Genomic DNA, 107,883 nt, shown 5'->3' with positions numbered 1-107,883 from the left:
ACCATATGTCCCCAACTTTCCAACATTACAACAATAGGAAGCTTTACAACTTACGTAAATAAACAACTTGAAAACTTTACAACTTTAGGTATCATAGCAACTTTACAACAATAGACATCTTAACAACTTTACAGCAATAGGCATCTTAACAACTATAAGCAACTTACAACAATACAACTATAGACATCTTACAACAATAAGCAACTTACAACAATAAGCAACTTACAACAATAGGCAACTCATACAACTTTAAACAACTTTTACAACAATAAACTACTTCAATTATACATCTCAACTTATAAATAATTCAACAATAAACAACATAAAAACAACTTAGTTTCACAACGTATAGCAACTTTAACAACATATCACATATTATCAACACAACATATGAACAACTTAAGCCAACAACTACTCAATCCACAAACAACAACTTAACCATTTTCAAAGAAAACAATGCATGAAGTTTCCCTAACTTGAAGATTGGCTCAACATTGCCAAGAGCTGAGGAGAAGTGGAATTTCCTTCTGAAGCTCAACTCGGGAACCTCCATCTTCCAAAAGTAAGCTTCCTGGCCCAGAGTCCTTCTCTCTAAAACTTCTCTCTAGAACTTCTCTCTAAGTTCTCCTTTTCTCCCCCCCCCCTCAACGCCTATTTATAGAGGTTCAAGAGTGGCCAGAACGGCCTGTTCCAAATCCAAAACGGCCCGTTCTGCACTCTTTCATCATGTGCAAAAGTCACATGCAGAACGGCCCGTTCTGAAATCAGAACGGCCCATTCTATGACTCATCCAGAACGGCCCATTCTATGACTCATCCAGAACGGCCCATTCTCCATCCAGAATGGTCCGTTCTCCAACCAGAACGGCCCGTTCTAGGGTTTGGAACGCCCCGTTCTCAACTACAATTTACAGGCATATTTAGTAGTCTGGAACGGCCCGTTCCGGTTTGGGAACGGCCCGTTCCGGTTTGGGAACGGCCCGTTCTGGGCTACTAAATCACCTTTCTTCTAGTAGTTTTGAACGGCCCGTTCCAACTTTGGAACGTCCCATTCCAGTCTACCAACAACGTTACAATAAAGACAAAAGAAATTTTCATGAACTTATGTACATATAGTTAGATTTTATTTACATAACATATTATTCTAAAATATTTACAATAACATACTTATTTACAAATTATTTATTTCTCACACAATTCTACTACAATATTTACATATTAAGTTGAAATGAATTTGTTATTGGGTTAACATGATTGTCTGGGGGTATATAGAAGGTAACTACTATGAGGCCATCCACAATGGTGGGAATTTCCTAGTTTAGAGAAAATATAAAAGTTGATAATCCTACGCCGTAAAAAGTAACCGAATTAGCAATTGCATCGATGCTCCAATTCATTCCAAAGAATATAGCCGATATAACTAAAGTAAAAGGGCCAAGTATGTCAGGAACATCCATCTATTTGTATTATAATTAATTTAATTTTAAAACAAAGAAAAATGAGTGATAACAATTATCCAATAAATATAGATAAATAAATAGAACGTAAAAAAAAATATTTTTAATCAATATTAATTATATATTTTGGATTTCTCTTGTCGTAGGATAATTTGAATTATTATTGTATAGTGACTAATTAGGATAAATAAGCTTTATTATAATTTCCAATATGACAAAAGGATATTTCACCTTAAGTTCTTTACTCATTTAAATCTCCAAGGTCAAACCTCCAACTACAAATTAATTCAAATTTTCATTCTTATGGACATAGATTAACATTTATCTTTATAAAGAATGATGATAAAATAATAAATCGAGCTTAGGAAGATTAATAAAACTATATTATAGTTAGAAATAATAAAAATATTTAAACTAAACGATTTAGAATATTTTTAGTTATATAGGATTTATAACAACATAAATTACAGCAATGAGATGTTTTTAAGTATATTAAACTAATTATATGACAATTGTAAATATCATAAAATAATAAAATAACATAAATTAGTAACACCTTATTGACTATTTAGAGTTAAAAGTATCATAGATTAAACAAATGAATGAAGTTAGAGGCACGTAACTAAATAAATATACTTAGATATAACAAAATAAATAAATATAATAATATAGAGAATTTAAAATGGATAAAAGTCTCCTCCCTTACCTTACTAAAAAAGTAGAATTGTTTTAGAGATAACTTAGGACTACATACAACAAATTTTTTTCTTCACACTTTTCTTCTTACTCTTTCTCTCTCTTCCTTCTCAATCTCTCTTCATGTTCTCTCTCTCTTTTTCTAAGTTATGCCCTTTTGGCCTATTTATAGGCAAAATCTTGTAATCATTACCATTTTTTTCTTTTCTAGTTAGAATTGAACTAAAATTTTCAATTCTCATTACTTATAGATAACTTCTATCTCTTATGGATAATTATCCTTACACTACAATAGATTTATCTATTGCAATTTTTTTAATTTAAAGTTTTATTATTTTTATTATTTTTTCCCTTTTTCTTATAATTATCTATATTATAAGTGATCTTTTTTTAAAAAAAAATTATTACTTATATTAAACATTTAAAATTTAACAATTAAAATATTATTCTGAAAAATATTATGAATAAGATTTTAAAATTTTATAATGTAATTAAATATTAAATATGTAACGACCCGCCTTGACCATCACACTACGGAACAGCACAACACATTACTGAAATATATATTAAAATAGTAAAATAAGAATAACTACAACACAAGTTGCTAACCAAGAAACCAATAACATCCAACTATATACAACAAAATATGCTACTATAAGGTAGCCTACACAAGAAACATCCACTCCAGGCACCTCTCATGGCCTTTAACAATTATCTCCCTGCCTATCCCTGTCCTGCTCCCATACATTGTATGATCATCGCAGTCTAAGTCACATGGAAACGTGCAATGGTAAGCTAGTGAAAATATACAACACATATATAGGAAAGCAACTTACAACACTAGCAACTTAACAACATTATCATCATCAAATAGTTCAACATATAACACACAACACAGGCAACTTAGCATCACTATCATCATCTTCATCAACTTTTTCAACATACAACACATAATACTACAACAACATGAATCTAAAAGAAACCTGCAACACAATGTCACAACCAACAATAACAACTTATTCATCATGCAACACACAACAGATAGACAACACACATCTCAACAACACCTTCACAACACATCAACATATATAACTTATCAACACATATGCATCGTCATGTATTTCAACTTGGAGATCTCCTACAAAATAAGATGAGCAGTCTAAGTGGCTAGGTCCTACCGAATCGACAACACAGAACCTTTTTGGGCTTGCTAGATAAACAACAAATTTGGATAAAAATCCACAACAAGATAACAGTTTCTCAAACTTTGCCACTTAAACAAGGAAGTATAGTACTATATCAGGATAGGACAGTTGAGTTTAGGCCTACTATGCCATTAGCTAGCTTAATAACTAAGCGACTTATGGGATTAGTCTACTGACTATCCTCCAAATACTACAACCCTCCGATACTCGGTTAAGAATAAGCTAGGTTCCTGACTTCGTACTTCACTCGAATTGCCCGCTTATAATCAGTATAGCTTGACCTGGCTCCTATACTGTGGTCGCTTCATACACTGTCTCAACCTTGCCCATACATAGGATCAAATAAGTCCTAGAGGAGAACAACACATCATCCACTCCAAGGGACAACTTCCCAAGGAGGGCTTTTCAACAAATTAGGCTCTTTAGAGCACCACAACACTCTCAATCCACACAATGGGATGAGCAACTTCGAACATATCTCCCCTAGCCCTAGTGATCAATAACTCATCATCACAACACAACAACACAGTTATCATCTCATCAGCTCACATATCAACTCATTTCAACTTTAAACAACATAATTATCATCTCATCAACTCAACTATCAACTCATTTCAACATTAAACAACACAATTATCATCTCATCAACTCAACTATCAACTCATTTCAACTTTAAATAACACAGTTATCATCTCATCAACTCAACTATCAACTCATTTCAACTTTAAACAACATAGTTATCATCTCATCAGCTCAACTATCAACTCATTTAAACTTTAAACAACATTGTTATCATCTCATCAACTCAACTATCAATTCATTTCAAATTTAAACAACACAGACAATTCAACAACTCAATAGCTCAACTCACAAATTTACAACTTAACTATCAAAAAGTAATATTTTTTTCAACACATAGTACAACATACAACTCTCATCTAACAACTTAGCAACACAGTCTACTAATAAATTTTGTATCATCTCAACACATCTACACACTTCACATCGTGCTTCTCATAATGCAACATTATCATCATGAACTTCACAACATATAAATAGTCAACACACAACACAAAACAACTTTAACATCTTAATTTCAACATGCCTCAACAATACCATCTTTTCAACATATAATTGATCAACACACAACTCGTAAACGACCCAACAACATAAAAATGCATATTTAACACATAATACAACTCATCCATCATGTTTACAACTCATCTATCATGCCAACTTACACAGCATACACAACATAAATTAACTTAAGCACCCAAAACAACTTTCAACTTAACCAAATCACTTATTGTGAAATGGTAGCCTTCACATAAAACAACATATATATATGAAGTTATACTACTCCTATCATGCTCATCCTTATCTCATATGAAAGATAAGAAGATTTCCTACAACTCTATGATAACTAAAAATTTAGACTACAATTTTAAGAATAAAATAATAATAATAATAATAATAATAATAATAATTAAGAATATTATAATATTGTATCATAAATTTAGGATATTGCACTAGTAGTCATTGAATTAAATGTTTTAAATGCTTAGGTAAAGGCCATATTGCATTACATTGTCCAAACAAGAAAACCATGGTTAGAAGGGACAATGGAGTTGTCACTAGTGAGTTATGTTTAACTAGCTCATCCAATAGTGACAGTGGATGTGGTACCAAACCTCTTGAGGGTGAGTTGATGATGTGTAGGAGGTTGCTAGGTATCAAGATAAGAGTAGGGAAGAGGCTCAAGAGGATAACATATTTCAAACTAGATGTCTTATTCTAGGGAATGTGTGTTCTTTGATTATTGATGGGGGTAGTTGTACTAATATGGCTAGCTCTAGGTTGGTCAGCAAACTTAACCTTAAAACCACCCCTCACCCTAAACCTTATTGCTTGAAATGGTTATGTGTAGAAAGTGAGTTTCTTGTAGACCAACAAGTGTTAGTGAGTTTTACCATTGGGAAATATAAAGATCTTGTGTTGTGTGATGTAGCTCCCATAGAAGCATGTCATATTTTGTTGGATAGATCTTGGCAAGTTGAAAGAAATGTGAAACACCATGAAAAAGATAATAAGATTTCTCTTGTACATGAAGGTCATAAGATAAAGGTTGTTCTATTTTCAACAAAGGAAACAATTAAGGATCAAATTAAGTTGAGAATCAAAATAGAAAAATAGAGGAAAAAGTGAAAGAAAAAGACAAAAAAGATAAAGAAATGAGAGGAAAAGAAATTGAGTTACAAGAAAAAGTTTTGAGAGAAAAGAAATTAATTGAAAAAGAGAGTGAAAAACAAAGAGCAAAAGATAAAGAGGAAAATGATTCTTTTGTGAAGGAAATTGAAGAAGAGCTTCCTAGGGAGGAATGTCAAGTTTCACATTCTAATTCTTTGATTAAATGTGAAAGTGGAGAAGATCTCTCAAAGGAGAAACACACAACTCTAATTCTTACTTCTAATTTAAATCATGGGTTCATTTCTTCTTTTGAATTTGATTGTGCATCTAACCATGGAACTTCATTTGTTTTCATGCCTAAGACAGAATTGTATATCAAGGATCAATGGGCAAGATAATTTAGAGAAGAAGTGGAGGCACATGAGAACCAATGCAACCAAAGAGGGATGAAAATTTTGGATTACACCATTTCTAAACCTTGTGATTTAATTGATGTGTATCATTTGTTAATCCAAAAATCTTGTGAATTGCATGTTGCTTTTGGTTTAAATTATATTGTTTTAGGTCAAGGTGTAGAGTCCTTGAGTTTTGTGAATAATGAACATCATTTAGGCTTGTATGATCACCATGAGACTTTTTCCATGTGTTATGCTATTTGTAAAGAAAGTGATCATGTGATCATGATGGATTATTTAATCAAGGGAAATTGTGTCAAAATATAACTTTTTGTGTTCATAAATATAGACTGCATGATTTGTTAATTAGAGGAATTCATGGAGAAAGCTTAATGAGGTATGGACATTTTTGTGAGAATCACATGAGGCATGGTGTGCTTAAGTTTACTGAAAGATGGAATGTGCATCAAAAGAATAAATCTAAATATTTAGTTCATGATTTTAGAATTTCTTTACTTGATTTTACTTCTCATTAGATTGACTTTGCTATGAAATTTGTGTTTAATTTCTCAAGATCCAAGAGAAGAATGAATTTTCTTTTACTATCGTTTGGTGGTTTCTTTGTGCTTGTATTTGATCTAGGAGGGTGGATATGTAACTAAATGAATAATAAGATATTTATCTTTTGTAAAGGATTCAAGTCTCCTTAAAAGTAGGATTTTTATTTTTCATTAAAACAAATCCTTGTGTTTTCTTTCACATAGGTAACAAAGTGTAAAATTCAAGGACGAATTTCTTACAAGAAGAAAGGAATGATGAAATCTATCAAAGGCTGCACTTGAAAGAATTTGAGGACAAATGTTGCCCAAGAAAGAGGGAATGATGGGGACATTGAAGTTGATCAAGGTTCCACACAATTACTTGGAGGGCCTATGACTATAATTAGGACTAAGAAGGTAGAGGAGTCCCTACAGCAAGTGGTGGCAACAATCTTTGAAGTTACACCTAAGGAAAAGGACTTAGAGGCCAAAATAATTCAAAATATACTAATCATTGAAAGTCAATAGTGACTTATACATTTAAAAAATAAATAATAATAATTAAAATAAAGTGTTTATGGCTAGTTTTGAGACCAAGACCTCAAGTTTCTTTAGGTCTCAATTAATCGCAAAGGCATTTTATTTAGCTTTTAATGTTGATAATTTATTTATCTTTTATTTACTTTTTAGTACGTGAAAACTACTTTGTATAAGTTGTTTGGATATGAATGAAAAAACAGATTTGGATGTTTATTTTTTTGAAGCGTGAAAATTGTCTCTGTTAGGGTTCTTCCTTGAACCATTTGATCTTATCAAGAATTCACTAAAATTCTTATGACGATCCTAAAGGCTTACCAAATATCAATTGTTTGTGATGCCTATTAGTTTCTTCTTCAATCTTTTTTTGTTTCCATGTTATTTTTTCGCACTGCTAATTTCCAAAATATGTGCATCTTATTTTCATATCTTTGATTTTACTAATCCTTTTTCAATGATTTATATGTCTAAATTGCGTTTTAGAATGTCATCTTTAATCTTGCCGTGAAATCGTGCAATTTTAAAATTTGCAACGTGAGATATAATTAAACCGAACAGTATCATTAAGTTTGTGCACGAATTCACATCACATCATATTTTTAAAGGATAAAATAGAAGAAAAAAATCGATAAAAAAAATTAATTATCTACTCTATCAATAATAACTACCTTCATATTTTGTTATCACCTTTGGTCTCTAATTTTTCGTAAAATTATTTTACTATTTTCTAATTATTATTAACTTACTTGATTTACATTTATATTCTCTTTTATTTTTTATTTTTTTTATTTATATTATCTTTAAACAAAATACAAATAGCCTTGACTCTATTAGTGTAAATAATTGTTGTAAAAAAAATTTAATTAAGTGAAGAAACAATTAAACCAAACGATTTAATTACTTAAATTAACTTTAAGAAATTCATGAATTTATTTTAATACAACACGTGAAAATTAATAGCATTATACCTAATTTCCTATTTATTATGAAAAAAGCATAAAAATTGATCTTTTAATAGTTTTCATAATTAATGAAAGCAAAAAATTAGATCAATTGATTTTGACATATACGAGGATGCATCTGCTGCTGCTTCCTTGAAAATTTGAGTGTTGAAGAGCATGCTAAATTAAAGTAATTGTAATTTATTCACATTCCCTACTTGGCAACATGACAAGGTTTAGTGGTTGATCTTTGTATTGTATTTGTTGTCTTCAGATGGTGTCATAGCAATGCTTTTGAGCAGTTTGTCTGTTAACTCTTTGTCAGCAGGCCAGGCAGAATTTCAATTTTTTTCTAAATTACAAATTTGTGAATTTCATCTCTTATTTAATGACTCTCAATCTTTTGTTTTTAGTAAGTTTTAACAAATAATGAAAATGTTAAAAAAAATTATTACAGAATGTACTGCTAAATTCTAATAATACTCTTCTTTTCCTTAAATAACATTTTGAATGAGCATTTTGTATAATAAAAAAAAAAAATATAGGCGTTTAGAATTCTATTACCAAATTATATCAGTTCGATGTACAACTGATTCAAATTGAATCAGATCCAATGACTTGCAAATTTTGAACATCTAAGAACAAAAGAAAATGACATTTTGCAAAATTGAGGTGAATAAATGCAAATATAACTTGTACAAAAAATTTACAAGGCACATGAATCTCTACCCATTAATCGACAAGCTAAAAAGACAGGAATTTTAAAAAAAAAAAATAAGACAAAAAAAAAAAACTGAAAGCATACAACACTTCTATGATCTATTTAAACCACGTACTAGTGTGCTCTTCAATGAATGCCAATCAACTTATGAATGAATAGAGACTAAATCAAAAGCTTTTCTGTTATAGGCTCATAATGTTTTCTTATGCAATGTCAGGTTCTCAAAATCAAGCTTGCCCGCGAAAGTGTTATGCTTTAAAGTTAATTGTTTCATCACTATCTCTCAAACTTGAACCACTTCCAGTTAGCATAAAGTGCTTCATTTTCAAAAGGCAGGACATTGTTTTGGAGGCTTTCTGGTTGTTGAGAGATAAAAGCAGGAGGTAGCTTTTCCCTGTATTTCTTTGCCATCATTTCAGCCTCCAGAAATACTCTCTTTCGGCAGAAAAGAAACAAGCATATATCAAAATCAATCTGAGACAAACCAAAGAACTTTGATAAAAAAAATAGTAAAATAAAATAAATACCTCTTTATTAGATACAAATAGACCAGGTTCACTTTCAAGGTCCGCGATGCTGCATGTCATGAAGAGAAATAGACATTAGCAGCAATATATATAACTTAGAAAACTATTTGGATACAAGTTAAAAGTGCTTCAAGAGTTTCTACTGGAAAAAGCTTTTTATTTTCAATAAGAAACTCTCAAGCTCTTATAAAGTTGTGTCCAAAATCCAAATAGGCTCAATGTTATTCTTCAACACAACTTTTGAGAGAAGGAAAGGGTTGAACAAAACATGCCTACTTTGCATGTCAGGAAGAGAAATAGACAAAACATGCCTACTTCAACACATAAGGTAATAATTAGGCTAGCTTCTCTCACTCAAACTCAAGAATTATGATCAAGTATTGGAATTGTGCTCACTTCTTTTGGTCCTTTCCTCTCACGAGTGACAGCACAACCACTTCTAAAAATTGGAAAAATACATTTTCAAAATGGAGGATATGTTATTCTTATCATCTAGCCATGATGTACTTTCACACTATTTTCACAGATAATATTGCTTTTTCTATAATTTTTTTATGATTAGTTAGTACAGTAGACCTACTCTGATGACCTAAATGCATTTCTTTTCTGAACTTGCTAAAATACCAAATTCAATTGTACAACAGCAATGGCTTTAAAAGAAAAGAACAGTGGCACACACCAGAAAAAACCTTTTATTTTAGAACCAAAGGGAATTCAAAAGGATCACATTATGATGGGGTTATCACCAAATATATCTGAAGACAGGAAACTCTTATAAAGCAGTTTTTGTTTTGGTGAATATGTTTCTATTTTCTTTTTAGTTGCCTTATTTTTACCTTTTTCTGTGACTTGGTGATGCCTAATTTTGTAAGGAGTTTTTGTGTGGTAAGTGGGAGGGGTAGGTATTAGAATTTTAATTAGCTTGTTAGGTTTATTCTGAATGATTCATTCAATTACAACAAATAAACAGTAACAAACTAAGTGCATTCAACAATTACAGAAGGAAGTCAAAAGTCAGTTATCCATTACCTTAAAGAAATTTTATCAGGAGACATGGATTTTGCGACCACAACTTTAACCTTCTCATCAACAGCAAGTATGTCATTAATAGAAGTGATTCGGGCTCGAGTGATATTTGAAACATGTAGCAATCCACTGAAGGTACCCAACAGATTAATTTTAAATGTCAGGTTATGTACATACAGTTTGGCAATCTCAACAATTCTAAGTCATGATAAATTAAATGTCAGGTTATATATACACGTGCACACACAGATACAAAAATATGCAAATCTTAAAGATGTTGACAAGGAGAATAGGATGACAAACTAAAGTGCTCAAAAACAAAACAGCCAAGCCAGAATCTCGGATGATTCAACTCTTTCCACAATGAAAAAGTATAGGTATGTGCATGAGTATAAAAAAAACATGATACACATGGGAATAAAAGAGAAAATAGTAATCTAACAAGGATTAATGCACCTTATATTTGTTAACTTAAAGTACTCAAAAAGAAAATAAAAATTCCTATGTAAAATGCACCAATATCTGTGAATGAAGTTAAGTCATGTCTACTTCTGGGTTGAAAACAAGAAAGTACAAGAATTGGTCAAAGATAAAATGTCAGATAAATGCAAATGATGGAGGAAATATTTACTCCCTTGGTAGACATTCCATAACCACCAAACTGCTTATCATTTACCAATACGATGCTTTCCAAAAGTTCAATTGTTTCTCTAACTGGAATTTCAACATTTTATGCACTGAAAATTTAAATTTCACTAATTTTAAGTAGTCTTTGCAGAAGGGTGGGGATGCTGGTTGGTACCAAGGCAGGATTCTCTTATCCACATATATATTTTGTGAGTTGTGAAACTTTGTTTAGTCCTTTTTTCCCTTTTCTTTTTGGCCATAAGAATTTAAAGTATATTATTCTTTGTAACTAGAAATTTTATAGGGTTCTAGATTAAATCAAGTCCAGTCCTGTTATGACTTAGTGCGAAGAAGTATTTCATGCAGTGGACCATATTCATACCAGCAGAAATTTACTTTTGCACTCAAGAATATCATGAATCCTCAAAACAAAATAAATAAAAAAAACAAAACATAACAGGGGCGTAGCATTTTAAACTATTTAGTGGATGCCCTAGGTTCAAATCCATTTGTAATAAGAGGAATTTTGTTGGGGGGTTGACATTTTTCAACCCAAATTTCAATGGACACCAAAAAAAGTACTCATAACGTATATATTAAGTCTCATTTTAACAACCGCACCATAAGGTTCTTGTTAAAAGTGAGGCTTGTGACTCACTCCAGCCTCAAGTACCATAATTATTGATATCACAAATTCTTTAAAGATTACATTTTGTGTATCAAAATGAAATATATTATCTTGTTTCCAACCGGTCATAACAATGCTTTCCTTATTTTCTAGTGCAAAACGATGCTACAGCACATTTAAAAAAAAAAAAAAAAAAGTTTTATCATTTTTCTGGTTGGTTACTTACAATCATTTCTGTTATCTGTTGCGTTTTTAATTGGCATGATTACAAAATTCCATCAAATTCAGAATCATGGATGAATGTGGTTCAATTTTGGCAGCTGAACAGACTTCCAATCTTCTATTACCAAAGTGAATTTCGGCCCAAGTGGAGTATAAATCATTGCATGAGATCCAAGTGGAAGATGATTCCAAAGCAAGAGGTGATTTTTGAGTCAGTTTAGATGCCAAGTAAGAGGGAACATATCGCACTGAAAGACTGTAAACAGAGACCCAAATATTCTCATGTGACATAGCAAGACCATCAACCAGGATGAAAACTTCATGTCTTCTTCCAGTGAAGCCCTCCAAAAGTTCTTTAAACTATATATAAGAAGGCCTTTTGAATTCAATATCAAATCAAACAGAAACAAAAGCCTTATTCCACTTTTATTCACGTGATCAAACCAAAACTTAATTTCCAAGCATGTGTTTTAACATTATTTTATCAACTGGCGACAGAGGTCAATTAGAAGACAAAACAATTGGAAGAAATTGAAAGATAAAAGAAAAAATCAACTAAAAGAATGACAAATAGAAAACTAATTGGCCACTTATTTACTAAGGCACTATATCAAAGTGAGCTGGAAACAGAGCAGTAATACCAAATGGTTTGATAGGAATAATGAGAACAATTTAATCTCATTAGAGTTGATGCAAGTCTACACAATTCCATTTATTTTGAAGGTGATTCACAAGTATGTTTTACCTACAAAAAGCACTCATCTTATTACTGTGCACGAATTATCTAGTGTGTTTTCTATTTTTTCTACAAGCCATATGTAGGACCAAGTCACATTAACTTTTCTTTCCTTCACAATTGGCAACATCAGAGCAGGGAAATTGGAAGCATGCAAGCATCTAAATGATACTCTAATGGAATTGCTCCCTATGAAATAAGAGTTGCATCTACGTGAATCTGTTGAATAAAGTTAACTTACCAAACAACAAAATAGAAGCCTGAAGAGTTAACTTTCTTTATCCAAGATATCACTCACCTTCTATTCGTCTCTCCTATCCTTATTTGGGCTCCATAAGGAAGGATCTTTTTTACAGTCCCTTCAAGAAGTGTTCCTTCTCGAAGATATAGCTTTTCCTGCAATATATCAATTTCACATAAGGGATTGCAAAAGACAAAAAGGAGCAAACAAAACCACAAACTCCAACACTGACTATTGAAACTAGGCAACAAGAAAGGAAATGATAGATAAGAGTACTGACCCAAGCTTCCCTCTCACTAAGTATCAAATTGTTTTTATCTTCATCTAGTTGAGTAATTTGTACATGCATACGGTGTCCGATCTACATCATTATTATCAAATAGTTGTAAGAATTAAGAAGTATGGAAGAAAAAAAAAATGAATACTAACTAACAACAAATGGTGAGAAAAACATCAAATGTGTTCAAACTGACATAATTTTCCAGGTGTAAATAAACTGGAAAATAAGGAGGAAAAATGCATTTAAGTAGTGAAAACTTTTCAGGTAATGTACAGCAGAAATTAGAATTGAAAAATAAACTAAATTCATTTACCTAGAGGAGGCTCAGAAAGTACTATGAAAGATAACTTGAGATCACCACTTGAACTCCATAATATATCATGATATATAAAAAATTAATAGACTAGTGATGTACATTTAAAAAAAAAAAAAACAATATAAGCCTGTGGAAAGACAGAGATCTTACTGATTAGAGAATATATCACTTCGAATATGTGTCAGAACAAAATTGTTTGAATGTTTAATATTCCTATTATTTAGTAAGTAGTTATCAGAATCTCTGGCCACTTTCTTAAGGCACGGACATGCCTAAAGCTTGAAAAGATAATTGTTTCAGTTAAAAAAATAAAATAATAAATTAACAGGATAGCTCATAGAGGCTTCCATCAAGCACACTCAAGGAAATCAAAGCCACAGAAGATTTTAGTTGAGCCTAATAGCGCTATCCACATCAGCAAAGCAATATATATTATTATATGTTGATCCACTATATAGTATATAATACAATCGTAGAGTATCAGAATTCAGAAATCAGAAGGTCAAATTAATTAGCTGACCCAAAACTAAGATTTTATTGTATAATTTTTTTTTCTGTCAGGGAGGAAAATTACAGGGTTGGATTGGAGCTCACGTTTTCTTTCAACTCAGTAAAGCTATTTACTCTTTTCACAAGCTCAGCTTTGGGCAGGAAAGCTCGCAAACCCTGCATATCCAAATCCAAGAAGAGATAGTTATTTACTCATATGATACATGAACATAAGTATTCAGATCAATGGCACAGACCTCAATCCTTGTCAGCAAGCCCTTAGCATTCCACTCACTGATTCTAACTTGTATAGGTTCACCAAGCTGTTTTATCTGCTCAAGACATTAAAAGCAGTTAAGCAGAAGATTTAAATCTCATCAGCAAGAGAATAGATTATTTGACTTTGTAGGTTTTAAAATTGATTAAAGCAATAATTTGGCATAAGATCATTGCTTTTGAGTTTGTTATCGCATATATTTCCTTACTGACTATAACTATAGTTATTTGTGATGTAACATTCACTTATCAATATATGACAAGGCTTCCCAACCTATGAAGCATAGATATCTTGAAATGGTAGCCATACCAGCGTCAGATACACCTAGCCTACATCCTTCAACATTTTTCCTTTATGTTTTGAATTTGTATACTAATATGGACAAGACACCATAATTAGATAAACCATAGTATTTTATTGTGTTCACAACAAAAATGTTGACTTCTGAAACATTGATGTCTTTATTTTAATGCAAGATTTGTGCTTTTATGTTAGCTTAATATCAATTTTTTGTGTTGTATCCTAACCATGTTCCATCCTATAACTTCTAGAATTTGCAGTTTCTTTTTGTTGGTGCCATCATGCCGCCTCATGTTTTTGCCATATCCGTGCTTCCTAGTTTCCAACTAACTAGGCATACATCCCATTCACAAATTACACACAAAAGTTACCATATTTAGAATCTGTTTTGATACAAGTTAGGAGTGTTCATGAGAGTTTCTCTAATAAAGAGATATTTCTATTAGAGAAATTCCCAAAAGCACTTCTAAGTTTGATCCAAATAGGCTCCTAATATACTAAACATAAGTAAGGTCAAAGGAAGAATGAAAGGACCACAAAAACCTGCCTCAGCCGATGCCAGGCAATCCGGCGGAAGAGCCTCCTGGTAGAAAGCAATGGCCTACCAGCAAGTGTTCTGCCCAAAACCTCGGCAAACAAAATGGTTCCAATCTCTACAACAGTTCCTCCAGGCACCGGCATCTCATTTATTGCATCATTATTCTTCAGAATCCCCATCCTCCCCTGAACCATAAAACTCTCTTCGGTCTTGTTCACATCACACAACAAGTGCTCCATCTCTTTACTATACAAGGGAAGCACCTCCTTTGTCAACATTGTCCCTAGTAGCTCTGATCCCACATTCACATTCAGCTTGTTCTCATTACCTGAAACAACAACACCAACCACAAAATCCCCAGGTTTGGGCTCATAGTACTCAGCACCAACCTTCTCACCTTCTTCACTCTCATCACCCACATCATCTCTTTCCTTAAAACCTTCCAATTCCAACACCCCACCACCATCTTCTTTCTCGTCCACCACAAAATCACCACTTACTTTGAAAAACCTCAAAAAGGGTGTCAAAGCCTCATCTTCAGTGGAATCTTTATCTATGTGCACATCAATTTCAGAAGAGGACCCGTTTTTAATGGGAACAAGTGAAGGCTTGTCCAGCAACTCAAGCGTTTCAAGCTCTTGGAAACTATCATCAACCACAAATTCATCGTCCCTGGAGCAAAATGGAACATGGGTAGCACCAAAAATTGCAAATTTATTTGTAAAAGGGCAAAAATTTTGGGGTGTTGGAGATGGGAGTTTCACGGGGCTCGTGGGTGGCTTGTTCTTGAAAGTGTTGCTGAAATTTCTGGTATGGTGATTAAGAGGAAACAAAGACTTGGAAAAGTAAAGGGAATTACAAGGACAAAGAATCAATGTCATTTTCGAATACTGAGACACAATTTGAAGTTTGGTTCAGTTCTGAGTTTCATGCCACTTTGGTCTATCCTCTTTATCTTCACATTTTGCTTCTTTCTCTCCTCCTTCGGTTCCTGTAATTGGAGACTCGCTGCAATTTGAGCATCGAAATGTCACAAAAACCTATCCCTTAGATTGTTGTTAAGAGATCAATATATGCCTTTAGAAGTTCGTGATAATTCTACTTGCACCTTCTTTTATTTTGAAAATTATGCAATTTAACCCCAAAAAATAACATTTTATCAATTTTTAATTCTTAATTCTAATTTTTAATTTTATAAAATTTTTAATTTTATAAAATTTTTAATTTTGATCTAAATGTTAGATAATCTTCCTTTTAATAAAATTTAACATTGACTATAATATAACATTAAATAATTAATATGATAATTAATATTTGATAATATTTAAATTAAATTATAGCTTTTTATCAAAAATTAGTGGACTTTTATGATTAATGAATGAGCTCATATTTCAGAAAATTTTCATTGTCTGTTGTCTGTACATTATCATAATGTTTTATTATATTGACGTGTTTCGTATGATTTTTTTTTGTGTGTGTTTGGGTTTTTTTTAAAGATGTCTAAAGGAGGTGAAAGATGTTGTTTTCTCTTTTGCAAGAAATTTTAAGTACAATTTGATTGATGATACAACTTTAAGATTCATTGCATCTTAAAGAGGATAAAGAATTGGATAAGCGATTTGTCATGTTAAAAAATGAGAGTTTATTGATCAAGGATGGGCAAGCTTACTTGAAGTTTTGATGATTTCAAATGGTCTCTTGAAGAAAATAAAATTGTATTGATTGCTAGTTTAGGTTTTGTGCTTAATATTGTTTAGTAATTGATCTTATATTTGATATATGGCTAATGATTGATGAATAAATTGATTAAAAATAGTTTGAAATCAATTTTGTAAGTAATCAAGGTTCAAATTCGTGAAAATGATGTTATAATTGATTGAAAAATACTTTGGTTTGCTTAAGTTATTAGACATAACTTTCACAATTAACTGATTAAATATTAAAATAATTAATTATATACAAAATAACACCGTAAATATTCGATTATATCTAGGAATGGCAAAAATACCCGCACCTGCGAGTAATTGCAGATAAAATCCGCTACGGATAATAAATGGATAGGCTAATTGGGTACCCGCGAATAATGGGGACGGATAATTTTTTACCCGTATAATATTATTTCTTAAATATCTTAATTATCATTATACCACAGCCCTAAAACTACACTCTCTCATCTTATTTTCTTACAAAAGTGAGGTTGATGAAGTTACTAACATGTGTTAAGCATGTTATAGAATTATGTTAGATGTAATTTGATTAATTTTCTAGCTTTGATTGGACCAGTAAGATTTATGTACTTTAAGTTGTTTACTTTCGTTTGGAATTATGAGATTGAATTATTATAACTTTGTGATGAGACTTTAACTTACTTGTTAGATTGATGTATTTAAGTTATTGATTATATTGCATTTTTATTATTATTTTAACAAAATTAACGTTAAATACAAATTCAAAATTAACACTAAATTTTTATTTTTAATATTTCAATGACATTAAATATAAACTTAAAATTATTTGTAATATAATTTTTTTAATTTCTTAAAAAATTTATAAATATCCATGGATATCTGTGGGTATTCAAAAAATTCATGGATACTCACTTAATGGATACCCGCACAGATATGGGTGGGTATGGGACCAATTTTCATTTAGCGGGGCCCATTGTCATCCCAATTATATCAAAGAGATTATTCTATTGTTGTTGGATTTCATAATTAAGAAGAACAAAATAATTAATTACAAAAATAAATAATTGATTAGTTTGAGTGAAATTCTCTATATAACAAATTTTCTCTTTGATTATGACTTATATTTTAATTTTCTAAACACTTGAGTAATTAATTATATTGATTACTACAAATTTTTGATAGCAATCGAGAGAGACAAAAGTTAAACACTTGAGAGCTTTCTATCATGGATTAAGGTGTTTCAGTCACCATCAACTCATTGAACATTCAAGATTTTACTATGTTTACATATCACATGTTATGTTAATTATGTTTATTAGGTGATATCCTTTTATAATCTTTGTGATTAGGTTTTTAGAGTAGATTTATTAAAGAAAAGAGATTCTTGTGGTGGGTGATAGTGCATTTTGAGAAGCAACTTTGTATGTATTTATTTGGTTTTTTTTACCTTTGTATGTGTCTTATATTCGTGTTTTGGCTTAGATTTATGATAGTGGTATTATTTGATGATTATTGTAATTTTTACTCAATCTAATTTTACCCACTTTTACACCTTATTCTTATTTAGGCCATATCTGGGGCTCTTGATATCAAATTTTGATGTTCTTGGTGTCTATGAAAAGATAAAAGAGTGTTCTACAACTTCTCTGTTGGGAGCAAAGGTCAGTTCAGTTGCTAAAACACCCAAAAATGTGTTGCAAGGTTGCAGCCCTCTATAGTATTTTTTGTTTCCTTTTAGATTATAATGTTAGGATTTGTTTAGTGATGTAATTAGTTGATTTAATCGGTTGGGCCTTTAACTACTGATATTATACCCATTATATTTCTCTATTAATAGGTGTTGTGAGATTTGTTGTGTACACTTTACTCTCATTTTTTGATGTAATTTATGATTGAATTTTTCGATTGAATTTTCTATGTGTTGTTTGTAATATTATAATTTCTCTTTGTTGTCCATTAAAATTCCCTTATTAATTGCATGATAATTTTGGATCCAATTAGTTTATGTCTTCAAGAAAAATGACCTAGGTTGTTCCCTATATTACAAATCTTTCAGAAAAATCTAGTAATTTTTTATAGTGATTCGACAATGCTATCAAAATGACGCCATTGTCAGGGACATGAGTCATTGTGTCTTACACCTACTAATTGTTTGTGAAATTGCTTTTGTATATACTAACCTTGATAACCATTTTTGTTGAGTTTTGTGATTTTGTATAATATTTGCTCAAAGACACTTTTTTAGAGTTTTCGCTTTGGGTTAAAACTTTTTCTCCAAAGGTAAACCATCATTATGAGCAAAACAACTCCCTTTGGAAGTATATTGTATGTAAAATTGTCAAATTTCATTGTTTAGACCACTTTTTAATTTTTTTTACTATTTTTGATATTTTTAAAAATCACCAAAAAAATTATAGAAAATAGGAAAATTTGATATTAAATGAGTTTTTGATAGTCTTGTATTTTTTAAAATTCATTTGATAGTGTTTTGCATGTTATAGGTTCTATTTGTTAGATATTGACTTTACAGTTAACTTTTCACTTTTCTGTTGACTTTTATCACTTTGTTTTGTTTAGCATTATTAGTTTTGTTTCTATTTTAAATTGTGATTTTGTACATGTTACTATTGTTAGATACTTATGGCTTATGTTTTGATTGACTTAACCTCTTTAGTCCAACAATTAGCCATTCGTGGTAATACTGTTAGAACTTATTATGATCCTCCACAATAATATTATCATGATTAATACTCTGAGAAGTATAGTTCTAAGTGGATAGGCCATCATTGAGGTCTTATTGAGGATTATGTTCAGTCACCAGTTGAATAGAGTGGTGAAATTACATTAGAGGAAATGATGAATCAGATGGATGAATGCAATAAGAAGTTTCAACAAAAGTGGAATGTTGCATCTCAAGATTTACAAATACAAATTGATCAATTGACTACTAATGTCAACCAACTACAATTAGCACGTTCATCTATGTCTACCTTGAGGAGTGACATTCTTGATCTTGATTGTATTAGTATTGATTCATCTGGTATTAGTTCCTCTATGTGTGAGATTGCTAACTTTGTATCTGAACATGAATTTGACATTTTTGACATTGTAGTTGGGTTTGCCATTGTTGACTCTGATTGAACTTGTGATGATTATATGATGGAGTCCTCCTTCCATGATTGATGTAGAGTGTGAAGGGGGAAGACCTTGCCCTTGATCTAGGCTCACAAAAGGGTAGACAAAAGGTGACTTATGATGGGAAAAGGAAGATGGGCGTGAAGTAGGTTTAGGGTGGCGGAAATGTTTAGGTGAATGGTGTTTGGTTGCTCAAGGTTGGCTCACTCCAAGTATAGGTGGAGGCCACTCTACGGTTTCACTCTCCAAGGGTGGAGAATGAAGGAGGCTAGCCGAAGTTAACCTAGTGACTAAGGAAGAGATGTTGAGGCATAAAAGCTCACTCAATATCATATAATCCAAAGTATTTACGAGGTGTGGGGGTTGGGTATTTATAGGAGGGGAGGCATCTAGGGTTGCATTTGGAGTAGGCAAATGCATTCCAAATGAAATGCAAATGAACCCTAGATGCAACTTGGTGGCCAAGGATGGAATCTTTGGGTTTAGATTGGCTATATCTAGGTGCATGATAAGACCATGCAACCTTTGCCCTCCACTTGGGCCTAAGCCTTTCTAACACCAAAAATAGACCCAATGACACCAAAAAAAAACATGCATCACCCTCTAATTAACACCCTAGCCCAAAATTAAAAACCTAATCATCTAGAACACCCCATAATACAAGGGTAAAATGGGAAATACAAAAGAAAATAAATTCTAAGTCCTAAACACCCCAAAATACAAGGGTAAAATTGGAAATACAAGAAAATAAATTCTATGACTAAAATACCCCAAAATACAAGGGTAAAATAGAAAATAAAATAAATGCTAAAAGAAACTTAGGAGCTAAGGTCCAAAAATGGCCTCACTATCCCATTCCTCTTGCCTCCTTTAGTATATCACCTCTTGGTCTTCTCGGCCTTAGTGTTATTCCATCATTCCCTCCCTCTTGAAAAGGATTTGACCTCAAATCAAGAGGTTCTTCATGGTGGGCCTCATGACCAATAAAAACATAAAAATAAGCATTAAAGGTGACAGTATATGATAGAAATGGAAAGTGTATCCAAAGAGGAGTTCCACTAAAAATGCTAAAAAGATTGTCTAAACTAAAAGGACTAGACTCTCTAATGCGAAAGATAGGATCCTCCTCATAGTGAAGTCTAGGTGTATGACTAAAGCCTAAAAAGTTAAAAAGACTAAAACTATAGCACACTAATGCATTAGTCCTAAAAACTAGAACATCTTGCCTAAAGTACCCTATGTGGTAACCTAGGCATTTCCTAGAAAACAAAGGAAATACAACTAGAAAATTTCCTAAGCAATTTTGGATTATATTATTTGTTGGATAGTTATGAAAAGAATTTGTCACAAGGAACCTTGAAGGTTCATATGGTATATCCAACAAATAATATATTCCATAAATTGGGTGCATTATTAACACAACTAAGGTAGGAAAAGTCCTACACAAAGGAAGGTTATCTACCTTGGGCACCACCAAGGAAGTAGCACAAGAAGTGGGACTAAGTGAAGTCCACTTCTTCTTCACTAAATCTTGAAGTTGAGATTCTTTTTCTTTAAAAAGGATTTGTTTTTGAATCCCCACTTCATGACTAGTGGCAACGTGAGAGAAAAAGTTAAGGTCTTGATGAATAAAGAGAGTTTCTTTTAAATTATTTTCAATGGGCAAGTGACTCTCTTCAAGCATAAGCCCTTTGGAGGAAACATTATCCTCCTTACTCTTCTCTAAGAGTGTTGGTTGTTGTTTTTCATTTTCTAGCCACTCTTTAACCTTCTCTATACTTTTCTATATTTTTTCTTTCTTTTATATTTTCTTTTCTTCTTCTTTCCTTCTAAGTTCTTCCTCTCTTTTTGTATTTTCTTCCTCATGCATACTCCTAGGGACTCTAACTTCTTTTCCTATTTGAGATCTAGTTGGAACAATCCTAGGTTTGGATCCACTAGTTTCTACCAACTTTGCAAGTAAATTTCTTATTTCCTCATTATTCTTTTCAAACTCTTTTTCTTTTTGTCTTAATTTTTCCTCTCTTTTTATATTTTTTCTTAGGTACTCTTTCAATTCCCTAAGTTCATCCCTAACACTAGACCTAGTACTACGAGAATTATGACCATGGACACTAGAATGATCACTCATCTTTGATCAAGAAAAGGTTTTCACAAATTGTTTTCAAAGGGGTTAGAAAAGTTTTCACAAAGAGTGAGTGATAAAATGGTTTTCACAAAAGGTTTTCAAAGTGCAAGATAGGTAGGAAAAGGCCTAAGTGTACAAAGTGAACTTTCAAGGGGAGGTGGACTACAAAGAATCACTTAAAAACCAAGCTCTATCAAGTAAAAATCACTAAGCCTTTTCTACTTTTCTTACAAAACAATTTGGCACAACAATAAAGTGTGTGTGTGCACGTTACCCCTAGTAGGCAAATAACAAGCCTTCTAAACGGATTTGAAGACAAAGATAAAAGCCTAAACAATTATACTACCAAAAGCTATAAAGCATGCAAAAGAAAAGCACTTAAAACATAGTCTAGTCGAGGTCCTAGGTGAAGGTTTTCAAATCACCTTCAAACTACACGAAGCTAAACCAAAATGAAGAGGTTTAAGAATGGCCAATTACAAACCAAAAGAATGAAAACAAGGCCAAAGAACACAAAAGGCCGAAAAGGAAAATTTCAAGCAAAAATATGAAAAGATAAAATTTATAGGTCTTCAAACTCCTCCACTTGGGTTCCTTCACAAAGAACAAACTTGTTAGTCCTCTCCAAGTGTTTAAACACTCCTTTTGTTTGGTGAAAATCCCTCCAAAGACTAGGTTTGGATTCGGTTCACTCCTCCACTCAAATCCACCAAAGGTGTGCTAGTTTGCTAGGAGAAGTTCTTCACCTACAAGTAAAATGAAACCAACCCAAGAGCAAGAGTCCAAAAAGATAAAACTGAAAAGGTACAATTAGGAAGGCTAAACTCAAAGAGAATTGATGGAGACAAAACAAAAGAGGCCAAAGAAAGACAAACTAAAATTAAGACTCAATCAAAAGAAGGAAGCACACAAAAGATTAAACCTAGAAAGACACTAGAATAGATTAGTGTTTAAGCTCACTTGATTAAGTCTTTTAAAGATTCGGTCCAGCCAATATTAAGGTCCCAAAATAAGGTCAAAATGTCACAAGTCCAACTCCCAAATGCTTAGGTAATGGTCCAAGTCCACAAGTCTAGCAACAAGTCCTTTTTGGTCCAATTTTTTTTTTTTTGATACTTTTTCTTCTTTTGTTCTATTTTTCACGTCAATTTCTTTTATGCTTCTTGGGTCCAATTTCTTTTCTTTAATGTTCAGCCCGTTGTTGCTTAGGTTTTGCACTTGTGGGTGGTGAAAATTAGGTCAAATTTTAGGAGAAGAGATGAAGACAAGTGGCGTGATTTTAGAGGTGTTTAGGGTATCTTTTGAGTGGAAAATGACTTGTACTATCTAGTACAAGTTGTTGGCACAAAATTTTTCAGCACACCTCTTAGATTCTTTTAGGGTTTCTTTAGGCATAGAAAGATGACCAAATCAAGTGAGAATGCAAGGAGAGTGGGCGGTTATGCATGTGCAAGGAAATGTTTACACATGGAAATCAAAAATCACATAGAACATGCTAGGACTAGGTAGCATGCATGAATGACTCCTAAAAAGAAAGTTATATGTCACGCCCACTATGTAATGCAATATGGCATATTTTGTTCATGTGTTTCATGCAAAGTGTTTGGCACATACATGGAATTTATGTAGACAAAATATAGGAAACAAAAATGACAAAACTTTAGGTGGATTCAAAAATCAAAAAGCATGTTCATAGCATGTTCTTCATGTTCATGTGAGACTCAAGAAAATGAAAAGCATGGCAACACCTAATAATGGAAACCTAAAATGTTCAAGGAAGGTTCACAAGAAGCAAGAATATGAACCCAAACATTCGGTCATACAAAGAAAGCAAAAGAGAGACAAAGACCGAATGGAAAGAAGACAAAGGAGACAAGGAAAAATAACGTTTACCCTTGATGAACCTTGGTTTTGATACCACTTGATGGAGTCCTCCTTCCATGATTGATGTAGAGTGTGAAGGGGGAAGACCTTGCCCTTGATCTAGGCTCACAAAAGGGTAGACAAAAGGTGACTTATGATGGGAAAAGGAAGATGGGCGTGAAGTAGGTTTAGGGTGGCGGAAATGTTTAGGTGAATGGTGTTTGGTTGCTCAAGGTTGGCTCACTCCAAGTATAGGTGGAGGCCACTCTACGGTTTCACTCTCCAAGGGTGGAGAATGAAGGAGGCTAGCCGAAGTTAACCTAGTGACTAAGGAAGAGATGTTGAGGCATAAAAGCTCACTCAATATCATATAATCCAAAGTATTTACGAGGTGTGGGGGTTGGGTATTTATAGGAGGGGAGGCATCTAGGGTTGCATTTGGAGTAGGCAAATGCATTCCAAATGAAATGCAAATGAACCCTAGATGCAACTTGGTGGCCAAGGATGGAATCTTTGGGTTTAGATTGGCTATATCTAGGTGCATGATAAGACCATGCAACCTTTGCCCTCCACTTGGGCCTAAGCCTTTCTAACACCAAAAATAGACCCAATGACACCAAAAAAAACATGCATCACCCTCTAATTAACACCCTAGCCCAAAATTAAAAACCTAATCATCTAGAACACCCCATAATACAAGGGTAAAATGGGAAATACAAAAGAAAATAAATTCTAAGTCCTAAACACCCCAAAATACAAGGGTAAAATTGGAAATACAAGAAAATAAATTCTATGACTAAAATACCCCAAAATACAAGGGTAAAATAGAAAATAAAATAAATGCTAAAAGAAACTTAGGAGCTAAGGTCCAAAAATGGCCTCACTATCCCATTCCTCTTGCCTCCTTTAGTATATCACCTCTTGGTCTTCTCGGCCTTAGTGTTATTCCATCATTCCCTCCCTCTTGAAAAGGATTTGACCTCAAATCAAGAGGTTCTTCATGGTGGGCCTCATGACCAATAAAAACATAAAAATAAGCATTAAAGGTGACAGTATATGATAGAAATGGAAAGTGTATCCAAAGAGGAGTTCCACTAAAAATGCTAAAAAGATTGTCTAAACTAAAAGGACTAGACTCTCTAATGCGAAAGATAGGATCCTCCTCATAGTGAAGTCTAGGTGTATGACTAAAGCCTAAAAAGTTAAAAAGACTAAAACTATAGCACACTAATGCATTAGTCCTAAAAACTAGAACATCTTGCCTAAAGTACCCTATGTGGTAACCTAGGCATTTCCTAGAAAACAAAGGAAATACAACTAGAAAATTTCCTAAGCAATTTTGGATTATATTATTTGTTGGATAGTTATGAAAAGAATTTGTCACAAGGAACCTTGAAGGTTCATATGGTATATCCAACAAATAATATATTCCATAAATTGGGTGCATTATTGACACAACTAAGGTAGGAAAAGTCCTACACAAAGGAAGGTTATCTACCTTGGGCACCACCAAGGAAGTAGCACAAGAAGTGGGACTAAGTGAAGTCCACTTCTTCTTCACTAAATCTTGAAGTTGAGATTCTTTTTCTTTAAAAAGGATTTGTTTTTGAATCCCCACTTCATGACTAGTGGCAACGTGAGAGAAAAAGTTAAGGTCTTGATGAATAAAGAGAGTTTCTTTTAAATTATTTTCAATGGGCAAGTGACTCTCTTCAAGCATAAGCCCTTTGGAGGAAACATTATCCTCCTTACTCTTCTCTAAGAGTGTTGGTTGTTGTTTTTCATTTTCTAGCCACTCTTTAACCTTCTCTATACTTTTCTATATTTTTTCTTTCTTTTATATTTTCTTTTCTTCTTCTTTCCTTCTAAGTTCTTCCTCTCTTTTTGTATTTTCTTCCTCATGCATACTCCTAGGGACTCTAACTTCTTTTCCTATTTGAGATCTAGTTGGAACAATCCTAGGTTTGGATCCACTAGTTTCTACCAACTTTGCAAGTAAATTTCTTATTTCCTCATTATTCTTTTCAAACTCTTTTTCTTTTTGTCTTAATTTTTCCTCTCTTTTTATATTTTTTCTTAGGTACTCTTTCAATTCCCTAAGTTCATCCCTAACACTAGACCTAGTACTACGAGAATTATGACCATGGACACTAGAATGATCACTCATCTTTGATCAAGAAAAGGTTTTCACAAATTGTTTTCAAAGGGGTTAGAAAAGTTTTCACAAAGAGTGAGTGATAAAATGGTTTTCACAAAAGGTTTTCAAAGTGCAAGATAGGTAGGAAAAGGCCTAAGTGTACAAAGTGAACTTTCAAGGGGAGGTGGACTACAAAGAATCACTTAAAAACCAAGCTCTATCAAGTAAAAATCACTAAGCCTTTTCTACTTTTCTTACAAAACAATTTGGCACAACAATAAAGTGTGTGTGTGCACGTTACCCCTAGTAGGCAAATAACAAGCCTTCTAAACGGATTTGAAGACAAAGATAAAAGCCTAAACAATTATACTACCAAAAGCTATAAAGCATGCAAAAGAAAAGCACTTAAAACATAGTCTAGTCGAGGTCCTAGGTGAAGGTTTTCAAATCACCTTCAAACTACACGAAGCTAAACCAAAATGAAGAGGTTTAAGAATGGCCAATTACAAACCAAAAGAATGAAAACAAGGCCAAAGAACACAAAAGGCCGAAAAGGAAAATTTCAAGCAAAAATATGAAAAGATAAAATTTATAGGTCTTCAAACTCCTCCACTTGGGTTCCTTCACAAAGAACAAACTTGTTAGTCCTCTCCAAGTGTTTAAACACTCCTTTTGTTTGGTGAAAATCCCTCCAAAGACTAGGTTTGGATTCGGTTCACTCCTCCACTCAAATCCACCAAAGGTGTGCTAGTTTGCTAGGAGAAGTTCTTCACCTACAAGTAAAATGAAACCAACCCAAGAGCAAGAGTCCAAAAAGATAAAACTGAAAAGGTACAATTAGGAAGGCTAAACTCAAAGAGAATTGATGGAGACAAAACAAAAGAGGCCAAAGAAAGACAAACTAAAATTAAGACTCAATCAAAAGAAGGAAGCACACAAAAGATTAAACCTAGAAAGACACTAGAATAGATTAGTGTTTAAGCTCACTTGATTAAGTCTTTTAAAGATTCGGTCCAGCCAATATTAAGGTCCCAAAATAAGGTCAAAATGTCACAAGTCCAACTCCCAAATGCTTAGGTAATGGTCCAAGTCCACAAGTCTAGCAACAAGTCCTTTTTGGTCCAATTTTTTTTTTTTTGATACTTTTTCTTCTTTTGTTCTATTTTTCACGTCAATTTCTTTTATGCTTCTTGGGTCCAATTTCTTTTCTTTAATGTTCAGCCCGTTGTTGCTTAGGTTTTGCACTTGTGGGTGGTGAAAATTAGGTCAAATTTTAGGAGAAGAGATGAAGACAAGTGGCGTGATTTTAGAGGTGTTTAGGGTATCTTTTGAGTGGAAAATGACTTGTACTATCTAGTACAAGTTGTTGGCACAAAATTTTTCAGCACACCTCTTAGATTCTTTTAGGGTTTCTTTAGGCATAGAAAGATGACCAAATCAAGTGAGAATGCAAGGAGAGTGGGCGGTTATGCATGTGCAAGGAAATGTTTACACATGGAAATCAAAAATCACATAGAACATGCTAGGACTAGGTAGCATGCATGAATGACTCCTAAAAAGAAAGTTATATGTCACGCCCACTATGTAATGCAATATGGCATATTTTGTTCATGTGTTTCATGCAAAGTGTTTGGCACATACATGGAATTTATGTAGACAAAATATAGGAAACAAAAATGACAAAACTTTAGGTGGATTCAAAAATCAAAAAGCATGTTCATAGCATGTTCTTCATGTTCATGTGAGACTCAAGAAAATGAAAAGCATGGCAACACCTAATAATGGAAACCTAAAATGTTCAAGGAAGGTTCACAAGAAGCAAGAATATGAACCCAAACATTCGGTCATACAAAGAAAGCAAAAGAGAGACAAAGACCGAATGGAAAGAAGACAAAGGAGACAAGGAAAAATAACGTTTACCCTTGATGAACCTTGGTTTTGATACCACTTGATGGAGTCCTCCTTCCATGATTGATGTAGAGTGTGAAGGGGGAAGACCTTGCCCTTGATCTAGGCTCACAAAAGGGTAGACAAAAGGTGACTTATGATGGGAAAAGGAAGATGGGCGTGAAGTAGGTTTAGGGTGGCGGAAATGTTTAGGTGAATGGTGTTTGGTTGCTCAAGGTTGGCTCACTCCAAGTATAGGTGGAGGCCACTCTACGGTTTCACTCTCCAAGGGTGGAGAATGAAGGAGGCTAGCCGAAGTTAACCTAGTGACTAAGGAAGAGATGTTGAGGCATAAAAGCTCACTCAATATCATATAATCCAAAGTATTTACGAGGTGTGGGGGTTGGGTATTTATAGGAGGGGAGGCATCTAGGGTTGCATTTGGAGTAGGCAAATGCATTCCAAATGAAATGCAAATGAACCCTAGATGCAACTTGGTGGCCAAGGATGGAATCTTTGGGTTTAGATTGGCTATATCTAGGTGCATGATAAGACCATGCAACCTTTGCCCTCCACTTGGGCCTAAGCCTTTCTAACACCAAAAATAGACCCAATGACACCAAAAAAAACATGCATCACCCTCTAATTAACACCCTAGCCCAAAATTAAAAACCTAATCATCTAGAACACCCCATAATACAAGGGTAAAATGGGAAATACAAAAGAAAATAAATTCTAAGTCCTAAACACCCCAAAATACAAGGGTAAAATTGGAAATACAAGAAAATAAATTCTATGACTAAAATACCCCAAAATACAAGGGTAAAATAGAAAATAAAATAAATGCTAAAAGAAACTTAGGAGCTAAGGTCCAAAAATGGCCTCACTATCCCATTCCTCTTGCCTCCTTTAGTATATCACCTCTTGGTCTTCTCGGCCTTAGTGTTATTCCATCATTATATTATGTGTGCTATATGAGTAGAGATTAGTATTGTTATTGTAGGTACAACAAATGTCGTAGTATCATATGATTCACCAATAGATGTAGCTACAATAGTGGATGTTTAGTTAGTAGAAGAGCTTTCATTTCCATCCTTAGAGCTTAAACTTGAATCTTCATTTGATATATTTTTAGAAAGTTTGCTTAGGATGTTACATAGGTGCATTGAAACTAACCTTGTGTTAAATTTTGAAAATTTACATTTTATGATAGTAGAAGGTATAGTTTTAGAGCACTTAGTATCTATTAGAGACATGAAGGTTGTTAGTAATGATACTCATGTTTTATCTTCTCTACCTTACCCCATTTTTATGCGGGAAAATCATTCTTTTGTTGGACATGCAGGTTTTTACAAGAAGAAGGTCATGCCAGATTTTCACAAATTAGTCTTGCCATTGTCCAAACATCTAAAGTGGAGGAGAAAATGGAGGATCTTCCTCTAATTAAATCATGATAAATATCATACAAATTAACTCCTTCTAATTTATTTTACACTTGTGTTTTTTTTGTAGCATTATATGTTTCCTATGAAACATTTTATGCTTACATTGGAGACAACGCAAATTTCAACTGCGAAAGGGGATGCCCTCTCCTTGGTCAAGTTATTATGAAGGATTTTTACCTTCCTTTTTATTTTAATGTATATTTTCTTTATTGTTGAATTTATTTTTACATTGAGGACAATGTGAATTTTAAGTGTGACGGATGTATTTTTTGTTTTTGTTTTAGTTTATTATTTTTGTATTTTTACAGTTGGTTGTTTTTTGATTATGTTTTTATTTCTATTTTCTATTTTTATTTTATATTTTTGTATTTTGTATTCTGTTTATTTTTCTGTATTCCAATTATATTTCTTTTTTTGATTATGTTTCTATTTTCTATTTTTGTTTCTATATTTTGTATTCTGCTTATTTTTATTTTTCTGTATTCATATTTTGTTTCTAGCTTTGATTTTGTTTCTATTTTCTATTTTTGTTTCTATATTTTGTATTCTCTTTTTTGTTTATGTATTCTATTTGTGTTTTTATTTTTGTTTTCTATTTCTGATTTAGCTCTACATTTAGATTATGTTCATGTTGATTTAAGTTGATTGAATTTTGATTATAATTTGAACCGTGAAAATTTTACCGTAGCGATTCAAATCTTGAATCGATATAATTTTTTATTGAATTTTTTGTGTGTTTGCAATATTATAATTTCTCTTTACTGTCTATGAAAATCCCCTTTCTAATTACGTGATAATTTTGGATTCAATTGGTTTGTGTCTTTGAGAAGTATGACCGAGTTTGTTCCTTATATTACAAATCTTTGGAGAAAATCTAGTAATTTTTTATAGTGATTCGACAACGCTACCAATGAGTTTTGTACAAGGGGTACTTCTTGGGATTCAAGAAGTGATTTCTTTAATTTTTCTCAATGTATATTGCATGTGTGTGTGATTTTAAAACTTTGGAAAATAAAGATCAATGATATCACAATCAGGTTAATCTGCAATGTGGTAATGGTTCAATTATTATAAATTGTGGTGTAAACTTTTTCTTACCCTATCTTGAATATTTTTTTATTGCAACTCTTATACTTGATCATATGTTTGTTTGATCTAAATTGAATGCACATCATATATGATACTGCAATAAGCATTTTGCATAGTCTAAATTTAGCACATTCATTTGTAAAATAATGTTAAAAGTAGATATTTCACTTTTGTTGTTTCCAACTCCCACTTATGTCTCAAGTTATTTCACAAAGTCAAACTAGAGTCAAACTCAACAGAGTCCTCTTTCTCCATTAATTTTGTCAAGCTCGTTCCCTTGGTTGTGGTTTCGCTAGATAGTAGACAAGGATAGTGAGAATCTTGTTAATTCATTCATGTGCATCACTGATTACATGAGGAAGCCTTTGTCTACCTTAAGAGAGTTTAATGCTTAAGGTTTAAGGTTGAAAATCTTAGAAAAAATTTTAACCAAGTAAGTTTAAGTAAAATTTTTAAAGATCCAATTCACTTCCAGTTGGATTCAGCCGTTTTTTCTAACAACTGTGTCATATCATCATAGTAAAAAACTTACTTTGCAATGTTCATTAAATAATATATGAGTATTTCTTCCTATGATGGAGGTTTGATAGGTATTGTTTAGGCATTCATTTCATGTTAATCATATGTTAGTAACTCAATCCAATTTCAACTATGTTAGTATACACATGACATTTTGAGTTAACAACTGTATTTTATGTCAATAGAGTGCATTTATCATGTGTGTTAATTTTAGTTTCAAGTTCTTCTTAAGTCTCTAGCTAGTGCAATGCCATGTGGATTTGTTATGATATTGATTACACTATTAATAATAAATGCATGCTAAACCAAATGCTTACACCTTTATTAGTTTTAAGCTTAACTATTTCATAAATTAACTAACACTTTTGTTGGAAATTCCACATCAACTAGTGAGATGCTCAGAATTGTGTATATAAGTTGGGAACAACCATCACCTTACAAGTTAATTAATTAGTAAGGTGAATTTATGCCTCACCCACATTTAAGATGCTATCAAAGTTCATCCTAGCAATTATTGTTAGGAAATGACCAAAGTAGTATATATAAGTGGAGAACGACTTTCACCTTAATAGTCAATGATGGAATAACACTAAGGCCGAGAAGACCAAGAGGTGATATACAAGGAGGCAAGAGGAATGGGATAGTGAGGCCATTTTTGGACCTTAGCTCCTAAGTTTCTTTTAGCATTTATTTTATTTTCTTTTTTACCCTTGTATTTTGGGGTATTTTAGTCATAGAATTTATTTTCTTGTATTTCCAATTTTACCCTTGTATTTTGGGGTGTTTAGGGTTTCTTTAGGCATAGAAAGATGACCAAATCAAGTGAGAATGCAAGGAGAGTGGGCGGTTATGCATGTGCAAGGAAATGTTTACACATGGAAATCAAAAATCACATAGAACATGCTAGGACTAGGTAGCATGCATGAATGACTATGTAATGCAATATGGCATATTTTGTTCATGTGTTTCATGCAAAGTGTTTGGCACATACATGGAATTTATGTAGACAAAATATAGGAAACAAAAATGACAAAACTTTAGGTGGATTCAAAAATCAAAAAGCATGTTCATAGCATGTTCTTCATGTTCATGTGAGACTCAAGAAAATGAAAAGCATGGCAACACCTAATAATGGAAACCTAAAATGTTCAAGGAAGGTTCACAATGATGGAATAACACTAAGGCCGAGAAGACCAAGAGGTGATATACTAAAGGAGGCAAGAGGAATGGGATAGTGAGGCCATTTTTGGACCTTAGCTCCTAAGTTTATTTTAGCATTTATTTTATTTTCTATTTTACCCTTGTATTTTGGGGTATTTTAGTCATAGAATTTATTTTCTTGTATTTCCAATTTTACCCTTGTATTTTGGGGGTGTTTAGGACTTAGAATTTATTTTCTTTTGTATTTCCCATTTTACCCTTGTATTATGGGGTGTTCTAGATGATTAGGTTTTTAATTTTGGGCTAGGGTGTTAATTAGAGGGTGATGCATGTTTTTTTTGGTGTCATTGGGTCTATTTTTGGTGTTAGAAAGGCTTAGGCCCAAGTGGAGGGCAAAGGTTGCATGGTCTTATCATGCACCTAGATATAGCCAATCTAAACCCAAAGATTCCATCCTTGGCCACCAAGTTGCATCTAGGGTTCATTTGCATTTCATTTGGAATGCATTTGCCTACTCCAAATGCAACCCTAGATGCCACCCCTCCTATAAATACCCAACCCCCCACACCTTGTAAATACTTTGGATTATATGATATTGAGTGAGCTTTTATGCCTCAACATCTCTTCCTTAGTCACTAGGTTAACTTCGGCTAGCCTCCTTCATTCTCCACCCTTAGAGAGTGAAACCCTAGAGTGGCCTCCACCTATACTTGGAGTGAGCCAACCTTGAGCAACCAAACACCATTCACCTAAACATTTCCGCCACCCTAAACCTACTTCACGCCCATCTTCCTTTTCCCATCATAAGTCACCTTTTGTCTACCCTTTTGTGAGCCTAGATCAAGGGCAAGGTCTTCCCCCTTCACACTCTACATCAATCATGGAAGGAGGACTCCATCAGTCAATTTTGTAAGGTTAGGTTAGGTACAAATGTCATATTATAAGAGTTACCATTATTATTTCCGATTGAAGTTGATATTGTTAAATTCATTTTCAAATATTATAACATATTTTGATATAGAGAAAGTTGTGTTTTATGTGACATTCTCTACCCACGTATTAATATCAACATATAAAATATGGAAGATGAGAAAAAGTTTGAAAATAAATTTTACTGAATAAGAAAACATTCACAAATCCGCTTGGATAAAAGTATTACATATGAAAACATAACAAACCACCATGTATTAATTAAACAAATTACTAAGTCCATACAATTGACAAAAAAAAAACTAACATAAATCCTAACATGAAATAAATCAAAAAAAACATGAAATCCTAACTATAAGCTTGATGCTACATCCTATCAGAGCTCAACACCAAGCAAAGGCCTAAGCCTCATCTCTAGAATACCTACAAAACATACAAGAACATCGATAAAAGAAAGTGAAGTTAGAAACATCTCACTTTAACTAATAGTGTAAGATATAGCCTTGATAGTCAAACAAAAGCAATGAATAATGAGTCAATTTTGCTAATGAGTCAACCTTTTCTTAACCCACTTAAGGCAAGTTAGGGATAAGTTTTCCTACTTTTCCACCTACTAGTGACCCTATCAACATAAACACACTAAAAGAATCCTATTAATATAAGTGGTGTCGTTAAAATAAGTCAGAACTTGTGATTCAACCCAACCCATCACATGTTTTAAACAAGTTGGGACAAAATTTTTTACTTGTTTCAATTAAGAAAATTTTGGCTCGACCCACATATAACTCAACTCTTAGTCAAGTCGTTGTGAATTAGGTTGACTTATGGATTGACCCACCTAATTTAATTTTTAATTTTTTGGTTCCTTAATATTAATTAGTTTGTGTTTATACATTTATATCATTGACTAAATTTTAAAATACTAATTATTAATTATGATAATTAATGTTAATTTGATATTATTTGTTAATATTTTATGCAACTATTTGATATTATTTAATATTATAAGTTGATTATGGTTGGTGCTTTTGTTTTATAATTCTTTTATCCTATTTTTAACATAGTTGTAATTATAAGATATAAAATTATAAGATTTTTTTATATAATTAAATGTGATTTTTTTTTTAAATTTAAGTAAGTTAATCTATTTAACTAACTAGCTTATGGTGAGTCAAATCAAATAATTTATTTTGACAACTCTAAATATATGTAAGTCAAAAATAAGTTAGTCTATTGGATTATTAAATTTATCAACATAGACAAACTCAAAAGTCTTTCAATATAAGTAAAAAAAAAAACTGTTGGAAATAAAACCTCTTTAATAAACATATTTAAGCTCTATTAATATCATTTTAAACCTTTTATTTTTAAATTATCTTTTATTGAAACCTATTAACAATAATTAAAAAAAGAAGAAGAAATAGTTAGAAAAACCTTAATCAAACAAAAGATAATACCATCCAATAAAATTAAAGTAATTAAGATAATTTCTTTATGTTTAAGACTAATAAGCATACATGATTTTTTTTTCCTTTTACTTATATTTAAGATTAAAAAGAATGTCTTACAAAATATATCATCACATGAGTCTCACAAGCCTATCGACATTAATATTAAATCAATAATAATAATTATAATAATAATAATAATAATTATTATTATTATTATTATTATTAAATAAAGATGGACTATTCTTTAATAAACATGTTTAAGCTCTTAGACATTATAGCAATTAAATCTATTTTCACCCCCTCACAGTGATATAAGTTGATATTTTATCCAAAATTTTGGAAGAAAGGAATTAGCTATCTATTTTTCCATTTATTATATATATATATATATATATATATATATATAAAGGTAAATATATAATAAAAAAATCTAGCTTCCAAAGGGAACAAGAAGAACCACATGAGAACATTAAATGTTATTGTCTTAATTATGACACACCATATATACATACACGCCGTTTACTTTATATATTTACATTTTATATATACACTTGGTGATAGTTTTACAAATAATCATACCCGGTTTGACACATAGCACACCAAAGCCACGTGTTGGTGCAGACAAAGAAAGATGCCTCCTCCTCCCACTGTTATATAATACCACCATCTAACACTTTCTTCAGAGAAAGAGTATCATAAGAGAAAACAAGAGACTGTCAACATCAATTCTGGCTTCAGTTCAGGTTCTTCACAAGATATGCATGCTTGAGTTTAAGTGTTCAACCATACATATATAAGCAAAGAAGAAACAAACCTTAACCTTCCATGTATAACTTGTTTGAAGGCATCTCACACAACTATACATAGAAGAAATTTATATATACATCACCTCTATTCTCTTCTTTTGATATTGATCGTCTCAAGCTAGACAGGTATGCTTCTTCTCTCAACTTTTTATTTCTCATCATTGTCCTTCCTTGCCTTCTTCTTTTCTGTGTTAGACAAGAGATTTGAATATTTATTAAAATCTAATCATTCATGATCCAGATATATAATGGAATGTATTTCAGTAAGAATTATTATTATTATTTTCTTTAGATCAGAGTAGAATTGCATAGAACCTTCAGCAATCAAATTAATTAGTTTCAATTAAGTTACCTTAATTTAATATTTCCACTAAAAAAAACGTATAGTAATATAATATTTATCATTCATTTTATTTACATTATTATATATATATATATAGCAATCAAATTAATTAGTTTCAATTAAGTTACCTTAATTTAATATTTCCACTAAAAAAAACCTATAGTAATATAATATTTATCATTCATTTTATTTACATTATTATATATATATATATATATATATATATATATATATATATATATTATAACATTTGTTGTAGTGTTGGTAAAAAAAATTGTTGAATATACGAGCTTTCAATTTAAAGGGAAATCTCTTAAAAAAAGAAAAAAGAAGGTAATCATCATCATAATTGACCCCAACATAACACCACAATAAAGTAGTGAACGAAGTTTCCTTTATAACATTTTTTTGAAGACTCCTTACTCAATATAGGTAGTGGCATTTGTGGTGGGTAATAAAATTCTTCACGGTTTGTTCTCTTTTCTTTTTTGTAAAGTAAATTATTTTGACGCTTACTTTTCTTTCTAGCTGGCTATATAGGATAAGTTACGTAAGATTAAGAATATGTTAATATAAACAAGTTAGTATTCACGAAAAATAGTTTATAAGGTGGACAAAACAATATACTGACTGAATGAGTTAGTATTTGATCATTAATTATAATTTAACATGTATTTAGCTTACAAGAATAGTTTTCTTATCTAAAAAGATTTATGTGAATTTTTTAATTTTAGATTTAATATATTCATATCCATAAAATCAAGCTTTAAAAATTAAATGAAACATAAAAAAATTGTTAAGTGATTCTAAATTTATGTTACACGTGATCAACTCCTATACAATTTATATATTAAACATCAATTTTTATATAACATGAATCTTTATAAGAGTAATTTTAGAAAATTTTCTTCGATCAAAAGATTTTTAGGTTTTTTATTTAATTTTATTTTTCATAATTAGTTATAAAATAAATTTTAATATTTTAAAAATAATTTACCAATAAAAAATAATATTATATTATAATTAAATTATTTATTATAATTTAATAATTTATATTTTTAAAAGTATCTATTTATACAAATTTTATGATTTATATATTCAATCATAATATTTATTTGCATATATAATTTATTATAAATTTTAATTATATAATAAATATTTTGTTTGTGGGACTTTTTACACTTGTTAAGTCAACATGGGATATCAATTTTTATTAACATGATTTTTCGAATGTCGTAATTTAAATTATGAAGTCTAATATTTTTGTTAGACTAGAATGATTTTAGTATGAATCTATCATTATATTAAATTGCAACACTAAGTCTCCTATGGATTTAGATTACTTCAAGAGATAACCTCAACTTGATGAGAAATTTTTAATAATCAGGCTCATAGAGTATTAAATCAATATTTACACAATTAAATATCTAATTTTTAAAAATAATCTCTCTCTTAACTCTAAGTCAATTAACATGTTTAAATGTTTATAACAATCTCAGCATCACACCTAAATCCTAAATCATATATTCTAAATGAGAAACTAACGGGTTAATCAATTATTCAAAAATGAATTTAATCATTTTAACTTGTATGATAAATCAGGCAAAAAAATGTATAACTGGAACGGTTTGATAATATTAAAATTCGATATAATTAACAATGGATGAACCATAAACCTAATTAACAAATTTATTCCATTTTGACTTTTTTTAGTATAAAGTCACAAGAATTTGACCAGTAGGTAAGAATATTTTTCTTTTTGGTAACGACTAGTTGTTAAGAACATGGAAAAGTTACATGAAGATGTATATTTTAAACTTTATTATCACTATTGTGAAAAAAGGTATTTAATTAGGATGCTGGTTCAAATTAAAAGAAATATTTGCCCTGTAGCTTGGTGGATAAATAAATAGGAAAATATTAGTGTTATCAGGCACTAGTTAAAAAAATTAAAATGAAAAATATTAAAAAATATTATATGTTAGTGAATATCATTTTTAACATGATTTTTAATAAGAAATTTTCTATTATTTATATTCTTAAACTAGAACTTTACACTGGAAAAGCATATATATTGACCGGTAAGATCTACATAAAGTCAGAATTCAATTAACTAAAGAATTATTAGTTAAAAATTTAATAATAAAAAGTTTTAGTTAAAATTATTTTAGAAATGTGTTAAAAATCGTATTATTTTTTTTTATAAAAATCACATAAACTATTTTTTCATTTTTAATTTTTACCATTAACTAATTAATATCTTTAAGACATTTTTCGGTGCAAAGACTTAGGAATCATTTTTTATTTCGTCTCCTTTTGGTGTATCTAGGAATCATTTTTTATTTCGTCTTCTTTTGGTGCATTATTAAATGTTCGTCTTTACACCATTTATGTTACTTGTATAGTAGTTAGAATTTTATATTTATAAGGGACCGCCATAATAAATGCATTTTCTCTTCACACCAAACGAGGACTATATCTTGAGTTGCCCCTCGTATGTATCTAAATGTTGGATCTCTATCAACTTTTGGAACCATATCCTAAGAAGGATGTCTTTTATATGAAACCAAATTAGTTATATATTACTATGTTATTGTTAGCCATCCCACCTTGCACAAAATCTCATCCACACCCAAACCATGGACCAAATCCCACCCACACACCCCACATGTACATGCATTTTTTCTGGTATATGCTTTTTTACACTTTATTAAAAAATAACCTTTTTTGGGAAAATATAATCAATATTCCAATCTCTCTCCTTTATCTAAAAGGGGAAAAAGCAGAAAAAGAAGAAGATGCTTAATTAGCATGGAAGAAAAATGAATGTATTATTCACCTAGCTAGGAGGAAAAAAGTTGGAAAAATTCTATGGATGTGACAAAGGAAGGCAACATATATAACTTCCTCCACATATGCATGTGCTGCGACAAAGAAATAAAGGAAACACTCAACATTGTTGCATATATTCATTACATAATAAGAACCATTATGACATTATGTGAACCATCTTTGATCATGCTTCTGAGTTGTTTGCTAGCTAGAAACCTCCATTAAGGGGCCCCATGTTGCATGTGATGCATATAATTTCTCACTAATTAAGCTACGAGACTAAGAAACAGAATGTTTTTTTAATTAATCTTGTGTTGGATGTTGGAATTGGATCCATGCACATTAATTATAAAAGGGCATAGATAAAATGATGAAATAAAAATCTTAATTAGATGATCATATTATTATATAAAGAGCGCACCACCGGATATATTATTCATACAAGGTTGATCAGTTTACATGATAACATAGTGAAATATGTTCATCATATTTTAATTATAGCTCATTGAGGAGATTCATAAATTAAAATATTATCGATAGTATATAGTTACATTAATAGTAGATTTATAATAGATAATCACACTAATATTAATTAAATTATTTCTTTAATATCAATCAAGTGTTAAACATGGCTTTAGTTCATGTTTTTCTCCCCATAATGTTCTTAATATATATTTCTTTTTCCTTTTCTTAAAACTCTGTCTGGGGGAGCTGCACTCTTTCAATTATATGCTGATCATTATTAATTTAAGACAGCAAAGCTATACTAATTGAAACTAAACTACACAATTTTATATTTTCAATCATTTAAATTTTAGTTCAATAGTATACTCTTTTTTTTTTTTTTTTTTTTTTTTTTTTAAGTATTAGTCTTTATTTTACATGAATGATTAGTGTCTATTATCTTTATTTATTAAAGAATCGATAATCAAAACAAATTATAAATAATATCGTACACCATATATGTTTTCAGTTTTCATAATATATTAACAAATAAAAATATTTAAATCTCATCAGTGATTTTTTATTTTTCATAACATGTGTTTTCTTTCAATCTTCTCTCTCTCACACACATATATGCACAGTATTTTCATTATTTTTTTTTCTTACATCTTAGAATTATCTATACCTTGTCATATAGAGCATTATTTCATGATCTATATATATGAGCTACGAGACAAACACAATAGCATCAATTTTACATGAAACTAGATTTGTTTTGTTAAACATGGCTTTGTGTTATAATGATTATGTAGAACAAACATTCACATAATAACATGCATGCATCTCTGATGGTGGTATATATAATTCAGGGTGCCACCTTTTGCTGGTGATCAACATGGTTTGAATCGATCGTATGCTTTTGTCGGCAATTTTATGTTTGTCAAAATTTTGAGTATGAAGCACGAATGAATAGGACACTAAAGACAGATTTAATTATACTGATATACTACTATTTAAATATCATTAAACTTTTTTGCATTATTTTATTATATATATATATATAGAATATAAAGAATGTAACTATTTCTCTAATTAATTAATTAGATAAATAAAAAATCTGTGTTAAAATATAAAAACTATCGTCTAATATTACAACTTGCTTAATTATATCATAAAGAAACCTTAAAAAGCGTTGATTCAAATTTCAAAATAAATTATTCAATAATTGTGTAAGAAAAGTTAAAAAATAGGGACGAAGATTTTGTTAAAAAATATTTTTCAAACTAAAGTGAGAACTATAGTAACCCTAATTATCAAAAGTAAAATTAGCCTTTAAAGACTATGCATTTTTTTTTCCAAATAAATAGTTTTATTATTTTCATTTTATACATGATTGCACATTTTTTTTATCAACAAAAAAAAGTTTCATGGAAAAAGAAGATAAAGAATTAAAAGGTACACCCAACCCTTACAAAGTCTTGGAAAGACTTAGAAAAGAAAAGAAGAAAATTGCTTATATACACGATTGCACATTAACATTACTTTCTTTTATATATATATTTATAGGAAAGAGAATAGAATTAAAAGAAAATTTTGAAATAATTACACAAAAATATAATTATTATACAATAGCTAGAAACATATGTTAAGCAGCTCTCTACATAATACTTGTCAAAACTCTAACACTAATATGCTAAAGTTCTAATATTATATTATGACATGATTAGTTAACTAGAGTGTGACACTTGGCGTTAGTGGAAAGAAGACTTGATCCCAAATGTTGTTGAATCTAAACCTCGAATATTCTATAGGACTATGTCTTTAAAGAAATATATATATATATATATATATATATATATATATATATATATATATATATATATATACACCGACAACCACCCACACCAACCACCACCCTCCGCAGTTTGAATCCGACACACCCACCACCCAAGCTAACAGCCACCCACACCAGCCACCACCCTCTGTGGTCCGAATCCGACACACCCAACACCCACCACCCTCGACCCGTTGTGCCCCGAGAACGAGAGAGAAAGACAGACGTTGAGAGAAAGAGAGAACGAGACAGAACGAGAGAAAGAGAAAGAGAGAAGGCTTGAAGAGACAGTGTAAACGAGACTCCGAATCTACTTGCGATGAAGTATCAAATCAGTAAGGAAGGTGAAGTACAAATAAGGGTGGAACGGCATTCAAATTAAAACTTCTAAAAGGTTCTATTCTTCCTCGTCATAGCCACAATCTTCCTTTTCATCTATTAGACAATTAAGATCTGTAGGGTGTTCTTGGTCTGAATTGTCTTTAGCCGATTTACAAAGGGCTTCTGACTTGTTCAATCATCAACTTGTCCAATTGGTCATTGTAGCGTCGTAGCATCTCCTTCTTCTTCTTCTTCATAGTTCAAACAGAGAGGTTGCGCACCAGGTGTTTGATCAAATGACACTTTGAACAAAGTCTTTCTGTCTTATCGGTTTTGGTGTTGGAATCTTTTGCAGTGTTTCCTCATATTTGTTTCCTCAAGCTCTGGACATGCAGGATGCCATTCTAGGATGTAAGGGAGAGGCTGCGCACCATATGTTTGATCAAATGTCTTACTAAACAAGGCTTTTCTGTCTTAATCGGAGTGGTTATGGTTGCGTGATTCAGATTGCAGAACGGGAAAATGATCACGAAAAGGTCTCTAAGGGGAATGGAGGGAGCTCACGAAAATTTTGGAGGACACTTAAGAAAGATTCTGAATAATTCTACATCGTTTTTCTTCACCAATGTGGCAGATAATCAAGAGATCTCGGTGCTGTGGAAAATTTTCCAAAAATGGGGAAAGGTAGTAGATGTGTTTATTCCCAAAAAACGGGATAATCATGGACGAAGGTTTGGGTTTGTACGATTCTCTGGTGTCTACGATGTGAAAGGTTTGGAGAGGAGTCTTAATTCTATTGTCATTGGAGCACGGAGGCTAAAGGTCAACCTCACTCGTCATTCTCGAAATGTGAGGAGTAACAGTCATGTTGGTACGCGGATGCAAGTTAGTAGACAATGTGCCTCTGGCAGGGAAATGCGTAGCCATAGTGACTCATATGTGGACAAATTAAAAGGACAAACCAGGTTCAACGCTAGGGATTCAAAGGGAAATACGGTGGTATCCGCTAAGAGGGGTACTGAATGGGTGAGGAAAAAGGAGCCTTGGGCTCATCTTCATTTCTCGGTGGATGATAAGGTAATAGAGGATTGTCAGCGATCTTTGGTGGGTCGGCGCCATCGTCATATCCAGTTAGATACGATACGTCAAGAGCTATTACAAGAGGGTCTCCTGGATATTAAGGTGACAACGATGGGTGATGATATGGTTTTAGTAGAATCGGATGCTTGTGTTAATCTTAAGGATACAATGTCACTATATAAACAACTTTGGGAGAGGTGGTTTTATGAGATAATTGAATGGCATCCGAGGATGGTCTGTGTACGACGTCAAACATGGGTACGTTGTTATGGCATTCCCCTTCATGCATGGTCAGAGAAATTTTTCATTAAAATGGTATCTTCAATGGGGGATTTCATCCAAGTAGACGATGATACACGACAGAGAAGGCGTCTTGATTATGCCCGAATTCAAATGAGTACGACGTATAAGGCATTGATCAATGAGGAAACACGGGTATTGGTGAATGATTTAGGTTTCTCAGTGCGCTTGGTGGAGGAACATGGAGGACAATTTCTGACAACAGAATGGTCCAGTGATGATAGCAACTCTGAGGATGCTTCCGTCGATCAGTCACTTAATTTGGAGGATGTGGAAAATTATTCCTCTGAGGATGATAGAGGAATAGAGGAACAACCACCAAAGATGATGGACAAAGCAAGTAGCAGCGGTGAGGTCTCATTGGGAATTGCCAATGATGATTATGGTCAGAATGGCATTGAGGGGGTTACGAAAAGGGTGGAACACATAGTGGAAGGGGTCAACGAAACTGCTATGGAAGATGGTAAAAGTACTGAGTCGGCCATGGAAGGTAATAACGTAATTGTAGGGGTTAGTAACAAAGGCACTAAGAATAATCATTGTGGGGCAGTGGGGAATAAGAAGAATCATATGGTGAGCCCGATGAGGGAGGTATGCGTTGACCAACATGTCGCAGTAGTTGATATTGGTTTGATTACCAATATGAGCAGGGTGATTCGTGAAAAAGAAGATGTGTCTAGTAGAGGGGGTGTTGTGGAGTGTCATGAGCCAACTATAAGAAATAATGTGAGAAACGCACTAAACAGAGCCAGAAAGAAAATGCAGATCCAAGGAGCACCTCAACATTCATCATCATTGCCAAAAAGTTCTTTGGCTCCAGAGACTAGTGTAGGTGGGGGAAACTCTAAGGTGGTCCATTCAAATGATATTAATGGGGCCAATTCAGCTGCTAATGCAGAACGATGTTGTGATGAAGCCATGGCAAATCGTATTCTATCTATTTGCAAGAGTATTGGAATGGAGGTGCGTGGAAATGAAGATGAAGTGCGACAGAAGATTATATCCATGGAGCAGAGGGATCGTATGGCATCGGTTGATATAAGGGGAGCCTCATATATGCAATGAAAGTTGGTACATTCAATTGTCGGGGATTAGGGGGTAAAGTGAAAAGTCATCGCATATCAGAGCTTATTCGATCTGAGGAGCTAGATTTTATTGCTATACAGGAGACTAAATTGGAGATGTGTGATACTGCTCGTTGTGCTCAATTATGGGGATCTACAAAGTTTGAGTGGTTTGCTTCCCCTTCTCACGGTAGGAGTGGAGGTCTACTTTCAATTTGGAACTCTGATAGAGGTAAATTATTATTTTCGTTTTCTGGTTCTGGTTTTCATGGTGTTTGCTTGCAATGGGGTGTGGATGCGTATAGGTGTGTAGTGGTCAATGTATACTCTTCTTGTCACCTTGTGGATAAGCGGCGGTTATGGGGAGATATAATAATGTCTAAGAGAGGTTTTGGGAGTTGTTTATGGTGTATAGTGGGGGATTTCAATACGGTGAGAAGACTAGAAGAGAGAAAAGGGGGGTTTGGTGACCATGGTGCACGGGATATGGAGGAATTCAATTCATTTATAACTGAGATGGAGTTGATTGATGTACCACTGGTTGGCAAGCGATTTACTTGGTTTAGGAGTGATGGATCTATAATGAGCAGGTTGGATAGGGTGTTGGTATCAGAAAGTTGGAGTGCTCACTGGGGTGCAGGATTTGTGAAGGTGATCCCGCGAGATGTATCTGATCATTGTCCTTTGATTTTGAACCATAAGGTGCTAAATTGGGGTCCTAAACCGTTTCGCTTTAATAATTGTTGGCTTTCTCATTGTGGTATTGAGGGTGTGGTAAGGTCTGCATGGGAGAAACAGGTCCAAGGTCCGTGGGCTGCTCAAAGATTACGATCAAAGCTCTTGAATGTTAAAAATGCTCTAAAGAAGTGGAATATTGAGGTGTTTGGTAATGTGGATACCATGATAAAAAGTCTGACAAATGAATTAAAGGAGCTTGATGCGAAGAACGAGGAACAGGTTCTTATACAATCAGAAAGAAATAGGCAAAAGGAGTTAGTAGCTGGGATTTGGAGTGCTCGGAGAAACAAGTTAACCTTGCTAGCTCAAAAGGCAAGAATTCGTTGGGGTAAATATGGTGATCAAAATTCCAAATACTTTCATGCTTGTATCAGGGGAAGACAACGACGTAACCAGATTGTAGCCTTGAAGATGGGTGAGCGTATGGTAGAGGAGGTCCATGAGATCAAACAAGTAGTGTGGTCATATTTTGATGAGCACTTCAAAGCAAGAAGTTGGCTTAGACCACGATTGTCACTTGCTGGTTTTCCGGTGGTGTCTAATGAACAAAATGCAAGGTTAGTGGGTGACTTTACTGAGGAGGAGGTAAGTTGTTTAATTAGGGAGAGTGACGGTGACAAAAGCCCAGGGCCTGATGGGTTCAATTTTGCTTTTTTAAAGAGATTTTGGCCTCTTATGAAGGTGGATGTGATGGACTTGCTTGCTGAGTTTCATACTAACTTGAAGATTCCAAAGGCTCTTCTGTCTTATTTTGTGGCTCTGGTCCCTAAGGTTTCTTGTCCTCAAGGTTTGACAGACTTCCGTCCTATCTCCCTGCTGGGGTGCTTGTATAAAATTATCTCTAAGGTATTGGTGAATAGATTGCGTGGTATTCTTCCATCAATCATCTCAGAGAATCAGTCTGCTTTTATTCCTGGTAGACACTTGTTGGATAGTTTTTTAGTTGCTTCTGAGGCTATTGACTATGCTCAGAAATATAAGAAGCAAATTTTTGTTATGAAGATTGACTATGAGAAGGCATATGACTCCGTGGAATGGGACTATCTGTTGTTCATGATCCAAGGGTGTGGTTTTCACGAGAGATGGGTCCGATGGATGGAAGCTTGTGTATGTGGGGGAAGCCTATCAACCCTTGTGAATGGGAGTCCTACAGCAGAAGTATCTTTGGGTAGAGGATTAAAGCAGGGGGATCCGTTGGCACCATCTTTGTTCTTAATTGCTGCGGAAGGCCTCAGACTATTGATGAGTAGGGCTTCAGAAATGAATTTGTTTAAGGGTTTACACATAGGCGATGAAGGTCCTCCGGTTTCTCTTTTACAGTTTGCGGATGATACTCTGATTATTGGAGAAGCTACTATGCAGAATCTGTGGTGCTTAAAAGCAATCTTGCGTGGTTTCGAATTAATTTCAGGCATGAAAATTAATTTCCATAAGAGCTGCGTGGTCGGTATTCATTCTGGGGTAGATTTTACTAATTTGGCGGCTGCTTTCTTACATTGCAAAGTGGGTCAACTACCTTTCAAGCATTTGGGCTTACCTCTTGGTGCTAATCCTAGGAAGTTGTATACTTGGAAGCCAATGCTTGATAGCCTTCGAAAGCGTCTATCCTCTTGGAAGTATAAGCATTTATCCATTGGAGGGAGAGTGACCTTAATTAATTCGGTTTTGAATGCTATTCCAATTCATTTTCTCTCATTTTTTAAAGCTCCAAACTTGGTTATTAAGGAAATTGTGGCTATCCAACGTGATTTCTTGTGGAGAGGTGTCAAGGATGGCTCAAAGATTCCTTGGGTTAAATGGGAAACAGTGTGTAAGTCTAAGGTGGAGGGTGGACTAGGTATAAAAGATGTTAGATTGTTCAATTGGGCACTCCTAGGGAAATGGGTGTGGAGGTGCATGCAATCTCCGGGTATGTTGTGGGCAAAAGTTCTCCATCATAGGTATGGTCGTATTGAGTCTTTTTCAAATTGCTCAAATGTGGATAGGAAGGCATCTTGGTGGTGGAAGGATATAGTGTGGGTGCTACATCAAGGGAATTATTGGTTGGACGAAAAGATTGAACGTTGTATTGGTGATGGTACTATGACCCGATTTTGGGAGGATAAGTGGATAGGTGGTTTGCGCTTGTTGGAAGTATTTCCTCGGTTGTTCTCCTTTGCCTTAGACCCATTGTCAGTGGTGGCAGATAATGGAACTTGGGAGGGATCTACATGGGTGTGGCAGGTTAAGTGGAGAAGAGAACCTTTTGTCCATGAAGGTAGGAGTGTGAATATCTTGTTGGATATGCTTAAGGGCTTGCAAGTTATCTCGTCAAGGCAAGATTATTGGAGATGGATTTATGACAAGGACGGTGTATTCTCGGTGAAAAGTGCGTACCTTTGGCTACAAAGATCGGTAGGTGGAGAACTCAGAAACTCTTCGGATTTTCAACTAGTTATAAAAAGACTTTGGAAATGTAAGGCTCCGATCAAGTGTTTGGTCTTTTGTTGGCAAGTGCTATTGAATGCGTTCCCGTGCAAATCATTGTTACAAGTACGTGGTGTGGAGTTGGAAAATAATCTCTGTTCTTTTTGCTCTCTGTTTGTAGAAAATCCTCTTCATCTCTTTCTAATGTGTCCGATGGCTTTTAATACTTGGTTAGCTGTTGCTAAGTGGTTGGAGGTTACGGTGGTGTTCCCCAATTCTATAACTTCTCATTATTTATATTGGACGAATCTTGGCATATATGAAAAACATTCTCAATTATTGCGAGTAGTCTGGGTTTCTGTCATTTGGTCCCTATGGCTTCATCGAAATGTTATTATCTTTCAGCAAGGTACTATAGATGCCAAGGAAGTGTTGGATAATATTAAATTGCGTTCATGGAAGTGGATAAATTGTTCTATCCCTGTTTGTTCTTTTAGTTACTCAACTTGGTATAATAACCCAACATTGTATTTCTTATAGTTTCTATTTTAGATTTTAGACTAATTTTGTATCTGTATCTCTTGTAACGGGTTGGAGTACCCCTTGTACTCCTTTTAATATTAATCTCTTTTGCTTATCAAAAAAAATATATATATATATATAATATAATATAAAGAACAAACAACAACTTGTGTGGCCCAAAACATTCAGTCATATAATTTTAGGTTCAAACCACTTTTGTGGAAAAAAATGATGCCCTAAAACGAAGGTATAGAAGAATCTTGCTGGCACCAGGAAACCAATTAATAATTATTTCTGTTAATCAAGTTGCCATCTGGTTTTCCCTCATCTTCTTGTTCAACTATTTAATAAAATACATTTTATTGGTAACCGTAGATTCTGTTTAAATGCGATTATCAATATACTAGTATCACAGAATTGCAGAATTGCATTTAGATAACGTTCTTTTTAAATAATCATGATGTAGTTCTTTTAATTAAAACTCTTTACTACAATTGTATTGGTTTTAATGAGAATAACAATTAAAATTTTCTTTTAAAGTTTTCTTTGAGATTGTAGTTTGCTCTTTAATTTCCCACTAATAAAAATTATTTTTCATAAAATTTAATTAAATAATTATCATAATTAATATATATACTTTTAGTTAGGAAAACTACTTCTTTCCTATGTAGAGAGAGAAAGAAAGAATCCCTAATATAAAGATGTTGTTGCTTTTGCTCTAAAGTGCAAAGAGAAGGGAATCAGTTTAATTGGCAGTTGCCATTAATTTGGATTGGAATTGGAAAAGCACACGGGACTTTTTTTTTTCCTTCCCTACCCTCTTTGAATTTCTAGACTAATAAATTGCTTTTATTTATTTATTATTATTTATCTATGCTACAAGATATCTCCAGTATTACTGATAAACTTTAAAGGGCAATTTATATTTTAGTCTTAACAAACTTATAAATGTGTCAATTGTTTTATAATGAAAAAAACAAATGGATTTAATGGTATTAATTATCACTGACTACGTTATGCGAGTATAAATTAGTCATTATTAGTTTAAGAATATTAGGTGAATCATATTCATAAAAAAAAATCAATTTTTGTCAATTTTTTTAAAAAAATTAATCATAGTGTAGTTAGATGGTTGTTTGGTGTCTTCCATATACCAAAAAAGGAAGTTACAATTTATATACATACACAATTACACATGTACATGTAATTAACTATATAAAATAATAAGCAATAATTGTATAGTTCATAGTGTATTATTTTGTTGATAAAATTACATAGTGTTTTGTGATCATTAACACAATAAAAAAATGTAATTATTCTTTGAGTGAAAAGGACACACCCATACTAAAAGGAGAAGCGATAACAAGAGAAAACAAAAGTAATGCGTGCAATGTCTAGCAAGTTTTGTGTGTTCATTCGTGTACATATACATTGTACCTGCTTAAGGATACACTCGTAGTCTTCTTGGTAAGAAGGGCCGAACGGATACTTCAAACGGATTCTTCAGAGGGGGGAGGTACCTGCAAAAGGTACTCCAACGCTCAAGTCAGTACAAACACGATATTCTAGGATAATTAATGAACAGTGACATACCTTGTTATGTGTGACCTATTTATAGTATCTGACATGGGCCTGAGCGTGATGGGCCCTCTCAGATATTTACCAAATTAGGTAATACGGTACTAATTGGTTGTTAGGCTTTAATCATGTACTTACCTTTCTTAATTGTGATTACCGTTATAACTTGTTTAACCCTTCGGCAAGAGGCCGAGCCGACTATTCAATACTAGTCGGAACGGCAAATGACCGAGCCGTCTAGCCTGTATACGGCAGCTTGTATACTTCCGGTTTGACCTATGTCGGAACGGTACTTGACCGAGCCGACTCGATAAGTGATGATGGTCCATATTGGCATTAACCAGACTGACGTCGGTTCTCAGCCTCATGTCGAGCCGACGTTGATGGTAATGCTTGTACGTGGCTTACTATGCATGAGTGTCTGACGAAATGGCACGTGTTGGCCCACGTGACCGATACGGTCTCTCCGGTACATACATCATCTCCACAATACAACCTTATTAATTAATGCTCTTCAAGAAGTATATTGTGGAGTGACCCTCTCTTGATAAATTTGATGTGATGATCACCTTCAACAATGACTCAACTCCAACTTTTCCAACCTTTCTTCAATTCCATGTGGCTCATCTTCCCCCATGAACTCGCATGTGGTATAATTAATTAAATTCATTTTTTTTTCAGATATGAATTTATTTTATACTCTAATGCTTCCTTAGTTTACCACATCTTCTTTTAGTTTAACCGATTAGATTATAAAATAATTCAACAATGAATTCTTAATACCTTCTTATCCTTTACCCCTAGTACTACTATATATTACTAATTGGACTTTTGTTTGTTTAAGCTTATTTAGCCCACCTTATGGTTATCCTCGTGTTTATTAATTACTTTGACATAGACAAATTATTTTATATTATGATTGTTATTTTAAAATTTCATAGTTATATATCATATCCTTTAAAATGGGAACCAATAGTAGTGAACTTTGGTGCTATACATGATCATATGATCACTTCTTCATTCTTGCTTATCTAATTGCTCTGTTTTCTTATTAGAGTAATGATGAAAAGTTTGTTGGGTTCAACACCGTCCAAATCCCCATTATTTGTTTGCTTCTCACATTGCAATAACCCCCTCTTTGTTAATATTAATTAATGAATTAATTGAGTTTTAATCAATGCATTTGTGCAACGACATAGAGTAACTTTAGAACTGGTAAAAGTGAGTGCCAACAAAAGTTAAGCAGGGTAAGCCAAACAAATGACTTCATTGCTCATTTTCTAGACATAAAGTATAATAATAATAAATAAAGTGAAGTTTGATAGGTGAGGTCTTCATTGGATACCGTGGACAAGAGGCATTTCCTTCTTCAATTCTTCCCTCTAGTCTAGTTGAATAAAAAATATTGCTTAATGGTGGATTGGTGGTTACTTGGGCAAGTTTTATTTTTTCTTCTCTTTTAATGTTTATATATATTAAAAAAGAAGAATTACTTTGTGTGTCTCTATGTATTTTAAAAAAATAAAATAAAAATAGAGATAATAGAAGTTAAACAGTATTTGATTATTTGTAATTGGAAAGTGTGGGTGATTTGAAATAGTTATAGAGTTAAAATAATCTTAAAAAAATGTGAAAAAAACATTTATCAATCATTTAATATATTTTATTATATAGCTGTATAGATATAGATAAATATAAAGAATATTTTTTTATGTGAGTGATACAAGTAGATTTAGGTGAAAAAATACATTATTTATATTTTTTAATTTTGTTTATTTCTAACAAGTTTAATCATTAATAATTATTTTTCTGACTTTTACATAATTAACCTCTTATATATAAAAAAATGTATTTTAATGTAAAGGAATTTATTATTGTGGTAAAATTTATGATTATGTGCCTACTTTGACACTAACAAGGCATGATGTATTTGACAGTAAAAATAGTTGAGTTACTTAAACTTGACAATAAATATTCAATCTTTTTTTTTGTATAGAAAATACTTCGTTTATCTAATTTGACGATTTCTACTTCTTAAAAAAAATAATCTCGAACTATCTGTTTATTATAATTTAATTCACATAAAAAAGACTTAGAATTTACTTGTTTATTTATTTATTTATTTATTATTTTTGGCTGAATACTACTCATAATTTAATTACAACAATATATATGACTCTTCCCTGAATACTCCGCCTGGTCGAGTTTAACTTCAATTAAACTAGACTTCTATCAATATTTTAATTAGATTTCCTTATATATATATATATATATATATATATATATATATATATATATATTATGACTGAAAATTTCTGTACCAAGTATCCAAACATCATTACCTAGATTATAGATATAATTTATTTCCCCCACCACTTTATTTTTTTGTAATTATTGTAATTCCTACATATACTTTATTAGTTTATTTATCTCCTTCCATTGCTACATATCCTACAAAAGAAGCAACAAAGAAATTATCAGCGTACAAATATAAAAGGGATGTACACGCATTACCATTCCAAATAGATTGTGAAAAGTACAAACAAAAGATAGAGAAAAAAAAATCTATAAAATTTAATAGTTGAATGATGAATATTGAATAATCTAACCGTCCATCGCAACTTAGTGTCATCGATGGACCACTTATTGCCGTCATATAATAACATATCAAATGTTGTTGATAACCACACTTTTGCTAAAAATTCTGTGTCAAACCCCATTGTGGTTTTGTCCTTTATTTATTTGATTGAAGTTGTATAATGCAAAGTTTCTCTTAACCAACCCCTAAAACTTCTCTAATTAAATTCCACAGTCAAAGCCCCAGAATCTTTGAGAGAAAAAAGGAGCACATTTTTTTTTCAGCTCCAACAGCAATTCTTTTGTAAAGGCAACTCAATAATCTTCTCTCTTACCCATTTTCATTTTTTTCATTCTGGATGGTTATATTTTGGTACCCATTTTTCAACAGTGATGAAGCATCATAGGTCACCGCACCACCAACAGGTACTTTTTTTTTTTTCCTTCACTCTGTGATGTTTTTTCTTTTTTTGTGTGTGGTGGTTGTGGTTGTTAGTGTTGTGGGGTTTGTTAATTTTGGGAAAGTGAGGCAAATTGCAGAGGACTTGGGCTGAAATATGTTGTTTGGGTTGGTCCTGCATACAGCTCTTCTGGGCAAAGGTGGTCATGCGCAAGTGGCTTAACATGGGAAGCTATGAGTCTGATTACAGTGCTGATCCTGATGATGACGATGATGATTCTGAAAGTGGTTCAGACAATGAAGGTGAGTTTATACAACAGTGGTTATGTTGTCATTTGGAGTGTGTGCTTTTGTTTCTGAATGTGGGGGAAGTGGGTTGCTGTGGATTTTGTTAATTTGATTTTAATTTCGAAATTTGTGCACTTGGATCAATTGGGTGGGTGTGTTAATTGTCAAATGATATAGAAAAAGTCTGAATTGGGGTTGTTTCTGATTCTGGGTGTTACAGGGCCCGGATGGGTAAACTTTACTAGAAACACTTCTGAGAGAAAAAAGAATAGGATGGAAAATGGAAATAAGTTTCTCAAGTTAAAAATAAGATTTTTGAGAAGTTAATTGGAGAATTTTTTTACAAATTAGCTTATGGAGAAACTCATTTCATTTTTCCTTTTTATTTTTCTCTCTTCTAGAAATGCTTCTGAAGAAGATTAATCAAACAGACCCATAGTCTTCAAGTCTGTGTTTGATTATCTCTTTTTTGTCTCTTGGCTGTCAAAATCTCTCACACTCACTTTAAGTTTGGTGTGTTATGCAGAATGGGGAAGACAGTCACGGTTTGCAAATAACAGACGTGATGAAGATGAAGCTCCATCTGAATCCAAAGGTAACTTTTGTGTACGGGGAACACTTTTTTTATCATCTGTGAATTGCAAAGATTTATTTATTTTCTCTAACAGACTTTCAAGATTGGCGTAATAAAGGCTTTTGAGTGCTATAAAAACTAACAATGATATATATCTATAATTCTGAAACTAGGATTTATTGATGCTTGCTTGTCACTTTGGATAATTCCTCCTGTAGTAGGTGGCACTTGGAAATTATTTGATTTTCTGCATTTGAATATAGATATAGACTTAGGTCTCTGAATGTAGGTATACTAAATTGAAAGTATGTCCTGCAGAAAAATATACATGTTTGCTAAATAATGCAAAATCAAATTGTTCAGTGTCATGTAATGCAAATTTTAAACCTGTATAACATTATTCCTGTCGTGGAGACTTTCTTCTTTTCTCAAAGCAACTTATGATAAAAGGTCATAGCTTGCTGCATAAATCAGTAGCTCCATGAACATCTAGCTCTAACATCTTATTTGAGGAGTTTCTGATTTTTCATCTCCTGTTAATTGTGAACTGTGAAGGTTTAGTATATTGCTTTAATTTATTGCCATTTAATAGCCTAAATTTCTATTGAATTACAGAATTTCTTCCAAAGTTAAGGAGGCAAAAGTCATCTACTTTTAGATCTCAGTATATAAACAAAAAGGAGCTGAGGTGAGACACTATTCTCATATTTATTTAGCAAGCAAGAATGAAAAGTACGTGCAATGATTTGAAAGTTTAAAAAGCACAATTTATTTAGCGTTATTGCTGAAACCACTCATATATGGATTCTGGTGTATATTTGCCTACTAGGGTATGTGTTGGGACGTGGAATGTAGGAGGAAAACTTCCACCTGACGACCTTGATATCGATGATTGGCTAGGTATCAGTGAACCAGCTGACATCTATGTCCTTGGGTAAGTTCTTCATTGCTTGTTACTGAAAATACTTCTTGAAGTACATAAGGATGAGTGTCACATCAAATACTGTTACTTATTCACCATGTTAAGCTGGTCCTGGTATATTTATTCTCAAATTTAGAAGGAATAATATTCTCTCTTATTAATATTATGAGGTTATTAAACCTCTATATATATACATGAATCTGCAGCCTATTTTAGGAAATATGGATAGTTAATTCTAAGGAGACATATCCCTATGATTACGGGATTAATCCTGCATAAATAAATCTAATAATGGCAGCATAAGACAGTTACAGAAATACAGCATAGCAAATATAAAACTTCCTAAAATACACAACGCCAATCACGGTTTTGACACTCCCCCTCAAGCTGGTGAATAGGTGTTTTCCATTCCCAGCTTGGATATAATTCTTTCAAAGTTAGTGCAGTTCAGCCCCTTGGTGAGTATGTCTGCAAGTTGATTTTGAGTGGATACATATGGTGTGCAAATCATGCCACTGTCAAGTTTTTCCTTGATAAAGTGTCTGTCAACCTCGATATGTTTAGTTCTATCATGCTGCACCGGGTTGTGGGCTATGCTAATTGCAGATTTATTGTCACAATATAACCTCATAGGTTCATCCCACTTTATCTTCAAATCTTCCAATATAATCTTCAGCCATAGAAGTTCACATATTCCGTGGGCCATTGCTCGAAATTCTGCTTCAGCACTTGATCTAGCCACTACACTCTGGTTTTTACTCTTCCAAGTCACTAAGTTTCCACCAAGGAAGGTGCAGTATCCAGTAGTTGATCTCCTATCTACCACTGACCCTGCATAGTCCGCATCCGTATATGCTTCAAGACTTACACTCTTATTTCGTTTGAACAAAATCCCTCTTCCGGGGGTCCCTTTCAAGTACTGGACAATTCTAAGAGCAGCTTGTAAATGTGCTTCCTTTGGTTGATGCATAAACTGGCTGACTAGACTCACAGCAAAAGCAATGTCTGGTCTAGTGTGAGATAAGTAAATAAGCCTGCCCACAAGTCTTTGATACATTTCCTTGTCCACGGTAATATCCTCCTCCATACTTCCCAACTTTATATTTGGGTCAACTGGAGTACTTGCTGGTCTGCAGCCTGTCTTCCCTGTTTCTTTAAGCAAGTCAGTAATATACTTTTGTTGAGATATGAAGATTCCTTTCTTGGAGTGAGCCACTTCAATTCCTAAAAAATATTTAAGCCTCCCTAGTGTCTTGATCTCGAATTCCGTGGCAAGGCATTCACTTAACAATTGTTGTTCCCTTTTGTCATCCCCACTTACTATAATATCATCTACATACACTAATAGAATTGTTACTCCCCCTGAAATTGAATGTTTGATAAATAATGTGTGATCCCCTTGGCTCTGTTTGTAGCCCAGACTTGTCATAACTTTGGTGAATCTTCCAAACCATGCTCTTGGGGATTGTTTCAGCCGATATAGAGCCTTTCTTAATTTGCAAACAGTTCCAGCAGCAACCTGTCCATTGTACCCAGGGGGCAACTCCATGTATATTTCTTCTTCAAGGTCTCCATGCAAAAATGCATTCTTCACATCAAATTACTGCAGATCCCAATCATAACTTGCTGCTAATGACAATATTACTCTGACCGTGTTCATCTTAGCAACCGGGGCAAATGTCTCCAAGTAATCAACTCCATAGGTTTGAGTGAAGCCTTTGGCCACTAACCTTGCCTTGTAACGTTCGATGGTCCCATTAGCCCTGTACTTTACTGCATATACCCACTTACATCCTACTGGTTTTTTTCCAGGAGGTAGAGTGACAAGTTCCCAGGTCCTATTTTTGTTTAACGCCTCCATTTCCACATCCATGGCATGTTTCCATTTGCTGTCAGATAATGCTTCAGATACAGAGGAAGGTGTGTGTGTGGAGTTGAGATTAGTGAGAAAAGTTTTATGGGTAGGTGAGAATTTTTCAAAGGATAAGAAATTTGATAGTGGGTAAAGTGGTTGTTGGGTACATGTTCTAGTTCCCTTTCTAAGGGCAATGGGTAGATCAAGAGTTTGGTCCACCTGTGCTTCTAGATTTTCAGAAACAAACTCATTAGAATCATTGGAGTTTATAGGGTTCGAAGGTGTTACCTCATGCAATGATGGTGGGTTGGATTCTTGGACATTGCCAGATTCTAGAATGGCCTTTTCTCTCCTTGAATATACCAGATTTTTTCCAAATTTTCCGCCATTAGGTGCTGGAGGCGCTGGTTCAGGTGCAGGTTCTGTTCTTCCCTCAATTTTAGGGACAGCAATGCCATTTGTCCCAATTTCAGGTCCAAATCATATTTGGAAACATGAGAGTCTCATCTTCCTCTCTTACATTCTCCCCCTGAAGATGAGGCTGTTTGAAGTAGCTCTCTTGTTCGTTGAAGGTGACATCTCTTGACACATAGAATCTTTTTGAAATGGGGTGAAAACATTTGTATCCCTTTTGTGTGGTAGAGTACCCTAAGAAAACACATTTGACAGCCCTAGGGTCCAATTTTCCCCTTTCATTACTATGAACATGCACACAGGATACACACCCAAATATTCTAGGTTGGAGTTTATTTGTGGGATGTAAGTGTGGGTAGAATGAGGATAGAACTTCCATGGGGCTTTTTAAGTTTAAGATTTTAGTGGGTAACCTATTGATTAGGTAGGTGGCAGTAAGGAGGGCTTCTCCCCAAAATCTCTTAGGAACATGGTTTTGAAAAAGTAGAGCTCTAGTTTGATCTAATAGGTGCCCATTCTTCCTTTCTGCAATCCCATTCTGTTGGGGTGTGTTCACACATGAGGACTCATGGATTATCCCTTCCTTTTGGCAAAAAGAGTTTAGTACAAGATTAAAGTAGTCCTTGGCATTGTCAGACCTAATTCTTTTAATACCGACCCCAAATTGATTTTTAATCATGGAGATAAACTGAACAAACACAGAGCTAACTTCAGATTTTTGTTTCAATAAAAAAACCCAAGTTACCCGGGTACAATCATCAATGAAGGTTAAAAACCATTTAGCACCTGAGATATTAGGAACATGAGCAGGACCCCATACATCAGTGTGAACAAGAAAAAAAGGGAAAGAACTCATCTTATTGCTAATGGAAAAAGGTACACGCTTGTGTTTTGCAAACTCACACACCTCACAATGGAGACTCTCCACATTTAAATTTTTAAACAAAGAAGGGAAAAGCACTTTTATAACTCGAAATGAAGGATGTCCTAGCCGAAAATAGTATAGTTGAGCTTTCTCTTTGTTGGTCATGGTGGATTGAGAGATGAGACTCTTGGTGGGTAGATTAGGGTCCTCCATGTAGTATAGGCCATTCCATTCTCTAGCATGTCCAATCGTCCTCCCCGAGTTCTTGTCCTGCAATATACAAGAGTTGCTATAAAAAACAACATTACATGAAAGATCTTTTGTGAGTTTTTGTATAGAAATCAGGTTGGTGGACAGTTTGGGGACATGAAGGACATTTTTTAAAGTCATGGATGGGCTTATTTGGACCTCTCCTTGTCCAGCTGCAGTTATAAGAGTTTCATCTGCTGTGGAAATTTTCTTGTTGTTAGGACATGGGGAATATGTGGAGAAGTATTTGGGTAGAGGGGTCATATGGTCGGTGGCTCCAGAGTCTAATATCCAATAATGTGTAAATGGTGTATCTGAAACATTAAGCCCAAAAGAAAGTGGAAACTTACCAGAATATGTTAAGGAGCATGTACCTGTGGGCTTCTCCAATTTACTAAGGATGGATCTTACCCGTTCTATCTCTTCATGGTTCAGCTGGACAGATTCTTCACCTTGTCCATTAGCAATGTATGCTTGCCCTTGCCCTCCTTTTTTGGAGGACCTCCTTTTGGCCCCCATTCTCGGCTTGAGGTTTTTCCATCTTTCAGCCCCCATTCTCGGCTTGGGGGCTTTCCATGTAATTTCCAGCACTTTTCCCTTGTGTGACGCGGCTTGTTACAGTGGGTACACGTACACCAAACCTCCTCATGTTTTTTCTCCATACTGGGAACCCAGTTTTTCCTCTGGTTAGCAACCATGATTGTTCCTCCTTCAACTATCATTGCCGAGCTTTCAGTGGTTGAGGTTTCCAGCATCAGCCCTCTCCTGCTTTCTTCACTTCGGATAATGGCTACCACTTCATTAAGCCCTGGTACTTTCTCTTTTCCCAGGATTTGGATTCGGACCTGGTCATATTCAGGATTTAGGCCTACCAAAAAATCATAGACCCTATCTTGTTCAATATATTCTTTTAGAATTGCTGAGTCTTCTGAACACTTTGCTTTTATAACTCGATAGTGATCCAATTCCATCCATAGAGACTTGAGTTGATTGGCATATTCTGTAACTGATCTATTTCCTTGTTTGGCAGCCACGGTTTTCACCTTTACATCATAAATTTGAGCAGCATCCTTGGCCTTAGAGTAAGTTTGTTCGACTGCCTCCCAAATTTCTCTTGCTGATTTAAGGAACATGCAGGTATCACTGATTTCTGGGACCATCGAATTCCACAGCCACGCCATGATCATGGAGTCTTCTTCATCCCATGATTTGAATTTGGGATCTGTTTCATCAGGTGCATTACCAGTCAGGTGACTAATCTTTCCTTTTCCTTTCAAGATGGTCCTAATGAGTTGAGACCATTTGAGGTAATTCTTCCCATTTAACCGATAAGCGGAATGAACATTCTGCAATTCTCCAGCAGTCTGGGATCTGTCCCCAGTTTCCAGATTCACGACCTCAGCCATAACCAGGTATGATCAAGGTAGAGGGGGTTGCGCTGCAATGAAGGCTGCAACAAGGCTTAAAGGTAGCGCAACAATGAAGACTGCAACTTAGGTTAAAGATAGCGCAGCAATGAAGGCTGCGACTTAGGTTTAAAGGCACGGTCAGAGACTCCCAAGGATCGGGAGCTCTGATACCATCTCAAATTTAGAAGGAATAATATTCTCTCTTATTAATATTATGAGGTTATTAAACCTCTATATATATACATGAATCTGCAGCCTATTTTAGGAAATATGGACAGTTAATTCTAAGGAGACAAATCCCTATGATTACGGGATTAATCCTGCATAAATAAATCTAATAATGGCAGCATAAGACAGTTACAGAAATACAGCATAGAAAATATAAAACTTCCTAAAATACACAACGCCAATCACGGTTTTGACATTTATGAATGAATTTTTGGTGTTAGTCATAAGTTTCTTTTTTCTCTACTTCTGAGTTCTGATATTGCATATACTCCTGAATACATTTCTTACCATTTTGTAATCACTTTCAAAATATTTTCTGCTATAATGCTTCTATTTCATGCTTTCAAGACTCATCCTATTTGTTTGACTAAAACAATGCTTCACACTTGCAGTCTTCAGGAGATTGTACCCTTAAACCCTGGTAACATTTTTGGTGCTGAAGATACTCGTCCTGTTCCAAAATGGGAGAATATTATTCGAGATACACTCAATAGAGTTCGACCTGAAATACCAAAGATAAAGTCCTTCAGTGACCCTCCGTCTCCATCAAAATTTAAGCCATCAGATGATGTCCCGGATATAGAAGAAGAATTATTACTTGAAAGTGATAGTGATGTTGGTGAGGAAGTCCATCCTTTGGATGAAGAAAACAATATTTGTGATGGAGGTTCTAATGGAATATTCATGGATGAATCTATGAATACAAGTTTATCAGCTTCTGATGCTGCTTATATTGCAAACTCCGACTTGCCAGTTAAAACTGATTTACAGAGACAGTTTTCTTTTCCAAAGATGTTTGATAGGCAACAAGGTTTGCCAGAAAACATGGACACGTCATTTGTCCAACAGGACACTAAACTAACCCGAATGCTTAGTGGGTCTGAAAGGATTGGTTTGAGCTGGCCTGAGCCTCCACTACATCTGCTTTCTCAGCGCGTCTTGGATAGACCAACTTCTTTTAAATCACTCAAATCCTTTAAATCATCAAAGTCGTTCAAAACATATAACTCTTTCAAGTCAATTATGGATGAAAAGCCAGGGATAGGATTGCTTCCTGAAATTGACCTTGAAACTTTGATAAAGCGAAAAAGAAGATCATCATATGTAAGGATTGTGAGCAAGCAAATGGTTGGGATTTTCATCACCATATGGGTTCGTCGGAGCTTGCGTAAACATATTCAGAATTTAAAGGTTTCAACTGTTGGTGTTGGTGTTATGGGCTATATTGGTAACAAGGTCTTTGCTCTTTCTTCAGATTATTTTCTTTTCCACAGCTTAAAATTGTTTATTTTTGTCATTGTAGTTATATTCTCATGGTAATTCATCGTTGTTTAGGGTTTAGGGTTTAAGGTCTTTGCTCTTGTTCTTTATGATTTTTATCTCATTCGTCATAACAAACCTATGGTCCATCTTCATGTTTTTTGGGTCATGATATTTTTTTTGAATCAGGCATAAAGTCAGTCTCCTTTTTACATTTTTATTTTGTCTTATTTAATTTCCTGTATTATTCTAATAACTTTTTCGTATGGTCCATATAACTTTTTCTTTTGTCTTAAACATTTTCCTGTATTATCCTAATGATAATTATGATATTGGGTTCTTATATATTGCTTGCTCTATCAAGGAATAAAGTACTTTAGTTCTGTTTCATAGTCCCTCATAAGCTCAAACTCTGCGCATTTTATTTTACATTTTTTCCTTCTTCTACCTTTAACTTTCTTTTTGCTTGCTGGTATTTGATTTTCTCATTGCCTGCTGATCTTGTTACCATCTTTGTTCTCTTGTTCTGTATGATTTTTATCTCAAAAGGCATGACAAACCTATGGCCCATGTTCATGCTTTTTTGATCATGATATTTTCTTTGAATCAGCCAATCAGGCATAAAGTCATTCTCCTCTTTATCTTTTTATTAATCATATTTTGATTAATATTATGGAAAAGAGGAAATAACCCTCTCCAAACCTAAATAGCTTCATACGTTTTGAATAACTTTGTGATGATTAAGCTGATCTTTTAGTTTATGGTGGGTTTTTGAATTAGATTGATTGTACTATTGGTGATATCGAATATTATGTTGAGTGACCATCTGATCAATATTGCATCAGATTATTAAAACCTTTTCAATTTTTTCAGGGATCAATATCTGTCAGCATGTCCATACATCAGACACTTTTTTGTTTCATATGTTCCCACCTTACCTCAGGTGAAAAGGAAGGAGACGAACATAAAAGAAATGCTGATGTTCATGAAATACTCCGTAGAACCCACTTTCATTCACTTTCTTATATTGGGCTTCCCAAAGGAATCCTTGATCATGAGTGAGTGCATGCTTTAATATATCATGACAAACAAAAATGTTATTTTACTCTGTTATTAGAACTGCTGTATGTTTTTTCATATCGTATGTTTGACTTATGCACTACCTTTTGGTTTCTTCATCTTTTAGCATAATTATTTGTTGTGATATTTCTATGGGTTTATCACTTGTCTATGTCTTTGAGTTATATTTGGCCCAAAATTATGTTTATAGTGGGAAACGGAGATTGACTAGGAATGAGGTGGTTGCTAACATTTTTAAGATTATCTGGTTGTGGACTCTCGAATTGAAATTGTTGATGCGCTAACCTCTGCTAGACTCCCTGTGTATGTAACATATATTTAAGACACTGCATTTCTTCAAGAATTAGTTGGTTCTTCATCTTGCATAAATATGCTATATTTGCTGGAATTGAACTGGCTATTCATGTGTATTAAGCAAAGGTTATGGGGCCAAAGGACTGGGTTTGTATTCTACGCATATATTTTGCATGTCCATGAATGAGTCGCAAGCTTGCTAAATGTTTGTATTCAAATAAGCGCCACTAGTTGTAACACTAACATCAGAACCAATCGTATGACATTACACTTGAGAATTACACAAACAAGTTAGGTAGCTTTATTTATATATTTTCTGGATTATTAAACCAGAAAAAGGTCACAACAGATACCCGACGTTGGAAGTTACCTTATCTCTTGAACCTTCCAACTATGTTACTGTATAAATGTACATGTGGTCTCATTTTTTCTTCTCTTAATACTAACTAAATGAAAAGAACGTCTTATATGGCCAAATAATTCAATATTTTTTAAGCATTTTGTGTGTTGAACATGACTGGAAAGAATTGCAAGCCATAATATAGTGAATTAGGCAGTTTGACCTTGCATCGTTCACTTGGTTGAAGCATTTTTAGCTTCACTGTAATTTTGTCTTTAAAAGTTTCGTTTTTTTATAATTGCTTAATCAATTCAATTTATCTGCAGAAGAATCATTTGGTTGGGTGATCTGAATTATCGTATCAATTTATCAAATGTGGAAACAAAAGCTCTTGTCTCAAGAAAGCAGTGGGCAACATTGGTTGAGAAAGATCAGGTACGATAGCAACTCTTTCATTTTGTATGTTCTGCTCAAATTCCTCTGGAGTCCAATTAATAAGGTCTAATCTGATATTGTCTAACCTGATTGGGTTCAAGCCAACTTCAAAGTTTTTTTTTATTTTTTTATTTTTTTATCTATGTCTTAAAAAAAACCTCTGTAAAGACATTTTGATCCCATAAGTAAAAATATTTTGCAAACCAGTGAAGCCATTCAAATGTTATTCTCTTTTCATTTCATACCAAGTTAACAAGTCACTAATATAAATATTACTAGTTAAGCGCATTACTTGAATAATAATTTTAGATATGTTTGATTTGCTCATAAAAGCATTTAGTTTGAATTTAACTTTTTAAATATGAAGTGTGGTAGTTAACTAAAGTTTAAGATTTGGTCGACACAATTTACAAGAAATTGTAATTTTAACGGCTGAATAGTAATAAATGTGAAAGCCAATAAATTGGTGAATCTATTTTTTGTCTTTCTAAACCAATAAATTTTATTTATAGAAACTAGAAAGCGATGAGATCAATATTAGCAGATGAGTGACAATTGTACATAGATACATACATTCAAATGAAAATTTCAAAATATTGTTGATCATATGTATTATGCTATTCAAACAACAAAAAACTGAATGGAAACTTTGAAGAAATCTTTTGTCCAAATGAATGCCCTAACTAATTGGAAGTCTCAAGTTTATTTTCAGAAAGAATACATATGTATACAGTAAGTTATGTGTTAAATGCTCTTAGAGGCTAGGATGTACTGGAGTACTTTCCCTTGTTTTTGTGGATTAGAATTTGTATTCGTAGTTTTCTTAGTTTTAAACATTGTCATAACTTAGACTTAACACATTTTTTTGGAGCCAGCATATTATTCCTAGAACTGAACATATGTATGTTATGTTTATCTCCAGTGCTTTCATATATGAAAAACTGCATATTTCTACATAACAATATTCGTTTCTGTACACTTGCATAATGGGGTTCCGAAAAAACTGTTATATCTTCTATTCTTGTCTTATTTTACTTGTTAATCATCCCTTTTGTAATGGTTCCTAACTGGATAGCCATGCATCATAGTTCATGTAATTCTTTGTTTTAGTTTAAAGTTATGAAATACGGAAAGCTCCTACTTCAAAAAGTAAAACTCAAGTTGCAAGGTGATGGTGTTACAAACAAACAAACTACAATTGAATGAAAATGAAAGATAGAAAGAACCAGAATGAACCTCCTTTCAATATTGTCCCCTTTCGGTTATCTGATACTAACAATTCCAAATGTCTTGCCTTCTATTTTACTTCTGCTATCTAAGCTAATCTATAAGCTAATTCTGTAACTAAGTACTATGAACAACTATAACTAACAATTCTACAACGGTTCCAACTACTTTGCTCTGGTTCCTATCAAATTATATCTGGCGGCTGTTTGATAAATTAACATCATATTATGACAGCTCATGCGAGAACTCAAGAATGGTGTGTTTGGAGGATGGTCAGAAGGCATGTTAAACTTTCCACCAACTTATAAGTATGAGGTTAATTCAGATAAATACTACGGAGAGGATCCTAGGGCTGGAAAGCGCTCACCAGCATGGTATGCTTTTATTCTGAGGTTTTGCTTCCATGTTTGCTAAACCTTATCATAATTTTGATCTTTCATTACTTGAATGCTTCCCATTCTTTTTCTTTTCCCTAAAATTGGAAGGACATTTTAGACTGGATTAATCATTGTGTAGCTGTAGCATACCTTGAAATGTACACAAGATAATTTATGCGAAATATATAGAGTTCAGAATTTGAAATTATGAATTGTCTCATTGGAATACTAGTGAACTTGAGTGCATTTGTAAGAGATCCACATGGTTTAGAAGAGTGTTTTCACATTAGTACCTAAAACCAGATTCAATTTCTAATTTTTGCAAAATTCTAATTGAATGTGATAATTATGACACGTGGTTTTTGAAAATGATGACTTTATTATATCCTTAAATCCGATTTCATGGTTTATGTATGAACTAGTGATATCTGTTGCATTTCTTTCCATTGATGATTTTTCTGTGTTTATAATTGTCTTTCAGGTGTGATCGTATTCTTTCATATGGCAAGGGTATGAGATTATTGAGTTACAGAAGGGCTGAGCTCAAACTGTCTGATCACAGACCTGTGACTGCCACGTATATGGTTGAAGTTGAGGCATACTGTCCTAGGAAGCTACAGCGAGCCCTAACTTTCACTGATGCAGAGATCGAAAATGAACAAGTCATACCAAATTTAAGTAATTGGAATTTTGCTGCTTAACTGGAACAGGTGAATTGCTTCATATATCATATACAAGCTTGTCTTGCATGCATCAGATTCAAATGAACTATTCTCATCCAACTCAACCACCCACCCACTCTTGTTGAGAATCAACCCTTGCCAAAAGAAACTTCCCGGAGACTAAAATTGACTATGAAGAGAGAATGTCCTGGTCATAATATTATGTAGTTGCTAATTATACCCTCCCTAACACTTTTTTCTAACAATATTATTAGCTGAAATTTATTAAAAATTACAAATTTTGTAGGTCTCACATCTCATTTAATGGTTATCTCACTTGATTTAGTGATAGGATCTATCAAAATTTGTGAATTTCAATCCATAATAATGAAAGTATTAGTAAGGAAGTGTTAGAGAGAGTGTTGCTAGCATTATTCTAATATTATTAGTAAGTGCGTGTTTTCCTCTTAGATTTTGCCTTGGCCGCCAGCTATATTCTCCATCACTTTTTTAAGGGCTTGGGAACTACTAGTTCAGGTTGAGGTTGGACCATGACACATTAAGTTAACAATAGTTTAACACTTCCAACTAATAAGCTACCAATTTATAGAACCTACATTTTCTCTTTTTTTTTTGTTCATTGCTCTACTCTAATACTGGTTGGAGTTCAGAATTTATCCAAATTCGACCGGGTGCTAGTGTCTCTAAAGTAACTAGAATTTGTTTAGTTTTGAATCAAAGGCTAAGGTTTTGTTTCCTCCTGTAACATATTTATACAACTGTGTTGAATTGTTTGGTTAACCATATGGATCCCAACAATGTTAACTCAGTAGTATAGGTAGGTCTATGGTTAATGACAATTAATAGGTAAGGAAGAATCCTAAGCAAGACCTTACATGGATCCGAGAGTTATTCCAAAATTTCCATAGGGTCCAGGGTCCACCAAGTTATCAAGACCTCCCTTTTACATATTTTGACTGTTAAAACTTTTATAACTCAGTGGGTACTATTAGATTGGACTTTATCAACTAATACTTGTCTTGGTCTCAATATTATCAATTGGAGTATTTGAACATCTCTGAGATCTTGCTCCTGGTGTAAATATCTTATTCTTCTTTCTGGTGCAGGGATACATCTTGAGTTGTAAAGGAGATTAACTTGCTGAATTTCAGGGAGCATCAGTGATTGCTGTTGCAACTTCTAACACTCACATTGCCACTTCTAGAATTAGATTCATTCATTTTTTTCTTCTTCATTCTCTCTCTCTCTCCCTCTCTCTCCTTTTGGTTTTTTACTGGAAAGGTTTGTAATATGATTTTTCCTTTTGGGGATGTTACCAATAAGATATAGAGCTAGTTGTTTGATTGGCTATATCTTGTATATGTACATTATATATTATGTGATTGAGGTGTGCATTGTATGCAGCATCTTTTAGTGGAGGAGCTGCATCTATGTTTATAAAATAAATATGGGTTTATCTTTCTAGGATGGTTTCCCTGTCCAAGGACTGTATTTTGCATTAGACACAAGTTTCATTCAAAGCTGCAATATGATATAGCTTTGCTAAAATTTGAGTGCTATGCTACACATCATGGAAGAGAAATACATTTAAACTTAAATTCATAATCTGTCAGTAAACATGTTAGTTTACGGTGTTAGATTTAGACAGATTGTTGCATTTGAGTGAGGTTGCGTTTTCCAGCATGTATTTATACATATTCAGAATGTGCAACGAAAACTATCTTCATGTTTTTGGTGGCCGAGAAAAATCAACTTTTTCATTGATTTTAACGTTGTAAATAAAAGTTTCTTTTAAGCAAAAGTAAATAACATTTATATTTCATATGCCTTTAAAATTTATTAGGGTGTAGTTGACATAATATCAAAAAGTTCAACAATGAGTAGGTACTCTCATCATTGTTGTGCATAGAAGAGGAGTTTTTTTTTTTTTTTTTTTTCCTTCAATAATGGTATCAGAGCTTATAATTTGTACAGTTTGCTTATTTGTCATTTGAGTACTGAAGATTAACTTAGGAAATAAAAACAAGAAATAATGTAGAACACAAGTATGATTATGATGAATATCCATAATAATAAAAAAATTAAGTTTGAAAATTTTAATTGAAGAAAAATTATTGAAAAAATAATTTAAATTTTTTATTTCAAATCTCTAAGATATTATTCACATATAAAAAACAATTATCATTTGTCTTTAGAGTATTTTTTAGAATTAAAGATGTTTTATTTATTTTAAGATTTGTTTACTATTTTAAGATTATGTTGCATTAATAAATAACCTGTAAAATGGGTCATCATCTTAAATGAGAGAGGAGGTCATAAGAAGGAGAATTTGCCAAGTTTCGTTAGAAAATAGTGAAGAAGTTTGCTAAATTTCACGAGAAAACTTGTAAATGAGAATCTGTCAAGTTTCATTAAAAAACTTATGAAGTGAGATTTGTCAAGTTTTGTTCACAAAATTTGTGACAGGGGTGTTTAAGTTTCATTCATAAAACTTGTAAATGAAGACTTTCAAAGCTTCACCTGTAAAACCCTATGAGGAAGGGATTTTCAAGTTTCACTTACAAAACTTGAAAACGAGATTTTCATAATCATATATGTAACATATTTTGAGATAATGAATATCCTCGTAAAAAAAAGCATGAAGGGCCTAACACACGTTAAATAAATTTTGTGTGATTCTTTATTTATTTTTATGATGTTTTTGTTTATACTCTCATTATTGTTACGCATAAAAGAGAAGGAATTTTTTTGTTCTCAACAGTGGTATCAGAGTTAATGGTCAACTAGGTGACCGACTAAATGAGTATGATGACTGATAAGGTAGACAATGAGACCAAGAATGAGACCATTAACAATGAGACTGCTGCAAATGAGAATTTGTCAAGTTTCATGGAGGAAAGTCTTCTTGGTAACATGAAGGGTTAAAAGATATGTTCCGCTATTATGAGTTAAACGGTGGAGTGACAATGTAAATACTTAGATGATAATTGAGTTTTATGGACCACCATTGAATACACTTGTGAGTTATCCCGTATAAGTTAAATTTTATTTTTAAAAAAGTCATTCAATCTTATCATATAAATAAATTACATATTTGGTTTGAGTATAATATCAAATTCAGTCTAATTTATTCCAATTAAATATAATTTATATTTCAGATTAATGTAGTTTAGATGGGATTGAATGATTTAATTTATATAATTTCGTTTTTAAACATGCAGTTAATATTAAATAAATTTTAAAATACACAGTAATTGTAAAATAGATTGTACCTGTCTGAGGGTACACTCGTGATCTTCTAGGTGATGAAGGGCCGAACGGATACTTCTGGCGGAGGCTTCAGAGGGGGGAGGTACCTGCAAAAGGCACTCCGACGCTCAAGTCAAGACAAGCACGATTTTCTAGGGTAATTAATGAACAGTGACGTACCTCATTACATGTGACCTATTTATAATACCTGACATGGGCCTGGACATGGTGGGCCTTTTCTGACACTTATCAAATTAGGTAATATGATGCTAATCAGCTAATTATGTCTTAATCATGCGCTTATCCTTGTTAACTGTGATTTGTACTATAATCCATTTTACCTTTCGGCACATCGTCGAGCTGACAGGTTAAGGCTTGGGAAGTTGCACGTCTTCGGCTGTTGGCCGGGCCGACGAATGCTTACTCGGTTATCCTACTTGATCGGCGTTCGGCCGAGCCGATACGTAGTATACAGAGATGCATCATGGTGTTGCTTGTATCGGCCTTCAGTCGAGCCGATATTGCTAGCAGACTTATTCTCGGCCCTCGGCCATATGCCGAGCCGATGTTAACGTCAATGTTCTTGTAGGCATGGATCAGTTCGCGTGGGTGTCTGACGGAACGGCACGTGTTGGTCCACGTGACCGATAGGATCCCTCCGGTACATAGATTAACTAAAAATATTAGATATAAACAATGGTTAAGATAGTTATAAAAATTCTGTTAAAAAACAATGTTATAAATAAAACTAAAAATTCTTAAAAGAATGTTAGAAATAAAATTCAGATATTATTAGATGTAATTGAGATAATTAAATTATAAAAAGTGAATTGATTGGTAATTTCATAAATATTTGCCTAATTATTTTTTATACAAACATTTTACAACAATAAAATCTTTCATTAATATATGAGAGCATTTTTCTCTTTGAGTAAATTGTACAAAATAGTTCAACCTATTTGCATGTTTGTCACTTATACGTCTAACATTTATTCAATTATAATTCATAATTGGCCAACAAAAATTACAAGATAACATTTATCTTTGATTCATATTTCATGGTGTGACTAAAATGTTAGACAAATACCTATTTTATTCTACCTATTCCAATATATCTAAATCCAATTGTATTATTGCGTGTCTTTTATTTTTCACAAATGCAAATTTTTTGTGGCATTATTTTATGGTCTCCAAGTAACAACCAAATCAAGTTGCTGTCATCTATTGAATATGGATCCAAAATTAAGGCAAGAACCAAAATATGAGCGCGAATCTAAAAGGAGTTAATATGTATTGAATTTCTAAATTGATTGCACAGAAAACTAATGAAAGACTTTCTAGATTGCTTCTTAGTACAACTAATGTAGAATGTTCTTCCTAGGAGTTTCAAAAGTTGCAAAAAAGAAAAATCAAGATTCCACATCTATATCCAAATAACTAATATAGAACATAATTTTTAGATTGATTTCTCTTGAAAACAATTTAGAAAGCATTTTCTTATTATATAACCAATATAAACTATCTTCAATATTACAAAATTATCACTATCTCGCATAGTGTTATCAGGTTTGACTTAGACTGACCGATCTGACTGATTGATCCAAAAATTAATCATTTAACTAATATGAGTCGGGTAATGAATCAAGGATACTTTCTACCCATTACGACCTGATTTGACTCAACGAGCTTGGTCTAAAACTAGTGACTTGATGGATTTGGATGACTTGGTTAGGTCAATATCTTTTTCTTATTTTTTATTTTTAGCAATAGGACATTTGTGGCTTTGCTATGATCATCCATCTCCTTCGTTCAACACTCTCCTCCATGGCATAGTTCCAATCATACTACACAATGCTTGTTGTCTCTCCTCTCTCACAGTGGTACACTCCAACAACGATGGTGCAACCTTGTCAGTGGTGTGCATTTATCATCTTCTCATCGTACAATGACACATCCTTCAATGTTTGTCATCATTAGTCATTTATCCTCACTGTACAATGATGCATTCATCATCTACTCATCGCACAACATGACCTTTCTCTAATACATGAGTCATTAACTACATTTTTTTTATTTTGTCTATTGCTTTCTAGTTGGATTGGTTGCTCTGTTGCTACTTACTTGCACATGAATTTTTATTTTTATTTTTTAATTTTGTTTATTATGTTGCTTAGTTGCTCTCATTTTGATTTGATGAGAGTGTCTATAATCTTGGAAATTTTAATGTCTTTGTTCATGAAAGTTTTATAATATATTTTTAACCCGCTTATAATATCTTTTTTGAAACAAATTTTACATGTAGTCAATTATTTATAACTTGTTAATATAAATCAAGTCATAGGGGTCAATTTGTGACCCAATGGTTCGACCTCTGGCCTACTAACTTGATACTTTAACTAAGTCGCCTAATGGATCGAGTATGATAACATTGACCTCACATTCTATATTGATTATACAAAAACAAGTGTATATTGCCAATGCTAAAAGACATTTTGTGGTAGTGAAATTTATAGTGAAGGTCAAAATTGACTTAAGAGTGATGTATTGTGCAATGTCTCATGTATGACTAAGATGGTAGCCACCTTCGTTAGTAAAAAAGGCTAGATTCAAAAGGAAGAGAAATAAATTATATCTTTGAAAAAATTTCTTAAATCTCATGTATTTTCAAAATAAAAGTTTTGAATTTTTATTTCCACAATCAATATCATACGATACACTTATGATATTAACCAAATTTCCTTTTATGATATGAACTACAATATGAATGATGCCCTTAATTAAGACAAAATATTCATATTATATCAAAAATTAAATACAACAAAAAAGAGATAGAGAGAATGAGAAGAATGTAATGTACATTGACGACTTAGTAGTTGCACTCTACGATATTTTTTACGATGATAGTTTATATAACTCTTTGTTAGTTATAACCCTTCAGTGATGAAAACCTTTTGTGGATATCCCTTTTTGAGATATATTTAGGATTAACGACTATTTCTATAAATATATACAAAACATTTTAGCGTGCTTTGTTCTTACTCATATACTTTTATGAAACTTTCTAAAAGGTCACATACTCTAAATTGATCCAAATCAAGCACATTTAGTTATTTTAAGTGAAGAACTATCGTAAAATAGGTTCATATAAGTAGTACCAATTAATTCATTTAATCCATCTTCAATCCCTTTCATTCTAGTGTGTATGGGATATTACAACCCATTAGCTTCTTCCTGGTTTTTCCCCAAACAATGTCGTACTAGGAGAAACGATTTCTTTGATACCATTTGTAATACCCTCAAATTTGACATCTTAACAACTGTGCTCTACGAAATTTTACACAATTATACTTTACTCAATTATTTATTGATTAGAACTTTTTCCCAATGACTATCCTTATACAAGCCAACTAGAGTATTAATACAATAAGATAAAAGAGAAACTTAATGGACTTTGAAATTAACAAGATTGAATGGTGTTCATTCTACCTCGTAATTGATTGTCTACAGATATACAAAAAGTCATAATAATAACAAATTAATCTCCTAAAATAGTGTTAACACACACATTCAATTAACATACAAAAATATGTTACGAGATTATAATTAGCAAATAATCTTTTGGTCATTTCTTCTTTATAAGTGCAACTAAATCATCTATGAATTTATCCTTTACCAAGTACTAATTTATAGTTGAAAGAAGATTCTCTTTCTTTAACTACATTTGCGCATACATAACATTTCACATTGATAGATTTGATTGTCTATTCAATGTTGAGTGATTAAAATGCCTTTTCTATTTTGGTGTTATATGGGTTGACTTACATTTTTTTCTTATGTATATGTAATTTGTTTTAATTATTTAATTGTTTCTTGTATTTGCATATCTATTTGCTGTCATCATCATATGATATGACTTTGATAGCAACCAAGTGGACCATACCCTATACAGGCCCAAACACATTACTAAGACTCCATTATGGCTTTTAGATTACTATTGACGTCTTAGTTGGGCTTTGCTTTCATATGGCTTCTCTATTGGGCTTTATTGCTTTGTTTATTTCCCTAAAAGGTTTGAATTTGTTACCTTTTTGAAAAGTTCAAATCATAGGACCATTAGAGTTGTTGCTTTTAAATTCAATCCAAGTTGTATTGTGTAGATATGAATGAAATCTTTGATATTATTCAGTAGAATTCTGACTGTTATTTTCTCTTGTTAATGTTAGGCACTAAAATTTTGGTGCTTTCATTGATTCACCATGCCTCCTAAAGCAACTTCTTCTAAGGAAGGCAAGGATCTTGAAGATACTTTTCTTCTCCTCGCTGAAAAATTGAGCCTTTTAACAACCCTCATGGAGAACAACTAGAGTAATAAGATTCGCCCCATGATAATGTCACCACCATGCTGGTGGGCATTCTCGAGCAACTTGGCCACTTTGGCGCCAACATTTCAAGTTCAGGTGCATCCTCTGTCACCAATACCATTCCTAGTGAAATATCATTTATTCCTCCATCCTCAAAATCCATTATACCTATCACTATTACCTCAAACAACATTTTTTTTTTTTACACACTATCATCCACATTTTTCCCCTCCTCCGTTCAATCACAGTATCCTTTTTATAAAATTCATGTTCAAACCCCTCCACCATTGACTCAACAACAATCTTCATTTTCACTTCTTCAACCACATCTTCAAATCCTTGAAAATTCCTAACCTTCAACTAATTTTTTTTAAGGTTCTGAGCCCTTAGATTGGCTCTTTCAATATCACTAGTTTTGTTATTTTTCTTCAAGTACCTTGGGAACAACGACTATATATTATCTCCTTCTATAAAGGCGAGGCCCTTAGTTGGTTTAAGGTGCCATAACCACCAACTAACTGATTCACATACCTTTACGTGAGCTCTTGAGTTGCGCTTTGACCCCTTAACATATGAGAACCATCAAGCCACACTTTTTAAATTACGACAAACAGGCTTTATCACAAATTTTTAAGCACAATTTGAACATCTTTGTAATCATACCATTGGTTTGATCCTAGAGAATTTTTTGAATTGTTTCATTTCAAGTTTGAAATCGAAAATAAAAAATGAACTTGCGATTTTGAAACTAGACCCCATTTCCCAAGCCATTGGGTTAGCCAAACTGATTGAAGGTAAGCTCAAGATGCCAAGCCCAAATATATGCAAAGCTATCCTTTTTCCTTATGATGGATCTCACCAAACTCATTCCAGAGTGCAACGACTTTGCCTGTTACCTCCATTCCACCTTCGTCCCACCCTTTTTCCCTTAACCCCAAAACCAACCATTTTCCTTAAGCCTTCCCATTAAAGGATTTTCTCTTATCCTTTCTCCTCACAATAGATCTCACCAAAATCATCCCAGAGTGCAATGACTTTGCCTGTTACCTCTATTCTACCTTTATCCCACCTTTTTTCCTTTAACCCCAAAACCAACCATTTTTCCTAAAAACCCTCCCATTAAAAGATTTTCTCCTAGCCAACTACTAGAAAGATGTGTTGTTGGACTCTATTACTATGGTGATAAACATTTTCAAGGCCAAAAGTGCACTCTACTCAAAATCCTTATACTCCTTGTTGAGGACAACAATGAGGATAACCTTTCCTTTGATCCTAACTCACACCCAACCGAAATTGGTACACTTGATGAAGTTGTTTGCTTTTAGCTTTCTAGTCAATCCTTGATAGGATACCCCTCTTCCTAAACCCTCAAATCCTAAGGACTTATTATGGGTCTCTTTGTTATGATTTTTGTGGATACTGGCAGTCATCACAATATATTACAACCTTGTATTGCACAATATTTAAATTTGTTCACTCAAGCTATTAATCCTATTTTTTGTCATAGTAGGTAATAAAGAACACATTATTTGTTCAGGTGTATGCCCCAAAGTCCCTATAACATTTCAACAAGATACGTTCACTATTCTATGATACCTACTACCCATCCAAGGTGATGATGTCGTCCTTGGGATTGAATGGTTATGTAATATCCTCTATCCCTCATGCCATAACATGTATTATAATATGAATTGAAATACCTCAATATAAAAGAAGAAACATAGAAACTCAAAATCCATAGGGTAGAAAGAATCATATTTTAACACAAACTAAACTTAGCAAAAATAACAGTTATAAAGGAAATAAAATGGCATGAATCAAATCCTAACTACTCCCCGATGTTACATGGCTTATCAAAGCGATCCAAAATTGAGGACTATACCTCATCACCAACATCTTCAGCACCAAGTTGACGATCACTTGTAATATCCACAAGAAAACAACACAAAAGAGAAAGAAAGTGAGAAACATCTCACTCTAGCTCACGGTGCAGGAATTCAACCAACTAGCCAAACATAAACAACACATACAATAATATGTAGCATACATAGTTACACATTATCATCATAATTAGTTCATTGAGAACATAATAAACAACGTATGAAATTATAATTTATATGCAATGGACACAAACTACATGTTATCATGCATATGATACCAGTAAAAACATCACACTTTGTGTATTGTTTCCAGTAATACACTAGAGTAGTTTAGAAGTACATGTCGGGTCACACCCTTTGTGCACTCTCACTAGTAGGACATACTACCAGGGTTTGGTTGGGATAGTTAAGCCGCGTAAGATACATCTCATGCTTACGAGGGCAAGACTAGGACTTCCAAGCTGAGCTATCCCTAAGGTTGGCTCATAAGCTCTTACACAAGGAACCTTTCCTGACAATATATTCCGTATCATATGCTTAAAAAACAACTTTATGCACATGATGGATGTTAAACAAACTTTATGCATTTCACATGATCTCATTAATCATTATTAACTAATCCCATATTATAAAATTCATCAACCATTCTCAATATAGCAATTAACAATTCAACTATCTCAATTAAATATTAGCAATTAATGGCATAAGGGATCACATTACTACAACTCATACATAACTCACAAACATATCAATAACACACTCACATACTACATTTTCATAACTTAATCTTGCATGATATTGCATGGTCCAAACACCTTAGGTAGAGCTATATATATTCTATTAAATTGATCTTCATTTTATTAGAAAACTAAGACAATTATCTCCAACTTCTATGTTGACCTCAAGAGCTAAATATGTCATCTACTATTTTAAATAAATAAAAAATGACAATGTTTCAGCCTACATCTAGTAGCTTGACCTTTACTCACTAATTTGATCATAACTTGAGTTATAAACCTCCTTTTTAAGTGATTCCAATGGAATTTGAAAGCTAACATCCAAGACTATAACTTTCATGAAAATTATAAACCCTACTTCTACCATTTAAGTCTACTTGAAAAGCCTGCAACATAGGCACATTATATTTCATGGACAAAATATGAGATTCGTCTTTTAACTCACATAACTCTATCATTCCTTAATATTTTTATGTGATTCTTGAGACTAAACTATATCTCTAAATGTCTACATTCTAACCCAACAATCATAACTAAATTTCATTAATCATACATAGAGAAATTAGATAAATACCAAGATATGTTCATATAAGAATTTTCAGAATCTAACACAACTCACACCTAAAATTTTTTCTCTGGATCCAATTGGTAAGAAGTCTCTATAGGTTACATTACACTTCTAAAATACACAATTTAAAGATATAAATACATACCCAAATAATCTCCTCGTACAATCACCAATGCATTCCTTAGGGTTTCCCAAGAAACCTATAGAAGTCTTAAATCATACAATTACAATCTCAAACACATGAAATCAATCATTCATTCAAACAATTCAAATAATTAATTACATATAAGAAGAACAAAAAGTGAAATAGAAACAATTGGGAAAAGCTCCTCGTACATGAGTATATAACAAATATAGGATTGGGGGCCAATCCCACTACCTGGCATACAAACACACACCTAAAGCAAGGTTTCTTACTCCCCCTTACTTGGATAAGCTCTAGATGACGGGTGCATGACTCTAGAGTGATTTTCTTCCTACTCCTATTCTCTAGGCTTTGAAACACATACGTGAAAATAGAGGCATAAAAAAGATTTTATCATAAAACTTCTCTTTTAAAAAAAAATCCTAATCTAATTAAAACATACTAACCACAATTATGCCAATGATCTCTTCCCTTTTTAATAAAAATATTCTATTATTCTTTAATAAAATATCATATAATATATTCTAAAATATATTACATAATTAAAACAAATACTTAATAGCCCCTATTAATAAAATAAAAATATCAAAATTATTAATAAAATATTTATATTATATTTTATGAAAAATGAGGTGTTATAGGTTATGGTCTATTGGGCTCGTTGAGGCTTTCTCCGTTTCTCAACTTTTATTCACTCATGCCATCAAATCTATCACCATTAAAGGAGAATTTTCATCTAAACCAACCTTTGCTTCCTTCCACCAAATGTGACATTTCATTCATACAAACTCCATCGCTTCATTCAACCTTTCCCTTCTTTAACCCTCCAAATACAACACTCATTTCCTCAACTTCTACCCACAAAATTCCGTCTAAGTTATCGAACATCATTCACCAATTCAATCATATTTTTTTATTGACCTCGTGGCTTACCCCTTCCTAGATCTCATGACCACCACATCACTCTTATTCCTAACTTTGTTCATGTCAATGTTAAGCCATACAAATACCCTCACTCTCAAAAAGAAATAATGTCAAAATTAATCCTAGATATGCTTAAAGAATGTCTTATTACCCCTAACACCATCCCTACTCCTCACTAGTTTTACTAATGCACAAAAAAGATGGATCATAGCGATTTTGTGTTCACTATCGTGCTCTTAATGCAATTATTATTTGTGATCGTTTCCTTATTCTTATTGTTGATGAATTGCTTGATGAGTTAGGCAAGGCCACTATTTACAGTAAAATAGATTTGCATTTTAGATATCACCAAATTCAAGTCAATTCTTCTAATACCCTAAAGATGGCTTTTCGGACCTTTGATGGTCATTATGAGTTTTTGGTAATGTCATTCAACCTTTCTAATGCTCCCTTTTCTTTTCAATTAGTTATGAATGATTTATTACGACCATTTTTACATAAATTTGTTTTAGTTTTCTTTGATGACATTCTTATTTATGGTACTTGTTTAACTAATCATGTTTTTCACTTATAAACTATTCTTCTGTTAGTAAGTATTAATCAATTTTTTTGGCTAAGTAGACTAAATGTACTTTTGAAGTCTCTAGTTTGGCCACATCATTTTTGGTGTTGGAGTCGTTCTTGATCCACACAAAAATTAAGGCTATAAATGATTGACCACCTTTGCATTCCCACACAACACTCAAGAGCGACTCACATTTACTTACAATAGTTTTCATTTTTGGGCCTCACAAGATTTTATCGCAAATTTTTTCATGGTTATGCATCACTTGTCGCTCCTCTCCCTGATAAGCTCAAAATGAAAACTATTACATGGAGTGATGACACCAATACATCATTTACAATGTTAAAATATGTTATAACTACTACTCTAGTCCTTGCTCATCCGAATTTTCCACCACATTCACTATTGTAATAGATGCTTCAACTATCATTGTTGGGACTATCCTTGCTTAAAATCACCGTCCAATTGCCTTTTTTAGTTGCAAATTGTCCTTGTATGCAATCAACTTCAATTTACATTCATGAATTGTTCACTATAACAGAGGCAGTAAAAAAATGGCGATAATACCTAATAGATAATCATTTTCACATTTATTGAGATCAACAAAGCTTAAAGACCATGTTGTCTCAAACATTTCATACACCATAACAACAAAAATGGGCAACTATATTGACAAGTTACAATCATGAAATATTTTACTGACTAGGCAATAGCAACATCGTTGTTGATACCTTGTTCAGCCCAGAACCAAACCCCACTTTCCTTACTTTGGTGTACTCACCAATACCAAAGCTCATAAAAAAAATAAAAAATCACTACCAAAATACAAAATATGGGAGAATACTTAGAAGTAAAGTAGAAACTAATCCAATAATGTCTATGGTTACCGTTTTTCAAATGGTCTTCTTTACTTTAAGGAAAACATTTTCATTCCTCAAGCTATGGGATTACGAATACTCCTTCTCATTAAATATCATGATACTCCCATTGTTGGTCATTTAGCCATTAAACCTATGGTGGCTTGTCTCTCTGTTACATTTGCTTGGTTAGGTCTCTATTCAAATGCCAAAAACCATGTTCAATGTTGTACCACCTATCAACACAATAAATATAGGCCAACAAAAAATTAAAGTTTACTCCAATCATTACTAGTACTTACAAAAGTTTGGGATAAGTTATCTATGGACTTTTTTTACTAATTTACCTAGTTCATATGGTCATACAATGATATAAGTTATTTATGACTGTCTCACCCATTTCACTAATTTCTTTGCTTTTCTCACTCATTACACAATAACGTAATTGACACAATGGTTCTCTATTGATATCGTGCATTTACATGGCATCCCTAATTGTATTTTGTCCGATTGGGACCCATCTTCCTTAGTTCATTCTAAAAAAAACTTATTTAAGGCTCAAGGTACAACTCTTAAATACAACACAACCTACCACTCCCAAATCAATGCTTAGATGGTATTAAACCATTTCTTAGAAGTATATATTCACTATTTTACAAGTGACAACCCACAACGTTGGTTCGTCTTTCTTCACTCAGTCGAGTTTTGGCAAAACTTAACCCATCACTCTGCCATTGGAACCTCACTTTCCAAGTCCCTTTTGGTCGCACCCCTCCTTCTCTTCCAAGTTGTGTTCCACATGCTTCACCTTACCCTAAAGTTGAACAAACCCTACATGATAGATAAACATTATTAGATTCCATCAAAGCAACATTTAAGAAAACTTGTTTACAAATGGTTACCCAAGCCAACAAGCATCATTATGTTATATCCTTTGAAGAAAGGGATTAGATTCTCTTACACACTCAAAATCACCATCAATCTTTAGTGGGCCATTGTTCCAACAAGCTCTCCCATCATTATTATGGGGCCTTCTAGATCCAACATAAAATTGGGAAGGTCGCCTACCAACTCCTTCTTCCACCAATGAAATGAATTCATGATGTCTTTCACGTATCGTTACTTAGAAAGTTTCATAGTGACTTCCCTTCTCAAAGATTTATTCACCTTCCACCCACTTCTCCAAATAATAAAGCGGCAAACCCAAATAAAGTTGTACCCCCTTTGGATCAACTTCAAGCTCATATTATTCATGCCCCATCCACCCATTTTAATTTCGAAGTCATCTAATGTGCAGATTTAAACCAAGTCATTAAAGTAAGCTTGCCATATTAGACTGACACTTCCATTTCTCTTTCCCATAATAACACATCAACCCCATGTGACTTCCCATTCCCCAAGTCTTTTAATTGTTGCACTGTTGGATCCCTCTTTGCCAATTAAGCCCTGATCTTCAGTATCCTCTAGAAGCACAATCCATGAGTTGGATGTCAATTTGTTAAACCTTGAGGACAAGGCTCCTCTTCAAGGCATGGGTAATGATAGCAACTAAGTGGACCGACCCCATCTAAGCCCAAACGCATTACTAATGATCCATCATGACTTTTAGATTAGACTCGTGATATATAAACCTCCTCTTTTTATTTATTTATTTTTTATATAAGTATACCTCCTTTTTTTAAAAAAAAATTCATAAAATATTCTTAATTTTTTTTTTTTAATTTTTAATTTTACACTCGCAACATTTAATTTAACACTTTTTTCTTCTTTTCCATACACCTCCTTCCCTCCTCCTTTTAGTTTTCTACACACCTCCTTCCCTTCTCCTTGTGTCAAAATATTAAATATCAAATAAAATGGAATAATAATATGTTTTTTTGGTTAGTCACTAGTATATTCATTGTAGGTTTTATTTTTTAAAAATACTAACACTCCTATATATTTTCTTTATAATATTCTATTGATTGAAAATCACAAATTTTAGTGATCTTGTTGATGAATAAAGATAAATATTCATTAAATTAATCAATATATAAGATCTACAAAATTTATAATTTCTAATAAATTTCAAATAATAATAAAGAAAGTGTTATCAAGTGAGTATGCAATAATGTGAACTTTGTGGAGTCATTGAAATAGAATTGTATTTTGTGGAGAAAAACTTGATTTGGATGCTTAGATACTTATTTAATTCATATAAAATAAAATTAATTTTGTTTTATCCATTTCTTTTTGGTCTTATCAATTTTTCGGTTTTTATAATTTTGAGTCTATTTTAATCAACTCAGGTCAGGTAATTTTTTTTTTCCAAAAAAGAAAGTAATTAAAAAGTAGGAAAAAGCAAAACATCCCATGGAAATATAGCAAGGAAGTAGTGGTGGGGATCGTGCCACGTGTCGTTGCTTTCTTAAACCCAAGAATCCATAACGACTTGGCTAATGAATAGTGCAAAATTGCAACACCAACTTCAGCTTCATCTTCACTTATCCATTGCTCCATTCGCTATTCGCTATGTTCCTTCTCAAGGTTAATTTCTCAATTTCATCACCATTCTTTCTCTTTCACTTGCTTCTGTTGTTTTTGGTGCTTTAACATTAAACGTTTTCTGTTGAAACAGACATGGAGAAAAACGGCTTTTGGTGTTTTTGGCTACCTTAATTTCACCAAAGCTGGTTTCCTGTGAGTTCATTTTCTCATTTATTTTTCTCTTGTTTTTATTATTATTATTATTATTATTATTATTATTATTATTATTATTATTATTAATATTATCACGATGATGATTTTGCTATGGTTGCTCTTCTAAGTAACTCTTGTTATTAATAACTTCGTGGCTTGGCTCAACTACATTGATTCTGTAGATATAGATAATTGCAAATAAAGTCAAAGTTGTTTTTTATTCTTTTAGTAAAGCAAATTGGGTTTTATTTGTTTGATTGATTTATCCGTGATGATTTTTTTTTTTATATATATTATTGAAGTAATCAATTTTCACTTGAATTGTGATTGTGATCATTTTGTTTAGGGTAAAATGTGTTTTAGGTCCCTTGAGATTTGATTAGAATTGATTTTGAGTCTCAATTTTTAAAGTTGAAGGCTTTATTCCTCGTATTTGTAAAATGGGGTGGATTTTGTCTCTGACCTTGGTCTTCATTTTGACTCAATCAGGAATGAAATCCACCATGTTTAAAAATAAGAGGACCAAAACCACCATTTTTAAAATGTAGGGACTAAAACCAGTTTTGAGTAAGTCTTGAGAGACCTACAAGCTAAAGCACATTTGACTGTTTTTATGTTTGTTTATTTTGAAACTATCGAGGAACTTATGGGATTGGATAGATGAAAGAAGTCAGAGTCACCGACCCTGGTTTTGAGATATATTTCATAATTGGAAAACATAAAAAAGAGTTGGAATTGAGACTAGAGAGTGGAGATGAAAATTGGCTACTATTTATTGAGTCTGTTGAAAAGTATAACGATAGAAAACTGGTAGCATTTTGTTAGTGCTGTTGTTATTTGGCCTCATTGTGTTCTTACTTCTTAGCTGACATATGAATCATTTTTTTTTTTTTTTTTTTTTGTAGTGATCATTCTAAGAAATTCAAACCAGAGGACATGGAAATTCGAATACCAGGGAAGAATTGCATTGTTACTGGAGCTAACTCTGGAATTGGCTATGCAACAGCTGAGGGTCTTGCAAACCGGTTTCAATCTTTCTCCTATGTTTGTTTTTGGAATTTTGCATTTTAAGTTTTTAGTTTGGTGATATGGTTAATAATTTTCACCAGAGGTGCAACTGTCTATCTTGTATGTCGTAACAAGGAGAAAGGAGAGGCTGCTCTTTCTGATATTCGAACTAAAACTGGCAATCTGAATGTATATTTGGAGGTATTACCCTTTTTTCCTTGTATTTCAATCCACTAATCCATTTTTTGAATTTTCATAATCAAAAGCATTAAAATTTCCTAATTTAAAGCATTGTGCTTTGTTATGGCACTTTACACAATTTAGTGGATAAGCTGAAATCATTTGGAAATTGTAATTGCCATTATGCTTTTATATGACTAGCTAATTTATCTTGCAGATTTGTGACCTTTCTTCTGTCAATGAAATCAAGTCATTTGCTTCCAGGTTTTCTGAAAAGAATGTGCCAGTTCATGTGTTGGTAAATTCTCAATTGTATTTCAAGAAAATTTATACTTCCCAACGTGGTTGTATTGTAGTTAGCTTTACCATGGAAACTTCATCGGATATATGTGGGCTGCTGATGGATACTGTTCTATTTCAAGAAATTTTACGATTTACAACTAATATTATATCTTGTTCAATAAAAATATAACTGCTGACATGGCAATTTTATAAGTAGCCACGTTATGTTCTTGACTAAAATCTAATATGGCATAATTTCTTGCATCAAGGTTAACAATGGTGGCTTACTTGAGCAAAATCGAGTTACCACATCAGAAGGGTGAGTCATTTTTGTTTCATATGGAAATAAACAATTTGCAAATTCTACCTATAACCTGAATTGATCTGGTGTCTTTTAATGTAATGCGTCAAAGTCCAGGCTTGAGTTGAACTTTGCTGTAAATGTGTTGGGCACTTACACCATGACAGAATTAATGGTACCATTACTGGAAAAAGCTTCCCCTGATGCACGTGTCATAACAGTATCTTCTGGTGGAATGTATACTTCTCCCTTGACCAAAGATCTACAGGTAACTGAGTTGTGATGTTGTCAGCTTATTCAATCATTTATAGGATTTTGGCATAATTTATTTGGTTGTCTGTACACAGTATTCTGAGAGCAACTTTAATGGAGTTGAACAGTATGCTCGAAACAAGCGTGTTCAGGTCAGTTAAGTTAATGACTAGATTTGAGCACACTATTTTTCTTGTTTTACAACTAACTTTAAATTGTGTAAAGTATCTTAGCACCAATGTTGAAATGAACAGGCAGCAGTTAGGAATTGAAGGTTTTAGAGGGAGGGCTAACGGTTAAATGATGACTAATTATTTCCTAAAACTATTGATTGTTTGCTATGTCAATTCTTTGTATTTATTGTAATTAACAGTGGCGGTAAGACCTGTGTTTCACTATATAACATCCCTGTTGGGCCCGCTAGTCCACCCGTTCCTCCACCATAGTATGATATTGTCCGCTTTGGGCCCAAGCCCGCACGGTTTTGTTTTTGGGCTCCTTCCCAAAAGGCCTCAGACCAAGGACCACATGTCTCGTTCGTGATCTCCTCCCCTCAAGCGATAATCCGTCACCATCTTGTACCGCCGTTAACTCTACGGGACACGCCGCCTGAACACCACAATATCAGGAAGACTTTCGACACAAGGCACCAAGTTCGAATCTCCATCGCGAGGCACAACACTGAGGGTCTTCCCGCATCAAACCCAGACGAACCGTTGGCTCTGATACCACTTGTTGGGCCCGCTAGTCCACCCGTTCCTCCACCATAGTATGATATTGTCCGCTTTGGGCCCAAGCCCGCACGGTTTTGTTTTTGGGCTCCTTCCCAAAAGGCCTCATACTATGTGGAATGGTGGACACTTATAAACTAGCCAATGTTCCTTCATTTTACCGATGTGGGACTTGGGATGAATCCCAACAATCCCAACTGTTCAAATATGTATAACTTGTTGCTCCTGTCCATCAGATAGTGAGATAACTAACTACTAATACTATATCAAGTTCGTAGTTTTCAAAACTTGATTCTATTTAGAAATTTAAAGCTTCACCTTTAACCAATTAGATGTGTATAATAGTGATTTATATAGTGTAAATTTGATCTATTTCCAATTTAATACTCTCTAGCTAGCAAGTGTTGCAACATTATAGTAACGAAGGTTCAACATTTTCTTTTAAAGCTTTTGAAAATTTTCGCTTGTGATACCATATGTTTTACTTGTCTGTAGTGCAAAAATTTTATATTAGAGTGGACTATAATCATCAAATCCTTTTTGAACAGAAAACAAGCAGTAGTAGTTCTATGTGATATTTAGTGTAAATGAGTAATAGTTTTAAAATTTTGTTTGATCATATCTATGCATTTCATATATTTTACAATCGTTATTTTCTTTATAGTATCTAGGAGGCATTTAAAAGAGATTAGTTGAGTGTTTTTAATTTTTAATTTTTTCATGTGTCAATTCATGTAACATTACGATATATCTGATATGCCAGGTTGCACTAACAGAAAAGTGGGCCGAGACATATAAGAACAAAGGGATAGGATTTTACTCAATGCACCCTGGTTGGGCTGAGACTCCTGGGGTTGCAAAGAGTTTGCCAAGCTTCTCTGAATCGTAAGCATTATTTGTCCTTGTATTATCCATGAAATATATCGATTATTACTATAAAAAATTGTGCATAAAAACCATTCAAGGACAGAGTTATTCTTTGACAAAATACAAAGCATCTAATGTTCATGCTTGTTTGAATTAACTTATTTGGGGAAAATAATAATTTTTTACTGACATCTTCCTCATAGAGAACTTAAAAATATTTTGTCCCCAAGTTAAGCAAAATCAAACATGCCTATGTTATGGGAACGATCTATTTAGTGGGGAATCTATGTTCGATTCCACCATGTGCGAAAACTTGTTAGGCTAGCGATAGTCACAATATTGCAAGCGGGATTAGTATCTAGTTTAGTAGGCTGGAGGATACCTGTGGCAGAACAAAAATAAAGCATAGGAACTTGATTCTTGCCACCCTTTATCCCTTATAATTAAATTAAATTTCAGCACAAGTTAAAGTGGACTTGTATCACATCTTAATTTTTAAGTTCAAATAGCTTGCAGCTTGCACCTAATAGCTCAAGTTTCAAGTATAACTAGTTCTTGAAATAATTTATGGTCAACAAAGAAAAGAAAGTTAATTATTGTTTGGCTTTGGCACCATTGGAATAATTCTATATTGATTGAATTATTTACAGGTTTTCGGGGAAGCTTAGAACAAGTGAAGAAGGTGCAGACACAGTTATCTGGTTGACACTACAACCAAAGGAGAAACTGGTATCAGGTGCATTTTATTTTGATAGAGCTGAAGCTCCGAAGCACCTTACATTTGCTTGTACTAGAGATTCTCATGCTTTGATCGACTCTATTGTTGATAGTCTTAATTCCATGGCTTCTTTTGTCTAATATTGTACTTTTACCCTCGCATTAAGTTGCAACTTGCAATTAATCATAAAACCCAGTTGTGCATCAATATAACTTTTCTAAAGTTTGTAATAGTATAGATTATTTTCAGCAATCATCTATGGCTTATTTTTCCAACCAAATCAAACATTTGAATTGTACTAACTTTTATAACTGACTAGAAATAATTATTATAGATTATGGGTTTGACCTCAATTCAAATTTATAAAATTGGTTTGTAAGGTAAGAATTATCTCTCATTTATATATTGTTTGTTGATCTTATATTTAGTTGCGAAATTGACTTGTAAGATGAAAGTTACCGGCCTTCCACTTATTCTTTATTAGTCTTGTATCTAGTCAATGTTCAATGTTGGACTTGGATTATTTTTAAATATACTCTCTCACACTCAATACTATTAGGTTTGATGTGTATGTATAAATAGTGGATGTCCCTCTTTATATAAGTCTAGGGTGATTCTAATACCATCTTATAATAAAAAAATTAAATTAAATTTAATTTAACAAAATCAGGTGAAAGTTGTTCCTTAGTTATGTATGCTTTTTGTTATCATGGTTATTTGGATTTTTTTAAGAGACAACTACTATATGTCTCTTAAAAGATAATTTTAAAAAGACTTAAATATGTTTTTATTCCTTAAATTTAGGGTTAACATTGTTTTTGATCTCTCAAATCTTAAATCATTATTTTTAGTCTGTGTAATTTCAAAAAATCTTATTTTAGTTCTTATATTCAAATTTTGTTAAAAAAGTTATCAATATTATTGCATATAATCTACCTACTAGTGTTCCAATTAGTAAAAATATCACATTAAATTCAATTAATATTATTTAACCATTTTAATTTTTCATTTTCATATATATTATTAGTAATCTAAGAGACTAAAATAATATATTTTAAAATTTCAAGAATTAAAGATAATAATTTTAAATTTGAAGGATAAAAATAAAAAAATTTATTATAAATTTTAGGGACAAAATATATTTAATTTTTTTTAAAAAAATCACTTTTTATAATTTTTTAATATTAATATTTGCACATTATTAGGTCCGTACCCTAGATATTTGTGTGCGACTATTTTAATTTGGGATGCTTTCCACTTTTTATATACATCGTGCCGTTTACCCTAGTAATAGAAATAACGTGATGAATTGTGGTTCACTTCTTTAAAAATAATGCTAACATAGTATAATAAAACGTGTCTATATAATTATTGAATTTTATACAAGTAAAGGGAAAGTTCTGTCAATTGGTATCACTGACCAATCCAACTCACAAAAAGAAAAAAAAAATGTTTTGGATTGGAAATGCACGTTGTTATACACAGGTGGCCATTACGGGGACTATCTATCAAAAGTACAATTATATCAATTGGTAAAGAATGTTTGGAGAAGTATAAATGTAATTTTTTATAATGTGTAAATATTATTGTTGTTTGGAAGTCATTGAAGTGAATTTTTTTAAGCTAATTTTATGTTGGAAAACAGTTTATAAAAACCGTGAATAATATTAGTGATGATTATGTATTGAGTGAAGATGCTAATCAATTATTAATGATGTGAGAAATAATGTAAATCAATAATTAACATCTCCGTTGACCAATCAGTACGTTGTCCGAATTAAATAGTGTTAAAAATTAGGGAAAAAAAAATACTTAGACGCAATAAACTTTACCTATTTTACAAATAGATATTATAAAATTTTATTTTATTTTAAATTTTAGCCTAATGACAAATAAACACTATAAATTTTAATTGTATTATAATCGATTCTTAAATTTTTATTTTTACAAATAAATACCTTGAATTTAATTTTAATTAATTTTTAAAATGTATCCCTTATTATTTATATAGTCAACTTTTATATTATATTGAGATTAATTAAACTATTTATTTTAAATTACACTTTATTAGTTTTATTTTTATATATCACTTTTCTATATATTAAATCATAAAATTTAGAATTAAAAAATAAAACAGATTTCTTTTACTATTTTTTATTATTCTTTTATTTTTCTTATTGTTTTTATAAATTCATGTTTTAAAAATAATTGTGATAAAAGAAGAAAAAAAATAATGAATGATTGACATTAAATAATTAAATACAAAAATCAAATTGATAAAAGCAATGTTTTAAAAATGGTAAATGGTAAATATCAATTAAAATGAAATTAAAGTTGAATATGTTTATTTACAAAAGAAGTAAAGTTTAAGAATTAATTGGAAAAAATTAAAGTTCATGATATTTATTTACAAATTAATAAAATTTAAAGATTGATTAGAATAAAATTAAAATATATAATATCTATTTGTAAAAAGAGTAAAAATTAAGATAAGTGAATGCTCTTTTCCTAGAAATTGTCATTTATGTCTATGAAACAAAGTTATATATATGTGAAGTAACGACAACTACTAGGACTAGTTTAGTAGACCAATCTAATGGTTGAAACTTGAAAGGGAAGAAGTTAAAATAAATAAGTGAAGACCTAAGTTTATTTCTTGTCGTCATCTTTGTAATATAATGAATATATTTTTATAGATAAAAAAAATGTTGAAGTAACCACAATAGCCTGTAAGCATAAGCACATCTTTTTGGGCGAATAGTTTGCATTAGCACATTTGCACATGGCATATGAACAAACTGAACTTCAGTCAAGCTGTTAAACAACCATGCTTCGTTGTAGTAGTGAACAATTTGATAAAGATGAGATCTCTTTCATTTTGTTTCTCTATTTTCATTTTTAACATGTGTTCTTTCTTTCTCTCTCTTGAGAAGTAAGGTATTTTTATTTATACTGCTGTTGATGATTGTTAAGCCACTATGTTTTTTCTACAAAAATATTCACATTGAAGTACCCTTTAAAAAAACAAAATTCAAGTGTAGACAGGAGACATATTTGATATTTCCATGTGATGCTTTTTAATTATTTGTTAGGTTGCTTCTCTCTTTCTATAGTTTGGATTCTTAAAATTAAATTCAAATCTTTCTTTTGGTAAAGTTCGGAGAGAAACTAAAATTTGTTAGATGACAGAAAATATCAAATTAAGGTAAAGCTATGCACCATTAAGCAAGTATAGGCAAAGATGCTATGTCAGATCAAAACCTATATGAATGCCAGAAATTTTGTTTCCAGGATAATAAGCCATCTCTTGCAAATGACAAGACACAACTAGTAATTCACACCTTCATTCCTCAACTAAATCCAACAAGGAGGAGCGATTACCAACATAATTATAGTAAAAATTGACAAAATCCATCACACGTATTTAGTTATTTACAGATTTTATGCATCATATCATGCATTTCTACATTATTAATCAATACATATCAAAGTGTACGTATACTAAATACATAAGAAGCAATCAAGTCAATGGTGTGAACCATTGACAATTGCATCTTGGGAAATGATACTTGGTGAGTCCAATAAAGTAGGCTTCTTAAGCCAGTATTGCTGAAACCTCTGCCTTGCATACTCCTTGTAGTCAAAGTCAATTGAATTGACATAACTCTACAGCACACACAGAGCAACACACTTAGGAAACAGAAGTAACCTTTTAGACTAACCAAAAATATAAAATAAAAACGGTAAAAAAAAAAAAAATTTAGTCCCTAATAGTATCTCAAAAATTAGTTTTAATTCCTATAAAAATGTACTGTGATAAATTTTTAGTCCTCACATTTACTAAACATGATGTGGTTTCAGTTCTTCACCACAGACTAAAAACACATGTTTATGTTAAAATGTAAGAAATAAAAACGTAATAATTTTTAGACAGACTAAAACCGAATTTTGAGAGAAAAATATTTTACTCAAAATAGAAAAAAGCTTACCGAAATAAGTCCCCACAAGCCCCAAAATAGATGGTTTGCGAGAGTGTATTTATCTGCAAGATTGACTAATTCTTCCACTTCTGTGTTGCTTGGTTTCTTACCTGTGCACATCCCAATTAAAATTAGTAAACATGTATCAAATTCAGAAGAATCATCTTTGAAAATATGACTTGAGCTTTTGTAACTTGATTTTGAAAGCTTTCATGAGAGTTATCTTTGGTCAGTAAAACAACTGTTAGAATTACATTAACATAGAAGTTGAAGAGATAAGGGGAGGTTTGCATCGTGCCTACGAATATGTTAAACAAATGCATGCAATGCAAGCTCCACATCTGCAAGGACAGACTGATTAATAATGTAACCTGTGTTACCATTCATAAGGAAGAGAAACATGTATTTCCCAATTGTGTTTTAACAGTTCAATTTCGATATGCCATTTGTGTAAAGAATTTTACAATGTCTATTAATTGAAAATCATCTTAGATATGACTTTTGAAGTAATTATTACACAGTTAATAGTTTTCAATTATACAATAGTTCATGATTGGATGGTAGCGTAAAAAATCTTTTACACTGTCAATATATTTTATTTTAACTAAAATCTAAGTATAGAAACTAAAAATATAAGCTGGAATGATATCACTGGTCAGCAAAATTGTAGAGCAAGTTTATTCTTTCAGCTGAGAATAGGTCAATACCAGTTATATAAATCCAGGTCTCTGCCAATAATATGTATTGTTGGAGTAAAATTTCAGTGAACTAACCTTCAGAACTCAAATAATTATAAACAAACCTTTGACGCTCTTCCAGACCTGTTATACAAGAAGTTGTCTCAGCAGAGGGATCTCAATACAAAAGCATAAAGTAGGGAAGCAAAATTGGCATCGTAAAATGTAATAGAGTCTGTAAAATATATCAGAAATTGATTTACCAGGATATTTGCTGTAGTCAAGAACATGTGGTTCATCAGTATGGTAATTTGCCACCATTTCACAGAAATGATTTGCCAGATCATATGCAATAGGATTGTAACCGGAATATTCATAGTCCTGCATCATTGAAAAAATAAAAAATAGGAATGGAAAATATAAGTTTAATGTATAAGATGAGACTGATGAAATATGGGAAGAGCCTATATAAGTGGTAGTACCTATCATCCTCATAACATTGACATGGTATTATGTCAGAATTCTTATATTCATCATGAACAATAGATTCTGAACTCTATTTAAAGAAGAAAAAACTAGAATGTGAAAGTTCAACAATATAGATAAAATTATCATCTCAACTTTGAACATAGATTAAGGGAAAAAAAACTAGCTGATTTTCATCCATTGCCGTACAGATTTAGAACAGGAACAAAGCCTAAAAAAAAATAGAGAATATGTAACGAAATAACAGCAATATGACTTACAATTAAAGTGATTGCTCTTGTATCTTCATCTATCATTATGTTACCATATTGTAGGTCATTGTGACAGAAACCAATCTCTTGATAACCTTCAGATAACGACTCTGCAAGCGTATTTATTTCAGCATCTAGATTGTCCAGGCAAAAATTCTTGGCATCTTTTGGGGAGCACAAATTTTTGGCATGACTAAGCCACTTCCTGGTTGAACATGGACAGCACATATAGTAATTTTGTGCATCAATGAAAAAGTTTTTGAATATTAGCCTGATTTATTATTATATTACCTCATTCTTTGCCAAAGCTGAGCCTTCTTTGCACCAGGCATGTGAAGATTGTGAAACTCCCTCATCTTAGATGCAATCAATGCAGATATTTCAGGGTCACGGAGGTCCGCAGCTGAGAGAGTCTAAAATTCCAAACATAGGAAAAGAAAAAGCATGTTACACATAATTATCGTTAAAGTTATCACCATGGCTTTCATACGACTTCTTAAATTGATTTTAAATTTTTAATAAACAAGGAAATAAAAAAGGAATGTATTAAAGGTGTTTAGATTCTATCATGTTACTTCCTAACATGATAATGTATGTTATAAGATAAAAACAAACAATTATTTTAGGACCCTTTACAAAACATCATTTGATTGAAAAAATGTGGTTGGAGACCTTTCTAAAAGTTCTACAGCAGAAATCAGTTATCGGTAAAATTGATGGATACTTCACATTAAGAATATGGTTAAAAAAAAACACCATTATTTGATTATGATGACATTTTCACTTACAGCATGACACTAATGTTGGTAAGACTTGAAAATCTAAATACTGATGAAATCACTGCCCCTGTGACCTCAAGGAACGAGATCAGCTGATATATCAATGACCTTCATGAAATCACTAGAAAAATGTCATTATGGCACCACAACTGTTACTTCTTCTACCTAAACTCATCTAATTGTACTGTTCTATATCAATAGCGTTTAGTCTTGTATGAATTTTTCTTTTACAGTGTATATATGAAGTTCTTCAGTCTTAAAACATTACACTATCCATCTATGAGCTGAGTGGATAAAAATATTTTCTCAGCTATTAAAAGTGACAGTATGTTTTTTCAGGTAGATAAACCCTGTCATGAAAACTACAAAGAAACAGTATCGTTTATTTTGAGGTGTTTATGATGCCAAAATTATGCAGCTCCCTAATCTACAAGATATAATCCTTCATTCGTCCAAAGAAAAAGAGAATAAAATAGAAAAGTGAAGAGACAAGACCAAATATGCAAAGGAAAATTTTTGAAGAGAAAGAAGTGATGCAAAGCTCAAGCATATATCCTTCTTATCACAAAAACTCAATTTGAGTCTAATCATTGCATCCACTTCTATATTATAATATTATGTAGCAAATACAATTATCTGCAAAGCACATAGCATCATATTGATGCAAAAATTAACAAGTAAATCCTCATTTTAGTTTTTGAAATTATAAGAACTGTTTACTTTAATTTTTAACTTTACAGAGCTCTTATTTCTGCCATTGATTTTTCAAAACGTTCTTTTGTTTTGTTCTTTCTTATTATATTTTTTTTAACTACATTAAGGATAAAAGTGTATGGAGTTTTACATAGTCACCAAAGTGGAGAGTTTTGTAAAATAAAAAAGATAAAGTAATTGGTGCTAACAATCTCGAGGAGAGTTTATTCTAGAATTAATTAATTGGAAAAATGTAATCACATGCTCTGACGTCAATGAACTCGTCAAATAAAGGCAACTACTTGATTACATAAATTTCCCCTGTACTTACTAATGGTCATCATCTATTGACTAGAATAAAGATAGGAAAAGGACAAAATAGGTACCTTTCACGATAATATATATATTTTTTAATAATTCACCTACTTTTGAGTGGATTTTTTTATCAATTATTTTTCGATATAGAAAGAAATATCACTTAGGGTTGGAATTTGGAGCAAAAAGAAAGCTCGTTAGAGCACTCAATCATTCGTTGACTCAATACCATTCAATTTACTATGCTAAAGATGCTTCTTATTTAACACCCTCCATTCGTCCAAAGGAAGAGAGAATAAAATAGAAACGTTAACAACCAAGGCCAAAGAAAAACTTTTTGAATAGAACAAAAAAAGAAAATTGGAAAAAGAGAAAAGGCTTTAAAGTTTAAATTAAGCATATATTCTCCAAATCACAAAAATCATCAATCGAATGCAATCATTGCAGCCACTTCTATATAATAATATCATTAAGCAAACATAATTTTCTGCAAAGGCCTGATAATAAAGCCAAATTAAAAGATTAAACCATTATTTTAGTTCTTTATATAGTTATATCGAAAGTTTGAAGAGTTTAATTTCTAATACTGTTATTGAAAATTTCTATACTCCATTAACCAATCATAAATAGATCTTGTAAAAATTAGCAGATTTACTAACATGGTAGTTTATAATTGGATAATAGTATAAAAATCTTTTCTGGTGTCTTATATAATCAATTAAAAAAAATAACATTTCATAAAAACGTCCATCAAAATAATTGGTGCTTATAATGCTAGGAATTAAAATAGAGATTTACCCTAAAATTAACTAAACAGAAAAAGGAAATAAAAGAGGATAATCACATACTCTGGCATGAATGAACTCCTCAACTCTGCCAGTGGTGAACCTTCCAAGAAGGCGTGGACCCTGTCCATGCTTAGACATGCACTCAAAGGTTTGGATTTCGTCCACCCTGTTGAAGAAAACCTCAACACCTTCACCATATAATCGAACAAGAACCCTTCTCTGATGACCATCACTTTTTGTTGGCCAATTTACCTCAAAAACCTCATTGGTCATTGCCCCCTTAAGAGGTTTTACCTGCAAAGAGTTCAGATCATCTATTACATCCCCCAAATCTGCAGCCACTGCTGCAAGAACTTCCACTATTTCTTCTTGGCTTGTGCTTCCTTTCAACAACTCAATTGCGTTTATGGCCATCCTTGATCAAAGATCAGTTAAAAACAGAGCTCTGCTTGTGAAGAAAACAGGGGAAATTGAAACAGAGTTAAGTTCTTCCACCCCTTGCAATCAAACAAACACATGGAGAAAGCAGAGAACCTTGAAGACCCAATTGTGATAATTCATTTTAATTGAAGATCCTGTGTGAAAGTTAACTTCTTTTCGGAAAATATTTAATTGGGGGTTTAAAAATCCACCTAAGTTCTTTTGTACCATGCAATAAAACAAACACATGGAGAAAGCCTAAAACCATGATGACCCAGTTGGGAGAAAGCATCTTACTAGATGCTTCTGTGTGAAAGATAACTTTTTTTTTTTGGTAAAAATTATATTGAATTAGGGATTTAAGAATCCATCCTAGTTCTTTTATCCTATGCAATCAAACAAACACAAGGAAAAAGAAGAAAATCTGGATGATCCAATTGGGAGAAAACATCATAATCGATGATCCTGGGTGAAAGTTAATATTTTTAATAAAACTTTATGGAATTGGGGGTTTAAAAATTCACCTAAGAAACAGAGAACAGAAGTTGACTGGTAGAAGCATGAAGAACAGACAAAAAGAAACACGATTTCAGAACCCTTCTGAAGGAAAAAAAAAATAAAAATAAAAACATTGAGAAAAACTACATCCTTTTTGGGATATTGAATTTGGATTACAGAATCTTACCAGATAAACAGAGAAGTTCAGAGTTTCAAACAGGGAAAACTTTGGCAGGGAAGTTAGATGCAGCAATCAGAGCTGAAACATGCATACAAAGAGAGAGAATCATTAAACTCAGAAATTGACAAATGATTCGGAATCGTCAGAAAGAAAAACTCCGAAATGATGATGCAGTAACTCACCTTTGCAGTAGATAAGGTTGCAGAAGAAAATCAAGCCAAATAAGAAGAAATCTCTGCAGTAAATAATGCATAAAAAAAAAAAACCGATAAAATCCTCCAAACCCAATTGCAGAAAGCCCAAAAAAATCAAAACCCCATATCAATAGCAATGACCAACATCAAAGGGAGAAAAGAAAAAAAAAAGAAAAAGATGAGAGAGTAAACTTTGAGATTTGGGAACTGACCTAAAAAACAGTAGATGAAATTAGAGGTGTCTAACAATATGGTTGTGATAATAGCTACACAAATGATCTTTATATAATGAAGTCAAAATGGTGTGAAACCAAAAAGAGTTTGCAACTGAGGAACTTTTTGTCAACACCAAAATATAAAAGGTTGGGAATCAAGACTTGTTTGATGATAACTGATATGTGATGATGATATATATAATGCATAGATGACTTAATTAATATTTAATAGAAAAAATTGTATGCTTCCTTGATTATAATTTGCCAATTGGCATGAGGATCATGAATTAATGTTGGGGTCATTATTTAATTTGATTTTGGACGGTGATAGATTTTTGTGATGGGTGGCACTGCCAAGTCATAGCAAACAACAATAACTGATCACGTGGAGAGAATCATGGAGGATTGAATCTTAATGGAGATTCTAAGGGATGGAAATGGCTAAGCCAGAACATAAGGTGATTACGATGTCTAACCACATCATGTATTTTTATGGACGGAGACGTGGCATTCAGGAAAATACTTTCGCTCCTTTTCGTTTTGTTTAAAGTTTAAGCTTTTTTAATGAACTTAATGGTTGTTGATGTTTTATTTTATCATGCTATTTATGTGAAATATTTATTTAATGATTAATTGATGCTCTTTATGAGATAATATTATTGATTATCTTCGTGAGATTTCTCCTCTTAAAATTTTTAAAGTATAAAGTCTAGTATCATCAACTTGTGTATGCAGTCGCGTTAAATCTTGGGGATCCTACCTTTTGAGGTGCCTCCAACGTAACGAAGAGATTAGTCACTGCTGTCGACGGTGAATACTCTAAAGACGAACAAAAAAAAAAGTATCATCAACTTGTTGGTAATGGTAGATTAACGTAAATTTTAATTATTAAAAAAAATTATTGTCGACATGATTTTTAAATTAATTAATCTTTATATATTTATTTTTTTATTTAGTTTAAGAATTTTTAGGAATTTTATTTCGAACGGAAAGGTTTTTTTGAAAATTTTTAACTTGTCTAATTTAATTTTTTATTTATTTTTATTTATTTATTAATTAAATTTTAATTTTAAAATAAATTATCAATAAATAATAATAGTATTATACTACAATATAAATTATTAATCATAAATTTAAAATAAAATTTACATGTTTAACGGTATTTACTTATACAAGTTTTAAATATGATTTATATATTTAAATATAATATTTAATTTTATATATTTGTAAATTATATTTACGATTTGTATAAATAAATAATATTTTAAATTTAAGATAATTAATTTATATTGTAGTACAAAATTAATTTTAATTATTGTAATCTTTTTGAAGAGATTATTATAATTTATTAAAATATAAAAAAAAAATTAATTCATAAATAAATATGATAAATAAAAAATTGAATTAGAAAAGAAGTTAAAATTTTTTTTGAAATGATCCTGTTAAAAAATCTTAAAAACGCTATCACATAAAATGTTCATCCCAACTTGCCATTTTTTGACAAGCTAGTGGGCGAGCACATTCTTTCAATGACCTGATAGATTCTTACATTATACAATTCATCAACTAAAGCAACGAAAAACATAACTCTAACTATCATTACCATGTATATAATTTCTAGATATACATGCAACAATATATATATATATATATAGATATATATATATAGATATATATATATATATATATATATATATATATATATATATATATATGTGTTGTGTGTGTATGTATGTGTGATTTATGTTGTAGTTCCTCTAAGGAACATTTATGTATATATGTATAGGAAGTTAATCAAATGAAAATCATAAATGTTCATTTGAGAAACTACAACATAAATCATGTACATACATACTATGGAGAAAAGATAAACACTAAAAGGGGGTTAAATAGTATATATTAAAAACTCACATGATTTTCTGTAGTGAAGTAATAACTCTAGTCAAATGGAGTATGAAGAGTAGTCAGATCAAACATTGGGAATGTTTATACTAGTTTGTCTCAACCACTGAGACTACGTCTAATTCTCAATCTAACCAGATTGAGTTCCATTATCCTTAAACAAAGATACAACTATTCTTTCAACAAGTCACTTCTGATTCAACCTTAAGTATTCTTTGACTTGTCTCTTTAAGTAACTACCCAAGTATTATTTTAACACCAAGCCTCTTTAGGCTTAACAACCAAATATTATTTTATAGTCAAGTCTCTTTAGGCTCAAAACAAGTATTCTTTTTAAGAAAATCCTCTCCAAATTCAATCTTATAACAATGGTTATGAAGATTACACGAATGTTGTTTGCATCTCACTTAGACATTATACACAGAGCAATCAATGTTTACAAGAATAAATTTATAGAGAGCATGCTTCTGTACAAATGTATATAGTGTGTCTTTGTGTAAATTATATATGTGTCTTTCTTAAGCTTTGAGTCTTTTTATACGGTAGCTCAAAGAAGATGACCGTTACAATACTTTGAGTTCAACTCACAAGTTTGTTTTATCTGTCTTTATTGTCTTTCCTTGTGATGGTAGGTGACCATTTAGCTCATTTAATGCAAGAATTAAATGCATTTCACCAAATGATACCTCTTATATGATCAAGGAGGCTACTTATCAACTTTCCATACCAAACAGAGCATACAAAAGTGATGGAAACCTACTTCCCAAGATTTCCTTTGGAAGAGATAAGACCAAGAAGGGTGAAGGTTGATGAAGGACCATCCATAGGAAGCTCACACTTGAAGGTCATTGAACCTTTAACTAGGTCCATGATTAAGAGGCTTCTACAAAAGAGGTGTTTCTTAGACCTATGGTCTATATGAACATTGAGTATGGTTCCTCTTTTTTAGTGTCATAGTCTCTATTGTACATATCTTGTATAGTTTGAGTTCTTGTACCTTATATATAGTAGATATTTGTATAGGTTTATTTTTGCTTTTGTATTTGTAAGACACCTTTATCTTTCTTTGTAAGTCATACCCTTAGGATTTTAAGGTATGTTGCTTGGAGATTTTACTTCATTTGACCTTGTATTAAGGGTCATAGATTTTCATATTTTTATTTTTAGTAGTAAGGTAGCAAATAACAATTGTGTAGGTGAAGACAGTGATTGAGCCTTTAGTAGGCGTAGGCCAAATTTTACATATTAAGCTTGTTTTCCTTCATTTAATCCAAGGAATTGATTTAGCTGGGTCTCACCATCATTTGGTGAACCTAACTAAACCAATTCCATGATTTTTGGAATGGATTAGATGAAAGAAACTCACCAAGGCCACCTAGCTCACCTTTGGCCAAAATTACTAGTAGTTTTTCTAACACACTTGTCTCTTGGTTAGCCAAGGAGACAAGGTGACACTTGGCACTCTATGATTGAATCTTCTAGATCTAAGTGTCCCCTCCTTGTCTCCCAGGACACAAGGTGATACTTGACACTCTATGATTGACTAATCTAGATCTAAGTATTCCTACCTTGTCCCTACCTTGTCTAACTTGCACTACAAGCTAATCCACCACTATATATAGGTTAATTCACTTGTAAAATTCACTTTTGGGTCATTATATGAGATTATCCGAGATTGTTCTATGAATTCTCTCTCTCAAAATTCCTAAATTATCTTTGATTTGCTTCCAATTCTCTTATCATTTTCCTAAGAGAGTGGTGAGGATTGAAGTGGTTCATCTTCTACCTAGAAGTGACACCACTTGAAGAGAGTTCTTCATCTTCCAAGGTAAAACCAGAGGTCTCTACCTCCATTAGAAACCTTGAAGAAGCTTGAGGACTGTCAAAAAGTCAAAGGTCCAGGGAGGAACTTGAAGGAGAAGCCAGAGCTATTCGGTTTGCAACTAAGGTTTCCATCAAAAAGCAATGTCAGCGTATAGTAGTTGTAGTAGTGACTTTATCTACTTTTCTCTATGATTTCAAGAATCTTGGTTCTGATGGAAAGCATGATTCTCCTCTTTAACAGATTTATGAGTTCCAAGATGGCTTTCTAATTCAATTTGTTAAGGAATGAACCATTCAATACAAACTTTGTCGTTAGTCTCGATAAATAATAAACATTCAATATTTATGAGACAAATTGTATGTTTCGTCTAATTTACAATGTCTCCTAGATGATCTATGTCTTACACTTCATCTGATAAGCTTTTCAAAGACAGTTTTTTTGCAGACATTACTTCTTTATAAAAATGTTTTTTTTGTTAACATTAAAACTCTGAGTTCAAGGGATCTAAATCATCTTTTGACTTAACAATCTCTCATTTTTTGATGGTGACCAACACATTTTTGTATTTTTGAAATGTTTATTTTTCTTTGTTCATATCAAAGTGTATCAAAGCATATATTTCTACTTTATATGCCAAGGCATATATGATCAAATATTATGAATCTACCTTAGATGCTTTCTACAATGCATAGGGGACTCCCTTGAAAGCGTGCATGATCTGATGAATATAACTTGCATAAAAGATAGCAAATATAATGTATATTGTTCAAAGCATATTATTTAGAAGAAAATTAAAATAAATCATAACAAAAAAAAAGTTTAAAAACAAAAAAAATTTAAACAACTTAAACAACAAATGCTAGTCCAAGGCATACTCCTCATCAAAGCTTAGGTCAATGTTAAGGCAAGACAAAAACTTGTTGAACTTCCTTTTAGTATATGCTTGCCTCCTTAGTGTGTAGTGTAGAGCTCGATAGAGGCCAACAATCACCTTGTTGTGCTCCTCTTCAGTTGCAAATCGATGGAGAGGTGGAGTTGAGGGTGGTGAAAAAGCAGATGACATAGAGGGTCCTGATGGGTTTGACAACCTAAACATTTTTCTATATCAAAAGATTATATTCCTAGGCAAAAATATATGAAAAGTAACATTATAAGGGGAATAATATCTATAGAGGTGTTGTTTGACAAAAACAATATTGAATAAAGTAGGCTACACCCTAGAAGTATTGAGGATAGACGATGAAGCATCAGTCCAAGGCTGGATAAAGTCATTCAGACTTTTCACTAGCAAGATAAAGAGGCTGGGAGGTACAATGGTGTGCATAACGATCATGGTTCTTGTTAAGCTCATATTGAGGCAACTTCTCCTTGCTTTTGTAGACAGAGTGAAGTGTAGGACTAGACACAAAGTCTTGCATATAGAACTTTGTGGAAGGTTGAATCATCCAAGGTCTGTATAACTCTCCAAGCGCGAAAGGAAGGTTTTGAAAAGTGTCTTCTATGCTTAATTCTATGGTAGCTTTGGAGTTCAAAATATATCCACATTTTGCTCTACTACTACTTAATAATCTGTAGAGTCTGACCATTTAGCAAAGGGGGGAAATCCAAGATAATCTCCCATCTAATAAGTTGCATCTCAGTGATGGAGCGAATGACAATGTCAGGTTTAGTACTAAGATGCAGTCCCTCATATTCATGGAAATTGTAGAAAAGGGAACATATGTTGGAGTCATAGACAGGCGGTGTCTAATCATCATTTGGTGATTTCTCCTCCATGAAGCACTCCATTTATCTTGTTTCCTCAAAGTCTATGCTTTCATCTTCAAACTTAACCAGATCAAAGGGAAGTACCACAGAGGTGAAGTCCTCTAGGTCTCTCTAGTCTGGTCCCATCATATAACAGTTGACATTGAGGAATTTCATATTGAGGATTACCTCTGTTGATATGTTGGCATCAAAAACTATGCGCACATGTTCCACCAAGATTGGAAACTATGGTGCTATAGGGATGCCTAATGGAGCAAGAAAGTTCAAACTTGGGGTATCAACATTAACCACACTAGCGTGAGTAGAACCTTTAGATTTAGGCTTCGCCTCCAAAACAACTTAGGGTGTTTCATGTACTTGAGTATCATCAGTCTTGTGCTTCAAAAGAGAGAGATTGATGACAGCTTCTGTAATGACCCGGCTGGTCACTACACACGGTATAGCACACTAAAACACCAGACAGATAGAACAAGTATATAAATATAGGATCTAGAATATATAAATATACAAGATTCCAGTCTGACTAGAGTTAAAGTGTACCAAGGAAAAATTACAACCAAATGCTACTATCCCAAGTAGCTACAAGCAGAATATCCACACAAGCAAATTAGCTCCAAAGTCCGCCGGAGACTCATCCCACGACGCCCACCTATTTCTGCTCTGCTCCCATACATAGTATGATCATCGCAGTTCCAACCACATGGAAAACATGCAAGGGTAAGCTAGTATTCTTTAAAAATCAAAACATACTAGTAAAGGATTAGCAATGTAATTAAATTCATCGTTATAATTATCAACACATCTGCACAGCTTATATTGCTCAACAACATCAGCACCGTAATGCGGTTATATCAACACTGCTTAGTAGCAGCAACAGCACCACTCTAGTGGCTATAACAACACCGACTTAGCGGCAACAACAACACCACTCTAGTGGCTATAACAACACCGACTTAGCGGCAACAACAGCACCACTCTAGTGGCTATAACAACACCGACTTAGCGGCAACAACAACACCACTCTAGTGGCTATAACAACACCGACTTAGCGGCAACAACAGCACCACTCTAGTGGCTATAACAACACCGACTTAGCGGCAACAACAGCAGCAACAACACCACCTCAAGTGGGTATAATCAGCATACAGCTCAGCATTATATAGTACAGCAAATCAGCATACAACACAGCTAAGTAGTATTCAACACAACTTAGTACTCATAACTCAGTTCAACATCCTTATAGTACAATACTGTTAAAAATCAACATATAATTCAGCTCGACTCAACAACAAAATTTGACACAGTTCAAAAATATTCATTTATTATTAATCATCAAACAATTAATAATTTCAAAAACTAACTTCCCTTACTTGGATAATCCTGAACCGAAATTTGAGCAGAACCTCCTCCTCTTTCTCCTCTTTTCTTTATTCTGACAGAACCACCTCTACCGGATTCCTCTTCCTCTTTCTCCTCCTTTCCTTTCCTCCCTCTTTCTCTAAGGATTTTCTCTTCCCAAGGTATGAATTTTCGTAACTCCCCAAGCCCCTATTTATAGCAATTCTGGCTCCTCTACCCGGTACGGCCGTTCCAAAAAGCGGAACGCCCGTTCTGGGCTCGAAAAAGCTACGCAAATTTTTGAACTGGAACGGCCCGTTCCAAATACGGAACGGCCCGTTCCCAATTTCCAGCAGAACGGCCCGTACTCCTTTTGAAACGGCCTGTTCTCCCTTTAGAACGGCCCGTTTCACAATCAGAACGGCCCGTTCTCCTTGTCGGAACGGCCGTTCTGAGCCCGTTCTCATTCAAGATTTTTAGTTAAATTTTAAAGCTTGGAACGGCCCGTTTTGCTTTTGGAACGGCCCGTTCCAAATTACCAAAACACCCTTCAAACTTTTTGAAAATTGCGAAAATGCCATCAATAATTACAATAATACCCCTATACCTTTATAAAATTCACGAAAATGCCATTTTAATAATAAATAATAATAATAATAAAAAAATAAGGTATTACAATTCTCCCCAACAACAAAAATTTTCGTCCTCGAAAATTCACTTACTTAGAAGAGATATGGATACTGTTCACTGAACTGACTTTCTACTTCCCAAGTTGCCTCACCCGTAGTTGCATCCCAAAGAATTTTCACCAATTTTATGGACTTGCCACGAAGCTCCTTCAACTTATGATCAATTATAGCTACCGGTTTCTTTTCATAAGTCAGATTCTCCTTCACCTGCACCTCATCCATCTCCACCACATGACTCGGGTCATGAACATACTTCCTCAACTGGGACACATGAAATACATCGTGTAGGTTTGAAAGAGACGGTGGCAAAGCCAACCGATAAGCAACCGGACCCACACGCTGTATTATCTGATAGGGACCCACGAATCTTGGTGTTAACTTCCGAGTCTTCAGCGCTCTACCCACACCAGAAGTCGGAGTCACCTTCAGAAACACATGTTCCCCCTCAGCAAACTCTAAAGGCTTACGCCTTTTGTCAGCATATGATTTCTGCCTACTCTGGGCAGTCCTCATTTTCTCCTGAATCATCTTCACCTTTTCAGTAGTCTGTAGGATCAACTCCGGTCCCACAACCACTGACTCACCATCCTGATACCAGCACAGAGGAGTCCTACATCTCCTACCATATAAGGCTTCAAACGGCGCCATCCCAATACTAGCATGGAAACTGTTATTGTAAGTAAACTCCACAAGCGGTAATACTTCCTCCCAACTACCCAAGTGATCTAACATACAAGCCCTCAGCAGATCCTCCAAGGACTGGATTGTCCTCTCTGACTGACCATCCGTCTGTGGATGATAAGCAGAACTCAGCTTCAGCTTTGTGCCTAAAGCTCGGTGTAGACTCTGCCAGAATCTGGAAGTGAACCTCGGATCTCGGTCGGAAATAATACTGGAAGGCACCCCGTGCAATCGAACTATCTCCCTTATATACAACTGCGTCAGCTTCTCTAAGGACCACTTGATGTTGACAGGCAAGAAATGCGCACACTTGGTCAACCGATCAACAATCACCCAGATAGCATCACTATTCCTAGATGACCTAGGCAACCCCACGATGAAATCCATAGTAATGCTATCCCATTTCCACTCGGGAGTCTCAATCTGTTGCATTAACCCACTAGGCTTTTGATGTTCAACCTTTGCCTTCTGACAGGTTAAACAGGCCGCCACATACTCAGCTATCTCTCTCTTCATACCAGACCACCAGAAAGTCTTCTTGAGGTCTTGGTACATCTTAGTCATACCTGGATGTATGCTAAGTTTGCTCTTGTGACCTTCCTCTAGCACAGCTCTCCTTAGCTCAGCATCCTGAGGTAGGCAAATCCTGCCTCTGAACCTTAAGATCCCATCTTCTCCCAGCTCAAAGCCTACAGCTTTATCAGTACCCAACATCCCAAGAAGCTTCACCAGTTCGGTGTCTTGCAACTGCTTAAGTCCAACTTGCCTCAAGAACTCATTAGTTATGGTAACTGCCCCACAACTAATGTGATCCTGAGCTAACTCCACACAGAGATTCAAATCTCTGAACTTCTCAACCAACTCCAGCTCTCTAATCATCATACTTGTCATGTGGATGGATTTCCTACTCAGCGCATCTGCCACCACATTGGCCTTGCCTGGATGATACATCAACTGAAAATCAAAATCCTTCAGAAACTCCATCCACCGCCTCTGTCTCATGTTCAGCTCCTTCTGATCAAACAGATACTTCAGACTTTTGTGATCACTGAAGACACTGAATCGAGCTCCATACAAGTAATGCCTCCAAGTCTTTAAGGCAAACACCACAGCTGCTAACTCCAGATCATGAGTGGGATAGTTCCTCTCATGAGTTTTCAGTTGCCTTGAAGCATACGCCACCACTTTCCCGTTTTGCATCAACACACACCCCAGACCCTGATGAGAAGCATCACAGTACACATCAAAAGGCTCACCAGAATTCGGTAACACCAACACAGGAGAAGTAGTCAACCTTCTCTTCAACTCCTCAAAGCTCCGTTCACAGGCATCTGTCCAAATAAACGGCTGCTCCTTCCTCGTCAACTGGGTCAGAGGCGCTACTATCCTAGAGAACCCTTCAATGAACCTCCGATAGTAACCCGCTAAGCCCACAAAGCTCCGTATATCCGTGACAGTCCTCGGGCGTTCCCACTGCAATACCGACTCCACCTTAGCCGGATCAACAGCAATCCCCTTAGCTGAAATCACGTGGCCCAAGAACTTCACCTCATCCAACCAGAACTCACATTTTGAAAGCTTAGCATACAATTGCTTCGCTTTCAAAATCTCCAACACTGTCCTCAAGTGCTCTCCATGTTCCTCCGGGGTCCTTGAATAAACTAAGATATCATCAATAAACACTACCACGAATTTATCCAAGAACGGCCGGAAGATCCTGTTCATGTAGTCCATGAACACAGCGGGGGCGTTGGTCACACCGAACGGCATCACAACATATTCATAGTGACCATACCTAGTCCTGAAAGCAGTCTTCGGTATGTCACCCTCCTTCACCCTAATCTGGTGATATCCTGACCTCAAATCAATCTTAGAAAACACCGTCGCGCCCCTCAATTGATCCATTAAGTCATCTATCCGGGGAAGTGGATATTTGTTCTTAATGGTCAATTTGTTCAGCTGCCTGTAATCAACACACAGTCGACTACCCCCATCCTTCTTCTTTACCAACAACACAGGAGCGCCCCACGGCGAAACACTCGGTCGCACCAACTGCTTTTCCAATAAGTCCTCCAACTGATCTTTCAGCTCAGCCAGCTCAGCAGGAGCCATCCTATAGGGAGCTACTGACACTGGTCCCGCACTTGGAACCAGGTCAATGCTGAACTCCATCTCCCTAACAGGAGGCAACCCAGGCACCTCGTCAGGGAACACCTCGGCATACTCCTTCACCACATCGATACCAGCTAAGATCCTCTCGGTCTCCACACTCGTGGTAGCAAGCAGAAGACAGCACTCTGCCCCATCCCTCAGCAAGGACTCAGCCTGAACAGCTGAGATCAATAGCTCATCCTCCTCTTGAGGGAAGATTAACCGCCTATTGGCACAGTCTATAAGGATGCGATTGGCAGACAACCAATCCATCCCTAAGATTATGTCAATATCCACCAAAGGTAAACAAATCAAGTTCACCTTGTACTTCTTCTCATCCACCACAACTGGACAACCCACGCACAATTCAGAAGCAATCACAGAAGTAGAAGCGGGCGTCGACACAAGTAGTCTCAACCCCAACTCACACACAGGCACACCCAACAAAGCAGCACATGCATATGATATAAATGAATGCGTAGCACCAGAGTCAAATAGAATCATCACATCCTTACCAGCGGCCTTGCCCTTCCCCTTCACAAGATCAGAAGAAGTCGAAGCCTCAGCACCCGTCAAAGCAAATACCCTACCAGCAGTAGTAGGTCTGTCACCCCTCTGTGTATCAGCTCTCTGTGCACCACTCCTCTGAGTATCAGCCCTCTGTACATTACTCCTCTGAGTGCTCCTCTCTGGTCTATCCCCCGTAGGACAATTTGCCGATTCGTGGCCCATCTGATGACATCTGAAGCAACGGTTCTCCGTGTGCGGACAGTCCCTGATAAAGTGGGGCCCAGCACACCTGAAACATCTCAGAGTGGCACCTCCACTCTGTCTATCTCCACTAGCAGCACTGAAAGATTGCCTATAAACAGAACCCCCTCGCTGTGGTTGGGGCCTGTCATATGGTTTCCTCTGACTCTCACCCTTCTTGGACCCATATGGTCCCCCAATAGTCCTTACAGTACGGTTGCCACCTTCCAACTGCTCAACCACCTTCGCCTTCTCCACTAAGGCTGGGAACTCCGTGATGGCCATAGGCACCACCATCCTCTTCAGCTCATATCTCAATCCATCTGCAAATTTCCTGCATTTCCAAGCCTCAGGCATAACCTGCGAATAAAAACGGGCCAGGTGCTCGAATTTTATCGCATACTCAGAAACTGTCATCCCACCCTGATGCAGTCGCATAAATTCAACCTCCTTGGCGTGCCTTACACTGTCAGGAAAGTATTTCTCCATGAACACTGTCCTGAAACACTCCCAGTCAACGGTAACTCCTCTAGCAACAAGCATCTGATAGGTGCCTCTCCACCAATGCTCAGCCTCTCCCACAAGCATGTACACAGCATATGCTAACCTCCTCTCTGAAGGACATCCCAGTACGGTAAAGATCTTCTCTAATTCACGGATCCAGCGGTCAGCTACCTCTGAATCCCCATCTCCAGTAAACTGCGGAGGGTTACACTTTCGGAACTCAGCAAGATCCCGGCTCTCCTGTGACCCTGCAGGTCTTGCTGCACTAACTGCAGCTCTCTCAACCTCCATCCTAGCAAAATAGGTATTTTGTTGTTGCATAGCCATGGCCAACATCTCGAGGGCACGGGCTATCTGCTCATTTGTCCTAGTCATCTTCTACAAAGATAACAACTTCTTTAGTAAACAGTAACTAAGCCACACAAAATCAATAGCACAACAAATCACCACAACAATTTTAGCACAGCAGACATCACAGCAAAACAACACAGCACAGAGCTAACACAGCAAAAAGCCTAAAGGAACTACCCCCAAAGAGTGTCCACTAGACTCTAACTGCTCTGATACCATTAAGTGTAACGACCCGGCTGGTCACTACACACGGTATAGCACACTAAAACACCAGACAGATAGAACAAGTATATAAATATAGGATCTAGAATATATAAATATACAAGATTCCAGTCTGACTAGAGTTAAAGTGTACCAAGGAAAAATTACAACCAAATGCTACTATCCCAAGTAGCTACAAGCAGAATATCCACACAAGCAAATTAGCTCCAAAGTCCGCCGGAGACTCATCCCACGACGCCCACCTATTTCTGCTCTGCTCCCATACATAGTATGATCATCGCAGTTCCAACCACATGGAAAACATGCAAGGGTAAGCTAGTATTCTTTAAAAATCAAAACATACTAGTAAAGGATTAGCAATGTAATTAAATTCATCGTTATAATTATCAACACATCTGCACAGCTTATATTGCTCAACAACATCAGCACCGTAATGCGGTTATATCAACACTGCTTAGTAGCAGCAACAGCACCACTCTAGTGGCTATAACAACACCGACTTAGCGGCAACAACAACACCACTCTAGTGGCTATAACAACACCGACTTAGCGGCAACAACAGCACCACTCTAGTGGCTATAACAACACCGACTTAGCGGCAACAACAACACCACTCTAGTGGCTATAACAACACCGACTTAGCGGCAACAACAGCACCACTCTAGTGGCTATAACAACACCGACTTAGCGGCAACAACAGCAGCAACAACACCACCTCAAGTGGGTATAATCAGCATACAGCTCAGCATTATATAGTACAGCAAATCAGCATACAACACAGCTAAGTAGTATTCAACACAACTTAGTACTCATAACTCAGTTCAACATCCTTATAGTACAATACTGTTAAAAATCAACATATAATTCAGCTCGACTCAACAACAAAATTTGACACAGTTCAAAAATATTCATTTATTATTAATCATCAAACAATTAATAATTTCAAAAACTAACTTCCCTTACTTGGATAATCCTGAACCGAAATTTGAGCAGAACCTCCTCCTCTTTCTCCTCTTTTCTTTATTCTGACAGAACCACCTCTACCGGATTCCTCTTCCTCTTTCTCCTCCTTTCCTTTCCTCCCTCTTTCTCTAAGGATTTTCTCTTCCCAAGGTATGAATTTTCGTAACTCCCCAAGCCCCTATTTATAGCAATTCTGGCTCCTCTACCCGGTACGGCCGTTCCAAAAAGCGGAACGCCCGTTCTGGGCTCGAAAAAGCTACGCAAATTTTTGAACTGGAACGGCCCGTTCCAAATACGGAACGGCCCGTTCCCAATTTCCAGCAGAACGGCCCGTACTCCTTTTGAAACGGTCTGTTCTCCCTTTAGAACGGCCCGTTTCACAATCAGAACGGCCCGTTCTCCTTGTCGGAACGGCCGTTCTGAGCCCGTTCTCATTCAAGATTTTTAGTTAAATTTTAAAGCTTGGAACGGCCCGTTTTGCTTTTGGAACGGCCCGTTCCAAATTACCAAAACACCCTTCAAACTTTTTGAAAATTGCGAAAATGCCATCAATAATTACAATAATACCCCTATACCTTTATAAAATTCACGAAAATGCCATTTTAATAATAAATAATAATAATAATAAAAAAATAAGGTATTACAGCTTCTAATTATCGATCTTATAAAAGCAATTAAAGTAGGGTCTATGAGGGTCTACTGCTTGGCTTCATCAGTAGACTAAAGCTTCAAGTGCTTCATAGCTTGCTCTTCTTCCAAGGCTTGGATTAGTATAGGGGGCGCACTAGGCATCACTTGTGAGTTGGTGGAGGTTGTAGGGTGGTTTGTTCAAATGGTGGTTGCTGAGGTTGAGGAGGTGGTTGAGGTTTGGATTTGGGTTGGAATGGTTGGGCAAAC

General features: G+C 33.6%; 5 protein-coding genes across 15 annotated transcripts; 2 read left to right on the top strand and 3 right to left on the bottom strand.

The window, feature by feature from the left end:
- Positions 1-8,581: 8,581 nt before the first annotated feature.
- Positions 8,582-15,976, bottom strand: LOC109804365 (protein PIGMENT DEFECTIVE 338, chloroplastic). 4 transcript variants are annotated; one of them, XM_020366182.3, is made up of 8 exons: positions 14,890-15,973; positions 14,027-14,101; positions 13,875-13,946; positions 12,965-13,045; positions 12,742-12,839; positions 10,234-10,359; positions 9,205-9,253; positions 8,582-9,112 (listed from the first exon to the last, which is right to left on the bottom strand). In XM_020366182.3, exons 1-8 carry the CDS (start codon positions 15,763-15,765, stop codon positions 8,954-8,956), a joined length of 1,536 nt encoding a protein of 511 aa, XP_020221771.2. In that variant the 5' UTR covers positions 15,766-15,973; the 3' UTR covers positions 8,582-8,953. The 4 variants fall into 4 exon arrangements, 2 of the variants coding, with proteins under 2 accessions (XP_020221771.2, XP_082932820.1); XM_083076694.1 differs by lacking the exon at positions 12,965-13,045; XR_014434528.1 differs by lacking the exons at positions 8,582-9,112; positions 12,965-13,045 and adding an exon at positions 11,712-12,067 and having other exon boundaries at positions 9,239-9,253; positions 14,890-15,976.
- Positions 15,977-34,998: 19,022 nt separating this feature from the next.
- On the top strand, positions 34,999-65,412 carry LOC109803263 (type IV inositol polyphosphate 5-phosphatase 3). 4 transcript variants are annotated; one of them, XM_020364760.3, is made up of 12 exons: positions 34,999-35,249; positions 51,554-51,588; positions 51,703-51,865; positions 52,377-52,445; positions 53,040-53,112; positions 53,254-53,358; positions 58,759-59,602; positions 60,500-60,684; positions 61,667-61,775; positions 63,237-63,376; positions 63,861-64,089; positions 65,169-65,412. In XM_020364760.3, the coding sequence occupies exons 2-11, from the start codon at positions 51,556-51,558 to the stop codon at positions 64,078-64,080; spliced, it is 1,941 nt and encodes a 646-aa protein (XP_020220349.2). In that variant the 5' UTR covers positions 34,999-35,249; positions 51,554-51,555; the 3' UTR covers positions 64,081-64,089; positions 65,169-65,412. The 4 variants fall into 4 exon arrangements, with proteins under 4 accessions (XP_020220349.2, XP_020220351.2, XP_020220348.2 ...); XM_020364762.3 differs by having other exon boundaries at positions 35,000-35,249; positions 51,748-51,865; XM_020364759.3 differs by lacking the exon at positions 34,999-35,249 and having other exon boundaries at positions 51,032-51,588.
- Positions 65,413-79,725: 14,313 nt separating this feature from the next.
- LOC109803939 (NAD(P)-binding Rossmann-fold superfamily protein) lies at positions 79,726-84,719 on the top strand. The gene is made up of 10 exons (XM_020365636.3): positions 79,726-79,874; positions 79,966-80,027; positions 80,933-81,052; positions 81,137-81,236; positions 81,433-81,513; positions 81,767-81,816; positions 81,916-82,066; positions 82,146-82,202; positions 83,545-83,666; positions 84,299-84,719. Exons 1-10 carry the CDS (start codon positions 79,860-79,862, stop codon positions 84,504-84,506), a joined length of 966 nt encoding a protein of 321 aa, XP_020221225.1. The 5' UTR covers positions 79,726-79,859; the 3' UTR covers positions 84,507-84,719.
- A 3,002-nt stretch (positions 84,720-87,721) lies between these two features.
- LOC109803417 (putative choline kinase 2) lies at positions 87,722-94,043 on the bottom strand. Of its 5 annotated transcripts, XR_014434512.1 has the most exons (11): positions 93,841-94,043; positions 93,617-93,669; positions 93,441-93,512; positions 92,396-92,780; positions 90,052-90,173; positions 89,770-89,965; positions 89,287-89,404; positions 89,120-89,167; positions 88,645-88,687; positions 88,356-88,456; positions 88,016-88,032 (listed from the first exon to the last, which is right to left on the bottom strand). XR_014434512.1 is itself a non-coding variant. In XM_083076665.1 (10 exons), the coding sequence occupies exons 4-10, from the start codon at positions 92,747-92,749 to the stop codon at positions 87,892-87,894; spliced, it is 1,080 nt and encodes a 359-aa protein (XP_082932791.1). In that variant the 5' UTR covers positions 92,750-92,780; positions 93,441-93,512; positions 93,617-93,669; positions 93,841-94,031; the 3' UTR covers positions 87,722-87,891. The 5 variants fall into 5 exon arrangements, 1 of the variants encoding a protein (XP_082932791.1); XM_083076665.1 differs by lacking the exon at positions 88,645-88,687 and having other exon boundaries at positions 87,722-88,032; positions 93,841-94,031; XR_014434510.1 differs by having other exon boundaries at positions 87,984-88,032; positions 88,356-88,687.
- A 4,795-nt stretch (positions 94,044-98,838) lies between these two features.
- LOC145953031 (uncharacterized) lies at positions 98,839-107,327 on the bottom strand. The gene is made up of 6 exons (XM_083066423.1): positions 106,987-107,327; positions 104,227-105,828; positions 102,704-102,792; positions 100,088-100,139; positions 99,921-99,997; positions 98,839-99,148 (listed from the first exon to the last, which is right to left on the bottom strand). Exons 2-6 carry the CDS (start codon positions 105,823-105,825, stop codon positions 98,839-98,841), a joined length of 2,127 nt encoding a protein of 708 aa, XP_082922549.1. The 5' UTR covers positions 105,826-105,828; positions 106,987-107,327.
- Between the last annotated feature and the right edge of the window lie 556 nt (positions 107,328-107,883).

This window comes from Cajanus cajan, chromosome 1 (assembly GCF_000230855.2).
Source record: "Cajanus cajan strain Asha chromosome 1, NIPB_CcT2T_4, whole genome shotgun sequence".
Lineage (NCBI taxonomy): Eukaryota > Viridiplantae > Streptophyta > Magnoliopsida > Fabales > Fabaceae > Cajanus > Cajanus cajan.
This window is presented reverse-complemented; position numbering and strand designations above follow the sequence as displayed.

Bases quoted from the DNA above. Each gene is read 5' to 3' on its own strand.
- LOC109803939 (XM_020365636.3), top strand. The intron at 80,028-80,932 runs GTGAGTTCATTT...TTTTTTTTGTAG, and splicing joins TTCACCAAAGCTGGTTTCCT to TGATCATTCTAAGAAATTCA. The intron at 81,817-81,915 runs GTGAGTCATTTT...GTCAAAGTCCAG, and splicing joins CGAGTTACCACATCAGAAGG to GCTTGAGTTGAACTTTGCTG.
- LOC109803417 (XM_083076665.1), bottom strand. From the start codon at position 92,749: ATGGCCATAAACGCAATTGAGTTGTTGAAAGGAAGCACAAGCCAAGAA. The intron at 89,966-90,051 runs GTAATATAATAA...ATGTTCAACCAG, and splicing joins CAGCTTTGGCAAAGAATGAG to GAAGTGGCTTAGTCATGCCA. The intron at 88,033-88,355 runs GTAAGCTTTTTT...TGTGTGCTGTAG, and splicing joins GCTTGTGGGGACTTATTTCG to AGTTATGTCAATTCAATTGA.
- LOC145953031 (XM_083066423.1), bottom strand. From the start codon at position 105,825: ATGACTAGGACAAATGAGCAGATAGCCCGTGCCCTCGAGATGTTGGCC. The intron at 102,793-104,226 runs GTTAGGGAGATG...GGACTTAAGCAG, and splicing joins AGGTGCCTGGGTTGCCTCCT to TTGCAAGACACCGAACTGGT. The intron at 99,998-100,087 runs GTATGTTTTGAT...GTATGGGAGCAG, and splicing joins ACATTGCTAATCCTTTACTA to AGCAGAAATAGGTGGGCGTC.
- LOC109804365 (XM_020366182.3), bottom strand. From the start codon at position 15,765: ATGACATTGATTCTTTGTCCTTGTAATTCCCTTTACTTTTCCAAGTCT. The intron at 13,046-13,874 runs GTGAGCTCCAAT...ATAATGATGTAG, and splicing joins TTACTGAGTTGAAAGAAAAC to ATCGGACACCGTATGCATGT. The intron at 9,254-10,233 runs GTAATGGATAAC...CATGACATGCAG, and splicing joins CCTGATAAAATTTCTTTAAG to CATCGCGGACCTTGAAAGTG.
- LOC109803263 (XM_020364760.3), top strand. From the start codon at position 51,556: ATGAAGCATCATAGGTCACCGCACCACCAACAG. The intron at 59,603-60,499 runs GTCTTTGCTCTT...CAATTTTTTCAG, and splicing joins TGGGCTATATTGGTAACAAG to GGATCAATATCTGTCAGCAT. The intron at 61,776-63,236 runs GTACGATAGCAA...ATATTATGACAG, and splicing joins CATTGGTTGAGAAAGATCAG to CTCATGCGAGAACTCAAGAA.